This window comes from Corvus cornix, chromosome 3, assembly GCF_000738735.6.
Source record: "Corvus cornix cornix isolate S_Up_H32 chromosome 3, ASM73873v5, whole genome shotgun sequence".
Classification (NCBI taxonomy): Eukaryota; Metazoa; Chordata; class Aves; order Passeriformes; family Corvidae; genus Corvus; species Corvus cornix.
The window spans coordinates 59,354,654-59,458,522 of record NC_047056.1 but is presented as its reverse complement, the minus strand read 5'-3'; the positions used below and the strand labels follow the sequence as shown (position 1 = coordinate 59,458,522).

At 38.6% G+C, this 103,869-nt stretch overlaps 2 protein-coding genes across 3 annotated transcripts; one reads left to right on the top strand and one right to left on the bottom strand.

The window, feature by feature from the left end:
- Positions 1–4,271: 4,271 nt before the first annotated feature.
- On the bottom strand, positions 4,272–42,246 carry MED23 (mediator complex subunit 23). Of its 2 annotated transcripts, XM_039568924.1 has the most exons (30): positions 42,096–42,246; positions 39,287–39,318; positions 39,095–39,182; positions 38,186–38,310; positions 37,934–38,045; positions 37,073–37,171; positions 36,420–36,521; positions 35,409–35,478; positions 33,703–33,815; positions 32,436–32,531; positions 31,880–31,897; positions 25,250–25,450; positions 23,677–23,820; positions 22,070–22,215; positions 21,259–21,504; positions 20,942–21,084; positions 20,234–20,408; positions 18,354–18,517; positions 17,091–17,215; positions 16,401–16,606; positions 15,280–15,460; positions 13,587–13,757; positions 12,169–12,385; positions 11,099–11,335; positions 9,852–10,017; positions 8,839–8,911; positions 7,494–7,708; positions 6,844–6,964; positions 6,047–6,178; positions 4,272–5,386 (listed from the first exon to the last, which is right to left on the bottom strand). In XM_039568924.1, the coding sequence occupies exons 1-30, from the start codon at positions 42,153–42,155 to the stop codon at positions 5,213–5,215; spliced, it is 4,152 nt and encodes a 1,383-aa protein (XP_039424858.1). In that variant the 5' UTR covers positions 42,156–42,246; the 3' UTR covers positions 4,272–5,212. The 2 variants fall into 2 exon arrangements, with proteins under 2 accessions (XP_039424858.1, XP_039424859.1); XM_039568925.1 differs by lacking the exon at positions 31,880–31,897.
- An 8,071-nt stretch (positions 42,247–50,317) lies between these two features.
- Positions 50,318–87,376, top strand: LOC104690606 (ectonucleotide pyrophosphatase/phosphodiesterase family member 3). The gene is made up of 25 exons (XM_010401607.4): positions 50,318–50,757; positions 53,320–53,389; positions 55,512–55,634; positions 56,878–57,003; positions 58,091–58,151; positions 59,418–59,515; positions 62,080–62,159; positions 62,716–62,835; positions 64,230–64,339; positions 65,727–65,792; positions 66,645–66,717; positions 67,184–67,292; positions 67,446–67,574; positions 68,890–68,921; positions 71,633–71,760; positions 73,456–73,522; positions 74,950–75,037; positions 75,795–75,964; positions 76,076–76,136; positions 76,879–77,033; positions 80,436–80,571; positions 81,086–81,163; positions 82,519–82,651; positions 84,217–84,373; positions 85,884–87,376. Exons 1-25 carry the CDS (start codon positions 50,641–50,643, stop codon positions 86,055–86,057), a joined length of 2,661 nt encoding a protein of 886 aa, XP_010399909.2. The 5' UTR covers positions 50,318–50,640; the 3' UTR covers positions 86,058–87,376.
- Positions 87,377–103,869: the final 16,493 nt, after the last annotated feature.

Genomic DNA, 103,869 nt, shown 5'->3' with positions numbered 1-103,869 from the left:
GACAATTCTGAAAGACTAAAAATCTTTGTATTTGTTTGGAAGATTTTGCAAATCCCATAGCTCTCTGGGGTCCTCCAGCAAGCCTTTGAGGAAGATAAATAAAACATATTTCAAACATCAAGGACAACGGTGTAATGTGGCCTCTATGTTGTCAAATCTTGGATAAAAATGTTGGTAGATCCAATGACGATCTGAGTGTTCAGAATGTTGCATTATACTCAGAAACAACTGAAGACCAGATTATATTTTTTGAAGAAATCTCCCTCTGGTGGCTAAAAAGGGAATTCAAATTTTTCCTGACTAATTTTGTTGGGGTTTTTTTAGGTTTAGGAATCTGTTGACTCAGCCAGTCACATTATAATAGACTTTCAAGTCCTACTTAATCAATACTCTCTGTGAGAGTCAGATCTGAGATGGAAGAAGCCTGGTACTACTGTGTCTCTCCAATAGTGGCTACCTGCAATTTGGAATACAAAACAAAAACTGTAAGTCAAACCCCAAACCTCAGACTAATGTTACTCCTCACTACTTTCAACCACTTTGAGTTCCAGCAGACTGACAGATTTTGACTGACATATTTTGAATTTCAAAACCCAGCCATATGACAGCCATAATCAATAACAAACATATGTCTGAAATTACACTAAAATTTTGTCTTGGTGTGCTAGCACTTTAGAAAGGGAATTCGGTTAGCTGGATTTTAAAGGACAAGATGTTTAACTCAAAGCAAGCACCAGTAAGAATTGATTTTTAGACCACTACTGTTGCTGAAAATGCAAATGTAGATGATTGCAGAAGAGATATTATTCCAACTAGTGAGGGTAGCAACTTCAGAAACTTGGTGAGTTTTGCAGAGAAAGAGCGTGCGTGCTAGGAGAACAGATGGCCTTCCTTTGCATTTTACAACATATAGAACATGTAAATCCCTAATCCTACTAGGTGAGCAAGGGTCCCAACTCACAGCACTGTTAGTGGGATGCACAGCCTTTAAGCTGTGGGACAAAAGCTCAGATTGAGTCCACTATTGATGAAATACAGGTTTTTCAATGATTTGCCAGTGCCAGTTCAGCTGAGGCAAATCCCACCCCAATAGTGCCAGACCAGTGTTCCACAGTCAGCTTAACCTAACTGCACACGTGGCAAAGACACAAAGCACAGTGAGGGAGCTTTAAAGAATTTCAACAACTCTCAGGATTTGCTGCTGATGACAGCTACCCAATTTCCTCAATGCTCCCTCTGGAATCCCTGTGACTGAAAACAGGTGCTGGTTTAAATATTAAAAGGGACACTCCAGGTGTCACATAAAGCACCAAAACTATTTCAATATGAAATAAGACAATTCAGAAAGACGCTCAGTTAGAACATGCAGGCAGAACAGCCACAAAACACACTCTTTTTACAGGCTTTCCTATTTATGTGCTCCAGAAGTGCTTAGGAAGAGAAGTCTCACTGCCAACAAAAGTCTGCAAACCCACAACCAGAATTTTGCTTCTTGGGTCTTCCCAGAAAGCCTATGGGAAGGCCTGTACAGAACAGTTCACTGGATTTTTGGGGACCAACTATTTGACCCACTATTGTTTGTCTTGTTATCAAAACCAAGCCCAGTGGCGCTAGAGTGACTTGACTCTGGAATGGAATACAAGATGTTTAAAAACACAGAATCATAAAATTACTAAGGGGTGAAAAGATCTTTAAGATCATCAAGTCCAACCTTTGACTAAGCACCCCTGTGTTCACCATTAAATCACATCCCCAAGTGCCACATCCATATGCTTATTGAACACTTCAGTGATGGTGATTCTACTTGAGCAGTGTATTTCAATGCATGAACTACTCTCCAGCAAAGGAATTTTTCCTGATACCAAATCTAAACCTCTCCTGCTACAACTTGAGGCCATCTCCTCTTGTCCTTGTTACTTGGGAGAAAAGACTGACCCCCACCACGCTACCTCCTTTCAGGCAGTTGTACAGAGCAATGAGGTCTCCCCTGAGCCTCCTCTTGTCCAAGTTAACAACCCCAGCTCCCTCAGCTGCTCTTTGTAAGACTCCAGACCTTTCCCCAGCTCTGTTGCTCTTCTCTGGACATGCTCCAGCACCTCAATCTCTGTCAGGTAGTGAGGGACCCAGAACCAAACACAGGGTTTGAGGTGTGGTCTCACCAGTGCTGAGTACTGCTGGCACAGTAGTATCCCATACTATCCCACCAAGTCCTGCAGGCCATACTATTCCTGATCCAGGCCAGCATGCCATTGGCCTCCTTGGCCACACTGATGGGTCATTGTAGTGGTTTGGTCCAAAATACTCATTACTGTTTATCTGCTGTGAGATAAGAATTAGGAGAAATGCAAAACAGGCACCAAACTTGAAAGAATATAAAGAAGTTTATTAACAGACCTAAAAGAAGAAAAAAAAAATTATACCACCTTCAGAACTCTCCTCCTCCCCCCACCTTCCTCCCTTCTCCCATTGACAATGTTCAAAGACAACCCTTAAGATGTTCAGTCTGTTTACCACTTCCATAATAACCTTGTTCAGTCCATCTAGAAAGAGAAGTCTCTTCTTGCTCATGCTATGAAAACATTATCACAACGAGACAGCCGCCCACTTCCAAATATTGTTCAGTCCATTTAGGAAGAGGAGTCTCTCTGCCTGCGTGTGAGTCCTTTCCCCCGACTTGCAGCTTTTCCCGCAACTGCTTTCGAGGGTCCACTCTTGAAGTTTTTTGGGGTACAATTTTAAGGTTGAGCCGTTCAGAAACAAAAACAGAGGCCCTTCTCCTTCCCTGGGAGCAAAGGGTCTTCATCATCTTCATCTTTAGGACTATCTCTGGGAGCATCTCTAGGGACTGAGGTTTTCTCCTTTCCCATTTGGAGCAAAAGTCCTCATCTGGTTCATCTCTCCCTGTCCAAACTTCTCATGAAATTACAGCTGCGTCAGCATCTGCCTATCTCAGCGCAGGTGCTTTTGCTTACGAGTTGAACACTCCACCCCCCAGATCTTCATGGAATTACAACGGGATACTCTGATATATCATAGCTTCACAACAGAATTTCAGCTTTAAGCATCTCCTCTCTCTCTTCCCTCAGGTTTTCAGCTCTTCACAGCAATAAAAAGGGTTAATCTCACCTCGGCCTTGCAGCTTTGCAGCTGGAATGTTGAATTTTTCTTATCGCAGTGGAGAGGGGGGAGAGCCGAGCCGCTCCGGCTGCCCACGGCAAGGCAGTGGGGGGGTTCCACGGCTGGAACAGGTCCATGGCTTCAGGATGGCCGTGGCCCGGCCCGGCCTGGCCCAAGCAGGGCCTGGCCGGGCCCGCTGGCCCCCACTCGGGCCCCGCAGCCACCTGTGCCAGCGCCGGAAACGAGAGAGAGCTTGGAGGGGGAGTTTGCCTATTCTTAAATGTGGATCACAGAGGTGGTCACAACTTTAAGTGGCTTAGAGAATTGTCCATATTCAAACTGGCCAGCTGATAGGTTCTATCAGTTCCCAGAGGAAACTGTAAGCACCCCTTAGCAAGGACGTCCCTTCCGGGACTATGCTTGCTAACCTATGACAGTCATGTTCAGCTGTTGTCACCAGCATCCCCAGGTCCTTTTCAGCAGAGCAGCTTTCCAGCCCCTCTGCCCCCAGCACTGCCAGGGGTTGTTGTGACCCAAGTACAGGACGTGGCACCTGGCCCTCCTAAACCTCATACAGTTGGCTTCAGACCATGGATCCAGCCTGTCCAGATCCCCCTGCAGAGCCTTCCTGCCCTCCAGAAGGTAAACACTTCCCCTTGAGTGAGTGTGGCCTCCCCCGTGATCTGTGACCTGACTGAGGGTGGCCTCAATCCCTTTGTCCAGATGACTGACACAGACATTAAGCAGGACTGGCCCCAACACTGAGCCCTGGGGAACACCACCTGTGACCGGCTACCAGCATAAATAGACAAATGGGGTTTTCTGTCAGACTACAAGTTCATCAAAGAGCACTCACAGTTCTGTTACTCAGATTACACTTGGCAGAATTTAGGATCCCAGTACAAGAACAGCAAAAAAGCAGACTAAAGAACTTCAACCCACTGAGCCAGCAACTTCTTTCCATAACTGCTAAATTTTTAGAGATACATAAATCAGACCTGAGTTTACTAATCTGTACTCTATCTGTAACATGTTAAAACTGTCATTAATGTAAGGCTGATAGAAAACTTGGGACATGGAAGTATCCTTGCTATGGTCAATCCTTATTTTTAGAAGTAATGGTTATGGAAAAAAAACCAACTTAAAAATACTAATGCAGTTTCTTAAAGTGTGGGGGTTTTTTAATGAAAAAATTGTCCAAAAAGATGAGTATTTACAAAACATTGAGCCTTTCAATTCTCTTCTCAAAATCTGCTGAACTAGTACATAACCTTGAGGCAGAATATTATACAAATCCAAAATATAGTAAGATCACTAAAATTCGTGTGATTGACTTAATAAAAACTACATCACTTCCCAAGTGGGAAAGATCAAACATGAACCAGCACAGCTTGAAGAGAATATGCAGACTTCCAACAGATTCACTGGAGACAGCCTCCAGAGTGTAATCCAGCAGTCTAGTAACTGACACAACATCAAACCCATTGAGGTGTGTTTAATGAAATCTGTACACACAAAATTTACAAATATTTTCAAAGGTTCATTCTTAGTCTTTGGAAAGATGTCATAATTAACTCAATAAAATTGATGCAATCTCTCTGTGTAGGAGCATTTCTGTATAAGGGCTTAAACTGTCTGCCCAAAAGACAAAAAGAATTTAAGTTCTTCTGTTGGATGAAAAAATATAAATTTTTCATAAGGCAAACCCAAATTTTAAGAGGCCATTTTACACACACACTGAGAGTCCTTTCATACCACAGGCAGAAAAAAGGAAAAATCCAGATGACTCAACCCAGGATAGGGAGCAGAATATGGTACACTCTTCAGAAATCCACGTATTTGCTTGCAGAGGACCTTTACTCAGTGCTTTCAGAAAAAGGCAACATATCCCTCATCTAGTGTCTAGTACAAATAGCTAAGACGACCGGCATGCACAGAGCTGGGCAGCTTCATGATGCAAAACAAATCAAAGCAGAAGTCTGTACATGGTTCTCTGCCCTTTTATAAAGCATCCCAGATTTCAGATCAGATGCTGCTTCACCTTGGTCAGTAACAGGAGGAAGCCTTCACACCAAGGTCAGCCCAGCACTTCATTTCACTGGGTTACTGGCAAAGCCACGTTGACGGGCACTTGGCTGGGCTGCTGTGCTGGGGACCCATTGCTGAGGGGCTGCTGAGAAACAGCAGCCGGCTCCATTTTGCTGATGTGTGTTATAAAGCGCAGCCGAAGTTTCAAAGCTGGCCTTAGATTACAAATTATCTTCTCAACCTGTTTTAAAAAAAGAAAAAAATGCATTCAGTAAAGAACAGGAGTATTTTACAGACTGTTCACAAACATCACATTAGCACAACAATGAATGGAAAAATTTTTATTAAAAATACTAACTTTTGGACCTCTTCTGATAACCAATCTTAAAAAAACTGTCCCTGTTGTAAGAGTTGTGCACCAAAGCTTTGTAAAACAGGTCACACAACTGACACTTTTTAAAGGGCATACTGTTATAAACGAGAGATAAATTGGGTGAATAATTTTTCATTGAACATGAAAGAAATCTTCCTTTGACCTTTGTCACAGGTCAAGTTACACTAATGAATCAGAAAATAAGTAAAACTTTAGAGAAACAGACTGTTAGGAAACATTCAATAGCTTTATTTCTAGTGATAGCTCTAATAATAGTATTTAAAGCACCCTGAAGCTGTATCTTAAATTTTAGACTACATAAATTTATCTTGCAATCTGAGATACCTAGACTACTCCATCTGAAGCTTTTAAATGTGTAGAAGTGCACCAACTTCCTAATTTGTATATAGGGACTAATCAACTGTTAGCCAATTTGTTGTACTGCTACTTATGAAAAATGGTTCACAAAAAGATTAAATTACTATATGGGAAGAAAAACTGAAGTATCAATATCTAATGTTTACTTACTTGGTCTTTCACACTGTCACCTGTAAACATATATTTCATATGATACAAGAAATCACATATGGGATCCATGTAGTTCAGGTGGGAGCTGTACCGGTCTGCATTCAGGAGCATTTCATAAAATGCCACTCCAATCTGTTTCCGTGGACACAAAGAGCAGCCCAAATGAAAACAGGTTTTAAAATGCTTTAGATTAGAAATACTGTTAAATAATATAATAAATATGTACTGCTTTTTAAGTAGCTGTGATTTCTAACAATTTGCTTTCTTACACGGACAAATGGACACATCTAAGTCATTCCATTATGCTCAACTAAATGATTCCCAAGTTAAGCTCTTCTTTGTAGCAGGGTCTGTACTATCTGACATTTTTCAGCTCATCTGCCTACTGGCCAGCTCCATCTCTTTTTTCCTCCCCTACTCTTATCAACTGACATGCATGTAAGAAACAGCTTATATTCTCCATCCTCACAATTCACCTCTTGCATACTCCCTTCCAGGCAGTAAGTTTGATGTGTATTTTGCAAGTAGTTTAAGAGCCAAAGAAAGCATCTATTGCTTGATATTTCTGGGGTTTTATTTCTTTTCTTGCTTAAAAAAAGTGTACTAGGTGTTTTATCCAACAAGATTTCAGTTAATGGGGTAAACTGAATACCCACTCAGCAATTCAGATCCTTGCAATTACTGCTTAATTTGTATAGAATTTAATTCTGAATATTTATTAAAGATTTCTATCCCTTTCTGCTTCATAAGATAATTGCAAAGGTAAAATAATCTATACAGTATAAAGCAGACTTTACCTCTATCATGCACCGTGTCCTCTCCTGCTGGAACCGTTGCAGGAAAGGGCCCACGAGGTGGTAAACATAGAGCAACTGGAACTCTGTTTTCACTATGGGTATCAACGCTTCTGTGAGAAACCTGCAGTATGTCAAGACATTTACTACATCAACTGTTTGGTTATTAGGGGTTTTTCATTTCTTTCACCTGTACCAAGCTCTAGCCAAAGCATCACATTCTCTCTCACAGATTCAGACCTTTATTTTAAAAAAACAGCATGCCTCTGCAAATATGAACTATTTCAAATATTATTTCAGGGCAGCTCTAGAATTTAGAATAATATTTACTGTTACAGTTGATGCTTTAGGAACATGCTACAGTCCATGCTTTAAGAGAAATTCAAATTTATAAAAGCATAAAAGCTAATCAAGATTAAAAAAGGATTATTAAAGGCAGTCTCACCACGTGACAGCCCTAAAGCCCACAGACAACAAGAGTTATGTCAGTGGACAAGGGAGCTGGAAAAAACCTTGTGATCCATCTGGCAAATTTTGGAGCTCCCCTGTACATACTTATTTGCTGGTATAAGTGCTATAGGTGGAGCTTTGTTATCTACAGTATGTATGGAATTTAAAAGACAAATTACATTATCAAGTATCATTACACCTACTTAGGAATGAGAGAAAGCTGTCCAATGCTGGAATGATGCCAGACTGCATGTGCCAAAGCCAAAGTGTAGCTACAACTCATCTCGGAGTAAGACTGGTGACATGCTGTGAAGTCAAATAGCTGGAATGGGTAACCAACCCACTCTGTCTCTGATGTCAAGCTGGGACTGTTGATGACATTCACAATGCAATCATGGAGAACAATCCAGTATGGCTCCTGGGGGAAAAGAAAACAAACAAACAAAACCCCAAAAAGTCAGAATTGTTTATAAAAAGAACATCACCTAAGACAATGCTTCCTCAGCTCTTTCTACTACTATTGCATTTCTAAAATGTGTATATAAAAATATATACATAGGTATATATAAAACTGTTATAAATGACATGGTAGTTTATAACCATGTCTGATGAAGATGAAAATTTAAGACGCGCGACACAGAAAGCATCCATGTTAGTGGGTATGGCACACTCAAGGGTGTGGCATTATCAAGACATATCTCACAAATTTAATTATTTAATCACCTAATATAAAGGTTTCTAAAAGAAGCAAAGACAAGGCAAAAAGCCTTAGTGGAAGAGGTCTGAGAATTTTCTAGTCTTCCAAGTGCAGGCACAAACAGACCAAAAAACCAAGATGGAAACAGGAAATAAAAAAAGGTACAAAAGGCAAAGAATATACATGAAGATGCAAGGAGGGAGAACATGAAGAATAAGAACCATTATAAAAATAATGAGGATTAAATCCATGTTGTCTTCCCTCCAAGAAGAGGAACCATTTTATTGGAGAAGAGAGGTCACAAAGGAAAGACAGCTGTGACACATATAAGCAACACGGCAAAATCGAAATTACTCAGGCAGTCTTTGTCAGGTACCAAGAGTCATGATATTCAGAAAATCAAAGTTTCTACTGATACACAAGCTGCAGTACTGCACACATTTCCTTTTGCAATCTTAGCCACATCTCATTTACATGGTTTAAAAACTATAGGATGTAAAAGTGCAAGCATTAATCAAAAAAAAAACTTTGCATGAGAACCTTTACAGATCTTCCTATTACATAGCTCCAGTTCTCAGTACTACACACATGGCATTTAACTATATGTTTAAACAGGAGTGATTTACTTCTTTTCATCCTAGCCTCAAAACATAATAGAAAAACAAAACACATGGTCAATTTTTCCATGCTGGAGGAGTAGATTTTTCTCAAACATGCACACAGCCTTCTGAATAGCTTGCTGTGGAATCTACAGATGTTGGCTATAAGTTTTTACAATGTACACTAGAAAGATGATAAATCTTTCATGGAAGATTAAGTTTTGTATTTTAAAATACAACATATTGACTCACTGGTAAGGCTGTGATAATCAGTCCAATCGCATTCATCCAAGCTGTGATGTTCTCTCTTGGCACCAGGGGCTGACTAGAGACAAAGAAAAAGAAAACTAAGGCTCTGAAATACACAACTGCAATTTGTGCTTCTTGTGCATCTACAGACCAGGTGCACTTAGGGCAAGAACATTGAGAGAACTACAAAAACACATACAGGTATTTAGAAGAGCCAAAAGATTGTATAAATGCTACTGGGATGTTGCATGCAAAACTTTATTCGGGCGTGTTCTGCATTAGTAGCAGGTATTCTTCAAAGGCTTCAAACTTTTTTCCTTAAGCTTTAGTGTTTAAGGGTTGTTTGTCCCTTTATTGACCCCTTCCCTGCATATTCCCCTAACAGAGCTAACAATAATGTATTACTAAGCTGAAGGAGGCTAAAACTGAATAATTCCAGTTTGTCATTGCTCAGTGAACGGCTACAAGAATACCAGGTCCTGTCTCCCACTGCAGTTTTTTTCAGTGGTATAGGTCAAATTTAACGCATCGTGACAAAAGGTCACCCTTGGCACACCACTGTTTCAAAGTACCTCTGATCTGCATCAGCATTGGGAAGATTCAGTCCTGCCAATGACTCCTATCCCTTCCTTGGCACTCAAGGATGCTGTGACATCATCTGATGAGATGTCCTTCTCTCAGCACGCCTCAAAGAACAACAGGCTTTCTCCAGGCTTTCTTGCTGAGCCCAAAAGATAAGATCTTTGCCTGTGTGAGATCTTCCCTCTAACTTTTATGGGCATCATGCCAAGTTGACCGTTCCTGAAGCACACAATCCACTACACCACAGTAGTCCAACGTGATTTCTCTGCTTGATCCCTGTCACCTTGTCATCCAAAAATACCTTATATATAAAACATTACCTATATATATTTTAATTTTTTTAAAAATTAGAAAATTAGTATCACAGACTACTTTAGCAATCTCTTAATTATGTATGATATATTGCAAAAAAACATTTCAGAAAGCCAACATACCTTTTCAGCACAACATTCAGCAGAGCATTGCCCACCTCCTTCCCTGGAACAGCCAGAGCCATGAGCTCAACACAGGTAACATGCAGGGCATGGGCAGCTGGGTTAGGAAACTCATTGAACCTCCAGTCACAATTTGGAAATGGACCAGGTGATTTGCCTGCCATAGGTGGCAATGGTTAAGGGAAAAAAAAGCTGCCCCAACACAGACAAGTATAAGCAGCACAGTGATTGAAAACGGATGCATAAACCACATACTAAATTGAATTGAAAGGTATTGAAAACAAGTAGAACAACCACATTTCATAAAAAAAAGACATGAAAAAAAAGTATGAATATAAGATGCTGACACTCAGTCATTGAAGGACTGTGGGAATACATAGCTATAAATATATTACACACACAAGACCATGCAAAGGATAAACTTCCCTGATTAGGAGGTGGAAAAAACAACACCAACCATCTCATTCACTGTCTGCTTCCAAGATGAGAAAATATAAATAACAGGAATTTTCTGCTTGTATATTCAGAAACCATTAATTTGCCTCTCTGTAAGATCTTCTAGCAGACTTCTAGGGTGACAGTTTATGCAAAAGGAACACCTGCTTAGTCTCTGAAAATATTTCATTTTCCCAAACAAGACTTATTTGAAACACATACAGAAAAGGTCTCCAGAGTTAACATTTGCAATAAAGCAGGGGCTTATATAATTTTAGCTTTCACACCCAATAAACTTCTTTCAAGTTACACATTAAACAAAGGGAAGTTCAGGAAAAGGAGTGGAAGAACTTTTAACATCCTGAAAATTGGTCTACTCGTGTAAAGCTGCTTCAGAAAGAAGCCAAAATCCAAGGAGATTCCTATTCTCTAGTTTGCCAGCTATTCCCACACCTTAAATGTGGCACTGCTCCCAATATTATTCTCAGTAATGCTTAATGGTTGGCATTACAGAACAGTAATCTCATTTTCGAAAAAATTTTTAAATACTCACACTTTGCATCAAGCTTATTTTTTTGGATGATCAGAATCCAATTCAGAAAGCATAAACACAAGTAACTGTATTTCTAAGTGATGCTTCTACAGCGAAATATTTATACAGCTGAATTTCATTTTCACCGTATCTTTTAAGGCATCTACTCGGGCAGCACAGCCCCTCTCTAGAATAATAAAGAAATTGAACTTCATATTTTGATGAAATGAAGCTGTAAGACATTGTCACAGCTTACTTAAGCAAACTTTTACAAGGATATTGTCTACCAGTCTTCCAATGAGCTTGCAATAGTAAGCATCATCAGGAACCCATGGGTTCTCTTCTCGGGGATTCATGGCACATTTGAGGTAAGTATCACTCAGACACCAGCCGAGTGGACGATTATCTTTGAGAGAGCCAATTATGGCATGAACGAGTTTTCTCTTGAGGTTTGTGCGCTCTCTGAGATGCCCCTCGTAATAGTGAAGAGTGTTGTACAGGTAGGTCACTGGTCGGTCTGCCAAGGAGGAAAGGAAAACAACAAAACCCAGAAATAACTTCCAGCATCACTTCTATGTTTTTGGTAGGAAACAAAACTGAAATCAAGAGCTCTGCAAGACTAAGTTGCATGTATTTAAAAACAGCGCTTATGGAATTGATTCATGTTCTTTACTTCAATGTACTCTACAAAACTGATTTTCCTTTGTCTTGTACATACTTTAGTGCGTATGCAGAACAAAAGAAGTGGAACAAGGAAGGTCAGTATTACTAACAGTTCACACCTTAATGATAATATTAATATATTTGTAAGTAAACTGACTAAATCATCTCTTCATATAGAAGGTATTAAGTAAGAAGAATCCAGGTACGAAGTTACAGTAAAAAAGATTACCGTAAATTGTCTGAGCATAACACAGCAATGACACCTATTTAAAAAAAAATTATTATAAAAGTGCATTTCTAAAAGTATTCAAGTATCAGGTCAAACTATTTGAATCTTCAGTAAGGATAGAGAGAGGAACAGCTTTTCAATTGTTTCAGTCTTGGTAACAGAAAGTTTGTTAGGACACAGGGGTCCAAGTATTTACTACTAGAAGGGAATGGAAGGGAAAAGTGTGAAGGAAGCATGAATTAACAAGAGATACCTGAATAAAAGCAAGTTCACTGTTAGTAAGCTGAAATTCACTAAACAGGAAATGCACTTCTCTGTGTAAATGTACACGGGGCTTAGAGAATAGGAAAGGAATAAAGCACTGCTGTGCTAAGACATGAACATTATGAATGAAAGAGGTGAAGAGGACAGAATGATCACAACAGGAATACATCCGTCTGTATTCACGGTTAACTTACCGTGGAATTTGTATAAACCTCCCAGATGATCCAATAAAGTTTCTAGTGATTTGGACACTGGAAGCAATTCCAGAAATCTATGAATTACAATGTCAAACACTGGCAGAAAGCGCAGGCATACATTTCCAAAATAAATTGGTAAGTACTGGGGCTGGATCTGAACTGGGGGATTCACTTGCTCTGCCAAGCCTTCAAAATACAGCTTTTCAGGGTATTTCTGGAGGGAAAGAAATCCAACAAAATCAAAATCTCTTTCTTTATAAGCAATGGGTTAAACATTCAGCATCTACATTGCTTTAAAAAGACACTTCATAACCCTCTTTATCACATTTGAATTCAGTGAGATGATTTCACTGTAGAGCTTACTGAAGAAAATTGAACTCTGACTTAAACTGGCTATATTAGAATAGTAGATAACATCTTAAAGAAACCCCCAGAACAAAGTTTCACCGCCACTCAAAATGGGCATAGCAGAACATTAAGAACCCCAAAGCAAAGCTGAAAGCAGCCAGCACTGAAGTGTCCTTTGTCATGTACTTGAAGAGAAAACCTAGGGGAAATCAGCACTACTGGAAGTTTCTGCATCATATACTGAATTGGAACACTAGAAATAATTGAATGAAATAATTCCCTGGGAAAGAACTGTAGTGTATTCAAATAACAGATGGGTACTGCTGAGGGTTGAGCTTGTTTTACCTGTGACTGAACTTTCTATATGGCAGGCTGGGTCTCGTGACTGTGCAGCCATGTCAGAGCATTTCCAGGCTAATTTGCTTCCCTGCTACCCTTACACTTTTAGGCACTGTCAAAACACTGCACAGCCAAGTCAGAGGGCTAATATAGACCAAACAGCTCCTGGATCAAACTAGATGGCATGTACTGAGCTACATGAGAGTTTGCTTGTATCTGTTCCACCTCAGTGTTTATTTTTTGACAGAACAGCTCATTGGCACATCCCTTTCTAGCCAGCAGATACCAGTATGCTTACAGGAGCATTAAAATCTCAGCAATTCTCTTCTCTTAAATATCAGGCTATCATGTTCTTGCCACACAGAAGATGGAAGAAGTTTTAATAATTAGAAGAAAATGTAGGTTTAACTGTTGGTATAGTCATAAAACACCAGAAAGAAATACCTTCTCCTTGACACACAAAAACTGTGCTCTAAATGAATTTCAGTAAAACCAAGATTTTAAAATTATTTTATTTAGATGAGCAAGAATGAACATCCACCAAATTCTTAAGCTGCTTCTATCTTTGAATATTACTGCATTATAATTTCAAAGTTATTACGTACTAGCCTAAACAAATTACAGCTTATTAGGCAAGTCCAAAAATTGATAAATCTGTCCTGTAAATGATGGCTGGTATCAACTCCACAGAAATTACTACAATAAAAGAATGTTATTAGCTGTGATACCTTGTGGTAACTCATATGCTTTGTATGCCAGTCATTCTGCAGCCAGTGTTCGGGAGAATTCTCCTTCACAAAATCACTCACTCTGTTTCTGAAATCATTAGGCTTCAGTAAGAGTAATTGGATTATGAAGTAACAAACTTGAGCTTCATTTCCTTCATGACTACGCATAGCCTTAAACGAAATAGATCAGATACATGAAATCACACTTGACACTGCTGTCTGCTCTAAAACATGGCAGCCAAATTTGCTACATCTGCACACAAATTCCCAATGAATATATGGTCTTTCAACTCTATTTTTCAAGTGAAGACATGAAAAAGAGGCAGATTCAATCCCTATCCCATTCTTTATTCCATGGGCAGAAGGTCTTACAAAATCCCCAGTGACAGCACTTTCTCCACAAATTCCAGCTCTCTTTTATCTGTCAGTTGTCTTATTGAAAATAATAAATTAGTGACAATGAAATTAAGATTGCTTTTAACCTCTGGCCACTCTGACATGATTGAACTTCAGTCTGAAAACCAAATTAGAATTCAAACAACCAGCTTTACATTAAGATGAGATTTTATATATAAAGGACAACTGTTGAATGCAAATGTAGTTCTCTCTAGGTGATTACTGCTTTATTTTATAGGATAACACGAAAAGCAAGAGAATGCCATTTCTGCCTTACTATTATGATGAAACAGGCTGATTTCTAAGCAAAGAAACCATACTGTAATGGGTACAAGATTTTCCGTATGCTTGAATCATAGCATGCCATTTCCCTTCTACCTTCTAAGGCTGCAGGAATCGCACAACCATAGAATCATTTAGGGTAGAAAAGACCTTTAAGATCATTGAGTCCAACCATTAATTAAGCACTGCCACTAAACCATGTCCTGAAGCGCTGCACCTACACATCTTTTAAATACCTCCAGGGATGGTAACTCAACCACATCCCTGGGCAGCCTGTCCCAACACTTGACAACTCTTTCAGTGGAGATATTTTTCTTAATATCCAATCCAGCACAACTTGATGCTGTTTCCTCTTGTTCTATCGGCTTTCACTTCTTATGGAAGAAGAGGCCGACCCTCACCTGGCTACACCCTCCTTTCAGGTAGCTGTAGTGAGTGATAAGGTCTCCCCTGAGCCTCCTTTTCTCCAGGTTAAACAACCCCACCTCCCTCAGCTGCTACTCACAGACCCTTCACCAGCTCCACTGCCCTTCTCTGGCCATGCTCAATGTCTGTCTTGTAGTAAGGGGCCCAGAAGTGGCCAGCCTGTAGCACTGCGTGGCGCTATTGTGACTCAAGTGCAGAACCCGGCACTTGGCCTTGTTGAATTTCAGACAAGCAGCCTCAGCCCACTGATCCAGCCTGCCCAGGTCCCTCTGAAGAGCCTGAACAACTGCACAGCTCTGAAGTCAGAGACCCAAACCACTAATCACAACATTTAATAATACCAGTTCAATGGTTGCCATTAAATAACGAAGAAATGCTTCCCTGAAGACTCAGAGAACTGTAAGAGTTGGAATTTTATGTTGCTTAAAGAAGTAATCTCTTTATTTTACTCGATTATTGACTTAGCAAATAGTCACTATTTAAGAACAATCCATCTAAGAACAATCCATTTTAAAAAGATTGCTCCTAAAAAACGAGTCAGAAAGCAGACTGCATGAACTGCCATCTTATCTTCTGAAGTGATACTTACCAAACAGAGGATTAACCTATCCAGTGTTACAATATTGTATTTCCACACCATGTCATTGAGAATCTCAATACATTTATTGAGCTGCTGTCCTCCTGCAGATGTAGAGAATTCATACACCAAGAAATCTGCAAATGTCCTGACATGTGCCACCAGAGCTCTGGCCCCAATTCTTTCTAACACTCTACCAGGGAAGAAAAAAAAAAGGCAACAAGAAATTGTTACAGTTCCTAATACATTTATAACTGGTCTATTTGATATGACTTAACAGGTTTTAACACAACTGTCTTAAACAAAAAAAAGGACAAAATTTCCTCCCTTTTATTAAATTAACTGAAGGAAATGCCAAAGCAAAGCAAAAAACCCAACTTCAGAGCAAGTGAATTCCTATGTCCAAATACTAATCAGGAGAAATGCTTCAAGTTCACCAATTTCATCTGTAGTATTCTGCCCAGAACCCATGCTTTACTTATGTAACTGTAGTTATACACCTCTGAGGACAACATTCTGCAACTCAACTTTTATTTCCTATGCTATGCACTTTAATACAGCCATAGCATTATAAACTATTTCCTCATTGCACACAAGAGTAACACATGCTATCATAAATACTGTTTCAGCAGACCTAGGAAGGACTGAAAAGAAATAAATATATTTTTCACAGCTGGAACTAATGCTATTTCTACTAGGAACAAATCTTAAAAGTCAGGTGATTACTATTTCTGTAATGAATTTTCATCTGAATCCAACATTTGTTTTTTAAAGAAATGTTTGGCCTTTATTCATGCATAAAGGCTAAGTAAATGAATGCTTCAGATTTTCTGTTTACTCTTTCAGATTGCCTGAAACACTGCTATTACAAGTAAACTGCTTAATTCAAACACCTCACATCCTTGTTTCTCATCAGGTAAAACATGCACTGTGGACCACTGCATGGTGGAACCAATCTGAAACCCTACACAAGTATCATGGCATGCTGGCTGCTACCTATCTTCACACTCTTTTTCCATGCTGTGCATGCTTTGGATTAATTAAAAGAACAAGCTGTTAATCCACAAGACCTATATCCTCAGAACCGAGAATGCTGCTGTAATAACTTTAAATTAGCACATTTTTAAGCTCACCTGTAACCAATTTGATTAATGTGATCAGTGTCTAACAACATCTTCCAGAGGAGACAAAGGAAAAGTGGGGATGAACCTTGCGCAGAGAAGTGTGTGATTATTTCATTCTCACTGGTCATTGACTTCCACTTCCGGTATTCTTCCTCTACATTCTTCTTCAGGTTAAAACGGCTTTCCTGGGGCACATTGTTCTGCTTGAAGAACACCTGAAAAAAGGAGGCTTTGCTGTGACTGAGAGCCTACAGTAAAACATTTGAACAGGGAAATTTTGCCTGACTTAGCATTGTATGTGTTCCTACTTTCTTGTACAATACAACCTCCTAAGGAGGGCTGTTATTTCACCGTGATACCACAGTGACTGTTTTGTCACTAACAAAATCACATGGCAAATTGCCACAAGAAAAAATGGCTTTTCCAACTTTTTACTTTTTCATTTTTCAGCCATCTGATTGACCTTTCACGAGAAGTATCAGTTGACCACACTTGGCCTTAGAATACTCCAGGGGAATGTAGCTGACACATTTCTAAAGAAATAGCAATGTTATAATCACGCTGCATTCTTTAGGGACTTGAAATCAATTCCCCTAGACAGGGGAAGAATCTCACCAACCCACAAAAGGCAAACGATCTTGTTAAGAGAGTAAATTCACAGTATTTCTAATTTTAAGATCTTCAGTTTTAAACTATTACCTGCAGAGGAGCTGGAAAACAGCTCAGTGTATGTGATGCCCAGTTATGTGGAGTGAAACTCATGATAGTCTGCAGTATGTCCTTGCACCAAGTTCCCTGAATTGAATCAGAGCCTGTGAAAAAGTCTAGAAAACAGATTGATGGTATTAGAATTTCACACAAAACCATTTCTTATTGGTATTCCTTTTGTCATCATATGCATCCAGGCTTTTCTAGTTCAACAGTTTCCTTTTTGTCTGAGTTCTCACAGCCCCTTTCTTTGACTTTATTTCTCTACAGAAGAAGCTGGATATTACCTTTTTTATGTTATTAACAATAAGGAAATTATTTGTAAGTTTTGAGCTAGAAATAAAGCAATCAGGATTTTAACATTTTATATTTCATTTCCTGTAATGTCACTAAAACAAGCTTCTGCTAATTAACTGATTAGACTTTTAGAAAAAAATCCTGAGGAAGATAATGATGATGAAATTGCCAGATGCCATTTTATATTCAAAATAGCTTCAAAAAGGCTGTTCAGTAGTACCTCCCCCAATTAAGCTGTAGATATGAAACAGAAGCCTTATTCCCCCAATCCTTGGGTTGATTTCATCAAAGGTTGAGAAATGGCTAAAAAAACAAAAAAGAAACCAACACAAAGAAGTCCTTTCCCTTTCAAATCACCTCCACCAGTCTCTATGAATCAGTTGTTCAAACACTCCAGCGAGGCTGCAGACTAAAACCATAAAAAAGGAGAGAAAAAACATCCCCCTCAAAGCTAAGAAAAACTTGATCCATGTCCCATAACTGCACACTGTTAGAACATTAGAAGACACATTGAAAGCTTCCTCTTCTCTCTTCCCAAAAAAAGAAACCCAAAATGCAGACTACTTTTTCTTAAATGCAAGCTGTACAGGGGCTGGCTTCCACATGAGCAGCACAGTTGCTGTGAATATTTCATGTTTGTTTTTTTAAATAGCATGTATCAGTAATCAATCCAAACATTTAGATGTAAAATAATGAAACTCAAAATAAGACACTAAAAAACTCCAAACCCTACAGTGTACCTCAGCATAAATTTTTAAAGAATGTCTCATTTCACTACTGCTTCAATAATACCTTTTTGCCTAAACAGAAGCAGTTGGAAATTAAAATTAAACTTTTTTCAAAACCAGAAGTGCATGGGATATGTTTTATTAGTAGGTCATTTCCATAATACTCTTTTGAACAGTACTTTAGAGAAACTGTTTGACTACAGCTTTTACTGGGATGTACTGCCATTACCTGTCACATGTGTTGCCCTTGCCAGAGTTAAGATCAAAGCCCTGTTGAGCTCTTCTGATTCTGCTGAAAGAACTGTTTTGGGATCATTGAGGAACCGTGTGAACTGCGGTTGGACTTCTGAGCTGCCCAAAGCTGTGATTAGCCTTAGAGCAGTACTCTCAACACTGAAAGAAGGAAACAGTCCAGTTAGCAAATAATGCTTAAGCTGATGTTTCTAAGTTTCCAAAAATACCTATTTTTTTCCTCCATTTACTGCTTCAAATAATACAGAAACATTTGTTTTAAAGACTATGTTCTTAACCTTTTGAAAAAGTTCACTTTTTCTACTGTTTAATAAATTTGTTATCAACTATTTCAGTATCTTGTTTTCAAACAAAGCACTCAAGACTAGCTTTAGCAAAAATTCCAAGTGCAGAGACCTTGAAAAAGAGCCTCAAGTCTCTCAGTTTAGAGCCCCCCATTGTTCTTTTTTGCACATCTTCATCTAACGAAGGATACACAGATAAATAAATATATGCAAAACCAAAATAAAAACGCATGAATAATGCATAGAAATCTTCAAAGCTAACTACCATCTTCAAGTAGACAGCAGTAAATTGTCCTTATTAAAGAAATGAGGAAGTTGAGGAAGTACAACTTTTGATTAAAAGCACTTTAATTTCCAGTGCTTTAGCTGGAAGCACTTTTCACACCAGGCAGTTTGAAGTCATTGGAAAGACTTTTATGACATTGTGTCTTTGAAATGCCAAAGCCATAATTTCGTTAACTCTATTCTACTTGCATGCAGTGCTCATTAAAAGTGACTAACATCTGTATTTTACAGACTACGATGCTAAAACAAGATTGAGGTCAATAAAGAGAGCAAGGCCTTGAATTTAAGGAGAAACTTGTCTTAACTTGTTTCCTTTATGCTTGGTACAGGGTAAGCAACTAGGCAATTTGAATTTGGACTAAGAAATTGAGAAGCCTGGTCCAGTGGAAGGTGTCCCAGCCCATGGCAAAAGACTTGGAACTAGATGACCTTTAAGGTCCCTTCCAACCCAAACCATTCTACGAATCTGTGAATTTAGTGTATAATTAGACGTTCTCTATATGAACTGGTAATAATGAAGTTACTCTGTCTCACATACTCCCAACAAGATTTATTGTACTCTAAGAGTGAAAGGACACTATTTCCCCCAATTTTTGACAAGCCCCAGATTCTACATACAAACTGAATCTCATGCTCTTCAACTTCGTTAACACTAAGGTAAACTCAGAGCTTTTGCCTGGAATTACCTGCATAACCTTTCTAGACTTTCTCTAACCAGCTGTTTCACCTTTCCTGTATTCAAATTAGCTACTGTTTTAGGCTGATAGGACACACCCCCTATGAGGGACTCCACTCAGGTTCATGTACCGTTACCACAGCTTTGCACAAACTCCTTTTCAGCTGCAGGGTAAACCAGATTAATTCTCTGATCTGACTGAAAAGCAACCTCACATAAGAATTAAGTGGGACCAACTTAACTCTTGTAATGGAATTAAGCATCCTCTACAGAAAGAAGCAAGGACAGTCTCACTGGCAGACAAGCCAAGCACTGACTACAAGTTACAGGCATTGCCCTTTATCTACCATGCAAGAAGCACTTCTGGACATGATAGTTCTGGTGCGCATCCTGTGTGCTGACTCATGACACTGCTGCCATGTCTGTGCAAAACACTGCCTCATGCAACTCTGAAGAGCACTACTACTAACATCCAACTGTACTGCTGAAACATGCCCTGCTGAGATACCCCAAAACAAGTTAGCCACAGAACTAAGACTGGGAAGTATCATTTAAACAGTTCTCATGCAGCTGAATCTGAGACTATGGTCAAATATGGCAAATGTCACTCACCAGAGATGAAGCTGGTTCTGATTAGTCTGTGGCACAGCAGCCAAGGAATGAAGATGGCTGAGGAGCTGGACTCTGTAATGAGGCTGGATGTGATGCATCCGATAGCTAAACATTTCTAGCAGAGTATGCAAAATTCCCCATGCATGAGATTTGAACACTGTTGGCAGGAGCTGACCTTATGAAAAAGAAGTTTGTAAAGTAAGTTTTACAGCTGATCACACCTTAAAATATAAATACAGAGTACACTGGTTTTATTAGGCTGCAAGTCAGACATTTGATTTGAAAAATGTATTCCCTCCAAAGAGCATATGTGCAAGTGCTGTCTGAAGATGCTGTAAATGTACAGAGCTTAATAATCTTTTGAATGAACATATACAGCAGACATGCAAATTATTTTAACAAGAACAATTAAGTATCTTGTGTGTCTCATAAAGTAACTTCGCTTATGCTTTTCCATTAAGCATGTTTTTGCACAATGCAGCACAACCAGGAAGGTCCTGGCCATACAAGTGATGGCCTAAAGGGACAGTAGCACAACTAGTCTGGAATTTACTGCAGCACTAGGACAACTCCTACAGTTTCCTGTATGTTAAAATAATTTATATATGCTGCATCATTACATTTTCAGTTTTACTACAGTCTCCAGTTGCCATTAAAAGAAAATACTGCTTAACAGAAAGAAAGGGGAAAAAAAAGAGGTTTTCTTACTGATAAAGCCTTTGATGCCCAAGGATTCTATTTCCATATAAACCAACAGGCGACTATAGGTTTCCACGAGAGCAGGAGCCAAGGCCACACTAGATTTTGCATGAGCCAGTTTAATTACCCTTGTAGCTATGCTGTGAATCAGACTGAGGAAAGAGAGAAAGCGTTTTTCAATCAAAAACGTGGACTTGAAATTTAACACATTTTTAAAGTAAATGAACAGACCTATAAATGACATATCCAGAAAGCCTTTCTGATAATTAGCTACACACAGATTAACAGGTTAAAAAAAAAAGAAAAGCTAGCCGTGTATACTGTACCTCATTTTGGCATGAACTGTGAGTGAGTCCAAGAGGTTCATTGGCAATGGGGTAATAGACCCTGATGCCATGCAATTAGTCCCTGGAAGAGGTGTCCTCATGTTGCCATTTCCATAAATAGTCTCTACTAGTACACCCATTGGCAAAGTGAAACACTCTGAATTGGTTGAGTAAGCATTGCACAACAAGGCAATTTTGTAGTCATTCATCTGTAAGCTTTTGTTCCTTAAACTCTGTTGCAAAAACCTGTGTGCCAAAAAGATTAAACATTAAGCAGAAAGAAGAATACACATGCATTCCAGGAATACAGCTACAACAATCTCAGTCAAAAAATCGATTAGAAAATAGTAGAAAAAATCAAAAGTTATTAATTGCACCACATCAAAACAACTACTTCTTATGCCACAATTTCACTGTATTACGACTTTTCTACATTAGATAAACACCTCAGGAAAAGAAATACACTTAAAAATCACCTTTCCTGACAAAAACTTAACCCAATGTACTGCTTATCCACACTTTCCAAACCACAGCATAACAAAACAAAATCATCCATTTACTTTCAGATTCTCTATCACTAATAAAGACTTATTATTCTGAGATAAAATATATAGTTTCCACTAGCTGGATAACAGCATTTCACGAAACATTTTGAGTTTGAGCTCTGTCTTTCTGAATGACTTTGAAGTCACTCTGTTGATAACCTTTATACAGCATCCCATCACACAATACATTCTGAATACAGACTTGGAACTGCCTATTTCATTATGCCTAGACACAAATCAAAACATAACAAAACCCCCACACTCACTCATGGTGAAGTTTAAGAGAATGAGGAATGGGAATCTGTAACTTGGAGTTGTCACTATGGGCCTTCCGGTTCAGATGAATCCAAATGCAGGTCATTGCAAAAGCATGAGTTGACTGGGGTTTGTTAATATCAGGTACAGGAATATACTAAAGAAAGAACACATGAATGTGACATACCACATGGATTAATGTACAGAAAGCCAACTTAGATAGCCAGTATTCACAAGATCAGGTTTTCCTTTTTTCTGACTTGCTACACCATAAGGAACATTTTTAAAGAACAGATTCTACCCTCATTAGTGTTTGTAATTTTAAATCAAGAGCTATGGAAGAGACCTGGACCTCAGTAATTATTCTGAAAAACACCCAAACCAAACAAAATGTCTAAGACCTTGGCAAAAGGAAATTCATGCTTAAGAGTATACAATTTCCAGACATATATAGTCACAAAACATATACTTTTCCTCTCAGCCTCACAAATCATTCAGAAGCCAGTTGTGGTATATGCTTCCATAGCAGGTACTCAGTGGTTCAACAGTATTTTCTAAAATGTCTAATTGTTCAGCATCACAGTTAATCCTTAAACATTAAACACTTCTCATGAAAAGGTGCAGATACAACCTAAAATTAAAAAGTTTTGGAGCCAGACAGCTATAGTACTGCCACTGGAAAAGGAACTCTGGCTCTCTCCTTGTCAACATCCACATTTCTTTCCCTTGGATACAGTTACTGCTGCACAAGCACCACTGACAGCGCAAGTGAGACAGCACCAATACATAACCAACAGGACAGCAAGACAGATCCTCTTAACAGCAACAGCCAGAAATAACATTTTAAGTGCTTGTGAAACTGAATCCTAAGTTTCACAAGCACTTAAAATGTAGCACTTAAAAAGCACTAGTCAAACACAGACTTTCTGTAAGTGTAACTTACAGCCATCACTACAGCTGAAGTAAATAGTCCTATTGCTCTTCCCATATTTGATGCTGACAAAAGCAATTGAAAACTCCTTATACAAATTTTACTGAAGAATTTCTGTGGGTCAAAACTAATGCAGCAGGGGGAAAAATATGAGTTTGATACATCACACATTCGTATTATACCATCCATTCACCCAAGTAAAAAGCACAACGAAAAGAGTAAGCAATCAGGACCTGACACTGACAGTGCTGCCAGAATTAAAGCTTAAGAACTTCCTGTAAGTGCCCCCTCCTCAGGAACTTCGATTCTAGAGGAATGTACAAAGCATGAATGTGATTCAATTTGCCCCTGCAGAATGGATTTAAAGTACTATTCTATTACAGCCCAGATGTAACAATAGAATTACACATTATTCCTTTACAGTCTCCTCAGTGCTTTAACAAGCTCCTCCAAACCTCAGTCAAACCGAAGTCAAGAAAGAGAGGAGTTAACACAAGTCTTTCTTGCCCCTAAAAACAAACATGGTTACACGGATAGGAAATCCTCAAAAAATCATTTACTTATGAAACATCTCCCTCCAAATATGCAGCACACTGCTCTAAGAGTGACTCAAGAATGATAATAATATTGACATATGAAGGTCCTAAGTTGAATTAAAAATGAAACTTTTAAGTATCAGAGACTTACTTCTTTCTCAGGATACAGGAGGTCAAACAGCTTCATAACTGGGAGGAAGTCAGCCAGTGCATTCTTCTGGATGCTGCCAGAGATGAACTGGAGTAGCACCCACATCAGGTGGTCTCTCCCCTTAATGAGACCACGGCCTGCCAACTGTCAAGAACACTCAGTAACAAATACAGCATGCAGAAGAAAAATCACTGCAAAGATTCTTATAAAAGCAGAAGGGCAGACTAAAACAGTTCCAGCAGAGGTCACTGAGAATTTTATAGCAGGACCTAGGCAGAAACATACATTGTGTTTCCAGAAGGAAGGGAAATAGGTACATTAGCTGCAACACACAAACAGACTCTGTGAGGGCCACAACAATTAATGGTAAGATTTAAAATGCAGTTAACTCCTGAGGCTCACTGCTTTGAAAAATTAGCAACACTTCAATATTGGTCTTAAATTGCCACCTTGTAGGCCCGCAGTGAAGTACCACATTGCCATAAGGCCACAGGTTTTATAAACTCCTACAAAGGAAGTCCCTGAGCCAGAACAACTTGGGTTTGCTTCATCTGGACTCACCTGGGGTTTTTTTTTTTTGTTGTTAATTAACTTCTTTATCTGTAACAGCAACTCTCTAATAACTAATATTCTACTCTTATCTTCCTTGCTGTAGTTTTATACTTGATTGTGCAATTGTGTTGTATAATGTCTATTGTTTCAGTGGTTTATTAACAGTAATTACAGAAATACAGCCCTGGTAAAACTAATTTCAGGGAAAACAAAGAGAGCAGAGAACTACAATCCATCACAAGCAGAACACAAGATACATAGTAAATTTTTATGCAACACAGAACTGTGGACAAATGAAGACGGAGTAGCGTGTTGGGCATATTAGAAACTGCACCTAAATAGCCACAAGCTGATCCTACAGTGAGGAGAAAGAACCATCAACAGCATACAGCTCTCAGCAAAGAGCTCAGGATGTTGCTGACTGACTGTAACCCCTTGCTTCGCTTACGGAGGACTGGCATCACCACCCTTAGAACTATAACCCTGAGCACCAGAGAAAAGGGCAAATACTAGTATCAGTTTTAATGGAATTATTACTAGGAAGTAATAATAACTTGGGACTGTGATTGCCAGTATTACTATGATTGGACAAATTACCTTTGATTGCTTTGAGTAGATTGATTAGACAAATAGCAAGTTCCTACATCCATTTGCCTGGCATGTTTTTTTAGTCCACAAACAGAACAGGGCATTCACTCTGTTCAAAACTCATTTGTAAACTGGATGCAACAGCACGGTACTTGGATCTTCTGAATTATGCCAGTTTACCTCTTTATTCTAGTTATTAGCACACTTTGAATCCAAATATAGTGCAACATCCTGTAACTGAATACACTAAAAACACACCTAGCTCACAGAACCATAACTTGAGAATTTGACTTCTAGAGAGACCAGTGATTAAAAATTTAATTAATTCTTTCACATAAACTAGTTCTTGCAGGGATGAGCAACACTTCTTAAAAAATACTGGGTTTGTTTTTTAAATCCCTCTTACCGTGTGGGAGTGATACAAACAATTTACCTTTTGATGGAGTGACAGGACCATATGAGGAAAACTTGCAAACTGAAAGAGCACAAAGAAAATGAGCTGGCTGGAGAGATGCTGCCACAGAAGCTGACTGGTTCCACCATCATCAAACTTCTCTTCAGTCTCAGACCGTTCCATGGCATACACCACAAGATCCACCAGCTGGTCCTCCAGCACAGGGCAACGTTGCTTGTGCTGTAAGGCAGAGATCAGATACAGTATTCCAAAAGCCTTGCCATTAACTCCAGAACTTGCACAGTTGCAGTTACAGCACAGTATTTTGACAGAAGGCTGGGAAGCATGAGATGAAGTCTGAACTTAAGTTAAGGATAAGCCAGTGTATTAAAGCTGCACTATGTTACAGGTCACAATGATTTTTACATTTTATCATATATTCCATAATGCCCTACTCAGTTCCAGAACACAGCTCATCAATGCACAGATAACATCTGGGTTTTTTTTTGCTGTTTTATAACAAATTCATGCAGAATGTTATTCCTCTGATCTTGCATTCACAGAAAACAAAGCCCCTTCTTTGGGGTTTTTGCTGGATTTTTTTTTCATTCCTTCTTTTCACCATTAAGTCCATTTCAAAAGTAGGCAACACCATAAAGATGTATCAATTATACCACCAAATGCAGAGGAAACATCCCAATACATGATGAAGGTAGTTGATAACTATTCTCTTTTTACTCTCTTTTTACTTGGGTTCACCTACAGCCTACAACTACCAGCAAAATTAACATCTGGTTAATGCTCCTATCACTAGATGCTGTCCTATTGACACAGCACCACAGGCTACAAGACAACATCAAAAAGGCTTGAAAATTAATCAGTGGTACGTTCTACATACCGTAAATAGAACAGAAATTACACATCAGAGTGAGGAGCTCCTCAAATGTTAGACTGCCACAGTCTTCACACTGAGCTATGCAAACCCAGAAATAATTAAAAATACACACCATCTCTGATGATTTTTAATAATGAGCAAATAAGGAATGCATTATATATTCAGATATATTCTGTTAGTACAGATGTATATAAAATAGGTCCACTACCAGTAATTTGGAACTCAGATGACAAATCTTCAGTTCAAGACTACCAAGTATAATGTCACATGTTACAAGTTCTTCAGTGCAACAACTTTTTATTACTATCCTGCATTTGTATTGTTACACTCATATAATGTACTATTGTTATGGAAAAAAAAACCATGGAGAATTTAACTTATTTCAGAAAGTGCTAGAACTTTGGAAATAATCTAACCTGTTTGTTTTGATGCAATCTATACTCAGGAATGGTCACATTTACTCATTTATTTATTTGGCCTGATGCCTGTAACATAATGCAGCCTTAAAGAAAAAAATATTACTTTAATGATACAAAAGAAAAGGAACTGAGCTGCTCAAACACTCATCATGAAAATGCATTATCCCTTTCTAGAGGCAAAAAAGTGTATGTAAAAAAGTTTTAAAAGATCACCCAAATACTCATAAAACATTTTAGGGATGCCTTAGATGAATTCTTTGACTTACTAGCCAGGCAGCCTAAAGAAAGGCTACTAGAAAGATATAATAAAAGTAAAGAGAGATGCTGAAAGGAGATGCTTGTTCTACCTTCATTGATGGTAGTCTTTTGCTATGAAAAAAAAGAGATTCTCTTCAATTAAAAATAGAATACAGAATTGGCGAAGTTGACAAAATACAGTGAACAGCATCCCCTGTTGCATGCTCTTTGCGAGCTCAAAACTGCAGAAAGCTACAATTCCAGCTGTGCTTTCTTGAAGCATGCTTAACACAAACCTCTAGCTAAAACAGGAAGCACCGATGATACCTTTTCTCCCAAGTACGCAACGTCATTATCACAGACCAACCACGGTACAGGTTTACAGAGAGCAGTATTGGCACCATCAGTTCAGAACTCTTTGGGTCTTTTGTGGCTTGTTTTTCTCCCCCTCCCAAAGCAACTAATTATGAAGCAGAGCAGGGTGCAACAGACAACACTACAGACTAGTTTATAATCCAGCATGCAAAACTACTATGTACAGGGCTTGAAATTTAATAGTTTGCTAAGCACTGCGTTAATGTAAACCTAAAGCCTAATCAGGTTAGGCTATATTAATTTAGAAAGTTATTCAAAGAATACAACAGGAAAAATACTACTGTTAAAAAGACAGCCAGAATTTCCAGTAGGAATTTTCACTATTCTGAATAATTCTATGACTGGGAAAATTTTAGAAGCCAGGAAATGAAAAAAATGAATTCTTTTATACTGAAAACCAACTTTTATTGTTTTAAAAACAATTTTCCATCAGAAAAATAGCAGTACATCCTATTCTATCTTCATTAATTTAATTTTCTGTCAATTTTTTTTCCTGTATTTTCAGTGAATATACATTTTTGCACAGATTTTGTATCTATAGTTTTGGAACTCTTGGAAATAAAATACTGTGCTGCACAGGAATTTGCAGGATTGGGTCCTTGTTTTATTAACTACTCATAAGTGAAAGAAAATCTCAGTATAAACTGAGATGAATAAAATTATAGGTGAGAGCTGATTACCCTCACTACTAAGCAGGAATTCATGTTTTGGCATGGCTTAAGTAAAACAAAAATGAACAACAAAAAACCTCTGAACGCTGGATTATGTATGAAAAAATACAGCATTCAAAATAACTATGCTTTTCCCCTAAAGTAAACATGATTCAAATTTTTACAATTTGGTTGTACTAACATTTTCCCCATTTTGTTCTAAAAATAACATTTAAAGATCTGAAAATACGTAATTTCATTTAAAACATTATTAAACCATGAAGAAATACAGGGGGGAAAAAAGCGCTTCCATGACAACTTGAAACCAAAATTTCTCAAGACCAGCCCTCTGATGGACTAGTGGTATTTCTTTAGAGTGGATCAGAGCTTCACTTCGATGGTGGCTTGCTGTTCTTATTTGGGTTTGAATTTTTAATTCCTTCTTTTTTTGGGGTGTTGAGACAGGGTGGGTATCTAAGAGTGGGGCAGGGGCATGGCTAGCATTAAAAGGGCTTCCTAAAAGAAAAATATTTTAAGGAGTCAGTAAGGCTGGCTGATGGCTGTGACAGCTTTTGAGTATTTTAAACAAACAACATTTAGTAAGTATCTACACTTAAGAAATGGACTCAGAAGACCAAACCACAGATGCCAAGTTCCCTACAAGAGTAAATGGCATCTCCAGAAGTCCAATTCAAAATGCCTGAAGTAGTTAATACATGACAGAACTACTCCCACACTTCCATTTTCCAAAACTGTATGCTAAGAGGACACAAAGCTTATTGTTTATATTATACCTGATTCTATAATCTCTTCCAAGTTTGGCAGCCATTCTCAAGTTTCCCTCATTAAAAAAAGGAGTAAGTTTCAACAAAAAACATGTACTTGAGTGTTCTCAACACATACCCTTACAATCAGAAACATATAAAAAATAATCACACCCCTTAAACTAAGTATTTTGCCATGTCATCATCAGTAAAATTGGATAGTAAGATGCCAGCATCAACCTAAATTTAAAAAAAAAAAAAGTGAAAGGAAAGTAAATTTTTAAATATTGCATTATGTCATTCCTTTCACTTAATGATTCTGCTTACAACCGTGTCCCCATGCTAATTATCCTGATTTGTAGCTAGCAGAGAACACAACTACATATTCACCTGCACAGAGTAAGGCATAGATAAGCTGCAGATTACCACTGCTGGTTTAAAAGGTGACCAGCCAAATACACTAATTAAAGAGCAAAATCATTAATACAATAGCTGCTAATTAAACATTTGTATATCACAGAAACAAGACACCTGAAAATTACCTCCTCTCTCAAATATTCCCCAAACCAGAGAAATCAAAATAATAGTTTTTGATTGATTAGAGGACTGCAACAAGATCCTAACTGCAACTATGCAACTATGCAAGCAAAAATGGCATTTTATTCTTTATGCAAGTCTGTACAGAGAAGGTAAAGATATAATCCAAAACCTCCAAAGTGAGTTCATATCCTTAAGACACTACTTTAGTTCCCTTTTAAGAACCAACTGTAAGATCCCTAAACCAAGTCTTAATGTGGTATCAGTGCACTAAGACACTTTGAACTGTTAATCATTTTCCAAAAAACCAAATTGTTATATAGTTCAAAAAATTACTTAAAAAATAACTAAGAACTGAAATTAACACCCCAACTAGCAGAATATAAATTGACACAGAATTGTTGAGTCACTTAGGTTGGAAAAGACCCTTAAGAGTCCAACTGCAAACCATGATAACATACAGGATAAAATACAATTTGAGTCTTACTTCCTATTGACCAATTCAAACAGATATAAAAGAGTATGTACTGTCCCACACAGAAGTACAGAGCAGCAAAAACTCAGAGACCCCACTCACCAACAAAAGAAAAGTTTTGAAGTCCACATTATTACATTTGGACTTAAAGCCATATACTTGATAAGGGTATTAGAAAACCTCATCCCTCAAGAAAACATAGAATCCGGAAAGGAACACATGAATCTGTAAACTTAAGAAATTTTACCTTCATTTTTCTCCCTGCAAGGTTAACAGGACAGCTGGGTTTGTATGTTTTTTACACAACTCAGTGATGGCTTGAGTAAATGGTTTTCTAACACAGATCTGCTTAGTTAAGACTGAACCAGAAAATTTCATTGTTCATCTTCAAGAATATTTGAGAACTAGGACAAATCTGGCTGAACCATACCTAGATTGTGATGCCAAAAGACTCAAATGAAGGCTCCAATCCTGCAACTGGATCTGTGTAAATAGTTGACAGGGCATACAAGCAACTTCACATAAATAATGATCATAAATAAATAATGATCATTGTGTTGTTTCTGTATTTATTCTGAAACAAAATTGGCACTTTTTGCATTTCTAAGTGTCTTCTATTATAGTGACAGTTCATTTCTGCAGGTTATTTCTCTAATAATAAAATACAAAATTATCAGCCATTTTACTGAAAGCATTGATATAGTTACACAACTTCTGAAAAGCATGCTACTATTTTTGTCACGTGGCTACATTAACAAATTGAACTATAACACAACACTAATTTGTACCTAAAAATGAGAAAAATTTTAATGTTTTCCACAGTTTAAGCAGAGTATATTAACATTTAAATGGAACATATTTCCTGTCCTATACCACTGTACCACCCACCTCTATATTTGTATTTTTAACTCACATATTTTCAACTCACAAATTTTCAACATCTTTATGCTGGTGTAACTGTAGTAGCACAGCTATAGTTCATGTTCTGTCAGCATTTCCTTTATAAGCTACATTCTTCACGTTTGTTCCTCGGCCATAAAAATTCATGCCAGGATGAAACTTTGTGTAGGAATTCCTATACTAGCAAACAAATTTTAAGAAGTATAATTTAATACATTTTATTTCTTCAATTACTTTTAGAGGACAGTGAAGTAGGAGTTAAAACCCAGCATTTTAAACATAAGTGGTTTTTTACATGAAAGGACAGACCATCCATAGTTAGAAGAATAAAATGGGTTCAAAATAATTTTTGCCTAGATCTTGTACTATTTACCAGCTACAAGATGGACAGAGGAATAGTTTGATTTATCAACTCAGTGCAGACACAGAAAGACGCACAAATACTACTCATTTAAACAGTAAACCAAGCAGCTCAATTCCAGGGTTTAACATTTCAGCTGCTTTAAGTCTCAGATACAAGAGATTGTCATATACAACACAGAGTACTGTTAGCCAAGATGTAGGAATCTATGCATTCAAAAACATTGTCCCAGTTCAGAAAATGCACTGGTGTATTCCATTACATTGGGAAATATACACAAGGTTTCAAGATCATGTAAATTTTATAGTCAAGTTACAAACCTGAAAAAAGTTTCTTAAATGGAAACACTGACACAACCTTCACTATAGTATTGCAAACAGCAACGCTATTTTATAAAATCTTAAACACTGTTTTTTTAAAGTAGGTGTGGCAATTATTAGCGTAATGAGGGATAAACTGTAAATATAACACATAACTTCAAATTTCAAGCAGAAGTCCACTTGGTTGATTTGCTCAGGTGTTTATTTAAACAAGTAGTCAAAATTTTAAGGAACTACTTTTTCTGTGGTACTCTGCACTACTGTTCTTTCACCTAGATTGGAGAATATTATAATTACCTGTTGGGAAGTTCTTTACAGAGGATTCCTAATGATAAGAAAACTCCACTAGTAAACCTTTCTTTTTTTAAATGATGTATTTACAGCCTTATATTTTTACAATTAAGTCCAGTGGATGTTTTTTCCACCTGCTTAAGGAAAGAAGTTTTGAACTAAAAATCTCTCCTCATCTGAAAATTCCAGCAAAGTAAGTTATGACTGGTAAGGGAAATGGTAGCAGTCCATTCCAACGAAAATTTTAGTATCAAAGGACCACTAACTGTCAGCTTTATGCTACATCTCTCATATCTCTACAGAATTGTAGTGAGAATTTGCCCTTGACTAATGGTCCTGCCAATTTCAAGCCCTGGCTGTACACGTATTCTCTACCTGGAATCAGTGGCTACAAAGCGGCCAGCGTATCGTTAGTCACAATACAACAGTAAGGTTGTGAACATACCTGAGCAATGTTCAAGGTCTAGAGCATTGGAGGATGGGCAGGACAAGACAGGACAGAACAAAAATAAAGGAAGAAAAAAAGAAAAGACAAAACAGTGACTATGAGGCCAGCCTCAAGGATCCCCAAGTCAGACTAAGCCCCCCCATTCTAAGGTTTCAAAAGAAAAAATGTAACAAAACAAACCCCAGCTTTCAACTGTTCTAGTATTATAACATTCCAATATAACAGAGTACGAAAATGCTTTAAAAACTAACCAACAATAACCAGTCTCCTACTGTCTGTCAAAGGTGTACTTGAGGCTGGCCTTATAGGAAAAAAAAGCAATGCAAAAAAAAATCATATTTTAAATCTCTACTTTTCAATTTAACATTCGTAAAGCAATATACAAATGATAGGAATAACAGTGTCCAATTAACCTAATATGATCTCATAAAAAAAAAAAAAATCACTCTCTGTACCTAAACTGTTTTGCTTAGTTAGCTATAGCAAAGAAAAGAGAAAAAGAATAGTGCAGATTCTATGCAGAATTAAATCACGTTACAGCACAGTACAGTACCTGCTTATTCAGACCTAGCATATTGCAGACCATATCCCTTGAATACGGTTGTTCCAGCACATATCTCAACAAAGCAGTCTGTGGCTCAAACAGATCCTTGAAAAAGAAACAAGCAATCACATACAAACATATATTGCCTCAAGATGATGTTTAATACTGAGTTTACATTTAATTGAACAATGTAAGAATGAATGTTTCATTTATGCAGATATGTATTATCTGGTTAATCGTCTTGCTCTCTGATAACCAAAAGAAATAAGGAGATAATCATAGCTCCTAAGAAGTGGCAGATTTTATGAGGACCAAGTAGAAGTACATTCTTCATCCAATAAAAGGATAGTACAATTCCAGGAACAGCCTTGAACTCAAAGAAAAAAATGTAAGACAACTGAGGCAATGGACCAAAGTGCATAAAAATCAGGACTAATGTGAAGAAATCAGATATGAAACAACTGCTCACTGCATCTTCCAATAGCTGAATCACTTCAAATAAAAACATTATCTGAAGCTGGCTTCAAAACAAACAGAAGGAACTGGTTCCTCATGCAACATGAAGCTGAAATGTGGCACTCCTTGTCAAAGGAATGTTGAGGATACTAAAAGCCTACAGGGACTCAAGAAGAGTACTGAACAAGTATTTGGGAGATGAAAGTTTACTAAATACAGAGAAACCACATATGTCTCAGGAAACACACAAAATTATAATGACTGTAGATTGTCAGCACTATACATGTCATTAGATATACTGTATTTATTTCCTTTCTTAGACATCTAGGATATAGGGAATGGGATGCAGGACAACATAGATATTTGTCCTGATCCTTTAAATTCTTTCAGTACATCACTACTTCACACTCAGAGTTTTAAGGTTAAATATGCAAACTTTAAGTTTGAATTGTAAAATTATCCTTCCTGTGGAATAATGAAGAGCACAGAAAAGAAGGAATTCCTTTCCCATTCTCTTCCATCTAGCCAATTTTCCAATCAATTCTCTGCTCTCAGTTGCTTTCTCACATGCATACACCCACAAAGCACATTAAATTATATCTCATGTTCTTCAGCATCCTGGACAGCAGTTATACCAAACACTACTTTCAAGGTCCTCTGTATACAGCTTGAAATCATTGAAATATAAAACATCTACACCTTCGAAGTTAGCCTAAGTGGAACAAATGGATATTCACAGTTGAAACTTTTCCCTGCTTTAATGACATAGAGGTTTTGTTTTACTGAATATAACATGTTTGGGAAGTATAATAAGGCGTACCTTATCATATGGTAAGAGACCTTTCAAAGGAAAACGAAGGGTTGTAGGATCCAGCTTCCATGAGTTACACATGGCGCCTGAGTTATTTACCACGGGAAGGAGACTACAGCGACCTACATGCAATGAAACATAAATTCTCAACCAGTGAGACTAGCCCATTGCCTAATAATTTTGATGCAAAAGCTGGCCTTGGCCACTTTAATGCTCTCCTGAAATTTCCACTGTTTAAAGCTCTTTACCATAGGATTGTTTCAAACTGATTTTATTTTTCTAATCAATTTTTAACTAATAAAATATCTAAGCAATAAAGTCCTCATTTATTCAGACTGGATACCCCAAAAATAAAGGTATTTGCAAATATCAGTCTAAAAGTACCCTTACAGATTACCAGAATGCTGTTCCCCTACCATTGCTTGACATAGGCATTTGATTTTGGCAGACTGACCCTTTCCACAAAGATTATAGCCTTATAAACCTAAGTATAATCTAAGTCTTTCAATTTCCCTTCATTCACCCTGTGGGCAAGGTTGTGTTCAGTAAAGCATTCAAATGCAAGCGTGTGTATTCCAATTAAAGTCAATGAAGGTCCAGTCAACTCAGTCAGTGTACCCCAGTGAGACCAAAACACATGGAAGTGTGTTTGGTAGGCTACATTTACACTTGTTGGTCAGTGCAGATTAGACAACTAGCCTTTATTTTAGTTGCTTAAACATAAGCCTCTGAACTGAGCCCCAAGCAAACCTGTGTATCAGCACGTAAATTTAGGTGCCTCAACTTTGACCTCTCTCAGTTCAAATTCTGTGATTTCTATTATCCAAATTGACCATATTGTTGTCACATAAAACAAGAAGTAAATAAATGCTTATTTCTTCCCTTCAATTGTATCTATACAGGTCATTTACACACACAACACTTGGAAAAAATAGTATGTGATCCCTGTCAGTCATACAAATAAAAGCTATGCCACACTTTCAATAGACGAATAACTGGATGCTTCTGAAACAAAAAGCTTTAGGAGCATTACGGATGAATTTACATTTTTAATCTCTGCACTAAAGAAGCTCCATCACAACAAACCTTGCTCAAAACTAATGCAGCTGTTATTAAACTACTCAAAGCAAACAGAAGACATTTTTATCTTTTGAAGAAAAATGCAGCAGGCATCACATTAGAACAGCCAAATTTTGATCATCACATTTCTAACAGTAAAGGAAGATAAGCATTTCTTTCACAGAAAAGTAGAACCAGTACTCATCTGAGCTAGGAAACGTTCACCCAGAAGCCTGTGACAACAGGCTGAGCAGCTACAAAAGCTCCAATGGAAACTGAAGTCAAAACACTCCATGACTAACATACCAGTGGATATTTATTAACTCAAAATCCTTGAGCACAGAAAACCTACAATTCTCCTACTCTACTAGTCACCTGTAGTTAGAAACCATACAACCATGTAACAACTAGTACACTTCCTCCACCAGCTGCTGGCAAAAAATTATTTTGATCTCATCAATATGAATTTTCCCCCTCAAAACAAAAACTGAAGAGAACCAAGTCTGAGAACAAACTGACAAGGGTAGAGGTACTACATGAAACATAAGATCTGAATTATTTTGCTTAGAGATATATGTCCCAAAAGGTTTTAAGAAACAAAATAGTTCAACATAAATGAATTTATTGTGAAGTCATTCATTAAGACATTCTCTTACCACAAATAGAATTTATTCTTGCTGTAGGTCTGAAGGTATCCACAAAATCTGATACTAAATTACCTAGTAACTGGGTGAGAAGAGGAGAAAAAAATCAGGGTTTAAGTTCCAGACACTGATAAGGAATATTTAAGACATAAATATATATATATATGCATTTTAATAACATATGCAGGAATCTGCTAAAATAACTAGCTTCCTATGCATCTCAAAAAGTTGGCAAAATCATCTGGAACATAAAACCACATAAGGAAAAATGTGGCATTAGAAAGGAAGTGCAGGAAGCACTCTTCCCAGTTTGCACTCAAGTAGGAGTTTATATAAGAACTGTCTCCTATACCAACTATGTTATTTGAATGCATAACACTTAGATTATTTAAAATAAGCTGTAATTTCTGTTCAAAATAAATCTCTGCCAGTGAATAACAATTCCACATAGAAAAATGACCCAGATTAGTACAGTCTACTTCAAATCTCTCAAAAGACAGTAACAGTTTTCCCATTAATACAAGGGAGTTGGGATTTTATCCTATTCCAAACACCTAGTTATTTTAACAGAATGCAAAATTAAAAACTAGATTGATACTACATTCTTTTTTTGAAACAATGACCATTTTCATCCCACCAGAGCCCCAAATATCTCTGTGTAACCAAGTTTAAACACAGAAAACACTGGTCAGCTCTTTAAAGTGATTTTTCTTATCCTGAAGCCATAGAGAAAGCACAAAGTGGCAGGTGTGCATGACCTGCATTTCCAAACGTATTCAACAAAACCAACTCAGTGCTTCAAGAGTTTTGAACATCAGACCATAAGACAAAATTATGTCATCAGTTTCATGCAAGATCACAGGGAGCTACTGCTGCAATCACATCAAGACCGTATCTTCCTTTATGTGACTAAACACAGAGCTTACTGTTGAACAGAGTTTAAATTTTCACATAAACTTTGTTTTAAAAAGTAAGTGTTGTGTGCAACAAAATTCCCGGGTACATTAGATATCCTATCATTACCCAGTGGGGAAGTTTTCCTTCAGGATATAGTTTTCTGATTTCTGTAACTGCAAAGTAGGCAGGCAACAAACACGCATTTCTTTCCAAGATGTAGGCTACCACCTATAAATAAAAAAAAATACATCAGTGTAAAAGACCCTGGATAGGGTAAATAAATGTGTAATCTGTCTATTAGCCTGAGACAGCGCACTAAAACAGATACAAGAATTAAAATATTTATTCTTAAGTTGTATTCTGACAGTAATACTTCAGTCTAAAACCTGTTTTTAATTGTACAAGCTAAGTTAGACTGTTTGAGCCTAAGAAAGACCATGCCTCTATGTCTGCCCACGAAGTGTTGAAAACAATTACTATTTTTATTCACTAAGAAAAAAATATTAATCGTTACTATATCCTATACATCTTACCTTAGGCAAGCCAAGCATTGGGCCTGACTCTCTTACAGGGATTTTAACACTTATTTACAATGTCCCACAAAAGCACTTTGTTTATTATATAAAATGCAATTACAGTAAAGAATTAGAACACAAAGAGTAAGACTTTCCTGTTGAACTATACCAACAATCAGAGCTATCCCAACCATCAGAAATTCACTAATAACAAAAGAATGAGGCCTATTTTCCTCTACAGTGGTATAAAACCCATATAGTTACCTCTCTTGCTGCTAAAAGCTGCTGTACAACAGCTGAGCTCACAGTGTTTGGAATCGTTAGGATTTTCTCTAGGATCACTTTCAGCAGATCACGCACACCCTGAAAGCAAGCACATGAAATTAACATTCCCAGATATTCTTTATTTCTGGCAGAATGATAACACAATCAATATGGTCAGACAATATTTTGACAGACAAATTAGTTCTTGTTGCTAAGCGTCAGAAGACAAACTGCTACTGACTATATTAATACTAATTACATTAAATTCCTTATGGAACTTCTCAGTCTTAGGATGCTCCCAAAGAGAAAGTAACTCTTGGTATTTTGATGTACATCCAGAGGCATCCAACCTAGAATGCCTTTTGCAGCCTGACCAATGTTTTATTTTGTGTTTTCTGCTCTAACATGATCAACAATGCTGCAAGGTGATTCTCTGCAAGACGTGTGGTTTCCTACTCCTCATGGAGCTAAGGGCCACATCAAGGACTCAGCTTTCAGGAGCTTTTGCTATGTAGCAACAGGGTTAAAGTAGATGACAGAACTCCAGTCTTAATGCTTGATAGTTTTATTTTCCAGTGTTTACCACTTCTGCAACTGAATTAGGGTTATTTAGCTTGTAACTGAGAAAGGTGGAAAGGGACTGTAACAGAGAAAAGAGTATGAAGAGTTACACAATATACACAAATACAAAATTCTCTCTTAGGGTGAAGTTCAACCATGAAAAAGCATTAAAAGTGGTCTGAGTTTTCATTTGTAAGAAGAGCAGACTTTGAAAAATTGGATGTGTCTGAGATAAAATCATAAAAACAAAGATAGCAAATAACATGTCTCTGCAAAAAGAAAGGAATAAGTGGAAGATACCTTGTAATCTACACCTCCAATAATCTTCCGGACCAATTTAAATGTTAATGCCCACAGCTGAGTCCTTTCCCACTCAAGTGTATCGGAGTTTATCAGAGATTCACAAACCATCCTAGAAGAAGAACACAATGCAAGAATGAATGGCAGGTAATAAGCACGTGTTTTCCAGTAGTAACTGTACAATGGCACTGTAAAAATACCTCCAATATAACATCTTCCACATATCTTATCAATTATTCCAACATGGCTTACCTAGGTGGCAAAAGTCCAGTTTCTACTGCCATTGCTAGACAGTCATAAAGAAACGAAATTCTTTTAGGACTATGTTGGCTATGAATGAATCTTACAATCCACTGGACACACTGTTCATGGGACTCCTGAAAAAGCAATAGAGGGGAGAAAGAATGTATTTACAGGTAGTGAAACAAACTATAAAATTCATATAGTATCCCACTATGAAAAAATGAAACTAACACGAGAACAAGACTATAGATCAGTAGAAGTGATCCAGCTGTCCAACCAACAGTTTTTCCTACAAGTCTTTTAATCTTATTTTGAAGAAGCTCACTTATCCAGCAGAAGTTGGTCAGCTGTCCACTACAGGAAGTATTTCCCAGCTTAACCACTGATTTCTATAGTCATCTTTGGTTTTCACATGTAAGTTAGCACAGACTAAAGTAAAATACAACTGTTCTATATTACTTTTTCCTTTTCACAGTTATAATCAAATTCAGTGAAATTTAATGAACAGGTGTCCAATTATGGAGCAGTGTCTGGAGTATCTAGCTTTTGAAAGGTGATTTTTGAACTTAAACATCTATTTGTTTTTTTTTTCTTTTACCTACTTATTCACTTCTACCAGAAATTCTGTAATAAACTACCTTTTATTGTTTATTTCTTTACTGTTACATTTCTATTTGCTTATCTTTATTTGCACTGCACAACCTCTGCTGAACACTATACAATCTCACAAATCTCAAAACTACCTTTTTTTTCCTTGCTATGTCTTCCTATATTCTTTACTATGGCATGTCTGAAACCAGATTCTGAATGACTGAACACAGCCCTAATAGCTTAAATGTCTGTCTACCAGAAAAGGTATCTTTATATTAAAAAAAGCATATAAAGTTCACAGAGATAAGCAACAAATCAAATGTTAACCTGGGAAAGACTGCTCCAGAACTGTCTAAAAGCTCCCAGGCAGCTCATCAGTTTGGTTCTCTCATCTTCAGGAGTGTCCATAAACATCCTAATGCAAATAAGAACATTAGTTTTTAGCAGTACCCAATGAAACAAGTAGAAAAATACATTTATACATAAAATTTTGTACAAATAAAGTAATATCACACTTACCCAGGAAAAGCTTCTTCAATTACTTCTGTTTTCTGTAAGAGAAAAACCCCGAGTGATACTGTTAGAAGGTTTGCTTTGACTATCACACCACCACGATGAAGCACAAAAGAGTAAGTTGTGCTGTTACAGGACTGTACCAGAGAACAATGGATCTCTTCTGCTAAATCACATTCTTCCAAAGATGAGATTGCTTTGTTTTCATATAAACCTTGTAGATCCAGATTACGGCTGTTTCTTTGTTTTGGGTTGTTATTATTTTGTCTTCTAAACACCTAGAGATTAATTCACTTCCCAAATTTGGACAAATTGCTCTATTGTATGATTACAGTTCTTATAATCCGAAAAATTAGTATTTTTGAATCCCATTAATTTTTTGTCTCACTTATGTTCCACAACACTCAGTTACACAGATCAATTAAATATAATTACTTTCTCATCCAAATTTAGATCCATTGCTTTTTAAATTCCATTGAATGATGCAATGATCTTGTACTAGGTAAAAAGCTAAACACAAATATCCAGTTTATCTCCTCTAAGACCTTCCTTTCCCTCCCTTTTCTTTTTCAACTCCATTTTGCTCAAAGGCTTCTACATTGTTATTCTAAAACTTCAGCAAATAGGTTCTGGAAAATACTGTCCTAAAGCTTTTCCTACCTTTCGTAAGAATTTCATATTATACTCAGTTGTGATCTATCACTGACCACAGTGTATTTTCATTGCTATGTTACAGACATAAGAGCATGTAACAAAATCAACTTTCTGGTCCTTTTCCATCACTTGGCCCAGAACTTCCTGTCACTGCTACTCAAGAAGAAAAGGAGAAACTGACACTCATCTGCTCTGCACAGTAAGCGAGGTAAGGTTTGCTGCTGTCCCCCAAGTCGGTACCAGCAGCAGAGAAAGCAGTAAGTTGCTATATTTTCAGTCGTGGCTCCAAAAATACAGTGACATCTTCTCAGGAACTATTTTGTTGTTGTTCCATATCAATTTTAGGCAAGTAACAGTGCATAAAAATGGGAAGTGTGACAACACAGGCAAATGACAATGTTAAAAATGTGAAAACAATCTGAATGGCAGTGCCAAAATGAGGAATCAGTCATGTGTAGGCAATTAATATGCTACAAGCAACTTAACACCACACAAAGAAAAGTACATCACACATTTTATAAGGCCAACTTAAAACAGAAAGGTTGGGCTTTTCTTCCCTCTACTGAAATTCATCATATGGAAATAAATTTCAGCTTCTCTGAGACCTACATATTCTTTCCAGTTCAGATATTTCGATCAGCTTCTTTAGTCTGAAATGTCAGTCAGGCCCCCATTCAGGACTGTCAGCTACTGTCACCCCAGGGTTTCCAACTGTGAATGTCTGACATCTACCAAGAAGCTCATTCGTGTTCCACAGAAGTGTGATTAATGACCCACTGACTTGGGTTCACAAAGTGAAAGTCCTATTTAACTAATTTAGTATCTTTCTACCATAAGGCATCCCACCATTCCTATCCTACCTAGAGAGGACAAAGAGAAGGCAGTGGAAGTACTTTTTCTGGATAATGCTTTTAATACTACCCCTCACAGCATCCTTTTGGACAAGTTGTTGAACTGTGGGATAAGCAGGTTCACAGTGTGCTGGGTGAAGAACTGGCTGGAGGGCAGAGCTCAAAGGGCTGCAGTCAGTGAGGCTGCATCTGGCTGGTGATGGGTCACCAGTGGTGCTCCTCTGGGCTCAGTTCTAGAGTTCAATATATTGATATCTATATTTTGGTGCAGGAGTTGAATGCGCCATTAGCAAATCTGCTGATGATACTAAATTGACAGGTGCTGTTGGCTCTCTTGAGGAGGAGAGGCCTTACAAAAGGATGTGGATAGACTGGAGCACTGGGCAATCAGTGGCATGGAGTCTAGCAAATACCAGATTCCGTACCTGGGACAGAGTAATGCTGGGCACAAGTATAAATGGGGAAAGGAGTGGTTGGAAACCAGCCCTGCAGAAATGGATCTGGGGGTGCTCATCAGCAGCAGCTCAGAGTGAGCCAGCAGGGAGAACCTGGGCAGCCAGGAGGGCAAACGCCATCCTGGGATGCATCAAACACTGTGTTCAACCAGCCAGACAAAAGAGGCGATTATCCTGCTGCACTCAGCTTTGGTATAGCCACACCTTGAGTACTCTGAGCAGTTCTGGGGCCCACAAATTAAGAAGGATGTGAAAATCCTTGAATGCATCCAAAGGTAGGCAGTAAAGCTGGTGAAAGTGCTGGAAGGAATGTCGTACGGAGAAACGAGGAAGACTTTGGGCCAACTACTTCATTTTGCAGGCAGCGTTGAGTGTGTGTATTTCCACAATCTGATCATGCCACTATGCTGGCTGGAGAAAAACGTCTCCTCGGGACATACATCCTCTCACAGTCTTCTTCAAAACTCCTTAAACTGCTTATTTTACAGTAAATTCAGCGCACTGTAATTCGGTATTGGCTAAGCACGCTGTTTTATGCTCAGTCCTGCTCTGTCCCAGCTCTCCTATGAAGCCTAGCGGGGGCAGATTTCAGCCCTGAAGCACCACCTTCCCTCACGGCTCCCCCGGGCGCCCCCGCCGGGAACAGCGCGAAACACGGCCGGGGAGGGCGGCGGAGCTCCACCGCACCAACTGCGCCAGGAAAACCAAAAGCACCTCTCCCACCTGCTTTTAATCTCTTTCAGTACGGCCCAACCCCCTCCCCAGAGGAGCACGGCGGGCCGCGGGGACCTGGACGAGCCGCGGGTCTGCCACAACGCTACCCCGGCAGCGGCGGCGCTCCGGGGATGGACTCACCACCACCTCCTCGAAGATGCTCTGCAGCTGCGTCTCCATGGGAACCATGGGGATCGCCATGGGGCCGGGCCGGGCCCTACCGGGCCCTTTGTCAGGCGCAGGCGGCGGCGCCCAGCCCTCCTCCTCCTCCCGCCCGCCGGAAGCTCCGTCGCGGATCCCGCTCCCCGGGAAGCGACTGCTCGGCCCGGTCGTTCCGGGCGGCACCGCCCGCCCCGGCCTGCCCGCCACGGGGGGAAAGCATCAGCCGCTTAAAACTTGGGAGTGATTTGGTTTTGTTTTTCTTTTTACGAAAATATTTGCTTAGGCTTCTTTGCTTTTTGAATAATCTTTTCTTAGAATAATCTTTTCTTAGAATATTTTGGCGAAATGCTGGTTCTGGTTCTTACGACGAGGATTCCTTGCGTTATGATGAGATCCCTCTCCGCAGGGCTGATCTCCAGCCACTGCTCTCCTGGTTTGTACTTGCGCCCAGTTTGGTGTGATTACTGTGGAGTTATTCATTCCTATAGTAAGTCATAGGACAAACTGAAAATGCGTTTATCTAAAGACATCCAGGAATACAGAATCACAGGGAAGGGACAACAGTGGATCATCTGCTCCAGTCTCCGTTCTCAAGCAGGGTCATCCCAGAGCACATGGCACAGGATTGCATCCAGACAGTTCTTGAGTATCTCCAGTGAGGGAGACTCCACAACCTTTCTAACAATCTATTCTGGTGCTTGGTCACCTGCACAATAAAGAAGTTCTTCCTCGTGTTCAGCTGGAACTTCCTGGGCATCAGTTTCTGCCTGTTGTCTCTTGTCCTTGTTATAAACATATATTATAATATTGGCTTCTCACAAGTATAAAGGTAGATATCATACAATGTTAGAAATGCTTTTTGCTGTGTGGATGTAGTTTTCTCTCTTTTTAGCAAGAATGTTAGCAAGTGTGAGCAAGTAAGATAACCTCCAAGCGAGCAGAGGAGGAGGCCCAAGGAGCTGCTAATCAACACTTTGTCCAGGGAACAAAAGGGACCAAAGGCTGCTCCGCCCGGAGAACGGGCGGCCAGGAGGGTTCGAGAGCCGCTATCACCGCTCTGCCCGGGGGGCAAAGAGGCCCAAAGCTGCAATCAGCCCTGACTGTCTGGAGAATTAAGAGATCCACCCTACCATCGACTCTTACCTAGCGAGCCCAACCCCAAGAATCAAAAGAAATAAAACTGCAAGGCAGAAGAATACGCATGCTCTAAAAAGGCGGACCCAAGGAGTGACCATGCAGAACAGCTCCTGGAAAAGTTTGAATATGCATAGAGAACAGACAGTAAAAATGGTATAAAAAGGACTCACCTCGAGCATCAGGTGTGCTCTTGGCAGAGCGCCAAGGCACCCGGCCGTTATCCCTTTGCTTTATTTTATGTCTCTCTTATTGTCTTTATATTAATCCCTTTAAATTCTCACAGGAGAGTGAACCTCGTTTTTCACATCCTGTTGCTGGGCACTACTGAGAAGAGCCTGGCTTCATCCTCTTGGCACCCTCCCTTCAGATACTTTCAGACATTGATGATGTCCCCTCTCAGTTGTCTCTTCTTGAGGCTGAAAAGGCTCCCTCAGCCCTTCCTCATACGAGACATGCTCCAGTCCCCCAGTCATCCTCACAGCCCTCTACTGGACCCACTCCAGGAGCTCCTATGCCAAAACTGGACACAGTAAAATACCATAGTATTACATTTAAAAATGAGCACAATAGTATTACATTAGAATCACAGAATCATTAAGATGGGAAAAGACCTCCAATATCGTCGAGTCCAACCAGTTGCCCAGCACTACCAAGCCCACCGCCAAACCATGTCCCCAAGGGCTACATCTGCACAGTTTTGAACACTTCCAGGGATGGTGATTCCACCACTTCCCTAAGCAGTCTGTTTCAATGCCTAACCACCCTTTCAGTGAACATTTTTTTCCTTATATGCAATCTAAACCTCCTCTGGTGCTACTTGAGGCTGTTTTCTTTTGTCCTGTAATTTGTTACCTGAGACATGTGGCTGACCTCCAGCTGTCCACAACCACCTATCTGGTAGAGAGCATTTTATATCTATTTATATATCCAGAGGTTTTTATACTAAAAATAAACATAAAATGCCAAATCAAGACAGTTTTAAAATTTTGTGTATCTTTGATGCTGACGCTGTATTTTCTGAGCTGTCTGTGGATGTTTGGCTTCAAACATCCAGCTAGTGCTGGTAAACAGATACAAACTTATGTCTTCAATGGAAAAATAAAGCTGTTCACCTCCCTGTCTGATCAACTATCAAGCTGATAACTAGGGGCCTCAGAGCAGTGAAAAGTTAACATTTCCAGGCTTGGAGTTGAGCAGGAGGTAGCAGGGTGTACTCATGGGGGAAAGGCTCACATGGAAATGGGTAGCCAATTGCTTGTTTTAAATATAAACGGCTTCTGTGTAAACAGGCCTAGAAGAACAGATCACATAAACAATGAGAAATGTTGTGAGTAAATTTAAGAAGTACCACAGAAGACAGTGATACATGGGGCAGCAGCGCTTGCACAGCTAGCAGAGATATGTGTTGCAGCCAACAGGTACAGGATGCTTTGAAGTCAGTGCATTCTTGTCAGCAGTGGGAAGTACCTGGTTAGGAAACAAATAATGCTTGCATGTGCGTTATTACCTACATATACATGTAACAGATGATCACTGAAAACAGAGGGGATGCAATTGAAGGTCTGCTTGTACATGCTTGTCTTGCTCTTAGAATTGGGTTGGCCTCAGTTTTAACATGAAGTTATTTTTTCTGTAAAAAATGTTGATAATACTCTTCATTGTATGCTTATTTAAAGAGTGCTGCAGAACAATCTGACATTATTCATGTTTGACATATGGAAGACGATAGAGAATACAGTATCATACAGTCACCCCAGGACACCATGCATGTTCCATCAATACCCAGTGTCAGTACTTGTCCATCCTGGACAGATCACCTCATATTTTATTAAAATGACAATGCCCAGGGTAAGTGTCTACTCGAATTCTGTCCCATGCTCCTAATCCATTCCCACAGTGACCCATAAGAGGACTGGAAACTGAGCCCAAAAGAAGTTGTTTTACTCATCATAATGCCTTATTATTATTTTGAGGACCAATCTACTATTCTTACTTTTTTCTGCCTTACTACTTTGTCACACTTATGGGCTAACAGCCATTCCTATCCAACCCTAATATTACCAACATACAATCTGTCCACTACTTTGTGCCTAATACAACTTTATCTTGATGTTAGGTCATTAGCCAACGTGCATTCTCAACAGTAGTTAGCATGCAAGCCTAAATCTAGCTGGTCACCTCTATTAGAAAGACTTGGTCTAATCCTAGCTAGGGTCCTGTTTCACAACTTGTCCCAAATACTATACCAAATTTTGAATTTTAAAATTCAACCACTCAACTATGTAATAGCCTTGAACCCTCAAAGAGGTTCAAATGGTGAATTATGTCCTGAATGAACACCTTGTCTAACCAGATCTCATTTTAACAAAACCAAACTACCTATGATCCTACCTTTGTGTAGAAGAGTGGTAGAGAGGAGACTCTTGGTCAGGCACAAGAAACATGATACATTATGTGGATGAGTATGATTAGATTTATTGCTAATACAATATCCTAATATTGCCAAAGCAGTATACAATATAAGCATGTCTAAACATATTATAACCAGCTTATATTATAACCAGCTAGAAATGTACATATTCACAGTCTTTGGCCTTACAAAGGCAAGTGGCAAAGCATCAAAGCACCTGTGGAGCTGCTTTAGGATTTTGTCTCTGTCTCTTTAGGATTTTGGTGCTTTTACTTGCCTGTCCACTCACCAAAAGTGAGTGTTCCTCACCTTTGGGCTGGATGTACCCTGCAGGCACCCCTGCCAGGACAGGGGGATCTGCCTGGAAGCTGTCTGCAGCCTGGGAGACCAGTTTGCCCAGTTGGCCCAGTCTCCAGAAGTATTTTAAACACTTTTGCAGGCTGATGTGTGCCAAAGTCAGTCGAAATCATGACAGCTCCCTGTCTCTGAAATGTGTCATTATAGGAACACCCAGACAGTTCCTCCTGGAATGCTCGCTGGGTGTTCTTATCTTAGTATTCTCACTCGGTATTCTTATTTTAGGACAAATCGTATTTCCCATCGGAGACAATTGTAAAGGAGAGGGGGTGTGTGTATGGGACAGGGCTCACCTGAAGACCTGACTAACTTCTCTCTGTCACACTTTGGCAGAGAATCTAGTTATTGGGATGGAGCTGGGAGCAAGGGGTGCTACAGCAGGTCAGGCCCTAGGCAAAGGTCATCCTGCTTTTCCCAAGGGAGCCACGTATCCAGGAGGAGAAACAGTATTGCTGTTAACCCTGGAGCGACTGTACCCAGGTGTGCCTGCCAAGGCATGAACCACTATTAGACTCTGTACTGGGTATCACTGAGCCACACACCTCACCAAACAAAGCAGGAAAGCAGCATTTGCATGAGGATGAAATGACTCGCTTCATCCAGATACAGAAAAAGAAATGCACTTTTCAAAATGCTTGTAAATATCGCAGTACTCTAGCAAAACCACCTTCATCAAAATGATAATTTTAATGTTTATGGCTGAAAAGAAACATTTATGAGAAAAATGGTTAAACTTCAGAGTGTTTTTTCCTAAGTGAGTGCCATTAATTTTAGAAGATAGATGACAAATGACTACAAAGGTATCTTAGAATTCATGGTGTGTTGGGCCTGCCTAGTTCTTCATGCCTTAGAGGACTTTTGACTTCTTAGCAGTGAAAATTGAAAGTGTCTACAACGAAGTGCTATTCAGAAATTACTCTCCCCATTTTCCTGATGTGCTTGTTAACATGTGTATGTCAGAGATGTCCTGCCTGTGTTCTTTGAAAACACCTTCCTCTTCCTGAAGGTGCCAGATGAACTGAGGACTGCAGTGTAACTATAGGGGAATGGGGTTTTTTTCACCCTCTCCCTGCATTTGTATAGTGTCAGTCTGTAGGCAGAATGGTCACTCAAATTTATGGTTTAGTAATTGAGAACAGAAAGAATGATTATTTCTTTCTTTCTTGTTGCTTTCTTTATTCTTATGTATTGATCATATGGATTGCTTTTTTTCTCTTTTGGTAGGGATAAAAAGAAGTATTTTTAACGTGTGAGGCTTTTGATCTTGAAACAGAAAAGTTTGGGTTCTTGGCCGATTTTTATTAAGTTTTTTTAATTGTAATCTAATTTTGTTGGTAAGGAATGTCCTAGAATGTGCTCATCAATAAAACTTAGGGAAAAAAATAAGGAAGGCATAGGGAATGGTCAGAGTGATGGTGTCTACCTTCCCATGTAATCATGACACGTGGTGGAACTCTACCTTCCTCCAATAAACACCTGCCTGCTGGTGGAAAGTAGCGATGGAGTGATTTTGCTTTGTTTGTGTGCATGGCTTTGCTTTACCTATTAAATTGCCTGTGTCTCAACTCACAAGTTTTCTCATTTCTACCCTTCCTGTTCTTCCCTGCTTCCCACAGCAGGGGACGGTGTGAGTGTCTGTGTGGGTCTGAGCTGCCTGCAACCCACAAGTGTGCTTTTTGGCACCCAGTGTGGGGCCAGAGGGGTTGAAGATAACGACAGATTTGATAGGAACGCACTATACTGGATTTACAGCTGCTACAGCTGTTTAGGCTATTAATTGGCAGGCTCCTGCTCTCACCAGAGGACCTGCTTGCTTTGCTCTATATTAGAATGGAGTGATTGTCCATGGCTGCCGTATGCTGTAGCGCTTATCATCTTACTTTCCTGTGCCTGGGAGCATTTTGATAACAGCACTGGCCACATGCCTGGGCAGACAGATGGCCTGGTCATTGCTGCTGGTTTTGTACTACTGTAGGAATGCTGTAACAATAGTCTGAACTCTGGTTGAAGGGGCCGTGAACTCTGAATAACACCAGGCTGGAGCAGATATACCCCAAAGCGTCTGTGGATAGTGGAGCAGCTACACCCCTGAATAGTAGAATCATGGAATCATTTAGGTTGGAAAAGACTGCTAAGTCCAACACTAAATCATGTCCCTAAGCACCACATCTACATGTCTTTTAAATACCTCCAAGGATGGTGACTCAGCCATGCCCAAATGCTTGACAATACTTTTGAGGAATGTCAGGAAAATTAATCCACAAACACCAGAGTTTTATGTCCAAAAAGGAGACAGAGGAGTCCTGTTACTTTATTCGAATAAAGTGAGAGGTCATGGGGCATTTCCCTTGGGGTCTCCCAAATTGTTAGAGGACGCAGCCTCCTTTTTATCCTAATTTCCCAGCCGCATTTCCCTCTCTCTTTCCCCATTGGCTGAGGTACTTGAGAGGTACAGACTCCCCGAATCACCTAATACAGACCCCCTTCTAATGTATACTCACCTTTTTCTTTTCCCATGGAATTTATGGGTTTTCCCATTGCTTCTTTTGTCTCTCAGTATCTATCTTTACCTACCAGTAAACCCACAGTTTGTTTGTAAAGACAAATCCCTCTCACTCCTTTCATCAATCAGTGGAATTCCTCCTATTGTTTCTTTCACCTCTCAGTATCTAGCTTTTATCAGCAGACCCATAGTTTGTTTGTAAAGACAAATCTATCTCATTTCTTTCAGGAAGAAATTTTTCCTAATAGCCAATCTAAACCTCCCCTGGTGCAATTTGAGGCCTTTTCCTCTTGTCCTGTTACTTGTTACCTGGAAGAAGAGGCCCACCTGGCTACAACCTCCTTTCAGTAGTTGCAGAGAGTGATAAAGCTCCTTCCTAAGCCTCCTTTTCTCCAGGTTAAGCACCCCCAGCTCCCTCAGCCAATTTCTCATCAGACTTGTGCTCCAGACCCTTCCCCAGCTCTGTTGCCCTTCTCTGGACACCCTCCAACACCTCCATGTCTTTCTTGTAGTGAGGGGCCCAGAACTGAACACGGGATTGGAGGTGTGGCCTCACCAGTGCCAAGTACAGGGGGACAATCACTGCTCTGGTCCTGCTAGCCACACTATTGCTGGGACAGGCCGGGATGCTATTGGCCTTCTTGGCCACCTGGCCACATGCTGGCTCATGTTCAGCTGCTGTTGACCAGCATCCCCAGGTCCCTTTCTGCAGGGCGCCTTTCCAACCAAGGGAAAGTCTGCAACCTGTAAGTCCATCCCAGCATGGTAAGAGGAGGAGTTAATTAAGGAACCTTTTAACCTCGTTTGAAGAGCCCAGGTGTGGGAATTGTAAAGGATACAATGTCTAGCTGTTGTAACTCATTGTTTGAGTTGCGTGGTGTTACGTAGGAGGCGCAACAGCTGAAGCCGCCGTAAGGAAGGGCAAGCTTCACAAGAATCACTGCGGGTGTGACCCAACCTGAATAGGTTTTGGCAACTGGTAGCTCTACACAACACACCTCCTATCCTGAGCAATCACCACAAGAGATGGAACCCCAGTCACGGAAGAAGGGAACTCAATGGGCTTTTTATGGGTGTTGTACAGGGATGGCCCATGGAGTGAGGGAGTGATAGCTGTCTATAAATTAAAGTATGGGGGTGTGTGTGTGTGCATGTGATTAATGAGGAGGTACTGGATAATGTGGGACTTCAGCATGACACAAATGTATAGAATAAGGAGATCGTACTGGTTTGGGCTGCAGTGGAGTTAATTTTCTTCACACCACCGTGTTTAGTATCATGATTTGGATTTTTATATATAATTATAAACATTTTAAATTTAATTATTGTAAGTTGCAGCTCATGCGGTGCTCAAATTTAGAATCAGATCAACATCTGGATAGTTACACATTCATAGTCCTAGTACGCTATGAAGGTACATTTTCATAACAGCCTTCCATTAACCACCAGGTTGAAAAACAGATTTTAAATTGTACTTAAATAAAAAATATTGTTGTTTTTTTTTTTAATTGAATTTGATTCTGTACGTCTGTATACCATCTGTTTTTAAGTAACAGTTATAGCAACTTAAAATCAAACATATAGAGAAGTGGAAAAAAGTTGAGACAAAGGTGGATTGAAACTAAACGGGACAAATCCTCTGACGCTAAATAAGGAAAGCGATCTGAAAACATAGGCGTGACACAGAACACGGAGTAAGAAAACGTCTCCTTTCATATTGGTTTCGTATATTTAACACTTTCTTTGAGGGTAAATTCTCTGGATGACAAGCTTTTAACCAAATAGTTGACTACTTGAGTATTTTTGCATTTTATTGCTTAGCAACGTATTACTTCTAATCTCAATTTAAGTGTTTGCCTAATGCAGTTCTTATCTTGAACAGCCAGGCTCCCTGAACACAGATAATGCTTTTCAGCCTTTGACCTTTCAGAGTAGTTTTCTTGCTTGCTTTGGCTTCCTTCAAACCTAACACTGATGCAAAAGCTGAGATCTCATAAGAAGACCTATGAGCAAAGTACTAGGAACTCTTGAAGAAGGAGTAGCATCTCACTTGCGGCTAACCCAGCTGGGGACGCTGAGGAGGCAGAAGACGCAGACGAGAGGCAGATCTCGGCAAAATGGAGCTTGAGGGTGATATACCCAAGGATCACAGAAGATATTCGGAGCAGATGTCTTTACAACCAGGAGAGTATGTGAAGAAAAAATCCGTCTTTAAATACAAAGTCATCTGTGCTGTAAGTAGGTGCTGCTCTTAGGGGCTGCTAGTTTAACAATTCTCAAATCTGCAGGATTTTTTGAAGTTTCATTGTATTAGTATAATCATTCAGGGTAGCTTGGTAATTGGTAGTTAAAATTTTACTGTGTGAGTGTGTCACTGAAACTGCACTAATTTCACTGGCACATTTCTAAAGTTCTGGTACGTAAGAAGCAATTTTTTTTACGGCAATTTTTGTTGTGATTCATTAACCTGACTGTTCTTTTGCACAGTGAAGACATTGCTTCGATACTTTGTTTTAGATATTGTCTTAAAACAGATGTGTTTGTGGCCAAAGCAACCACAGTTTCTTTTTGCTTACTTTTGTATCTTTAAATTTGTTGTTAACGAAACAGAACATATAGGAAAGTCGTTGGCAAAAAACAATCAGGAAGTAAGGCATGGGAAAAACCTAATGAAACATTTTGTACAGTATTGTCAGTCTCACATCTCAAATATCATGACAACTCTTTACCTCTTCCCTGAGGCTTTAAGATCCATGCAGCTGCCTTGTAAATAATAAAGTGTAGGCTTTTTGTTAAGCTTTAAACATCTTTTGTTGTATCTTCTGTTTGTGACCACAATAGAAACAAGCATTAAATGTGTGTATATGTTTGCACAAGCTCTTGCATTTGTAAATTGAAACTTAGAGAAAACTACAGGTACTGATTTTAGAAATACTTGCAACTTAATTTTGAAAACAGCCCTATAGAAAAGAGTCAAACTACTACACTTTTCAGCTCTATGTAATCAGAACAATTTCACATAGTACAGTTTCCTATTTAATGCTGCATTGTGCAAGGATTGCATAAAATAAGAGGGAAATACTGAAAACTGTGTTGGTACTACCAACGTTATTTCACCTTAAGAACGAATGTCCCAAAATCAAGGGTATTTGTAAATGTTGTAATAAATGCAGCATCTTATCTGTATACCCGATAGGAGTTTTTGGGTTTTACTTCAGCTGTCTCATTACTTGAAAAAGTGGGAATGTTTGTTGCTGTAATATCTGTACTTCAATTTGTACTTCAGTTTAGTATCATCTATTTATTTCAATTACAAATGGGAGTTTTAATCAAAAAGAAGGGCAAAACCATAGTGACTTCAAGGTGCGAAGTACATGCCCTGGTGATTTGACTTATCTGTGCTCAGTGAAACGAGATCTGTTAGGTTAACCTGGCAGTGTTATCCTCCCTGTCCAGAAAGAGTGGCTGCTGGTCTAGCCCAGATGAACTCCCTGATTTTCAGTCCCTGCTGACTGGATGTAGGATTAAACTGCTGCCTTCACACCTGAGGTCTCTTTTCAAGGGTCTCCAGCATTTCTGTCAATTTGGGCAATCTTTCCACACATCCTTACTCCATCTGTCTCTCTCATCCAGTTCTCTCACCAATTCCATTTCCACTCCTTTTGAGGTACATCTGTACAAAAACCTGTGAGTAAGTAGCAGGAAGAAAGTAAAGGTGAGAAGGAGAAAGTGTAAAGGAAGTAATTATGGCATTTCTAGTGTTTGGTATTGCTTCAGAAAAATACCAGTTGTACACCCACACCTGAGAGCTGAGCAGCCCTCCCTGCTGCCACGCTTCTGCCCAGCACCTGGCAAGGCAGGACAGGCAGCAGCAAAGATCAGGGCACATGCAGTTGTTCTCAGTTCCTTATAGTTGCTGTAGTCTTAAGATAAGAGGCTTCATTACAATAACACTGAGCGTGAGAGTAACCCTCTCTCATTTTTACTTTATTTTTAACCTTAGTATTTCCACTAATCAGTCATCTGATTCCTGGAAATGGCAGAAGACAAAAGAAAGCTCTGAGGCAAAAGTGGGACATAAACTGCCAGTTCATGGTGATTTTTTCTGTGATATGCATTTTCTTTCCCACTATTATCTTGGCGAAGATGAAAGTGCATACACCACAAAATACTCTGTCACTTTTCACTGCACCTTTCAGCCAGCATGCATTGCCATTTGTCTTGGGTGCCTATTGAGCTGATAAAAGCTTCCTCAGTTCTCCCCCAGTCTCCCAAAGTTATGCTGCTTTCTGTTACAGAGTTTCCTTGGGCTGTTAGTCTCTTTCCGATTTCCTCTAACCTTGCTGACAGGGTGACTTATTAGCAGAAGCTGTCGTATGGGTGAAAATTTTACACTTGCAGCCTCAATCCAGCTAAATCTCTTAGGAGATCCTTATGATCATTCCAGGTAAATACAGAAAATAAGTAAAAGGAATTACCTTTATTTGTACAGATAAAGGATTTGCAAAACAGATAAATACATTGATCCTACTATCTTTTCCCCAGCAAAGATTTCCCCAATTACATCATTACAACTGGCCATAGGTTATAAGTGCAGCATTAGAGCCTCAGATCCTAAGGTTATAATTATCGTGCCTCTCCTATCTTCAGGCTCAATTTTTTGATGAAGTACAGAGAAGAGATTAGTTCTTAAGAAATCATGCATTCATAGAAATATTAATAATAGAGTTAATTTTTAATAAACATAACAGTTTATCACAGTTGTGAATGTTGGTTTCCCTGTGTCTGTGTGACAGGTTCTACTGTGTGCTTTGGTGGCTGTATCCCTGGGACTAGGTTTAGGACTAGGACTCAAGAAGGAGCAAGGTACGTTTATGATACTTTCATCAGCATAATTGCCAATGATCTGGATCTGGTAAAGGCTTTCAGCAAAGGCTCTTTTATGGTGTAATGTAAATGAACTGTGAAAAGTCACCACCTGTGAAAATAAAGTTCTTGAATTTTTCAAGTTGGATTGCATAAAAACTAAACACTGAAAATCTATACTTGAAAAACCTGTCCTAAACAACCAAGTGCCTTGCTGATCTTTCCAGAAATGTGAAACCTAGTCACAGCATGTTTGGAAGTTTTATTACATTAACACTTTCAGAAAATTTGAGATATGTGTTATCTTACTACATATAATGTCTTGCAATTATTTAAACAGTATTTTGTGAGAGAAATGTCATTGGATCATCTTCAGGACTCATGCTTTGAATATATTTGGCATAGTTCAGGTAGCTGATTCTAACACTGATTATGAATATTCTTTGAAAACTTCAGTTTCTGTAAAGCTACAGTAAAAAGGGGATAGTGGCTTGATTGGGTGGAACGGTATTTTTTACTTAGTTACTAACACTAGTTAGTGTTTTGATGTCAGGGGGTCATTCTAGGTGAGAACAAACAAACACAACACATTGTGAATTAATACTTCCTTTAGAATCAAAGCAAGAGTAATCCCACACTGGAGGAGTTCAAGAAAGCAGAGTCTCTTTCTCATTGCTAATCAACACATCTTGTACTTGTTTACCTAGTAGTTCATCAAGTCTTAGATCCTTCTGAAGTCTTTCAATACCATGGGCCTAGCAAATAAGATGAAGTGGAACCATAATTGTTTTTTCATCATTTGAAAATCATTTTAGCTCTACAAAATGATTTGTAGAGCATGGACTCTACAAAGTCGATACTAAAGCCCAAATTTGTAGGCAGTGCATCCTGCAAAAGCATGAAATGAACCTTGTGGCAATTATAAGGGAATTGCCCTAGCAAACCTGAGTAGATAGTTATACCTTTTCCTGTCCAACAGTGTGAGGGGAGAAGAAAACTGGAAATGCAGGAGGTCAGCATGGTTCAAATAGTATTTCTGGAGTACAGAGAATGTGGACACCGGGCTTGTCCATGTGGAGGCTGGTGTGGAACTGCAAGTGATCTTTGGAGATCGAGGGATGTCTTCAGGTGTCCTCAGGAGACCCAGAGCTGTTCCTTCACCCTGCACGAAGGTGTCAGAGCTGTGCTGAGGAATACAGCTTCCACCGCCAGGCCCCTCATTTGGACCCTTTTCTTTCTTTTAATTAAAACAACCAAACCTACAGATTTTTAAGGGACCTTTTAACAATAAAGTAGCAGAGATATTTCCAGGGTCCTGAGTGCACTAATAAGCTTTATGGTTTGTGTCCAGATGGCTTTTGAATGTCTCCAGGAAAGGAGATTCCCCCAGGCTGCCCCCACCCTGCCCGGGCCCCAGGGGCCACCTCCCCTGTCCCACCACTGACCCAGCAGGGATGGCCTCTATCTCCCCACAGCCTTGCCCTGCCCATCCATGAGTTCTGCTGAGCCAGGCCCAGCCACAGGCCAACAGCCTGGCCTTGACCTGTCTCTTTTGCCAGGGAAGGGCCCAGCACCTGGTGTGGGGCTGCCCTGCTCCAGGCTGGAGTGGTGGGATGGGTCCTGGTTGCTGCTCCCTGCCCAGATGCCCCTGGGGAGCCCCCATGGCTCTGGTACCCAGCCCTGAGGAGGCTTCCATCCCACGCAGGCATATTACAGAACATCCAAAGTGGGAATCACTCTTCCTCTTTTGTTTCAGACTGAGAAATGAGCAGGGGAAATGGCAGTCTCCTCTTCCTCATGCTGGCAGTGTGGTACACCCTGGCATTGCCTCCTGTGCCAGTGGTTTTGGAGAGACCTGTTGCAGAAACAGCTCTGCCCCAGGCTGTGGACCAGCATAGTCCCAACAGCTGTCAGGACCTTCAGCACCCAGAGGGATTCCTACAGCCTTGCTTGCACCTTGCTGGCCTGTGTGCTAGTGACCGCATTGGAAAATGGCTAGGGAATTGGATTTGGGAAATTATTCAGCACATTTCTCCCTGCAGCCCATATCCATGACCCGTTTAACAGACCTGCCTGGGACAGGGTTATCTGAGCACTCAGCCTTGCTGCCTTCTCCTTACAGTCAGCTGCAGACACAAGTGCAATGAGCCACACAGGAACGGCGTGCCCGGCTGCCAGTGTGACAGCGGCTGCAAGGAGCGTCAGGATTGCTGCTGGGACTATGAGGACACCTGTGTGGAGCCGAGTAAGTCACCCTACAGGCAGTGCTCACTGGTGTCCATTTTATTTTGAATTTGTTTTTTCATGTGACTGTAATAGAAAATGGGTAATTCTCATGTTTGTGCAGATACACAGAAGTCATGTCACATTTCCTAGGGAGGGAAATGTGACAAAAATCACAAAATCACAGAATGGTTAGGGTTGGAATGGACCACTGGAGGCCATCTAGTCCAACTTCCTGCTCAAGCAAGGTCCTAGGGCACACTGCTGAGGCTTGTGTCCACACAGCTTTTGAATGTCTTCTGGAAAGGAGATTACACAACCTGTCTGGGCAACCTTTCCAGCGTTCTGGTCACCCTCCCAGTAAAGTTATTCCTGTTCAGGTGGGTGTGGCAGATTCAAGCTGCCTCGGTACTCAGGTGGCTAGAGGGCTGTAACTTGATGACATGACAGTACACAAAATCTTCCTGCATCTTTCTCAAATCAGATCCCGGTATTTTTGTCCCTTATGGGTAACCAAAGCATTTGCCACACGTATTTCATGGCACATATAAAGCTGAAGATGAGCATGAGCAGAAATCATGAGTTATCTTTAAGCAGGGCCCTTGAAGCAACCCTGTTGTGCCAGTACCTCTTGCACTTTTGAAAATAAGGGGGCGTTTCCCAGTCGGCTGTGCTCTCCAGCCTCGTGCATTCCTTGGTGGGTGCCTGGGATCAGAGGAGTCCACTTGTCTTCAAGGGGAACAGCCTGGTTCTGCATTGAGGGCAGGCTGCTCTCCAGTTACTGTCTCTGCTTTCCCAGCAGCTGTTCAGATATTTCTTCATCCTATTTCTTTTTCTGCCTACTTCAGCCCTTACTTCTCTTTTTTTTTTTTTGCTCTCTGCTGGAACTCATATGCAAAAGCATGAAAAACGTCAGTTTGCTTCTCTTTCTTCTCTGTAAAAGAAATATGGAGTGTTTTTTTGGTGTTTTTTTTCCCTAGATGTTTTTGGAAAGATGGAAGGCATTGAAGGAGATGACTTGGGGGATACCTTTGTAAAATAAATTATGTTATGACTCTGTGTTACGGTTCAATGGCCAAAGAAATAGGCTTTTTCTGTTAAATGAAATCTTGAGTTTTCTTTCCAGAGAAAACTTATAAAACAACTCAAACGGTATATATAAACAACAATTTTTTTTTTCTTTACCTGTTTGGGGGGTTTCCATGCAAAGAAGTTTACATGAGGTTCTGTGAACTGAATCATAATTTTTTTCTTGGAATTTTCAGCCCGATCTTGGAAGTGCACTAATTTCCGTTGTGGTGAGACAAGAATACCTGGAAGTTACTGTTCTTGTTCTGATGACTGCTTGCAGAAAAAAGACTGCTGTGTAAATTACTACAGTGTTTGCAGAGGTAAATCAAAAGTCAAAATGTTTTAAATATAAATTATTTTATGAAATAGATAGATGGTCAAACATTGAAAATATAAAGGTAGATGAATTTGTTTCTCAAGACTAGATTCTGACTGACATTTTGAAAAATTTATGTTTTGAGGTGAATCTTTTGGTATTTTTGACTGTGAAAAAGACAGTTTCTGCAGAACACTGTGAATTGTGTCGTTCTTGAGAAAGACAGAATGATTTGGATACTGCAGAAGTATACCACATGTGGAGGCTTTGGGTTGTTTCCTTTCTTTCTTTTGTTTTTTTCCTTTGTTTCCCCCCAAAAGAGATGGAGACAATCTGAAGTACATATTGTAGTAATCATCCCTAATCTACAATTTCCCATCCTTTTTATTATAAATCTGTTTTTGGAATGGACTTATTATGTTTTACTTATTTTTGAATATCTTTGTTCATGGCTAATTGTTTCATACTGGCTCCAGCTAAACACATGAAGAATAGCACTGGTATAATTCAGTTACAGGAATGGTACTTGAGGAATATGCTGGTGACATAGTATCTGTTATCAGAATTCCTTTATGCTGTGGAAGGCAATAAATTTAAGGCAACTCCTGCAAAATTATTGTTACCTAAATGCAAAATAAAGCTAAAAGGGGTTAAACCACAACACAGAGAAAGAAAAGAAGTGCTAAAGGCAGCCCCATTCTTCTCTCTAAGTGTGTCAATGGTGCACAGAAAATAAAAAAGGAATAAGTAGTCCAGTGTGGTCAGGATACAGTTTGAATATTTTTTCATTTAAAACCCAATAAAAGCCTAAGCTTTCATAGTGTTTTCTTCTCCGTTTTGTTTGTTTGCTTGTCTGCGTAGTATGTGTGCTTTGTTTTTAACTTACAGTTGTGAGCACTAGTCCTTTCAGGGTTTGAGGGGCTAATAGGTTGCACCAAATTGTTCCTAAAGGTATCTTTAGTCCTACATTTCTGTTGAAGCAGAAAATATTACAAGAAGAGCTTTAAAAAGATCATCCATGTAGCTGCTTTTTTTGGTGGGGGGGGGGGGGGCCGTGTCAGTGCTAACTCAGGATTTTTTTTTCCTTTTAGGTGAAATATCTTGGGTAGAAGAACCATGTGTGCCAATTGAAACTCCTCAGTGCCCAGTAGGGTAGGATAAAGGAATTTCTCTTCTTAGCAAATAAAATCTTTGAGACAGTCAGAAATACTCCAGTGTTCTGAAACAGGTTTTCATATTTATGGAGAGTAAGGTCCTTGCCCTGAGCAATATTCTGTAGAAATTGTTTGTGGCTAGGAATGTTTGTTCTTTCTAAAACCTTTGTCATCTTGTTCTACATTCATTGATCATTTACAGTTTAGAGCAGAGTACAGGAGTTCAAATTCAGATTGAAATTCAGTTTGCAAAGACCTGGAAAAATTGTTAGAGTTATCTCAAGATTCATTTATCACAAATTGGTCATAGTCCATTTCATGTTACCATATTGTATCTTTGACAATTCAGATAAGTCACCTTATGCAGTCTGTAATAACTGTTAGAATCCATGATTGCAGTTCTTTAGGCAACAGGGTTGTTTGGGGGTTTTTTTGCTCCAATTATTTACAGGAAGAAAGGTGTGTTGAAAAGGGAGCTATAAAGTAGCTGTATATCTACAAATGCTGAAACAATTTTGCTATTTGTGCAGTTTTTCAGAATCATAGGTAGAGGCTAGGCAGAAACACCATTTAAAAGTTGTCCTTGAAGAAAAATGAATTAATTTCTGATTCAGTTATGGTACTTGTGATATTATCCATTATTTTCTTTTATTTTACTGCCAGTTTAGTTTAATTATAATAGTAAGACCATTAAAGTTGTGGCTTCTTTGTGAGTTCCTGCATGTACCTCCCAACATAGGTATAAAAATACACTTTTTAGGTTAACAAATAGCTTGCTGAGTTAACACAGTTTCATAGGCTAAAGCTTGGAAAGTAGTGGAGGGAGGCTTCTTTAAGTGCTGTAAACAGCGTTGCTATATAAAGATCCATTTAATTTCCGATTCAAACCAGTAAGCTGTTTTATGCAGACTGTTTTTATACAGACTACTGATGCTAGTGTGCTTCTGTGTTTTGGAAAGACCACTTTTAATAAGAAACTAACTGGGTTAGTGATCACTGCCTGATGTCAATGTGTAACTTTTTGTTAATATTATCACTGAAAGGATTACTTGTATTTTATTCCTACGGTATTTCTTACCAGGAGGATTGTATATTTACTCTCAATATTGAACTATTTCTTTATCTCACACAATGATATTAATTCTGGGATGTACATGAATATTCTAGATCCTGCTTATAAAAGCTGAATTTATATTGTTAGAATCTTAACAAGTCACCGACTCTCCAAACGTCTTTATGATGATAAACTTATATTTTCTTGTAGATTTACTCGCCCACCACTTATCCTTTTTTCAATGGATGGGTTTAGAGCAGAATATTTGCAAACTTGGAGTTCCTTGCTGCCAAATATTGAAAAACTCAGTAAGTTTCCAAGGGTGTTTTCACTGTTTTCTTTAAAAGTCTGCATGCAACCTCTCTGGTCCCCTTTGCTACTGTCATGCATATGTGTTGCTCAGCAATGAAAAAAATCACAAATTAAGTCTCTCATCAGTTGTATATTTTCATTATTATATGTTCTGCATTGCTTCTTGTATCTGAGTGCACAGCAAACATGACTTTTTTTTTAACAAGGCCTCTAATATTTGTCAGCAGCTTTTTATTAAATACACAGTTTGAAATAAACATTAAAATACAGTTTAAAACTGAGAAAAAGTTCCAGATAAGAATTTTCCGCATTCTTGGTACTGCATTAAAAAGTTGCTAAATAGCTGATAAGGAGCTGAACATTAAAGTACAGTACTAAGAGGAAATGCATTGTGTTATTGGGAAATTTTCCTCAAAGATTCATTTTCTCAAGTCAGATATTTTAAGATGTTAGTATGTTGAAATTATTGCAGTAAGGCTCAAGTAACCATTTTCCAGTATTTCTGAATATTGTGAGGAAGAGTAAGTTGGATATCTTCAGTTTGTGCTATAAAGGGCTCTAAAAAGTGAGATCCATTAGTGCACATGTGGTTAAAATTTCCTGAATATTTTGGAGCTCAGATCTCCAGATACTTTGTACCTGGACAAAATGTCTGCATATTTATTAATTTCTTCTCAGCAGCAATAGTCTAAATTGACAGTATTTTTATCAGTTCTGAGTACATTACATTGTGTTTCTATTTGAAAATTTCCCATGGATATTATGATGTACTACATTTTACTGAATAGTTAACAATCTTGTTTGTGGATAATGAGAGTATCCAGAAACTTGAAGTTGAACCAATGTGCAAACCTGACTTCTCGGGCAAATGGTTTATTCTCTGAAGTCATTCTGACTGGAAGGAATTGAATCAGTGGAGGAATCATGAATTTTGAAGTCAGTAGCCAGTTCCAGTCTTTTGAAACAAGGTGAAAAGGAAATGCCAAACTGGCAAAAGGGATGAATACCATGCTATGTCTATGTTTCCAAGAAATCCTTTGAAACAAGGAGAGGTCTAATTCAACATTGCTCATATTTGTGGTCAATTTGAGCAATTGTTTATGCACACTCGTGCTTATATTTCTCAGAAATCTACAGGAAAGGGAAATACCTTTATTTGCAAAAGAACAAATGTAGTGTTGATTCATGGCATAAAATCTTTCCTCTCTATTAACTCCTTTAACCTAGAACATTCAGTAGAGCTAATCAAGCTAGTTGTTATAGAATATGTACACTATTGATATAGATCCTTTATAGATCCTTCCATAGAAAATTTTGCTGAATTTCTCATGTCTTTATAAATTATTCAGCCCTTCTTCAAACACTCTCTAAGCCTTTTTTTTAAATCTGTATCACATTGGAATAGTTTTGTTGAAAAATTTCACACTTTCATTGTTTAGGTTGCTTAGTTAAGATCAGCTTCTCTTCTTTGACTGAAATGCTCTACATCAATTAATGTGTGTTTGAGCATGAATGAAATAATCATCTGGTTACAGCTTAATATAGGACTTTGTACATGTGAGTTAGATGTAAAAACAGCATTAAGGCATCTTCCAGTCTTCACATTTTTGTTTTGTGGGTAAATAAGTTGGATCCTACAGTGGATTTAGACACTACAGATATTTGTGTGCTGAGTACCTTTGATTGATGAAAAATAATGCAATGTTTGGAGATACAGGTAGGACACCTGGAGTGGGATTTACTCCAGGGCAGGAAACCTGGGGAGGGGTTCACTCCAGGACAGAGCACCTACATTTAGACATATTCTTGGAAATGTCTGCATGTGAGATGTCTACTTGCTCACTGAAGTCAGTGCCTTTATGGTTAATACAGTCTGCATAGTGCAGTGCAAGAGCCTAGAGGACAAGTCAGCTCAATCAACAGAAGGAGGGTGCCACAGGACAAATTGTTGCCTTAATCTGTGTTTTTAGTATACTTCAGAGTGCCATGGCCTTCAATAGCTGTGTCAGGAGAACACAGATCTTGAAGAGATTTGCATCAAAACTGTCAACTTTCATGCAGATGTCTTGAACATCAGAGGGTTTCTCAAATGACACCTGGCTCTAGTGCTTAAGCCACTGAGTCCTTCCCTGCTTGTCACCAATCAGCTCTGCAGAGTATCTTGTTTGGTCTGACCTCAGGCTTCATTCTCATTGCATAAACATGCATATCTAGGCCACTTAGGATCTCAGAAGCATCTGAGAAATTTACTTGGGTTGGCAGACAGGATGTAGAAGCAGCATCTGAAGGCCCAACAGGATCATCAAAGATTTCTCAATGGACCTTAGGCCCCGAGGCTTTAGGCAGCTGAATTGGGCATCCAGGTCCACTGACTGCATCGGGACAGTAAGCTTAGCTCACAAGGAGGCACCAGGATTGTATGAGTCTTGTTTTGGAGTGACATTTCTCCATCTAAAACTGCAGGAACTGATTGTAGTGATTTTTGTTTGTTTGTTTTTAAGACTCTTTGTTTTCAATTAAAAAAAAAAAAAAAGTATATTAATACCTTGATCTGTTGCAGAAACATGTGGCACACATTCAAAATACATGAGAGCTGTTTACCCCACAAAAACCTTTCCAAACCACTATACTATTGTAACAGTAAGTGAGAATTTTTGTTTTTCCTTTTCATAATCTGGATAACACAGAAAGGATTTTGTGGTGCCTGTCTTTTAGTGGGACATGAGAACTCATGCCATAGATATAAAAAAGAGAGAGATGCTGAGATGGTACACACAGGCATGATCTGTGTGGCTACACGTGTGCTATCTGACCCTGGCCTGTGAGCCGGTTATTCCTGATCCTTGTCAGTCTAACTGGATATGGGTGAGCATGGGTAAGGACACAGCCTTTTGATGATAGCATTTCTTAGGGTGGGTTTGGCAGCTGATAAACAGCCACATGACATACAGGGTACCTAATCTATAGCACATCAGATTTTAATTGGGCTGGGAAGGAAATATGGAAGCTGGGGAATTTGATGGGCACACTGAATTCATTGGCAGGAAGCGTATGATTTGTGTGAATTAGGAAAGTGTTCTATGATAAAACAGTTCTTTCAAAATTGCAACATTGCAGCAGTGTGCATTGAAACGTAGTTTAGGGTCCATTTGACTTTTGGACTAAGCATTTTATTTTGTTTATTTTCATTTTACAGGGATTGTATCCAGAATCTCATGGTATCATTGATAACAACATGTATGATGTACACTTGAATGCGCATTTCTCACTTTCAGGGGAGGAAAAATTCAAACCTGCATGGTGGAAAGGGCAACCAGTAGGTTTGTTTCTCATATGGTATTTATGTCCAGAGTGGTTTGTGTCATATAATAAAACAAAACAAAAAGGGAGTAACTATCAAAACGGTGCAATATATTTGCAGCAAGTACTAGCTAACCTGTAGGCTTCATATAATAGGCTGCCTACAAAATAGTTTGCTTGTTATGGAAGTAAAAGGACTCTTAAAGTGTTAATTCTGAGATGTAAAATTTTTGTGGCAGTTAGTAAAAAAAGACTGAAATATTTTGGCTAGCACTGGAATGGACTTCTTGCCATAGGGAGCCATAGTAAATTTTTGGTATGGTTTGATTTTGGGGTATTTTTTTTCTTTGTCTTTTGACAACTTGCTACAAAATGAAATTGGTTTCCAAATTACATCTATTTACAAATACACCTATATCTATTTGCAAATGTCCAGGCATTTAAAAGCAAGGAAGGGAGTACCAAAGAACTTAATTTCTGAAAAAAAAGTCAATTATATATAACATAAGGCACATTTCATAGCAACCCCAAATTTTACCTATGGTTATGATTAATATTATTAATTTACTAGAAATATCAATCTCTAATAATGGTGCTGAAAAAACCCCAAACATATGCAATATATAGTATACCTACTTAATCTACATTTATGTATGTGTGTCTGTGTGGTCATGTTTATAGTACACTCAAATACCCAGGTTTTGGTGCTCTTTTTTTCCTGAAGGATTCCATCATGTTTGTAACACAGCCAGAGCTACACTTTTTAGGATTAATAGAAATATGCCCTCTTATAATAAAATCATATAATTAGAATCTATATCTGAAATAGAAATAGACACAAAACAAAAAATTGAAACTAGTAGAATAGAATATTTCAGTTGGAATGGACTTACAGTGATCATCTAGTCCAGCTGCCTGACCAACTCAGGGCTGGCCAAATGTTAGATCACATTTTTAAGGGTGTTCTCCAAATGCCTCGTGAACACTGACAGGTATAGGGCAGCAACAACCTCTTTAGGAAGCCTGTTCCAGTGTTTGACATTGTATGTGTTAAAAAATGTTCCCTAATGTCAAGTCTGAATATCCCTAAGGCAGCTTCTTCCATCTTCATGATCCTGGGATTTGCCACAGGAAAAATGATCACTGCCCATTGCCAGTTATGGAAATACCTATATGATTTTTTTCTATGCTGAGAATATCCAAGAAATGACAACATCATTGTTTCCACACTAATTTTTCTTCAGAATGTGCATGTAGGAAACAAAACTTCAGATCAGATATGGTCATTAGGTAGCTATGTGATGTGTGAGAGGAGAAGTAAAAATGCATGCTTGCAGCACGTTTCTACTTTTGTGATCTGAGGTCCTCCAGTGGTGACAAAAAATCATTTGTTTGTATCTTTACCCAAAGGTCTGGCTGACAGCAATGTACCAAAATTTGACAGCAGGCACCTTCTTCTGGCCAGGCTCTGATGTTCCAATTGAGGGAACATACCCCACCTTGTACACCATATACAATGGGTAAGATTTTATAGGGCTTGTACTAAATTCCTGAAGATTACTCCAAAAATCCAGACTGCTATTTGACAGTTGAAGGAAATGAAATACAAGATTTTTAAACAAGTCTGACAGATAAGTGCCATGCCACATCATCCTGGCTATGTCATGGAACTACCAAAAATACTTGAAATTTTCAAAACCAGTCAGAGGATTCACAATGAAGAAGTCAAATGGTACTGTATATTCTGCTCTTCTAGACATTTTGGAAGTTTCAGCCAACTGCAAAACAGTAGGAGAGCATCCTGGAACTGATTAGTAGCCACTGCTAAGTTGCACCAATGATTGCCATATTTCCATGAATAAAATCAACAGATATTATGTAGCTCTTTAAAAATACTTGCAGTTGACAATAAGCTTACAGATAACCTATACCCTAAGACAGTGAACACAAACTAGGAAGCCATGGCAAGAGGCTATGGGAGACAGAAATTAATTGAAGAGAGAATGCTGGATAGGGAAGCTACTGAAGGCAGAGGGGCTCTAAATCAATTTCCTCTGGCCTTGCTTGCATGTTTGGTAATGTGCACACAGCTGTTGAATCATAGTTCTTGTATGGCTTTTTCTAGTCCGTTCAAAGGTTACACATGTGAAATTGCCTTCATAGTTTTTGTGACATTGTTTTTGTTGTGGGTTTTTTTCTGTTTGTGTTTCTTGCAGTTTGTTTTGCTATGGAAGGCATTGATATTAGTAAACTATTTCTAGATTTTTGATGATTGTGATGACTGCAGTGTATTTCCCATGATTCTTCACATTTAGAAAGATAATCAAAAGCAAGCATAGAACTGTAAGTCTCTATAGATAACAGACTTTGCAGTGATGTGTAGGATTGGTACTCAGAAAACACCTGAGTACTGTAAGTAACTAACACACAGCTTGTGCGTGACTTTGAGGGAAAGCAGAGCTATTTAATGGGTGAATTCTCTCATCAGAAACAAAGCATGATCTCACAAAGACTTCGATGGGATTATTACTTACTTTTAAAATATGAAAATCCAATGCTTATACATACTGAAAAGAATAAAAATTATTCTACCTTGTATTTCAAGTTTATTTCCTGAACTTAAAATATCTTTTTTTGCATGTATTTATAAATATACAAGTAGTCCCACCAACACAGATTTGTGTTTGTAAAATCAGGGTCTGTCTAATTTGCCACTTAAAGTGACTTACATTCAAATAAAAATGGGACTAATAAAATTAATTACTGTACCTTGTTAAAATGCATCATTCTTAGTTCCAGATCTATGACTTTAATATATGACTAGAGTATGGACACTTTCTCTGTATCTAGGAATTAGAAGTGGATGGAAAGTCTTGTTAACATCGTATTTTTTTTTCTTCTTTTCAGTTCGGTTCCATATGAAAAGAGAATTTCAGGAATACTGAAATGGCTTGATAATGCCCAACCTGAGAGGTAACACTTTGTAATACCTTACCTGCTTTGTGAGACTATAGCTTAGCTTTTAATGCTTAGAAATGGAAATTTCTGTCGGTGTTTGTGAAACATGGAATCTTCCTCACCATTTCAAATGATTATTTGCTGAACTTAAGCCTGTTCTGTAAGTATAGCTGTGATAAGACTGTAGGTACAAAAGATTAAAAAGTGAACATATATCTGAACAGGACATACTGTCGTATGAGTTTTATCTTATTGGGTTGTCTTTTTTCTTGGTGCATGGCCTGTAGGAAACATTGAACATTCAGTTTCTAGTCTAAGTATATGGATGAAAGATTTCATAGGAAGGCTATTGCACAAGAAATGTTAAATACATGAAAGTAATTGCAGTAAGTAATTCAGGATAAAAAGTAAATGTCAGTGCTGATCATGATGTTAACTTTGTGACATATAAAGAAATGAAATCTTTTATACGATGATTTGCTAATAAAGTCCTAATGTATTTGCAGTTGGGATGTGCTCTCTTGAGCCTCACTGCATAGTCAGGAAGAGCTATTTCACATGGTAGTTCCATTTACATCTCAGAAACGATTGTTTGCTCTGGTGTTTGAGATCTTGAATTTTTCCGAAGTGATTTCTGGGTACCCATAAAAAACACCGGATTATGTTACTGAAATTGTAACTTCAAAGGGCCCATGTTGATTAATTACAGATCTCAGAGGAAGCTGAATGCTTATATTTGCTGTATGGACTTTTATCAAGGTTTAAAGAGGTTATTTATAATACTTTTAAAATGTCATTTAATATTGCTTTTCAAATGCTGCCTCTAAATTCTCATAGTGTTCCATTCTTACTTATTTCTAACTCAAGGCCTCATTTATACACTTTATATATTGAAGAACCAGATTCTTCTGGACATTCATTTGGACCAGTTAGTGCTGGTGTAAGTAGTTTCTATATTTTTCTTATACTTAATTGGACTAAAAATGGTGTTGTACTAGAAATTTAACCAGTTTATAGACCTGAGAAGGATAGTAGGTGAAAAAATGCCATGACTGTTTTATGATTTTTATTAAGAACTTGTGCTTGTGTTTGAGCCCATTGTTATGATTCCAACACTGTGTGTGAATCAAAAGACCCATAAACCAAACAGAATGGCAGAAAATCATTTCAGATCATACTGTTAGAAAAAATATTAATATTTATATTTAGACTGAACTTTAATTATATTACAAAGTGATATTTAGAGGCATGTGGCCTGGCAAATCCTCAGAGCTGTCTTTTATTTATTCATAACATTGTACTTCAATGTTTGCTAATATGTAACCCAAAAATATTACATTTTTACTTGCGTGAAGTCAAAACATTAAACCTTTAAGGATCTTAGTTGTAGCTGGTTTATCTCACAGGTAATCAAAGCCTTACAGGCAGCAGATCAAGCACTGGGGATGCTCATGGACGGACTTAAACAAAGAAACCTGCACAAGTGTGTAAACCTCATTGTTTTAGCTGATCATGGTAATGTACATACTTAATTTTTCAATCTAATTTTACTGAGTCACTGTTTTCTTCCTCTGTGCAATATGTGGGCTTAGTAGTGTTAATCCATTTTATAATTCACTTTATCTTCATTGCCATAAAAAAGATGGCTGTTTCTATGTTGCCCTTTAGGGATGGAGAAGACCTACTGCAAGCAGTTAGAGTATATGACCAATTACTTCAAAACGGTGGATTTCTACATGTATGCTGGGCCTGCAGCTCGCATTCGAGCACGTAATGTTCCAAAGGACTATTTTACCTGTAAGTGTAGACCAATCCTGGGATTGAACAATCAATATAGCAGGAAATAAATAAATAAATAAGGAAATGGATAATCAGTAGTGATCAGCAGAGTGAACAGCTTTCTGTTTCCCTTAACTTGGCTTCAACATCCATGGAAGTTGTTTGGGTTTTTTTTTTCCAAGAATGACCACTTTAGATGAAATTTGGATGAAGGTTAGAAAAGATCATTGCAGACTCTGATTTGTGTTTTTTTGGCATGGAAAGATGAAGTAAAGGTAGTTTTATTGTTTGGGACTGGAGTTCAGGGCTTTCATAAGTGTATGGCTCTTCACAGATTTCTTGTGCAACATTGACAGAGTCAGTCTTTTTGAAGCAGTATTTCTAACTGTGTGTACAAAGTTACAGAATCTGAACCTTAGCACAGTGGAATCTAAGCCTTGGTTAAGCCCTTCAGCTAATATCTCAAAAGAACAGAAAATTGAAACCATGTGAGCTAACTCTGACTTGAAATAGATACCATGCTACCAGACTGGAAAAAAAATCCCAGAACTTTCTGTATCAGGGAAAAGAATGGAGAGGTATTGTAAGAGGCATAGTTACTGCAGGTTGCAAATAAGAGCTGGGATCTCATTGTACTTTTTATTCATATTTTAGAATTGTACTTATAGTTGAAGGCACAATATTTTTATGATATAAAGCAGACTTTCTTTGGTTTAAGTCAGATAAAATCAGAGTAATGAGCTGCGGAAAGAATGGTCATGTTTTTTGTGTGTCTCAGTCTCAATAAAATTGTTGACTCATTTCCTCTAATAGTCTTAGATTTTCTGTAGGAATTTTCCTTCCATGAAGTGCTCAGATTTGCTTTATAGAAAGTTAATGTCAAATGGTTAAATCACTCTTTCAAAATGTGCGAGGTGAAGATACCAAGATAGACTGAAATTTTCTCTGTGACTGTTGCTGGAAGCGAAATACAAGACAACTGCTCCAGGTCCTGTTCAATGTGAAAAATGTTAGACTTCAAACTGAGGTTAGATGAGAGAAAAAACCTCGGGTCTGGTGATCTGTCAGCTTTAGGTGTAGGCAGTCATCACCATGGCAGTTTTCTACAGTCTATCTTGATGTACCCAAAGTTCTAGTTACTTCCACAGGCACACTTACAGGCAGTGACCATTAGAAATGTAACATTCCTACCTGTGGAAGGCTATAGTTGACACAGTCTTCACAAGCTAATAAGGAAAATTTTATAGACAAAAAGTGTGTTTAAGTTTTTTCTCATGAGGCTTTGTCCTTCAGCTGTTCAAATGTATATTAATCCATCTTTTCTTTTTAACAGTTGACTCAGAAGGAATCGTTAAAAACCTCACAGTGAGTAAATATTCTCGTAAGTTTTACTCATAGCTACTCTTAATAGGAATCTGATGAAAAAACACAGTTTGTAAAAAAATGGAACTATGGTGCCAGTTTGAATAGTGTACTGACTCCAGTGTGCCATGGGAGGCAGTTCTGGAAGTTGTTCAAAGATGATGCATAAAGGTACTTACTTCACTTTGAAAGAGAAGTGGCTGACTTCAGGGGGAGAAACCAGGGTGTATCTTCATGGTAGAACAGAATACAGCACAGAGATGCTTTAGACAACAGGCATCTGTTAGCGCTGAACCACAAGTGCTGCACTCAGGCTAAGCTAAAGTAACTTTTCCACACAACAGGTAATGACATTGTAGAGCACATTGCCATGAAGTGTTGTAGAGGCTGGAAGTAGAAATAGAAAGGGGGAATTTTAGAGACATTAATGCAGGGCAGCCCTGTAAGGGCTTTTAAACCTGATCCACAAGGAACACCTGACTTTAAAAGTCCCTGAAGCCTAGGTGAAACTAAACAGGTACAAGAAAGAAGCTTCATTCAATACTTGGCTTGTTCTTACACACTTTCTCTAAGTGTCTGATTCTGGAAGTTTTGGAGATCTGCTTTGAAACAGAGTACTAGGCAAGATGGGCCTTTGGCATCAGGCAGTATGACTCTCTTAGGATCTTTTGACATATCACTGAAATACTTGCAGTGCTTTTATGTATGCTGCACCACCACAGGGTCCTGTACTGGTAGTTCTGCTTGGAACTAAGCCATGCTGAGTGGATGTAGCACTTGAGGGCACATCCAAGCTTGCCCGTGTCTCCCATGTGGGTACACTTTGACAGCTGAGTTCCGAAGGATACAAACAAAGAAATGCAGAGCGGAGTGCAAACCAAAGGAAGACCAAACCTATTTCTTTTACTGAAAGGTGTTAAGATGTGACAGTGCATGTTTTTTCCTTACACTTTTTTAGACAGATAATTTACTGCCTTTTTTGTTGTTGTTGTTGTGTCCAACATATACATTAATACACGTGGGATGAATGTGCTGGACAAACTAAAAATCTTGTAGGACAGTTGTCTTTTTGTATTTCTTTCCTTTTACAATTTACAGTGAGTTAAATATTTAAACTGCTTGCTCTCAGTGTGTTGTCATAACTCCCCCTTCTTCTCTTCATTGCCAGTTTGTTTTCTATTCTGTGGCTTGTCCTGGGCTAAGTAGTAGACAGGTGTTGTGGTATATTTAGGAAAAATGCTTTCAGTTTGTAAAAATTCTGGACTCCCATATGGGTATGTTTCTGATAAATCACCACTAGAGGTCTTCCTTTAACCTGTTGAACATGCGGGAGTAGGCTCAATGGCTGGAAATAGCTGAAGGCGCTTTCTCAGTGCTACATCCCCTACCTTGCTGTATGATATGGAGTCTGTCATATCAAAGAGCATGGTATGATGGGAATATCACAATTTGCATGTTCTCAAGCTCAGCTGAAACTTCTACTGCTAATAGCTAATAGTTACAGAGATGTGACATCTCATGCCTTATGGGAATAGCCTGGTGTAAGGACGTGTCCTCCTTCCTTTTCTCTTCATAAATGGTTAGTGTACTTTGTCCCTGTCAAGTTACTAGAATGAGTGCTTTTTGCAGAGAAGGGAGTTGTGTGTTGTATATTAATTGCTAATGAATAGACATAAAAGGCATATGTTGATTTTCTCTATTTTTCCTTTTAATTAGACCTCTTCTTCTGGGCTAGCAAACACATTGAATCCTTATTTTTCATGTTTCTGGATTCCTCTGTGCTTCTTTGATGACTATTGAGGCATGGTTACTCTCATGTCACATCTTAAAGTCTGCATCCTGTGCAGTGCATACAATTCTAGTACTTAGAAGTGAAGATGTCAGATCAGACCCCAGGCATGGTATAGTTTGCACAGCCTATGTGGTAAAACAGGTCCACTTCTGTGGCCTACCCAGCTTCCTAGCAGCTCTTCCCTTAGCATTTCAGATATTCTGGGTTATCCCAGTGCTGGATGCCTGATCAGGAGCAACACTTCTGAAATGTTGCCATGATGCTTGCAGCCAGCTGGAATGGCTTCTAATGGCCATATATAGTTAGGTCTTTGCAGTATCCCCTATGGTTATCATCAGGCTCGCAATTCCAAGCTCTTCCATGGCACGCCTGCTAATGCAAGGGTTATATTAACACACTAAATGTCGGTGTAAAAGCGAAGACCTTTAGCTAACAGCTGAGCAATGGACATTTACGTGTTCAGGCTTGCAGCTAAAACCCTAGACTGCCCCATTGTGTATAGTTGGCTTGCTTTGTTACTTATTGTAAAGTGACTGAAGGTGGCAGAAATAAACTTCCAGGGAACTTTCTCTTGTAAAGTGTGATCTTATCAACTAGATACCAATGACATTATTACAGAAATAGAGACTAAATATTTCTACTGAGTATCTTCCAGCCTTAGGTGTACTTTTACCACAGTATTTGTGGACTTGCTATATATATTGTATGTAGTGTATTTTCGAAGAGTTCCAAAAAAGTGTTGCTTTTCCTTGCATTGCTTCTGGGGCCAAAAATGACATCTACAGGTCATCCGAGAAGCTGTCTGTGAATAATGGGCTTTGTGCTTGCATTCCTGTCACTGAGATGTTTGTGATAATTTTGAATGATGGACGGTTTTTGAAGCTGAGCGAAACTCGTGACTGGACTCTTTCCTCTGGCACAGTGCAGAAGATCCCCTCAGCACTTCAAGCCCTATCTGACTCCTGACCTGCCCAAACGGTTCCACTATGCTAACAACATTCGTATTGATAAAGTTCATCTTTTGGTGGATCGACAGTGGCTGGCTGTGAGGTAACATAATTTGTGTGATTGTTATGCTATTTTTTTTAATCCCACTCTCATCCCTTTAATTTCCTTCACAGATGCTTCATTTCCTGTTGTGCTTTAGACTTGTTACATTTCCATGTTTGTTACAGTTAAAATCATACTGTGTAAAAAGGAAACATGCCTCATAGAAAAAAAGCCCAAGAATTAGTGTGATTCAAAACTTAACAGTCTAATACAAGAATCATCATTGCTCCACATCAAGTTTTTACCAAAAGAAAAAAACATTTAAAAGAAAAAAAATTGATACTACCTAATGGAAAAATTCTCAAAAATAGTGCAAACAATAATGTAAGATTTTTACACAAGGTATTCCCATATTTAGCCCTTTTCTTGGCATTGCAGTCACCACCCCTCAACTGCCCTTCTCTAAGGCTGATTGCTTTAGTCTGGTGCACGTGTGGATATGGCCAATGATCAGCATTAGGAGTCCTTCATCAGGAAGAATAGGATGTTGAAGTTTCTGCTTCCTCACTCTGTGATTGCAGTGGGGTTCTTCCTATATGCATGCTAACAGTACAGCTTGCCCATTCTTCACTAGCCTGCAAGTTAACATTACATCTCAGTTCAGTAGACATGGTGCACTCTACATGTGTTAGGTGTACTTGCATTATCACGCAAAGATAAGCTGAAAAGGTAAAAAATTAGACATAACTACCTGGTCATTACAAAAAATTGCTGCAAGAGTGAAACATTAAAAAAATAACTCTGAGTAAGTCAAGAGCAGTTCAGACAAGGCTTAGACCTGAGGCTTTGAAAACTCAATACAGACATCTGTAGTGTTTGCAGCAATACTGTATTTACTGAGCTACAGTATTGCTGCAGGAGAAGCGAGATCCAACTTGGAATTTCAAGACTGCTAAAACATTAGAAAATGCCTGATCTAAATGAATATGCAACTTGATTGTTTGTTTTGGTGTAGCCAAATAATTGTCCAGGACATTCAAAAAGAAATGTGCCCTGAAAAAGTCTTATCATCACCCTATTTTAAACTGTGCTCAAATGTTCTTGAGCCTCTGAAAGCAGGATACATGCACTTGACAACTGTGCATTGAATTGGCATGGAGTGACTGTCTCTTTATTCTTCCATGTGTCTCAGCAATGGGTAGATAAAAATAAGGTTTAGTCACTATGTCAGAGTATTCTGACATTAGTTATTAATTCTGTAACCCAAGCCCACATTATCCACATGTCTCTTTACCCTTCAGAATCCATGATGAAAATGCACTGTCGTGTAAGGCAAATTCTCTTGCAGTCATATTCATATTATTCCACAGAGGCTAACAGCAGAGTTTTCCCATGGTAAGTTTTCTGTTAAATGGGTGTAACTAAGAATTCTTCCTAAACAGATTACACTTGTTCTGCAACTTGTAGCTAGGCAAAGGCTTCAGTTCAAAAATAGCAATTTTTTCAATTTATTTTGAAAACATTGTTTCACTGTACACTCATATCCATCTAGGATAATTTATTACTGCCCACAGCAATTTCTGTTAAAGGAGAAAGAGATCTTCATAGAAGTGAACAGTGATGAACCATAAGTACTGCAGTATGATGGCAGAGTCAGTTCTTAAGGAATGATTGTGTCTCTGAGCCACAATGACTGTTACTAAGTGCTTCTATTTGTGTCATTTTTATTTATACTCTGTGATGGTTTCTCCTTAGGGATGCAAGTTACACATATTGTGATGGAGGTAACCATGGCTATGACAACGAATTTAAAAGTATGGAGGTAGGATGATTTCTATTCAAGTCTTGCACTTTCTTATATACAAAATCATGATGTGCCAGGTAACTCACCAGAATACAGAATAATGATAGTTTTTGCAGTGTACTTTTTCTTTTCTGTCAACAAGATGTGTAAACTGTTAACACATACTAGGTCCAAATATTTGTATTGCCTTTCATCAATGTGTGCAAGGCCTGTTTCTTTGGGGTCCTGTAGTAAAACCAGTCTGGGCTTACCTTACCTGCTTGGAGACCGGTAGACTACTGTAAACCAAGTCTACCATGTTTAGCTACAGGACACTTAATTCTTTTGTTTTGTCATTCTTCCACTGAGGCAATGACCAAAAAATCTCCATAGGCTCTGGCAGTTCATCTGAGCATCTGAAAGCCTGTATGCTCAAATCAGTTAAATCTCATTGTCTCTGCTTCTCTTACCAGAGTTAATCGTATCACCAGAACAAAAAAATAATTAGCATAGCCTGTATGTTAGTATAGCCTGTGTTGCTGTTTCATCTCATTTTCACTTCTGGTTACAGTGAAAGTATTTTGAGGTCTTGAGCTTTTGGTTTTTCATGTACTTTCTGTGATGTGAACCTTTAACTAAGATCAAGCATGCCACTCTTAAGTCCCATGCCTAAGAATCAGATTCTTCTAGATCTTTACAACAATGTTAAAGCCAAATGTCAGTGATCAGAAATATGGTGAATGTTTGTATGGAAAGAAAGGTAAATTCTGGTTACCATGAAACCTTTATAATGGATAAGCTTACTGAGGTGCCACAACCAAGGCTTTTTTTTTTTTTTTAGTAAAGGAGCAAAATGTCATCTTTCTATAATAAATTAAAAATTCCTTTTCCATTATGGACACATAATATTATTTTAGAACAGATCATTGTCCTGTTTAGTCATGTTTCCTGTATCTCCTGGCAGGCAGCTCAGGAGGCTCCTAAAGCAGTAGAAACTCCTGTGAGACTGTACATAGTTATCAGTGTTCTGCAACAAGGCTTGCAGGCTCCAGCAAGGGCTGTCCAGCACTGTACCATTGGTGGCACTGATACAGGTCTCTGCTGAGCTTGGAATGGGCCTCTGCAGTTCCCTGCTCCTCTCTTTAGCCATGGACATAGACTCTTAAGTGACCCAAAGACTTCAGAGCGCAGCAGGTAGTAAAAAAACACCCCAAAACCAAGTAAGATTCATGATACAGTTTAAAATATCATGCTAAATGAATTCTTGTTTTGCAATTTTCTTCAAATTATGTGCAATGGTAGAAATTTGCCTTCCTTACCAGAACAATCATGTATGTTTAACTGTTGTGACTGTAAAAATACTATATTTTGCCATTGTCTCAGTTTTCATAAAGTGCAACTGAATTGGTTTTGGATTTGGATTTCTGAAGATAACCCATTTTTTTATTATTGCTATTACATTCTAGGCTATATTCTTAGCATATGGCCCAAGCTTTAAAGAGAAAACAGAAGTGGATGCTTTTGAAAACATTGAGGTTTACAACCTTATGTGTGGTGAGTAGAAACAATCCAGTACTTTAATGATAAACTACTAGTGTTTTCAAATACCAGTGTTGTAAGAGCTAAAAGAAGCATAGCTAAAAATTGAGAGAATTCATTCAAAAACAAAACACTGAAGCCATGCTCTTAGGCCTTCTTTACAGTGCTAAGAGATTAACTGCCAGAAATTGTTCTGCTTTGAAGGTTTTTTCTGATTGCAGAAGAATTCCATTAAAGAATCAGGGGGAACCACACCTGCCACATGGGTTTGCTCTCAAACTGATGCCTGTGGAATTGTGGATAAGAATCTTGTAGAGAGCAACTGCTCTTGCTCATAACTTAGGATGGACCATTGCAGTCCCAGCAGCGAGCAATTAGGAAGCATGTGCCTCAGAAAATACGGATTAAAGCATCACACAAAAGTGCAATAGGCTACTACAATGTTTCGCAATGTGATGCACTTGCAATAACATTTATAGTCTGCATTAGACCATCTAATCTTATGAATGTTATGACAGTGTATAAAACTGTATCAGCAGTACTCAAATCTATAATGACTAAATCTTGATGCAGTGGAAGATAGCAAAGAACCTTCAGACCTAGAAATTTGCAAGTTGGTGGGAGTAGTTACCATAATACTTTAAATAATGGAATAAGCTATTTCTTCTACATTTAAAATGACTAGGAAATGAGTAGAATTGGAAAGAGAATGACTTTTTAAAATACCATTTTAGTCTTAAAATATGTTTACAAATTTCAAATGTTTCAACAGATTTGTTGCAGATAGTACCAGCACAAAACAATGGAACACATGGCAGCTTGAATCACCTCTTAAAGAAACCTTTTTACAATCCTTCACATCCAAGGGAAGTCTCATCTCCCTATTCATGTCCAGTTTCCAATCTGGCTCCTGCAGATGACCTGGGATGCAATTGCACACAAGTAAATAGGGGTTTCTGGCATCTTTTAATCATCTCTGTCAAGTGTGTTCTGCTTGCTTTGTTTTTTTCTAAGCAGTGGACTCATTTTGAGCAATTCTCTTTTATTTTACAGATCTCAAATGCGTCACAAGAAGTACTGCTAAACAAGAGGTTAAATCTCACCGCAGAAGAAAGTAAGTAGCAAAAAATGAAGAGGGCAGCAGTATTTTTAAATCTGCACCTGGTTTATACTTTATATCACTGGTTCCAGTGGGAATTTTTGCAACGTTAATTACAATTGAAAGTGAAGTAGGAAAATCAGGTCAGGAGCACAATTTTGTTTTTTTTATTTTTCCATTGCATTTCTTTAAAAAATGCTAAGGAGCTCTGTTAAAGCCTCATGTATGTATAAGAATAGGATTTGAGTCCCATTAAAATTTTGGAAAACACCATACGGATTTCAATGGTCTTGGAGAAAATCTGAGCACTGTCAGGCTATGTGCCATAACTCTTGTTCCTTACCCTGCACGCATTACTTTGCCTTTCTCTGATCAAAAATTCTCATAGATACTTCTTTCTGCTTTTTTTTAATGGTGTTTCTGGAAATTTTGGGAAACACTGTAATGCCTCCTAGTCAAATAAGATGTAAATTTCACCTCCACTTGGTAAGATAAGTTCAAAATATTTACATTGGTATGAAATTTCAAAGAAACAAGAATTTGCTAAGCTGATATATTGACTTTTGTACATTAAACATAATATGAAAACTATTTTCTACATTTTTTATTCTACTTATAAGCCTAAAGAACCACATGACCAGGTTTACTGTTGGATCTACTTGTATTTTCTGAAGTTTAATTGACAATTTTTCTTAACCCTTTGTGCCATCCCAAATGTTATAGAAGAATAAATTGATAATTATTATTTAACTTTTAGTTAACAAGGCAAGCTCATCTCATTTGCCATATGGGAGACCCAAAGTTCTTCAGAAGGAAAATGTCTACTGCCTCCTTTCCCATCGTCAGTATGTGAGTGGATACAGCTATGATATCTGGATGCCGCTGTGGACTGCCTACACTGTGGATAAGCCTGTAGGTTATCAAATATCAAATATCTACTATCTATCAAATATCTACTCTTAAATATGGGATCTAATGGATTAAAAATGTGGAATTCATCAGGAACCCTGTTTAAGGGCTGGTGGATGTCATGTGACTAAGGCTTTTGTGTCTGAAAAAGTGTCTTTGATATCATTTAAATTTCAGCTATCTTAAAATATAGTTTGGGAAAGTGGCAATTACCATTTGTTAGGGACACAAAAGAGATAGGAGAATAGAGCTGCTGGTTCTATTAAGCCTGTTCTGTAAAAGGGATATGCTGTCAAGACAATGGTCCCCTTGCCTGTCAGTTCCTGTGGAAAAGCAGGGTGTGATTTTCCAAATCAGAATTTCAAGCTTTCCTATGAGTACCATGATATTTTTCCTATTAAATATCCTTTGTGCAACTCTACAAGACAGTTTGCACTAATGCTTATTTCTGTATGTTGTCTGCTCTCTGTTACATGATATCACTTCTGAAAAGTGTAATTATAGTTGAATGAACCTCTGAGTGTTCAAGGGTATGTGGCTCTGGAATAAATTGTTTGAGTTTTCAGGGTCATTAAATGAATGGACATTCATGGGCTTACTTGCCCTTATAATTTGACCCTTTTTCTAAGTTGCCTTGTGGAAACTGTTTCTATGTTGATTCTTCAGTCTGAAGAGGACTGTTATTGATGTCTATGTGATTTCTTATTTATCAGTACGAATATGAGGAAATTATTGTAATTGCTGCTAAAATGTTAGTATTTCAGAAAGTTTCACTCCATATTTTCTACTGATTCTTCACTGTCTGGTTGAAGGATCAGGAATTCAATCCTAAGAAGGGTAAAAGTCATTTAAGCAAATGTCCATTTCAAAAGGACTCTTTATACTTCATATTTGAAGATCTGCCCTTAAACCTTTCTATGAAAGTGCATTACACAAATGAAAGCTAGTTAATTGTGGGCATATTTTTTGTCTGATTTTGCTTTTAAAAGATTAAAAAGTCCCATCAGAGCTGCAGTCTTCTTAATATTGAGCTTAAAAAAAGCTCAAAAACCCAAATAAATTTTCAGACATTTTCCTTTGTTAAAAAACAAATTCTCAGTTAGCAAAGAATCATAGAATCATAGAATGGTAAGGGGTTGGAATAGACCTTAAAGATCATCTAGTCCCAACCCAGCCCTGCCATGGGCAGGGACACCTCCCACTAGACCAGATTGCTCAAGGCCTTATCAGACCTGTCTTTGAACACTGCCAGGGCTGGGGCATCCACAACTTCCCTGGGCAAGCTGTTCCAGCATCTCACAACTCTCACATGAAAAAAATTCTTCCTAGTATCTAACCTGAATTTCCCCTCTTTTGATTTGTACCCATTACTCCTTGTCTTATCAGTACAGTTCTCGGCAAAGAGTCCCTCTCTGGCTTTCCTGTAGGTCAACTTCAGGCACGGGAAGTGTATAAAGAAAGTTCCTGCTCAACTTAATGTCTGACTTAAGAGAAATACATATTTTGCAGGAGTTTCTAAGAGCAGTTCGTGCAACGTTGTGGGAAGCAGTGAATGCTTGGGACTGAAGTATTGGAGGATATAGGTCACAGCAGACTCTAATACAATGATGTATGTTTTCTATAGAAAGAATAGGAAAGAATAAATCCCATCTGTAATAGTGTGAGAGACACAACAGTGAAAGGCTCTGAGTGTAAGAGCTCACACACTGACTTACCTTGCACAGTAAGCTGAGATTATGATTTTTTATTACATGTGCTAATCGAGAGAAATAGGCTTTGTAAATTACAACACCTATGTGAGGACAGAGATAGAGCTAATGCCTTTGATTGTAAGATTTGGCAACAATACCTGGGAATGACAGAATTTGTATTGCACCCTGGGTTAATTATGTTTGGATGCAGCCTGTACAGTGCTTTACACAATTTGTAAGATGGGGTACATAAAGAAGTGCTTAAACAGTAAACTAGGTATGCAGGCTGGAGTTTTGCTGGTTTTGTGTGATTTGGAAGTTTTGAAACTGGATGAATACCATACGCTTGCTGATCTTAAATAAATGGCATCAGATAGTGTTTTGGTTGCTTAGTATTCTCAGGAATAAGGAAAATTTAAGATTGAAGGACATTTGTTTTCTTTCTTACTCATCTGCCAGGGAGGAAGGCACATTTTCTTGCAAAAAAACAAGAACTCCTGAAGGGGACTGAATTTGACATAAGACACCACAGCAGATGCTTGAATTCTGTCATGTAATGCAAATAACTCATACTTCTTGACATTAATTACAGGCTCATCAAAAAACAATAATCTGCATTAAAAAAGACAATTCATGATGGGATAGGCACAGCCATTTTTAACTGCTTTCTTCAGGAGACATTATGGTTCTTTGACCTGAAATAGGAGGAGCCAAATTGGTGATGAATGTGTTTTGTTTTTTTTCTTTGCCACATGATCTGTTCAGGAGTCAAAGGAAGACTTTTGTCGTCTTTTATGTTTCATTTCATATGGTATATATGTTTTCCATTAATGTACAACCTGACCATAATATGGCATCTACTTGAATTCTAATAAGTGACTAAATGAATTAAATCAAGGAGTGCAAAAAGGCATGAGAAGAACATTCCAGTTCTTTATTTTTGCTTGGTTTTAATTGATCAAAATAAACAATGTACAGAAAATCAGATTAGATGTTTAACTGCTGTTTATAAATGTATAAAGCAAAATACGTTCCATTCTTACCAAAATGAAAATAAGTTCCATGTAAATGAGGATGAGAAAAAAAAGTTAAACACGGAAAAGCATATTCAGATGATTTAATGTTATTGTAAAATTATGAAAAAGTGTGTATAAGAGGTTACAGGAAAAAAAGTGAAGGTTATAGAAAGAATTATACTCGTCAGAATCACTTCTGGCCAGATCTTAGCATGTTAACATGCTTTGGTGAAGTTAGTGAAGCCAGTAAAATGTACTAAATTTACTGTGTATTCTTTATCTGTAAATCTTAGCAGCACAGATTCTTACAGAAACTGCATCCTCAGATGCCAAGATGAGGTGATAGTGTAATTTTTATATACTAGCTGCTTTCCAGGAGGATGTGACATCAAGTTTGTGTTTCCAGAAATATGTAAAAGTGATGAATGAGTCAAATGTGTAATCTGTTTTTGCCTAAGGTATAGCCTTATTTTGCTGCTACAGTTTTACATGGCGCATAAGGATTTCCCTGAATTACCTAAAAACACAAGTAGAAGAAAAACACTACCCAGAAAACATTAGTGTCCAGTACTTGCATTGACCTGATTCACTATGAAAATAGGAGAAGATTCAATGAAGTCCATTCTAGAAAGTTAAAACCATACAAAGCATTGGCTTAGCCACAGCCGTGGGTGTAATACTTTTTTTCCTTTTCACAGGAAAACACATCTCCTCTTCCTCCCACCGTTTCAGACTGTCTGCGGCCTGATGTTAGAATCCCTGTTGCTTGGAGCCAAAATTGTTCCGACTACCCAGAAGGGCTGACCCTGACCCACAGTTTCCTCTATCCTCCCAGTGAGCATGGTTCTTTTTATAGAGAGACCTTAGAAAGTCTTAATCAGCTGGATGTGGGTTTATGTTTAAACATATACTCAAGCACCAAAACAAACTTCTTTGGATCAGCATGTTGGGCAGAAAAAGCTTTCCAGTGTTTGCAGACGGACCAAAAGCAGGGCAGCTGCTACTTGTATCTAAATATTTTCGGTTTAGAACATTTAAGAGTTTTTTTTAAAAGATGGAACAACTTGAATGTGATGAAGACTGGTTGGAATGATGTAAAGGACTGGAAGGAAAGGCTGTCCCTCTTCCTCTGCATAAATATTCATTTCCTATTTTCAAATTTGATAATTATTAGTTATTGAACAGATTGTACAAACAAATTTGGAGATATGTTTGCAGTAGGATCATGCGCTCATGCTCAAATGTAAAATGTAATTGAATTACATGTACCTACAACTCATAGTGACACATGAATCAATTTGTCTTTGTATAGTATTCCATTCATTTATATTTTTGTCTTTTTATATAGACTACAGTTCATCTGATCTTGAACAGTATGATGCCTTACTCACCAGCAATATTGTTCCCATGTATAAAGCTTTCAAAGGTAGGTTGCAAAATTGATTCATTATGATTAATTTTCTGTAATTATGGTTCTGGATTTGATAAAGCTATCACAGGAATTTAAAACATTAATGCATGGCCTGCTGTATATCCAGATGTTGTGAAAATATATTTAAAACTTCTTAAAAGTAGATGTTTGAAAAATTAAAACCACATTTATATGGGGGTTTTTTCTGTGTATAGTCCCATCTGATTTCTGCTTTTCTCTGCTTACCTGTTTGCTTTTGAATTTGCTCTTCATCTCCTCTGTGCTGTCCTAACATGAAATGCTAGCCATGAAACTCTCATAAAAATTTCCCTTGGGAAAATTCAAGGTGAATGAAAATGGTATTTTTTCTTTTTGCAAAATCATAAGAGAAGACCTCAATGATATTAATTTTGCAATACTCTTTCTATAATAGATCTTTTTATTATGCAAGTGTGGTAAGCTAAATTAACTCTTCCCATCCAGCCCGACTCACATTTGTTTGCAATCACAGAGGAGAAATTTTCTCTAACTGCTTGTGATTCTGTTTTACTGTTGGGCCTAGGCTCATTTTCTTAGAAAATGGATAAAAAGAGGAATTATGTAAGGAAAAAGGTGGAAAAAACCCAATTATGTAACTATCTTTCTAATACATTCAGACCTCATTTATTCATTCACTCATGTAAAAAAATAGATATCCAGAAGACCTCAGTGTCTTTAATCTTCCAAGTAAATCAAAGACTGTGAAAGATCCAATTTTTCAAGGAAAACTACAAGAAGTTACCGTAGACCATAAACAACAGGTAAATCAATAGGAGATGCCCTCAATGCCCCAAACCCATCAGGTTTTTTTGCCATGCCAGTTGTAAATATTGGAATAGTCTCACTAGCTTGTATCCGAATTGTATTTTCTGGAATGACATCTGTGAAATAAGCCATATTGTCTAGTGATGTTTGATATGAGTTCAGTACAGTGAAACTAACTCTCAGGTGGTGAATATTCCTCTCACAAAACCATTAGGTCAGTTCCTACTATTTGGCACACTGCAGGTACAGGCAGATCAGCCAGAAATTAATGACCTCTCAGCTGTAGGTTTGTAGCTTCAGCTTTAGATTGAATCATTATACACTCCAGTAGTGGAATTTGCTTTGCAGGACTATAGTAGCATTTACCATGCCTCTTTCAATGGCAGGTGAGAGTATGTCCCTTCTGATGAAATCCAAATTTTGTGTAAAAAAGAGCTGATTTTATGGGCAGTTTAGTTCTGAACTTTTTATTATTAATCTACAGGGAAAACACACACTATTTTTCTTCAGTGGTGAAATTACTTGAAATTTATATTAATTTTGCTTTTATTTTCTTTTTATGGCAGACATATGGGACTATTTCCATAATGTGCTTCTTCAGAAGTATGCTAGAGAAAGGAATGGGGTAAATGTTATAAGTGGACCAGTGTTCGATTACAATTATGATGGCCATTTTGACAGCCCTGATGAAATTAAGCAGTAAGTACATGGAAAAGTCAGAAGTCAAACTCTATGTGATTTCCTCTGTGTTTCCACAAAAATTATTATTTGAAAAGACCAAGAAACAAGTATCATGGATAATGGAGTATTCTATTTGTAATCCTACATCCACTATTACTTATACAACAGGAAATGCTCTTGCAAACAGATACAGTACCATAGAAGTTGAAGTCCAAGTAAAAAAGCTGTGCAGTAACATGTGTATCTCTATATGCATGCACAGTGATTAGTGATTACTAGTGATTAGTTTCCCAAGATTATGCCTAGATTTTAGATTATGGGCCTCTGCAACAGAAATGCTGAGAAAATAGATGACATTTAAACCTGCGAAGACATGCTTAAGCATAATTTTCTCACTTGCTTGTTGGGCTCACTCACTCACTCACTCACTCACTCACTCACTCACTTCCTATTGTCTCAAATGGATGTATTTTACCAAAGGTCAGATTTGTGTGTTTGCCTTCACTGAATAGTGTAACTGGGAATGCAAATGTAACATTCCTGAGAGGTACCTTTGCATAGCTATGGCTTACACAGCTCACTTCAACATCTGACATGTTCGAGGTACACATAAAAGATAAAGACTAATTATTTATGTCAGTGAATAAGGACAGAAGGAAATAAAACCAGAATTAGAACAACAGCTTAGATTAGGTAAAATGCCTTGGGGGAGAGTAAGAGCATTTATGGAGTAGAAAGGTGCTGGGAAATCTGCACAGTTGAATCTGCCACTGGAGATGTTTTATTCAGGCTAGACTTGACCACATCTGTTAAAAATGGTTTGAGAATGGGAAAATCAGCCTGCCACGTAGTAGAAGGGTGGAAGGGAGGGGAGACTACAACTTCCTTCCAAGCAGAATGCTGAAATACCCAGTTGACCACATAATGCTGCCTCTAGTTTAGAATAATCATGTTTTAGTCAGCATGGTTAGGCAGTCATACAGAGCAGTATAATAATTTCAGTGATGGTGTTTTATTCAATACTGAACAAAAAAGCTTGGGAAACATTCAGCTCCTTATCAATTTATACACGAGAGTGACCATGTTTGCAGAATAGTCAGAAAAGGGCAGCAAAGACATTTTCAGTTGAGTATCCTAAACTGGTTTCTAGAGCACACAGCCCCAAGTCATCACCATTCTGGCATTTCTCAATGGCAAGGAGTCAGAAGGTAATTTTCTCATCTCTCTCCTCCAATTCTCATCACTGAAATTCTTAGTATGATGAAGGGCAAATATGATGCTCTATCCTGACTCTTCCAGATGTAGGGATCTCTGGCTTTGGCAAAATAGAGTATTGACCATGTTAAGCAGTCCTGTTTCAGTGGGACTGCTTGTAGCACACAGAGTAATCCATGCATATTTGGCTGTTTGTGAAATAAATGGTGAGGCTGTCTATCCCATCAAGTATTTTTTTCAATTATAAAAGAAATTTAAGTCATATAGTATTGAAAGATATATGCTGAGATAAATTCTATAAATTTCTAATTGCATCAGTGGTTTTAATACTTGATATCTCAATAAATGGCTGAATTAATGTTTTGTAGGTATGTAAACAATACAAAAATCCCTGTCCCAACCCATTACTATGTGGTTCTGACAAGCTGCAAGAATACATCCTATACTCCACTGAACTGTTCAGGGTCCTTGGATGCTTTGTCTTTTATCATTCCTCATCGACCTGACAACACTGAAAGCTGTGCTGTAAGTATAGTTCTGCATTCCTGTGTACCAATGAACTTTGTGAACAGATTCTCATTGGAATCTAGTCATCCAGAGAATCTTTGTGAGTCTGTTAAATTAACTCATTCCCCATGAGCTGAGAATGAGCTGAGAGTTAAAGCAATCACCGGAAGATCAAGGAGCTCCAGGAGAGGTAGCTGGAAACTAATGAGCTGATAGGAAGCAAGGAAGAAGAAAGGAAGGTTTGATAAAAGGACTGGGAAATGCTGTCACCTGAGAAGGGCTGAGAACAGCAGCACAGGCAACAGGGAGATGGGATATCTTTATGGAAGACTGCAGGATAAATTTACTCCAGAAGTATCAGAGGACTTTGAGTGTTATTCCCTTCAGTTGCTAGAAAATTCCTTCAATCATTTATTCCACCTCTATGAGAAATTACACAGCAGACATTTGGATCGATGGTCCTGCAGTTAAAATTCATACTTGAGTTAAATAAAATCTCTGTTTACCAGTAACAGAGTAAATCTTATGCCTTGTAGCAAACAAAATAAACTATCTGAGTCTAATATGTATTGTTGAGGCAGCTGAGTGTCTATTCCACAAACTCTGGGTTGCAGAAGGCTCCTTAACTCAGTGTCTATATTGTACAAGTACAGCTGCACAGACTTGAACTGGCCCTCACAGATGGTTTTTATTTATAATTTTGAGCTCATAACTCCAGACAGTGCAAGTTTGCCCTACTTGGCAACAACTTCTGTGTCTCCCCGTTTGTAGTGTGGACAATCCACAACTTCCCAGTGAGATCTTTTTAGTAGTTGAGGGTTGACTAATAATTAATGAATTAGGCTTTATACTTTAGAAATTGACTGTCATTTCTAAAATTTAGCAATAAGCCCCAAATATCTTCACACTTTATATTCATCATGTTCTTGCAGTAATATACATTTAACAGATCATTTGCATCAGAAGCAGATACTGTTAATGAAAAAGCAAATTACCATCTGTTTGCAAAAAGCCCTTGTAGTAAAGGAAGAGAAAATAATATTTTTGCTTGATTAGCGGTTACATTTTCATTGTTTTCCCCATCTAACCAGCAACTATTGTTGCTGTCCAGCAATGAAGACTGAGCTCCTGTAAGGACTTTTTTTGGGTTGTCAGGTGCCTGTTGCTTGACTGACCTGAGCAGTGCAGTTAATTTGTACTGTAACTAAAACTGTCCTTACGTGTGTGTTTGAAACGTGACTCATGTATTCTGTAGTTAAAAGTCACACTTGCTATTTCAGCATAATTTTTCTTCTCTGTCACTTTGGAAGTGGAGAGGTGAGTAGAAGAGACATCTATTTGATTCTGTTTAAATGACATCCCTAAAAGCAAGGCTGTAAAGATGCCTAGGAAAGCCTGAAAGAAGTTTAACCAACTGGAGGCCCTTAGTCTGTCAAACCAGGTGAAACACTGGTAACTTCCTAACACTGCCACAGAGCAACAGGCAGCCTTTTATGTGTTTGAACATTGTTCTTGTTTGTTTTGACAGGAAAATAAGACACTTTCTGAATGGGTTGAAGAAAGAGTTCAGGCTCATTCTGCACGTGTTCGGGATGTGGAGTTGCTAACTGGGCTTGACTTTTACCAAGAAAGAAATGAACCCATCTCCGAGATCTTACGGCTAAAGACATTTTTGCCAATATTTGAGACTGAAAGCAACTAATTATCTTTGAAAAAAGTGTCACTGCTTGGAAGAAAGAAAATTTAAATGATTTCAGTTTTTCCCTTGCTAAAGTATTTTTCAAATTTGTGTTTTTCAGTCAAGTGTTTTGTGCCAATAAAATTTGAATAATAGCTATGCATAAAATTATCTAAAGTGAATTAAATCGTCGTTGCTGAGCCAGGCTTTCAAAATACAGAATATATATTTATTATGCAAAAACTAATATATGATATTACTATAAAAATACATGACATATGATATATTATATATAGTAGTAGTAGTGATTAAATAAAAATGCAAAAGGACATATTTTATAGTGCATACACACCAGAATTATACATTTTATATAAAATACTTCTACAATGGAGTTGAAAAATGAAACAGTTTGAGAGGAGTGTGTGTGTTTTTTCCCCTGTGTTTATCAGAAAGGATATGGTTCTCTAACACTAGCATGTCCTGAAATGTTCTGAATTTCTCTTTCTTGCCTATTAATTCCATGAAAACATATTGAGACTCACAAAAGGTTTATATGTAGTGCAAGTGATCATCACCTGTGTTTTCCACTTGGGTTAATTCATTCTGCCAGTAACAAGTGAAGTGATGTTAGAGTAAATGAGCCATATTCCGTACCCTTCAGAAATCTTAAAACAATCTGAACATGAAGAGGTAAAAGAAATGCTCTACACAAAAGAATTTTATCTTGTATTTATTTTTACAATTTTTACAATTTACTTGTATTTGCAATGGTTTCCTAATGCCTGGCAACAGCAAAATTTGATTTATAGGCTCAGTGGGCATTTTAAAGAAACATGTCAAAGTGTGTTTCAATCTATAAAGCTAACTGTGGACTGAAGGAGGTATGTCTGTTTAAGGAAGGAAGCTTTAAACTTCCAGCCTTTTCTGCACAAAATTCCAAACCCACCACAAGACATTTTTTCTCCCCCCAAGTCTTAGATGATCAGTGTATGCCCAGGCACCAGACAGAGTTTAGCTATACTGATCTTAAAATCACTATGTGGGACCAAGCTGAATGTAAAGATTTTTATCTCAGTTAAACCATTACACCATCGTGGAATTGTAGTTCACCACTTTACAATGTTGTGGCATCTAAGTCCGCCCACCTAAAGCAAATTTCTGCTAAACTGCCCCAGTTAAGAACACAACTGGTTTTTCACTGCATGGTAAATCATATCCTAGCTCTAGTAAAAAAAAATCTACACTCTTACTCTGGAAGAGTGGGACAAAAGAACAGTGACTGAATATGTAAAATGGATTGGGTTTCTTTTACTCTGAAATGCTGAGAAATTCAAAAGTTAAAGTAATAACAAATAGACAATAAGACAAAATAAACACACTGTATTTAATTTAAAAACATAATCCTCCTTTGTTAACCGCTCTCCTTTGTCCTGAGATCTAAGAATGTTGTTTCTGAATATTTCAATCTTCTGTTTTCTAGGGGATGTGAGTATAGCTTTCCCAAATTGGTAAGCCCTTTGTTTCCGTATTTTTCAGCCAGTTTTGAAACTCCCGAAGCTGAAGTGGAATAGGCACAAAGTAATCTGCTGACTGTAAAAGCAGATGTTGCCAAGTCTCAGCTCTCAGAGCCACCTTACATGTGAGAATTAAAAATGTAAATTCCATAAAATGTGATTTTCCATAGACCATTATTGAAGCTGAGAAACTGCGTGCTCCTGTAGACATCAGAAGTCTGAACTCTGGAGGACCTTGCTGTTTCCCTCTCTTATGCTTGGGTCCTTTTAAGTTTTGGAGGATTAGAACCAAATCTCTAAGCAGATATAGAAATTTGGCGCTACCTATATCTAGTCTTTTCTCTGTAGCAAGGCAGAGTAATAATGAAAGAAAGTAGGCAAGGGAAACAGCCTATCATGCTCCAGAAAAGGCAGACCAAGGAAAAGCTTAACTGATGTTTTTTTAGTAAGTGCTGCTATTTCCTAAACACCACACCCTGGCTCTGTGAGACTGTCTATAAAACAAACCTTTTTTGTTCACTTAATATTTATTACAGAGACCGCTGGCTTTTTGTCAGTACCCCCCTGAAGTACCTTCAAAGCTGAGTGCAGACACTGAAGTGGCACAGAATACCCTTTACCTTGGACATGGTCCCTTAAGGGAAATAGTGTCAATGGATATATATAGAAAGGGTTGTTTTTAAAATTACCTCCTGTACTGGTCCTGCAATGTTTGTACATAGGATGGTGGTATTTTTCATATACAACATGTGCAATTGTGTTTGTAAGTACAGATTTTTTTCTATCCTCACTGTGCCATTTCTGTGCAGTGGGGGAGTTACTACCTCTGGGTGAAAAGCTGTCAATAGAGAGGCAGGCAAATCTGTCATGCCTCTGGACCCAAAATCTTGAGAAAAGTGGAGGCTCAGGAGTGTCCTCTTAGAGCAGCACTTGCCTGTCCCATCACAATTTCCCTGGGGAGGGAGAAGTGAAGACTACTGGAGTGACTTTCCTTACCATAGTCTAAAAGTGGCAGGAAATACAAATCCTTCCCAGACCCTGAAGCATGAACCAAAGGACAGGAGTGTTCTCTGAAGGATGAAAAGTGCTGGGTGGAATTCAACTTAGTATTAGCCAGGGTCAGGACTTGGGACAGCTGTGGGTTTGACGTCAACCAGACTTAAAGCAGGAGAAGTGCCAAGGACACCAATTGCTTATGAATATACATTAAGGAGACTTGGCAGCTGATGTGTCCCACAAACCAACCTGCTCACTGTCCAGGAAGCTCAGCCACAGCCTGCTTTGCCTGTAATGCTTGGGAGTTGAGAGAAGAGTGAGTGCTTCCTAAGACTGGCTGCAGAGAAGTGCATTTCTCCAGGTCGTATCCTATGTGATAGAAACATGGCTGGGAGGAAGTGTACTTCGGCTTTCCAGAGGCTTTCCAAGGAAAGACAAAATTGCTGAGCTTTCTAGCTTGCCTCTTATCAGTGAATCAGATTGTTGCCTAACAGATGGAACAACTCCCTAAAGGGATGTGTGGTTTTGCACGAGACGAAGGACCGTACAGAGTGGTGTTACAAGCCAAGAGGCAGGGCAGCCTCATCTGGGCAGCTGGGGGGCACAGTCTTTCCTTCCTACCAAAGAAGAGGCTCAACTAATCTGACATTTGGCAGTAAGGATTCCATTTCTCTGCCTGGTCATACCTCAACAACAGATCCCAGAATCACAGTTACAGTGACAGCAGGAGATGATTTAGAAACCACTCTCTCAGGAAGGCCATGGCTGGACAAGAGAATTTTGACCACTTTGTGATTTCAGTGGGATCAGCAGTTCACAAACAGATTTTCCAACCATACTAAATCCAGCTGTGCTTACAAAGCACACAGAAAAGGCAACTGAGTTAAAAATGTTGCATGACTGTCTGTGGTGCCATAGCTGAAATAAAAATGAGGTCTACATCTGGGTCCACATTTTGATGGGGGCATGAGCCAAAGTTAAGTTCTGTAAATTCCTTAAATCAAACCCCCCAGTTTTTCTTCCCCTCATTCTGTCCTTTCAGTTACCTGTGTTCTTCTAAACCAGCTCCAGGAAGGATATCCACAGTAATTCAGGAGGATCTCTGAATGCCTACAAGGTCTAGTTATAGGGCAAGTTGGGGGCAAAACCTGAAGAGACCTGTATGTAACTTGAAGGTTAGTCTAGATGCATTTTACAGATCACTGCAAACATAGTGGATCTTAACAAACCAAAGCTTCTTTCTTATGTTTAAGTTGAATCTCCTGTATTTCAGTTTGTGTCCATTGCCTCTTGTCATGTCACTGGGTACCCCTGAGAATAGCCAGCCTCTATCCTCTTTGCACTCTCCCTTGTACTCTTCATACACCTTGATAAAACCCACCCTGGGTCTTCTCTTCTCCAGGATGGCCAGTTCCAGCTCTTTCCCCCAGGGACTCCCAGTCTCTTTTCTTGTAGAAAAGATAAGCCAGTACTTTAATTACTGTGGTAGCCCTTCAGTGGACTTTCTCTAGTAAGTCTGCACTGAGCTCCTGTACTGAGGAGCACAGAACTGAACCCAGAACTTCAGGTGTGGCACCACCAGTGATGAGTAGAGGTGAAGGATCATTTCTCTTGACCTGCAACATGCCTCCCAATACAGCCCAGAGTATCACTGGCCTTCCTTGCCCCAAGGGTACATTGCTGGCTTGTGTTCAACTTAGTGCCTGAGGATCCCCATGTCCTTTTCTGCTGGGCTGCTTTCCATCTGGATGGCCCCCAGCATATGCTGGTGCCTGGAGCTGGGTACTCAGACTCAGAGCTCTGCACTTCCCCTTGCTGAACTTCATGAGGTTCCTGTCAGCACGTTTCTCCAGCCTGTTGAGGTGTCTCTGAATGCAGCATGACCCTCTGGTGTTACCAGTCACTCCCCCCAGTTTGGTGTCATCAGCAAACTTGCTGAGGGCACACTCTGACCCATCTGATATGTTGGACACTTCTGGAGGCATTATAGGCCTCTAGTGACTACTCAGCAATGGGAACGCCTCAAGGGTCCAAGGCTAAGATCTGTGCTTTTTCAGGAATGCTTTTTGAAGACAGTGGATTTTATATATTGCTCTGATTTTTTTCTTAGTGGCAGAATGCCAGCCTGTTATTCTTTAGGCAGAATAAAAGTTTTCTTGTATTCCTGCAGTTCAGATATGTCAGACTTTTTTGTATGAGCAGATTAACACCCATCAGCACAGATGAAAGCTGTGTCAGTCAACTGTAAACATAAAAAACTCAATTTGATCAACCAAAAAAAAACTTCTAATAACATCTATGGAAACTAACAATCTTTCTGTCCTCCTCTTATTATCACATACAGGTCATACCACAGAATTCTCTCTCGAATCTCAGGAGTAACCAGCTCTCCCAGGGAAAAAGGAGGATTTATGGAGAATTGCTGAGAAAAAGCATTTTGGAAAAGAAAGCTCTGTTTGCTTTTCAGGCAAGCTAGTGAATGTAATTTCCATAGATTCAGCTGTGCTGGTTTGGACTTTTTTCCTCATTCTTGTTTATTGTCAGGGGAAAAGCTGACGGAATTGTGTCTAGCTACCAAAACTACATCTGTGAATACCATTTCTATCGTCTCTAGAACATCTGAAATATATTGCCAAGAATGCAAAACATGATTCAGAAATGATACTAAGTTTTAATTTCTCATGATGAATTTTTCCTTCATTTTAGGGAAAAGGATGCCTTTTCTGCATCTGGGAACACACTTTCATGAAGTAGCATATTCCAAAGAGGTTAGTTTGCAGTCCTCCTTTACACTCTTCCCCAAGGGGCATCGTCTGCATCTTCTCATGTAACTAGTTTATATTCTTTTTAACTTTGTTCAGATTACAGATGCTGGATATCTCCCTAGCACCGTTAAGCAGTCTTCACTTGCAAAGAGGAAGAAGGTCAAAAAACAAACCACTGTCTGAATGCAGAAAAAAACAGAGTATTGAAATTTTTTGTTCCTTGGTGTTTTTAAAAGCTTAACTGCAGACCCATGGGAAAGGTGAATTCAAGCTGTTGCTTACTCTAATTCTTTCCACAGAATGAGAGATCTTGCCTCACTTCCTTTACTCAGTTATGAGTTAGATTGCATTTTATGTGGTATGCAATTCAGTCTTATGAGTAGTACAAAGTTTTGGAAGCAGTTTGGCTGCATAGGCTAAGGAAACACATATGATATGAGCTCGTATTTGCTTCAGTAAATTTTAATTTTGTTACAGCAAATTTTAATTTGTGAACATCTCCAAGAATTTTCAGGTGCTGTTTGGTGTATCAAACTTGCTTTTGGTGGTTTGGCAGTTGTTTTGCTTTTGGTGGAAATAATTCCCTGTAATCTTGATTCCTAAAGGTAGTGTCAGACAGAGTGACAACAAACAGGATGCTGTCTGGTGGGAAAGGAGATGGCAGGGAGGCATGTTTCTAAAAGGACTGGTAATGTTTCCTTAGGAAAATGTGGGCTGTGGAGGACACAAGGACTGGTCAGTGACTTCTCCTTGTAGTTGACCTACAATATTGGGTAGAAAGAAACCGCCGAAGTTCCTGTTTTTCTGTGTAGCGTGTTACTGGCTGTGTCTGCTGTCTAACATCTTTCCCATGGTTCCTGCTCATCATTTCTCTTACTCCAATGTGTGTTTTTGTCTATTCCCAGCCCCAGTCATGTTTCTCCCCATCATCTGTGTCTCAGTGTGATCTTTGCCTTCTCCAGCTGTTGCCACTTGCAAGGAAAGAAGTCTCAACTCCTTTCTCCAGCTTGGCCCTTAGCTTATGGCTCCACTTCTTCCTTTGCCAACCATGCTTCCAAAACCATTAATTTGGAATAAAGTCAGTATGTGAACTAGCTTCATGCTCAGTCTTTGGGACTGTGATCACTGCTACCCATGCTTTCTCAGACCAGAAATCATATTGCTTCTGTAACTTGGGATTTTCAGAAAGTTTAGTGTAGAGGTGATGAATTTAGTTATTGAAATCACATAGCTTCTGACAAAGGAATGGAATGAGCTATGGGAAGCCCAGAAAAAAGCATTTTTCCATTACAAAAAAATTTAACATTTTATGATAACATGAATGGCATCATAACTGTTCTCTGAGGTACAGATTTAATTTAATGTACTTGTGTAAAGACCCTTAGATAGAAAATTTCTGTAGGTCTGAATACCTGTGTTTGAGAACTTTTAAGTAAGCACCATTGCATGTGAAATGCTGCAAAACCATATGGGTTACAGAAGTTTATATAGTTTTTCTTTTAATGTATTCCTCACAAGGAAAATGCTTACGAGAAATAATCCAGCAGAAAGGTTATCAGTGGTACTGCCAACTGTTCTATTATTAAAAGCTACCAAGTATTACCAAAAAAAGTGCATAAAAGAAATGTGAAAGCTTTATATAGAAATAAAAATACAATAAAATATTTTTGTATCTCACATAATAAGCACTCTATATTCCAAAATGCAGGGAGAAATTGCTACCTGCTGTTAGTGCAGTTATGGAAAGTTCCCTCTTTCCCAGTTATGAATAACCTAACACAACCTTCAGCACAGTGCTGCAATATTGCTAGACAAATTTGCTGATTGATTGCTGTAAAAAATGGCACCTTTTGAAACACAATTGATACATGACATAAAGTCAAAAGAAAATCTGAATAACAGGAACTTTATGAAACCCACAGTAAGAGAGATTATACTTCTTCATAGGAATTGATTTTCTATTTCCTATTACATGTTTCTCTACTGTGATTAATGCAGAATAACTGCACTGCAAAATAGCACTGAACAAAGTTTGTTCTGGCTGAAGCTTCTGCTTTATGAATCACTGAATCCACAGTCTACTTCTTGTCCAACCAAGCTGCACAGCTATTCTGGACAGCTATAGCATGGGATAATGACATATGGGACATGACACATCAGTGTCTTGTTTATGCTCAAGGTTTTTCCTGTGTGACACCTTGGTTTGTTTACTGAGGTTTGAGGTTAAACTGAAGAAAACTGTGATTTCCTCCTGGTCTCTGATAATCCATTTGCTTTTTAACTGCTCAGTGTCCTTTGTGAACTACTGTCAACTTCTCATTGCTTTGAATGCAAATGAGGTGTTCCAGGTGTATGTATGGCCACAGGGGCTTGGCTGCACTGAGGAACTGTGGTGATAGCCTAGTGGGCAAGTAGAGGAGAGGAAATAAAGAATGGCATAATTTCTTCTTCAGATATTAATTCTGAATGGTTTCACATATATCTACTTATGGGTTTGGCCAGCTCAGACCAGCGGACACAAAGATTTTGTGTAGACCTGGAATGATAATCAGTGGCAGTGAAATTTCCAATAAAGTGGTTTTAGTCATCCTGAAGCCTTTACAGAGTGCACACAGGGCTTCAGAAGACTGTTATATAACAGTAAACTTGCTTCAAAGTTAAAAAGGGTGTGGCTGCCACTGGTAACACCTCCTATCCTGGATTGCCAGTAGTCAGAAGCTAAACAGCTTGACAAATAGTGATTCAGATGGCCTTCAAAGGTGGTTCTTGGAGGTAGAAAAGAGTTGACCTCATGTAAGGCTGGCAAATGCACATTGATGATAAATTTCTGTTGGATTTTAGTACAAAAAAGGGGCTCCAAAATATAAGGGAGCATTGTAATTCCAGTTAGGCGTGAGGTGATTTCTTTTTGAAGCAAAAGCAAAGGAAGGCTCTGATATCATATGGAAAATTAAATCCCTATATGATTACCTACTTTAATCACTTCACAAACAATGAGAGATTTTAAAATATTTTCTTCTTTAGCAGAGCAAACCCAGAACCTGAGTGGAGATAAACCACTCTTTCTAGCTGTATTCCTTGGAGCAATAGTAGTAATGAACAGCAGAGAAAGAAAATGAAGAGTCATTTATAGTATAGAAAAATCTTAGCACCAAGTAATTATAACGACACATAAATTTGCCAGCAGTAGATTCCAACTGGAAATCAGGAGACAGATTGTCACCAGTAAGCTTCTGGACCAGCTATTCTACGACAATTGCAAGGGATGAACAGAAATACTTTAAAGTAAAGAGCTTGGTCAACCTCTGAATCATCCTGAATTACACAGTTACCCATGAGAGCAGGCAACTGCCTCAATGACTCAGCTGGGTCTGTGTTCTTTGCTTCCGTGAATAACGATTAAGTGAAAGAAAAAAAGGAGCATTTTAACTTCAGAAAGGTAATGCAAGACCTGTTTGATTGAGACGGCGATTAAAGATGTTTAACAGAGATTAACATCTCAAGTCCTTGTCAACCAGTAACTTGAGAAACTTGCCTGGGTTTTTGCAATTTAAATAAAAGATATCTGTGCCGCCAGGATTTGTATGAGCCCTGCTGGCGCTGCCATTTCATCAGTCCTAGCTCATGCTCTGCTTTGCTTGCTTGTGAATCATATTCCTGAACATGTGGATAGGAAAACCATATTTCCTACTTGCTTTACTTCCAGCTGTGTTTGTGAGGTTGGGAAGAATGACAAGAGATGTCATGCTGAGCTGGAAAATGTCTGTACAAAGTGCTTTTGACTAGCTAGGGGGGAAAGGGCATGGATAGAGTTGGTCAGAAAAAGCTTAATAAAACTTATTTGGGTTTTGGTGGTTTTTTGGTGTTGGATTTTTTTTTTTTTTGGATGAATTTGTCAGATCCATGAAATTAAATAATAATTTTGTACAGTCTGAATTTGCTTTCAGTGGTATCCCAATACAGCCTTGTCAGCCAAACAATTTTCAGAACAAGGTTAGATGCCAATGCATCATCACCATGACTTTTCCTTTCAGGCTTCTCCTGAGCTGACAAACAACCTGAACTCAGTGAATCCTGGCTGACAGCCATATTGCTGCATGGCCTGCTGAGGTGACAAAATCCAGAGCTGGAGCAGCTTGTAGGCATGAACTTGATGCCAGATTTTGTACAACTTGAGTGAGTGTCTCAGTAACCAGTCTGCTATGTGTTTTGTTGTTTTTCTGTCTGATGGATCTCCAAACCTGAAAGATGGCTCTGACCTGGTGCAGAATGTGAGAGGTTTTGAAGTCCTAAAAATTCCCTGAGGGCAGGAAATTTTTTCCAGCACAGCATTTCTGCCATGACTCTCCTCTTCAGCACATCCAAAACTCACGCTGTTGTCCTTGCTTGCTTTGCCAAAATCCTATTCCAACTCCTCATAAGAAAAAGATACATGAATTTTTGTTGGAACATATACAGAGACTGGGGCAAGGCAGCCTGGCTAAAAGGAGAGCAAGCACATGATGGAGGATGTGGCCTGCTCAGAAACTTTCATGTCAGAGAAGCTGCCTTGCAGGTCATTTCTATTTATATCTACTGAGAGCAGTCAGAAGACAGAGAAGAACTGCAAGAGCCCAAAGGCAATTAAATGTATTAAATTTCCTAGATGCAAGATATGATGACTGAGTGACTGTAAAGTGACCATCATAATAGCTGGGTCCCTACATCTTTTGTTATTTTGTATGCAGCATGCAGCAGTTGATCATTATTCATCAGTATCATTATTTTATTAGTGACAGAAAACTATTTAACTCTTACCCTAAAACGCTGGACAGTGAAAAGGCCTGCCTGTTTTATCATTTGCAGACTTCCAGAGTAGTAGAAAAAAATATTCTACCTTTCTGATCACCTTTTATTTATCTAGGGGGTACACAATGCATAAGATAAACGCCAATTGCTGATATATAACTTCAGAAAAAAGATCAGCGGGAAATTTTTTTATATGCTTGAGCTGATGCATGAGGTAAACTGATAGGCTGGGACTTTGGATTTTTATACCATAAAGGGGAAGAATGAGCAAATTTACTGCCTTGTTACTCTAAATTCTTTTCATGTAAACTGTGCAAGTATTCAGTATTTATGTAGGTTCATAGGGTACAATCAATGCTTCCTTATCTCTGTTCTTCATATAAAACTTGAAAAAAGATTGATGTGTGGCATATACTTTGAGGTTTTAAGCTGGCATACGGAAAGAAGTATTGTAATATCTTCCTTGCATCCTCAAAACTCATTCCATTAATATCTATCTTCCAATAATTAGTGGAGACTTTGAAAAATAAAAATGCTTGCTAACATGTAGGCTTTTGTAAACAAAGTACAGGTTGGATGGAGTACAAGGGCAATAGCACTGCTGGGACTGCCCATCAGTGTTTGGGATTCATTCCACCTTATTACCCAGTGCCAGCTGATTAGTTCTTTTTTGGAACTGGTAGTTGGGGTAAGATACCGGGTCACAGTAGGAGCCCCAGATGTTGGTCCTGGATGAGTCAGCCTCCTTATCAGGTTGGTCTTCCTGATTGATCTCAGGTTGTTGAGTTGGATTTCCTCCTGAGAGACACAGAAAGTGAGGGGCTTGGGGCTCCTGTACATTGTGCTAGTAAAGAGGCCTGTTACAAAAGCTGGAGGAAATGTCTCTCTGAGGTATCAGGCAAAGAAACTATGACTTCTTGTCTACATGGAGAAATAATCTGTGTTGTTTCTGTGGAAAAGTTAATCTGCATTTACTGACTCCTTTTAGACACTCCCATTGCTCTCTAAGAATGCCAGGAAGAACATGGAGCTATGCCCACAGTTTTCTTGTTTCATAATTCTTTGTACATGATCTGAAGGCCCATGGGGCATAGTGGATTGCTAAATCAGAAGAATATGAGCAATGACTTCTGACTCTCAATTAAAGCACATCGTTACTTCATCTTGAGGAATTGATTGCCCTATCCCTCTTCTCCATGGAAAGCAATGAAAAATATACTCTTGACCTCTTTCTAAATAGGCTAGATTAAAACCAGATTTTGAATTTCAAAATATAAATTCTCATCTAGCTCTTTGTTTAGCAGTTCTAACTGTGCGTCACAGGCCTTCACTATGAGCCAACCTGCTGTCAGTGAAAGCTACAGTGATTATCAACACTAAACATTTCTAACAGTGTAACTAACAGAGAAGTGCCTTAGCACAAATGCTGTGCCATGTTCAAAATGCCAGCAGTCACTGCTGTTCGTGTTCTTCCTCTGCAATTTACCCTGCAGCTCAGAAGATAAGAGTAACTTTCAGGGTAACTAATCTCAACAACCCCATGGTTAGTTAACACCCTGAAAGAGTTACAGACAGATACTTTCCGAAGACAAGCAATTCTTCAGAAACAAACTGATTTACCAACAACTTGTGAACTGTGTTTTTTAACATATTTAGTATGTAGAGCTCTTGCAACTTTCCGTGAAAAATGAACCCCAGACAAAAATAAACATAAACTAAAACCACACCATGTTTCTTTCTGGGGTGAGGATAAAATGACTTTTAGACACTACTAACATCCTAGTTGAGTCAATTCAAATTGTCAAATTTGAAAGTCAAATACATAGTTTGGTTTGGTTGAACGTATTAGTTTTTAAATGATGACAGTCTAAAGAAATCCTACAAAAGCTGATGAAAAAATTGGGGATTTTTTTCTTCATACTTCTTAAAACAACATGAAGAGAGCACTTATTTAAAAAATTAGCTTTTAAGCTTTGCTCTGGAGGAGTTGTTTGTCAGGTAAATTTCATACATCTGCCTTTTGAGATATTTTCCTTTTTTCCAGCTTCAAAGTCCTAGCAGGAAGAGCTCATATGAGAAGGTAACACTCTGTCTGCATTACCTACAGTGCATATCCTACAGCAAATGATGCTTAGCCAAGATTTGCTCTCTCATAAGTGATGGACTACTGAGAAACTGGGGACAAACAAGTTTCACCAAGGAAAGCAAATATGGAAAGAGCAAACCTGTCTCGGACATCTCAAGATAATCTGGCTGTGGCATGTCCACGTAGGGGAATCATTGATTTAGTTTAATGTAGACATTTGAAAAAAAAGTTTGTTAACACACTTGACATAAATGAGTTGGGAGCTTTATAAAGGATACTTAACTCTAGTCCTCAGAAGACTAATTTGCAAATTAAGCTGAAACAAAGAGTGGATTGAGTAGTGAATGGGCTAAGAGCCTGCTGCTTGAAATAGCCTGTGCTGTCTTCAGGTCAGCAGAGGAGCGGCTGCTGTGTTTATTAAACACCCGGTTTTTGTTATCCTGCTTCCTGAATAGATGGAGGAGTAATGCCTTCCACTTCTCTTATGGGCTACAGGAAGGTGTGAAAGGAGAATAGTAGAGACTGGAATGTTATGTTTTTAGTATTCCTTTATACTAATTGTGGAGTCAGTATTGACCATATGTCCCTTTAGGACTGGTTTAGCACATGTTTCCTAGATGGGAACTGTCAGCCTCACCTGTAGTTTTCAGTTCTCTTTGTCCACCAGCAATATTGTGACTCTTAAAAACATATTCAAATTCTGCTCTGAAAGTAGAGCAATGGGTTGAGTTGCAATGGCAAGAAGAATATGGGCAATGACTTCTTACTCTCAGTTAAAGCACGTTGTTACTTCATCTTAAGGAGTTGGCTACCCTACCCCTTGTGATCTTCTGGGCTGCTGAAGATCATGTCTGGGGTATGTTGCACAGACCTTGTATCAAAGCTGGAAGAATGCACTACCTGGTATTCTCCACAGTCGGAAATAGCTGTACTTCCCGACACCTAGGTCCAGTGAATCTCTAGACAGTCTTTTAATGATGCCTGGGTCAGGCATAAAAAGCCCAGGCCATAAAGTAGCAGGGATTCAGCAGTAGGCACCCTGCTAGAGACATCATGGAGATTCTCCAAAAGTATTTATTCAAGCATGCATTTTTTCCATTTCTTGATGGGCTTCTTGCCTGGGACATGTCCCAGAAAATGATTTCATTTTATGACTCTGGAGCAGCTTTGCCAGAAGCAATTGTTCATGTTCTTATATGTTTATAAATATTTCTAAATATCTGATTTCATAAATGCAGAGGGGGCAGATAATGGAGCCCAAAAGAATAATACTAAAATATTCTCCCAGAGTTTCCCTGGATATTTTTTTGCCATGAGATCCCAAGAGGAAGCAGCACAGGTTAGCTGGGTGACAAAGGAGAGCTGAAGACTCCATGTTTGAGGGAGTACTGGTGAGATCAGGTGCTGGTTACACCCACTCACACTGTTTGGAGTTGGGAGCGTGAACATTTCCTATCACAAGACCATGTTCAGCTGCTTGGTGCATTCTTCTGCATGTGCATCAAGTCAGAAGAAGCACAGAAGCAGAATGGGTGAGCAAGAGATGTGTGCCAGCGAGCAGCTCGGGCATAGGCTGACTTGGAAGTGCAAGGAGAAGTGTTTATTTCTGACAGCTAACAACATGTAAGACTCGAATGTTAGATAATTCCATTGGAAAAGTTGGTCTCCCCGAGAAAACATTATTCTAGTCAGCTTTCTTAGAGATTATTAGCTTTAAAATTCATGGTTTATTTAAAATTTATGTAAAGATGTTACTCTTAAAAAGTGTTTAAGCTTTCAAAAGTGTTTGCGCAGAGAACTCTCAGGATTGCAAAACCATCTGTCCAGTGAAGGCTGTGATGGTCAAATCTTCAGAAACATGGAGTGCTTACTGGTAAATACCACAACTATTCAAGTTACTTGGAAGCTTTATGGACGTCCCTTTTATGGAGAGGAAATTTGATCCAAACAACAAAATGTTTTCATTAGGTGTTTTGTTCTACTGAATTGGATCATCTGCTAAACTTGCAATGCTTGCACACAGGACACTAAAATTCAGATGGATGAGAATTAGCATCTACACCACTAAAAAACAAAGCTAAAACTTCCCTCTTTCTTTCCGTCCAGGTACTCCCTTCCGTCCTTCCCTTCCTCCCTCCCCTTCGAGATAAATTTGAGTTTTATCTCTTGAGTTTTCCAGCTGGCATTAACATTATACTTGTCAAGTATAACATTAATGTTAATAATGTTAATATTAATGTTGACAGTGTTAAATTCTCATCTTATACCTTCATTTTTATTTTTTTAAGAACATATGGTTTTTCTCTTATTATCCCTACATGTAGTATTTTAATTTTGTGTTTTGAGTAATATAATATTTTAAAATACCAGGTGTTTCCTTAAATGTGCAACAAGTTCCTGGATCATTTGTGGTTTGCTGAAACACCGGAAGAAGCAACTTGCATTGTGAAAATCACAAACTTTTTTTTCCATGCTAATTCAGTGCAGCCTGACTTAAAGCATAATTCCAGGTATTTTTTAGCAGTAAAGATTTCTTCCAGAATCTTGTTTTGATGATATTTTAGTATCTTCAAAAGAAATAGGTTTTGTTCCAGCAGTGAAATAAAAACTTGGCATTCCATGCACTTGTTTCCAGTAAGAAGGTAGTGAATGCCAATGCTTGTAAGCTGTTGAAAAGGACACATGCAGCAACTGAATGGTAAAGCTACTATACAGGACATGGAACTTCCTCAAATTACATCAACCGACATATTTTATATGGTGACAACAGGATACTAAAATTTAAGGAGGTGTTTCTTCACCAAAAGTTAGAATCCAAAATTTTGTACTACAGCATGGGGTAGATTGTAAAAACATGTATGTCTTCAAAAAGTGGTTAGACATGATAAAAAATTATCCTAAACAGTATTTAGCAGGAGACTTTCCCTCTGGCTCAAAAATCTTCTCAGCTGCAGGTCTTTGACCTCTGTTTATCCTAATTTAATAGAGCAGTTGTTGTACTTCCAGGGGTGAAATAAAAGTGGATTTCAAAACTGTTTATATGATTTAGAATATAAATTCTTATGCAGATGCCGGATGCCCATTGATAAGTTCCTTATGCTTTTTTTTCAAATCTCTGCTCCCAACTGACCATGTATTTTAAAAGTTTTTTTTCTTCCCATCCTGGTTTGTGTTGAATCTTGTTCACTTCAAGATGTCAAAAATCAATGAGAGGTAAGGTGATACCTAGTTTAAATCTTAAGAAAATATTTAACTTGTGAAAGAGCAATTTATCTTCTTTAAATCACCCTCTAGCTGCAGTGAATGTTACAGTACCTACACTATTGCTTTGCTCTGGACTCCTCCCAGGAGGACTGAATTAACCCTCCAGATCTTCAAGAAACCACTTGGGTATTTACTCTAATACTGTATTCCCCATCCCCCCCTTTTTTCTTTTGGTGAACAACCTACAACTTTTTCCACTCTAGGTAGCAAGGTGTTCTTCTGCTTGATTGTGCAGACCACTTAGATATGGTTGGCAAATTAGGTATTGAAATTGTGTTTGCTAGAGAGATTATGCTGGGAAGAGCATAATGAACATCTGCTTGGGCAGCATTAAAGTATTCAAACATCCTATAGTCTGCTTCCCAAGAAATACTGCCAATATGTTGTCATCACATCAGGATTTTATAGTTTAATTGAGTATAGGCATTTTTTCTAAAATCAAAATTTTATATAGCTTAGAGAGACAGGAAATCACTGTCAAGCAATTATTTCCTATTGCTAAAGGACTTTTCATATTTTTCTTCTACTGTTGCCAGCAATCTAACAACTGTTGTGTTAGCAGTTATTAAATTTCCAACAATATATGCCAAACTAAGACTGAAAGGAGGAACAATTATGCAATTTTTCAATTATACAGGAGATATTAGGTTATCAGTTTATCATCCCCAGATTTTTTTTTTTTTGGAGACCAGCAAAACAACCAAAAATGGGTAATTATTTGCAAAAAAAAAAAAATTCTTTCAGTATTTATTGAAAGGAGCATGTTGGGGAGTAAAATTAACAAATTCTGAAGCAAGTAGTTATAAAGGACTAATTAATTTTTCCTGACAGAGGCATCTTGATGCTAAGCTCAGAACCTGAGACTTGCAAAGTGTGTCTTGAAACTCTACCTTGCCCTCGTGACTTGGATCTGTGCTGGGTTATATATCGTCTCTTGATGCAAACCTGAAAAACACAGTTCAGTCCACACGGTTTGATATGCCCATAAATGCCATAGGATTTCTGACTTCATCTTAGGCATTACTCCCAGACATAATAAAACAGTTTTGAGATACACCTCCAGTTTCATTTGTTCCTTTTATTAAAGACTTGCATTTTTGTAAAGTTTTAGACACATTTTGAATGCTAAATAAAACTACCCATAAAGACATTACAGAAACTCCCACAACTGCCAATTTTTCAATGATTTCTAGACTAGTTTACAATGCAACTCTCATGCAACAATATTGGAGAAGTCCTTATAGCAGGAGCTGAGAAACAGCATCAATTAGCTCCTGTAAGGCAGAGTCCAGTGTTACACTGAGCAGCAGTGGTCTTTAATGAGCAGCTTCAGGCTTTCCTGGGGCTCCTGGTTTTTCACGGCTACAGGAATTTTGCTGTTGGTTAGAGGCAATGCAACAGGAAATACTTGCCACAACCACCAACCTCTGGTTTCTATTGCAATGTAAGGGTGAAGCCTCAGCCAGCCTGGAGCTGCTTATCACTGGCAACCTCACAAGATGATGCTCCTCTGCCTGCAAACTCAGTCTGTCCCCCTGCTGTGAGAGCAGCAAGGGCCTCCCAACTCCGGTTGGAGCAAGTGGATTGTCCAATCATGCAACATGGTGCAATTTACAACCCCTGTCACTAACCACAGCTCCTAAGTGGGCCACAGCCACCTTACACAATGGGCCAGATGAGAGTTCTTAGTGTTTCCTCAGGTCTTTCTAAAAACAGATGTTTGGTGGAGATTTTGTCGAGGTAAAAAAATGGTAGGAGAAAACATCACAGGCTGTGACATGCAGCAGCATGGAAAACTTCCTGTGTTTACCTTTTTCTCCTACTACATAATTTATATTTGTTTATCTTTGCTGCAGCCACTAACAGCTGAACAGCAAATTAAAATTGATAATCTCAATGACTCCCTTTACAGATAAGGCCAGAAAACATGAAGCTGGTGTTACTGCTGTTCTCCCTTGACATTTGGTGGGGCAGCTTGATTCAGTTACTGCTTGAGCTGGCAGCTGTGCTTGCTTCCTCAAAAGCTTCCTCGGTCTCTGTTGAAATGGCTGCAGCCAATTTTTGGAATTTGGATTTGCAACCTCAGTAATCTCTGCAATTAATTTGTTGCACAATGATGTCTTTTGTCACAGATTTGTTAAAATGGTATTGACTGCTATTTAACAACCTCACCCCAAAGCGATCAAGCATATGTGGATTTTTGAAGGTTTAATATTGGGAGTGTTTTGTCTCTTTCCCCAGTATTCAATAGATTTATTTAGATACATCTGATATATTCAGCATCAAAACTTGGTCCTTTTTGGTTTTCCAGACTCTCTTGTCTATAGCACTTTGACTGACCCTGTCAGTCAGCTCAAATGAGCTTACTTCTCACTGTTAGGTTAATTATTTTCCATGCTGGTTAATTATTTTCCATGCCTAAA

What these genes read in the sequence shown, in the direction of transcription:
- MED23 (XM_039568924.1), bottom strand. Translation starts at nt 42,155, where the DNA reads ATGGCGATCCCCATGGTTCCCATGGAGACGCAGCTGCAGAGCATCTTC. An exon ending in ATTAATCAAATTGGTTACAG is followed by an intron (nt 15,461 to 16,400) that starts GTGAGCTTAAAA and finishes CTTCCCTGGTAG; the next exon opens with AGTGTTAGAAAGAATTGGGG. An exon ending in ATAGGTTAATCCTCTGTTTG is followed by an intron (nt 13,758 to 15,279) that starts GTAAGTATCACT and finishes ATTTCGTTTAAG; the next exon opens with GCTATGCGTAGTCATGAAGG.
- LOC104690606 (XM_010401607.4), top strand. Translation starts at nt 50,641, where the DNA reads ATGGAGCTTGAGGGTGATATACCCAAGGATCACAGAAGATATTCGGAG. An exon ending in ACGAATTTAAAAGTATGGAG is followed by an intron (nt 73,523 to 74,949) that starts GTAGGATGATTT and finishes ATTACATTCTAG; the next exon opens with GCTATATTCTTAGCATATGG. An exon ending in CAGTTTCCTCTATCCTCCCA is followed by an intron (nt 80,572 to 81,085) that starts GTGAGCATGGTT and finishes CTTTTTATATAG; the next exon opens with ACTACAGTTCATCTGATCTT.